Source organism: Notothenia rossii (genome assembly GCF_949606895.1).
Source record: "Notothenia rossii genome assembly, chromosome: 11".
Lineage (NCBI taxonomy): Eukaryota > Metazoa > Chordata > Actinopteri > Perciformes > Nototheniidae > Notothenia > Notothenia rossii.
The window spans coordinates 56,612,055-56,716,345 of record NC_136910.1 but is presented as its reverse complement, the minus strand read 5'-3'; the positions used below and the strand labels follow the sequence as shown (position 1 = coordinate 56,716,345).

Here is a 104,291-nt window from a genome sequence, read left to right as displayed (position 1 = left end):
TTTTTTTTCTCTTGCGGGTTTATCACAAGGTGAGTTCCTTTTTTTATTTCCTGCTTTTTAAAAAACACATGTGCTCTCCAGTACAGGTTAGCTCTGAGTGTTAGCGAGGCTTGCTAATGTAAACAAAGACGAGATTACGTCCAAAACACGTCAGGCATTGTTTCTGATAGCAACTCTCTGTGGGTCAGCCACCAATTATTCCAGGCTGACGTCAGCTCGGATGGAATCTGTATCCGCTCGTTTTACACCCGTTTTTTTTAAAGATTTGGGTACGGAGGAAAAGAGAGGGTTTTATTTTCTGACGCTGCGTGAGTTCCCCGACGCACCGGGGACACATATTTATGTATAAAAGACATCAAAAAGTGCATTTTGCATGATAGGTCCCCTAAGAAATTATATATTGATTTAACGTGAGCAATGCACATATTTGTTTCCCTGACTCCTCAGTCATCAGTGTGAGAACAAGAGGAGAGAAAAGAGTGAGGAAGATATCGAGGTTAAAAGGTCATCTTCCTGTGAATAACCCTCCCATTCAGACTGCAGGAGGGGGAGGGGTGTTCGGGGATTGTTACATCATGAAAAGCACATTCCCCCTCCTCTCTGCTGATTCAAATAGGAAGAGAAAGCACTCTCGCCTGAACACAGATTGATGCAAATTCACAGCGAGTCACGTGGTTCTCGATCGAGTGGAAGGAAGCATCCTCGTTCGCAGGGAAGGAAACGAGGAAGAAGTGACTGTGTTAGAGGGTGGGGAATAAAATGCTGAATGGCTGAGAGGATGACATCATTCTGGCGATCCACAGAAACACGTACAGTACAGACAGTTGCTCCATTTAAAATAAATAAAAAAATAAGAATAAAAAAAATAAGAATAAATATAAAAAAAATAAGAATAAATAAAATATAAAAGATAATAATAAATAGAAATAAAGTAAATAATTAAAAATATATATTTAAAAAAAATACATATATAAATACAAATACAATATAAATAATATATAAAATTATATATACAATGAGCACAGATTGAGCAGGGATGCAACTCCCAGTGAGTCACGTGAGCTCGCTCAGGAAACATCCTCCTTCCTCCTGGAGCCGGAAACGAGGAAGATGTCATTGTATTAAAGGAAAAATAAAATGCTTAATGGCTGACTCAGGTACACACACACACACACACACACACACACACACACACACACACACACACACACACACACACACACACACACACACACACACACACACACACACACACACACACACACACACACACACACACACACACACACACACACACACACACACACACACACACACACACACAGATAATAAGCAATGACACACCGCTAAAATTAGCATCAGCTCCATGGAGGATGCTGCTTCTCATCACAGAAACCCCTCCCTCCTCCTCCTCCTCCTCCTCCTCCTCCTCCTCTCTTCCTGTCTGTGAGGAAAAGATTAAACACATCTTTCTCTTTCTATTTCTCTTTAGGGAATACAAAGACCCCTACTCACCACTGGAGTCTCTGTCCCGGTGTGTCTCAGAGCATGGATGTGCTGCCTTTCCTGCTTTTTCTCCCAGTCTCTCGTAGAGATGCTCAGCTTACAAAACAGCTCACAGCTTCCACCATTTTGTGGTCACATGATCTGGGCCATTACCAAATAAGGGCGATCACCTGCTCTGACAGCTCTCCGTGCTCAGCAGCTTCCACAGGCGGCGCAACTGAATGGAAAAAATAGGAGGAGTGGCGTTTGTATCATTATTTTCCGCGTCTGGAGGGGATAAACTGGCTTTATTACTACATGAGAGGAAAGCGGGGCTATATTCATGTAATAATTAACCTGACTGAGCAGCTGCAAGATTGCTTTAGACCTTAGGGTTTAAAAAAAAAAGCAATACCTCTCAGAAATTGCCAATTTGTTGTGCTTGTATCATATTAAAGAGGACATATTATGCTCATTTTCAGGTTGATATTTGCTTTTGGTGCCTCTTTACATGCTTTAATCAGTATGTAGTGTCTCTACTTTAAAGAGTCCTCTCCTGCTGATGTTCAAGTGTATATCAGTATGTAGTGTCTCTACTTTAAAGAGTCCTCTCCTGCTGATGTTCAGGTGTATATCAGTATGTAGTGTCTCTACTTTAAAGAGTCCTCTCCTGCTGATGTTCAGGTGTATGTCAGTATGTAGTGTCTCTACTTTAAAGAGTCCTCTCCTGCTGATGTTCAGGTGTATATCAGTATGTATTGTCTCTACTTTAAAGAGTCCTCTCCTGCTGATGTTCAGGTGTATATCAGTATGTAGTGTCTCTACTTTAAAGAGTCCTCTGCTGCTGATGTTCAGGTGTATATCAGTATGTAGTGTCTCTACTTTAAAGAGTCCTCTGCTGCTGATGTTCAGGTGTATATCAGTATGTAGTGTCTCTACTTTAAAGAGTCCTCTCCTGCTGATGTTCAGGTGTATGTCAGTATGTAGTGTCTCTACTTTAAAGAGTCCTCTCCTGCTGATGTTCAGGTGTATATCAGTATGTAGTGTCTCTACTTTAAAGAGTTCTCTCCTGCTGATGTTCAGGTGTATGTCAGTATGTAGTGTCTCTACTTTAAAGAGTCCTCTCCTGCTGATTTTCAGGTGTATATCAGTATGTAGTGTCTCTACTTTAAAGAGTCCTCTCCTGCTGATGTTCAGGTGTATATCAGTATGTAGTGTCTCTACTTTAAAGAGTCCTCTCCTGCTGATGTTCAGATGTATATCAGTATGTAGTGTCTCTACTTTAAAGAGTCCTCTCCTGCTGATGTTCAGGTTCATATCAGTATGTAGTGTCTCTACTTTAAAGAGTCCTCTCCTGCTGATGTTCAGGTGTATGTCAGTATGTAGTGTCTCTACTTTAAAGAGTCCTCTCCTGCTGATGTTCAGGTGTATATCAGTATGTAGTGTCTCTACTTTAAAGAGTCCTCTCCTGCTGATGTTCAGGTGTATATCAGTATGTAGTGTCTCTACTTTAAAGAGTCCTCTCCTGCTGATGTTCAGGTGTATATCAGTATGTAGTGTCTCTACTTTAAAGAGTCCTCTGCTGCTGATGTTCAGGTGTATATCAGTATGTAGTGTCTCTACTTTAAAGAGTCCTCTCCTGCTGATGTTCAGGTGTATGTCAGTATGTAGTGTCTCTACTTTAAAGAGTCCTCTCCTGCTGATGTTCAGGTGTATATCAGTATGTAGTGTCTCTACTTTAAAGAGTCCTCTCCTGCTGATGTTCAGGTGTATATCAGTATGTAGTGTCTCTACTTTAAAGAGTCCTCTCCTGCTGATGTTCAGGTGTATATCAGTATGTAGTGTCTCTACTTTAAAGAGTGCTCTCCTGCTGATGTTCAGGTGTATATCAGTATGTAGTGTCTCTACTTTAAAGAGTCCTCTGCTGCTGATGTTCAGGTGTATATCAGTATGTAGTGTCTCTACTTTAAAGAGTCCTCTCCTGCTGATGTTCAGGTGTATGTCAGTATGTAGTGTCTCTACTTTAAAGAGTCCTCTCCTGCTGATGTTCAGGTGTATATCAGTATGTAGTGTCTCTACTTTAAAGAGTCCTCTCCTGCTGATGTTCAGGTGTATATCAGTATGTAGTGTCTCTACTTTAAAGAGTCCTCTCCTGCTGATGTTCAGGTGTATATCAGTATGTAGTGTCTCTACTTTAAAGAGTCCTCTCCTGCTGATGTTCAGGTGTATATCAGTATGTAGTGTCTCTACTTTAAAGAGTCCTCTCCTGCTGATATTCAGGTTCATATCAGTATGTAGTGTCTCTACTTTAAAGAGTCCTCTCCTGCTGATATTCAGGTTCATATCAGTATGTAGTGTCTCTACTTTAAAGAGTCCTCTCCTGCTGATGTTCAGGTGTATATCAGTATGTAGTGTCTCTACTTTAAAGAGTCCTCTCCTGCTGATGTTCAGGTGTATATCAGTATGTAGTGTCTCTACTTTAAAGAGTCCTCTCCTGCTGATGTTCAGGTGTATATCAGTATGTAGTGTCTCTACTTTAAAGAGTCCTCTCCTGCTGATGTTCAGGTGTATATCAGTATGTAGTGTCTCTACTTTAAAGAGTCCTCTCCTGCTGATGTTCAGGTGTATATCAGTATGTAGTGTCTCTACTTTAAAGAGTCCTCTCCTGCTGATATTCAGGTTCATATCAGTATGTAGTGTCTCTACTTTAAAGAGTCCTCTCCTGCTGATATTCAGGTTCATATCAGTATGTAGTGTATCTACTTTAAAGAGTCCTCTCCTGCTGATGTTCAGGTGTATATCAGTATGTAGTGTATCTACTTTAAAGAGTCCTCTCCTGCTGATGTTCAGGTGTATATCAGTATGTAGTGTCTCTACATGTCTCCATGCTTTAATGTTAAAAAAACTCTTTATTTTTCTCATACTGCCTGTGTTGCAGCACCTCTTTTCACCCTCCGTCTGAAACCAGAGCCCAGTCTGCTCTGATTGGTTAGCTGGCCGGCTCTGTTGTGATTTGTCAACCGCTAATAGATGTCCCGCCCCTTAGCCTATCAGGTACAATGTGTTGGAGCGCTAGCCAATAGGAGTGTTACGTAAAGATGTCTATGTCCCTGAAAGTGGGATTTCAGCCTTTGCAGACCATTTACATGCACAGAAACCTACAGGAAAAGGGAAAACCCCAAAAAGCATAATAGGGCCTCTTTAAATAATCAAACCGCTCAGAAACAATAATGTTAAGACAACTTCAAATGTGTCCTTTATATTGTGCATTAACTCTGAACAAGCAAACTACTGTAAAGCCACAAAGCAGATAAAATCAATATTACCTACTCAGACTCTCCTTCCACAGAAACAGGCGTTGTTCTCTCCAAAGCTGAATATCTCTTTCTCTCTTTAGTCCCAACGGTAAGACAGGAAGACAGACAAGCAGCCTCACAGACCTTTGCACACCACACCGTTGTTTAGCACAAAGGTTGATAACGCCTAAAGCCAAAAAGTGTGACCACGCCCAGCTTTGTGGTTAATGAGTGCAGCTGCTGTCATATGTCATCACCACACACCAGAGGGTGGAAGTAGTGGAGTACAAATACTTTGTTACTATACTTAGTACATGTTTCTGGTATCAGTACTTTACTCCACTACTTATTTTTCTGACAACTTTTTACTTTGACTTCTTACATTTTGAACCCAAATACCTGTACTTTCTACTTCTTACATGTTGAACACAAATACCTGTACTTTCTACTTCTTACATGTTGAACTCAAATACCTGTACTTTCTACTTCTCACATGTTGAACACAAATACCTGTACTTTCTACTTCTTACATGTTGAACTCAAATACCTGTACTTTCTACTTCTCTCATTTTCCAAACAGGCTGGTTCCTTTAGTCTGAATGTGTGTTTGGTGGCGTGATCATTATTATTTAGAGTCATTGCGTGCCTATTGATTTGAACACGATCCGTGTATCCATCATTTCCTGGTCTTCTCTAAAGAAGAGGGACCAATGAAAACGTTGTCATGTTGCCGTTGTTCACCATGGAAACATTCATTAGCTAACAATGACATTATTGTTCTATTAATATAAAGGGAGGTCAGGTACTCTTTAAAACAGCTGCTAGTTATGGGTACTTTTTACTGAAGTACATTTCAAAGCCTCTTTACTTTGACTTGAGTAAAGAAGTTTAGTCAGTACTTCTACTTTCACCAGAGTATTTTTAAACACGAGTATCTTTACTTCTACTTGAGGAAAGGAAGTGTTTACTTTTGCCATCTCTGCCACACACACACCAACACTGGTAAAAATACTTATGTGCAATATATACTTTTTTTACAGTCTAATATTGCTATTACTGGTTCACCTTAAGACTGTTACAAAACTGTTAACGCTTTGCAATATCTACTTTCACAATATAGCTAGTTTCATACTCTTAAGGTAAGACACCATTAATAGGGTAATTTGTTTAACTTAAAGATATCTGCAAGACAATTCTCCAGTTGATTACGTACATCAAGACAATTGTTTTTTGTATTATAAACATTTTGTGAAATAGCATGCTTAAATATGCAAATGAACCATTATCCAATTAGATATATACACTGCTATTCATTTTCCATCCGCCAATTTCTTCCCTCTTTGTAACGAATAAAGGATATCTGATCATTTGTTCACGAAACCGTATGTTTGTTTTTACATTTAAAGTTATGTGAAAGGTGAAAAAAGATAAACCTGCATATTTTAAAATGTCTGACTTCATTTAGTTTAAAAACACAAATTCAGGTGATTTCAGTTTGTATATTTCTTTCAGTTAGTGAAATAAACAGATAAGAAAACGTTCACAATCCAGTATGAAAACACTTATTTGGGTGATTTTAATATCTATATGTCAAAGTTGTTAAGAAAAAAAAGAAGGGTGAGGGTAGGAGCGAATACACATATTTCTATATACATTTGTATTCCTCGGGATTGTGGGAAACGGTATTTTCGATCTCTCTGTCTGTACACACAAACTGAAAGGTTGACAATAAAGTTGACTTTGACTTTGAAGGTAGAATGAGAGCTTGTACATCTGTTTTCAATATCCAAACATTTTTTAATTATTGACAAAATAAGATTAGGAACAGTGCTGAATATATGCTGCTGCTACGCAAACATTTCCCAAGTTGGGATCAATAAAGTATCTATATATCTATATCTATCTATCTATCTATCTATCTATCTATCTATCTATCTATCTATCTATCTATCTATCTATCTATCTATCTATCCCTCTATCTATCTATCTATCTATCTATCCATCTATCTATCTATCTATCTAGTCCAGGGGGGTCAAACTCAAATACACAGTTGGCCAACATAAAGAAATGGGTACTAGTCGAGTCAATAATGTTTATTGCAGAACTTATTGAAATGAACTTATTGCACATATTAAACCTGGAACTAACAAAGCTTCAATGATTGCCTATAAAAACAACATTAAACATTAAATAATCAGTTGATTCATTTCTTATGGCTCTATCTGCAGCTTTTCCAGAGTCATTTCTTATGAGTACATTTTCCCACAGGCCAACAACAGCTTCAACAAAACTATTTCCCTCAAAGAGAAACCAAACATGCCCTGTTGTCGTGAGAGAGAAAGTGCAGAAGGAAACATCCATTAAACTCAGTGTGCTGCTCTGTGATGCTAGTTCAGATACTTGGCATCTCATCTTGGGTGCAAGTTCATCAATGTTTGGGCTCAGGCTCTGAGCGGAGGAGACCCTCAGGATGGAGTGAAGGTGAGCGTGCAATATACCGGAGGGCCAGATCTAATAGTGATTAGAAATTATCCTGCGGGCCGAAATTAAATCCACCACGGGCCTGATTTGGCCCCCGGGCCTCGAGTTTGACACATGTGATCAAGTCAGTCTAGTTCCCGGCTTTTCTTTTGTTTCCTGTTAGTCCCGATGGGTTGATGAGTATTTGTCTAACCAGTTTGATATAAAGGATTGGGTGTCTCCCAAACTGAATAAAAATAACTCTTATATAATAACCCAGGAGGATAATTAACTAGGGCTGAACCAGAACGCTCAGAGCTTCATCATACCACAGAAATCTAAATTCAAAATCAACATTTCAGTACTGCGTATCTTTCATTTTAACATGAGGTTAAAATAATGTTGTTAGTACAATTAGATAAAAAAAAATTGATGAAACATTTCGCGTTTTAAAGTCCAAAAGTTTATTGGAATAAAAATAGATGTAATAATTTCCAAAATGAAACAAGATGTTTATTTACAGCTGTATCAAGAAGGCGGTGCAGCAGCGAGCTAACTGTGCTATCATTTACATTCACAACAAAAAGTTATTGCTTAAGTGGCGACTACTTCTTATATTATTATTATCATTACATTAAATCATATTAATGTAAATTAAATAATTCTTATTTAATTATATTTCATAATAATAATAATCATACATAACATTAGCACTCAGGGTAGCTAAAGTTGCTTTCCATTAGCAAAACATTCAAGCTTTTTTAAAGATAAGTAAGTAAAGGTAATCCTAATAGAAAACAAATAAATTGCTTAAAATGAGAAGGGAATAAATAAAAACCACCCGAACAAACCCTAAAGTCCGGCACTTGTTTTCAGGGGTTTTCTTAAATATGATAACAATACACATTTCCAGTCTCTTACCTGGAACGGCTGCCTACCTTTGATGTCTTTGAACACACTGCAGCCGACAAGAGATTAAAAAAAAGGTCCATAACGTTTTACGACATGTGACCGAAGGCTCCTTCTTCTTCCTGAAAAGCGTCACTCTGTCCGTCTGCACCCCGCCTTATTCCAGGTTAAATACGTCAATGTTCTCCTTGAAGATTGTGTCTTTGACCGAGCTGAAGATGATCTTGATGTTCTTGGTGTCCGTGGCACAGGTGAAGTGTTTGTAGAGACTTTTGGGATGGTCGCCGTGGTTCTGCACGTACATTTGCAAGATGAACTCTTGTGCTGCTTTGGCATCTCCCTGAGGACCTGTGGAGGAAAGAGAGGAAATGACATTCTGAGAGACGATCCCAGCATTGATCCATCACTCACTTCTCCCAACAGATAGACATTTTAAAGCAGGGGAGTCCAAACTGTTCTCACTGAGGGTCACATATAGAAAAACATACGAAGGGCTGGACCTCACTAGTGGTGAGGCATATTGCTTCCTAAATTAAATTACGAGTTAGCAGATTCAATCAAATACGTATATCACAGCTCCCCATCAGTTTTCATTTATTTCGTAGGCAGCTCGTTCAAAACAGAAGCCTCAGATTGCTGATGAAAAGGGGAAATATGAAGGGTCTCTTTCAAGCTTGTTATGTAAATAAATTATTGTGCTTTTTTATCAACAAAGATTGACTGAATTTATTTGAAAAGTGGGATTATTAACACACATATATATATATATATATATATATATATATCTAAGAAGTACAATATAAGACAAGCACAAGTTTCAGGTTTGGGCCATTTTCCATTATACTGTTAGAATTTGAATTTGGTCTTTCCAGAGGTCTGTTAATTTTTGCTAACAGACCGTTGCTAAGAGAACAGACCGTTGCTAAGGAGAACAGAACGTTGCTGAGGAGAACAGACCTTTGCTAAGGAGAACAGAGCGTTGCTAAGGAGAACAGACCGTTGCTAAGGATAACAAATTGTTGCTAAGGAGAACAGACCGTTGCTAAGGAGAACAGACCGTTGCTAAGGAGAACAGACCGTTGCTAAGGAGAACAGACCGTTGCTAAGGATAACAAACTGTTGCTAAGGAGAACAGACCGTTGCTAAGGAGAACAAACCGTTGCTAAGGAGAACAGACCGTTGCTGAGGAGAACAGACCGTTGCTAAGGAGAACAGAACGTTGCTGAGGAGGATAAAGGGACTATGTGCTGTCATATCAATCTGCAGAAAGCAGTCGGTGGTTAATTTAACGACAGCTGTGGACAACAAACATTAGCTTTCATTCATCAGAAAACCCAGTGGAATACTTTAGGAGTATTTATTTTTATATTTGTGCCAGGAAAGAAAAGAAAAAGAGCAATATGCAAGCGAGGCGGTAAATCAACAAATCATTTTAGTTGCAACTAAATATGCAGTTTTGCAGTTTTATTTATAACACAGTACACAGTATATAAAAGAACGTTATATGTTTTCAAACTACAGGTTCTGAAGGCAGTCAGATGTATGAAATGAAGTCAAAAGTACATCATTTCCCTCTGAAATGTTTATTAAATAGTAAAAAGGGATTTTATTCACATGCTTTACCTTTGAAGGCCGGGAAGTATGTCGCCAAATGAGAGCGTGAGATCTTCTCCTCCAGCAGGTCCTTTTTGTTCAGGAAGAGGATGGTGGAGGACTCCTGGAAAAAGGAGTAGGAGAGGATGGTCTTGAACAAGGCGAGGCTTTCTTGCAGTCGATTCTGAAGAAAAAAGATGGGAGAAAAGTCAAAAAGACTGATATTCGGTTTTTTAAAGATAAATTAAAGGTCCCCTATCATACTGTTTTTCATCAATATATCACAGGTCTCAGATATATCCAGAGCCTGTCTCTGATTGGCTGAAACACCAAACAGATCATTGCAGCATTACCCATAATCCCCTCTGTTTAAGCCCTGTTTCCAAAGTGCTGATTCTCTGTCTGTTACTTTAGATGAAAATAAGGAGCCCCTCCCCACGCCCCTCTGAGAGACATTTGGTTACAAAGAACTCAATGGTGCTCTAGGAGGAGATTCAGGTGATAAGGGGGGGGGGGGGGGGGGGGGGGTTACCTTGGTTGCTGATTGGCTAATGGTTACACAAGACAAAACATCGTTATGACATCATAAAGTGACCAAAATCTGATCAGCTCATTTTCAGACAGGTTTTTATAGAAATGGATCAAAAAGAGAGAGAATCTTTGTTCCTGAAACTTTCAGAGTCTCTTTCCACAGAGGGGACACATGTTGATGTAGAAGAGACATGAAGAAGAGGGGACACATGTTGATGGAGAAGAGACATGAAGAAGAGGGGACACATGTTGACATAGAAGAGACATGGAGAAGAGGGGACACATGTTGATGTAGAAGAGACATGTAGAAGAGGGGACACATGTTGATGTAGAAGAGACATGAAGAAGAGGGGACACATGTAGATGTAGATGAGGGGACACATGTTGATGTAGAAGAGACATGAAGAAGAGGGGACACATGTTGATGTAGAAGAGACATGGAGAAGAGGGGACACATGTTGATGTTGAAGAGACATGAAGAAGAGGGGACACATGTTGATGTAGAAGAGACATGAAGAAGAGGGGACACATGTTGATGCAGAAGAGACATGGAGAAGAGGGGACACATGTTGATGTAGAAGAGACATGAAGAAGAGGGGACACATGTTGATGGAGAAGAGACATGAAGAAGAGGGGACACATGTTGACATAGAAGAGACATGGAGAAGAGGGGACACATGTTGATGTAGAAGAGACATGTAGAAGAGGGGACACATGTTGATGTAGAAGAGACATGAAGAAGAGGGGACACATGTTGATGTAGAAGAGACATGAAGAAGAGGGGACACATGTTGATGTAGAAGATACATGAAGAAGAGGGGACACATGTTGATGTAGAAGAGACATGGAGAAGAGGGGACACATGTTGATGTAGAAGAGACATGAAGAAGAGGGGACACATGTTGATGTAGAAGATACATGAAGAAGAGGGGACACATGTTGATGTAGAAGAGACATGAAGAAGAGAAAACACATGTTGATGTAGAAGAGACATGAAGAAGAGGGGACACAGGTTGATGTAGAAGAGACATGAAGAAGAGGGGACACATGTTGATGTAGAAGAGACATGAAGAAGAGGGGACACATGTTGATGTAGAAGAGACATGAAGAAGAGGGGACACATGTTGATGTAGAAGAGACATGAAGAAGAGGGGACACATGTTGATGTAGAAGAGACATGGAGAAGAGGGGACACATGTTGATGTAGAAGAGACATGAAGAAGAGGGGACACATGTTGATGTAGAAGAGACATGGAGAAGAGGGGACACAGGTTGATGTAAAAGAGACATGAAGAAGAGGGGACACAGGTTGATGTAGAAGAGACATGGAGAAGAGGGGACACATGTTGATGTAGAAGAGACATGAAGAAGAGGGGACACATGTTGATGTAGAAGAGACATGAAGAAGAGGGGACACATGTAGATGTAGATGAGGGGACACATGTTGATGTAGAAGAGACATGAAGAAGAGGGGACACATGTTGATGTAGAAGAGACATGGAGAAGAGGGGACACATGTTGATGTTGAAGAGACATGAAGAAGAGGGGACACATGTTGATGTAGAAGAGACATGAAGAAGAGGGGACACATGTTGATGCTGAAGAGACATGGAGAAGAGGGGACACATGTTGATGTAGAAGAGACATGAAGAAGAGGGGACACAGGTTGATGTAGAAGAGACATGGAGAAGAGGGGACACATGTTGATGTAGAAGAGACATGAAGAAGAGGGGACACATGTAGATGTAGATGAGGGGACACATGTTGATGTAGAAGAGACATGAAGAAGAGGGGACACATGTTGATGTAGAAGAGACATGGAGAAGAGGGGACACATGTTGATGTTGAAGAGACATGAAGAAGAGGGGACACATGTTGATGTAGAAGAGACATGAAGAAGAGGGGACACATGTAGATGTAGATGAGACATGAAGAAGAGGGGACACATGTAGATGTAGATGAGGGGACACATGTTGATGTAGAAGAGACATGAAGAAGAGGGGACACATGTTGATGTAGAAGAGACATGAAGAAGAGGGGACACATGTTGATGTAGAAGAGACATGGAGAAGAGGGGACACATGTTGATGTAGAAGAGACATGAAGAAGAGGGGACACATGTTGATGCTCAAGAGACATGGAGAAGAGGGGACACATGTTGATGTAGAAGAGACATGGAGAAGAGGATTTTGCACAATAGGTGACCTTTAAATAAAATGCAGCTGTGTCAGAAGAAAGTAAACTCACATCGTTCTCGCTCTCGAAAAGGACCTGATCGTACTCGCTGAGCGCCGCCAGGAAGATGATGGTCTTGACGTTTTCAAAGCAGTGGATCCACTTCCTCCTCTCAGAACGCTGCCCCCCCACATCCACCATCCTGAAAGAGACACACAGTCATTAAAGGATTATTAAAGGAATAGTTCTCTAAGTTGAGATGCCCATTTGACTTCTGCCAAGGGATAGATGAGAAGATGCTTAATATGAATCTGTAGATTGGCTCAGCATAAATACTAGAAACAACAAAAAACTAAACGCACACTAATTATTATGTCATGTGATAAATGGAGAGTGCTTATTGGTGAGCTATTAGCTTTTAGCATGCTAAAATAGGCTAATCGACCAGCTGATTTCACAGTTAGCCCGTAGACATGACAGTGGTATTTCTCCTACAATACTTGGAAAAGCTTTGTCTTTAACAGATTCACTCTCTCAATTTCTTGTAGCTCCAAAATGTTGCACAAGTTCCTTGAGAGAAAAACATTGTCAGAAACTTGGAATGCAATTATTTGTGTGTTTCTTTAGACAAAGAACTTAAAAAATGTCACCATCCCGCTACTGTCATTGACCGCAGCCTTACTCTCATTCAAACTGATTATTAGGATCTGCTGCTAAAATTTAAAGGGGACCTATCATGCAAAATGCACCTTTGTACGTCTTTTCTACATGAACATGTGTCCCCGGTGTTCCAGGGAACTCACCAAGTGTCAGAAAACACAACCCTCTCTATTTTCCTCCATACCCAAATCTCTAAAAACGGGGCTGCAACGGATCTAATACAGACTGTTCCAGATTTGAACACTTCTCTGACGTCACAGAAGTGGCGCTACGGCTATTGGGCCAACTCCACCAATCAGGAGGAGACAACCACGGACATTGCCGTTGGAAAGCGCTGGAGACGCTGTAGCAGTGGCGAGCCGTCAGGGCCCTCTAGGCCCTCTGTGAGGGCCTAAGATATTCTAAAAAATAATATTTAAAAACATTAAAAAATATATATATTTTTTAAATATTATTTTTGTTATATTTTTCCTTAGTTTTACCGAAAAAAACTTGATTTAATTGTATTTACAATATAATTTCCAAAGAAATAAATCCTTCGAATCTGCCTGTTCAGTCTCTGTTTGAATGTGAAGGGTTACATGAAAGAAGCTCGTCTGGCCCTCTCTGCGATTCACAGAGGGCCCAGCTATAGTAACTGAACGAGAGAGTAATGTCAAATGACAGTACAATTGACCAATCATATCTTCCCTCTAAATGGGTGGGTTTTATTATCGCGGACTTTATGACAAGTTCCGCCCGCTGTGAAACTTTTTTCTTGTTTCCATAGCAATAACAACAACTTCCTGACAACAGCGTGAACTCGCCTTCAAAATAAAAGCATGCCAAATTACACTTAAGACATACAACTGCAACGAAAGCAACAAACACAATGCAATATCATTTTCAATTTCAAAGAACACAAATTGGGTTCACAGGTGTTGTTTTGTGTGGTAGAGGGTCGCTTTCATTGATGCGTTTTGCACCCCAGGCCGTTGTTTTGATATTCCGCTGAAGTATACGCTGTGACATAATAACTATTTTTTCCCCTTCATTTCGAGGGAAGGGGTGGGGGTCAGAGGGCCTAGGTATAAAGCTCACGGCTTGCCACTGCGCTGTAGTACATATGCCAGGCCTGTAGATGGTGCTGTTCTCACAGAATCAGCCCATGATGCAAAGACAGTGTTAAATTGAGCGAAATGAGGAATGGCTAAAATGCATGATCTGTTTGGTATTTTGAAAAATAAAAAGTATAAATATGCCTTATATAGGTATGCTCCTACACTATATTATTCAAATATAGCATGATAGTTCCACTTTAAAGTACAAAGTGATATTGTTTTCGTATTTCGTTTTTGTTTTCTGGCAATAAACGTTGAAGAGCAATCAATCGAAATGTCCAGTGGATTTTTGTACTGTGAGTCTGACACTGCTTCCCAACCCCAAGCTCTCCATGTAGAAAAGAAACATTTGAAATAAGGAGTTATAAGACAAACTGTAGGCCACTATATGCATAGTTAATGGTAATGGGGTGATGATAGCCTACCTGAAGATGATCTTATTGAACTGAAGTGAAATGTCAAAGGGGTATTCGATGATGCCGGTGGTGGGGACCCTGACCCTCAAGATGTCCTGAACATCGGGGATAAACGACCGGGCTGTGATTCTGTCCAAGTCGGTCATGTAACTGAGGAGTGAAAAAACAAAGCATTCACACTTGACTTCCTGCCTGGATACGTCTATCCTTTTTCCAACTTAGTTTAGACGTAAGAACGGCCACTACTGCATCGATGTAGCTCCATGAGACTGCCTAATGGGCGTATAAAGAGAACGTTGACATCCCGTTGTTAACAACACTCAAGTAATATCACGTCTAATCTAAGTCGATGAATTTGATCGATTCATTAACCTTAATAAGCAGCTAATTGCGTTGCCATCAGTGTAAGCAATGATGCAGAAACAGCGGTGTAGGGCAAGCAGAATATTTACGATAATCAAAAAGTTGTTGGAAAGTAACAAAGTAAATATACTCAAATATTGAAGCCGCTTACAAAAAGTTGCAAACAAAACAAACAAGCTATAAGGCTACAGATTGTTTGCTAGAATTTCTTCTTAACATCCATGCTGAATAATTAAAAGATGAATGAACATTTACTCCGCTCTGATCGATGACATATGACCATGATCGTAAATCATAAAAGAGAAAGTGCTATTTGAAAAAGATACTCTACGGAGCGACTGGAGCTGTCAAATTCATATTTCGTGGGTTTAAAACTTCTAACATGTTTAACTCAAATACCTGTACTTTCTACTTCTTACATGTTGAACACAAATACCTGTACTTTCTACTTCTTACATGTTGAACTCAAATACCTGTACTTTCTACTTCTCACATGTTGAACTCAAATACCTGTACTTTCTACTTCTTACATGTTGAACACAAATACCTGTACTTTCTACTTCTTACATGTTGAACTCAAATACCTGTACTTTCTACTTCTCACATGTTGAACTCAAATACCTGTACTTTCTACTTCTCACATGTTGAACACAAATACCTGTACTTTCTACTTCTTACATGTTGAACTCAAATACCTGTACTTCCTACTTCTTACATGTTGAACACAAATACCTGTACTTTCTACTTCTTACATGTTGAACTCAAATACCTGTACTTTCTACTTCTTACATGTTGAACTCAAATACCTGTACTTTCTACTTCTTACATGTTGAACACAAATACCTGTACTTTCTACTTCTTACATGTTGAACACAAATACCTGTACTTTCTACTTCTTACATGTTGAACTCAAATACTTGTACTTTCTACTTCTCACATTTTCCAAACAGGCTGGTTCCTTTAGTCTGAATGTGTGTTTGGTGGCGTGATCATTATTATTTAGAGTCATTGCGTGCCTATTGATTTGAACACGATCCGTGTATCCATCATTTCCTGGTCTTCTCTAAAGAAGAGGGACCAATGGAAACGTTGTCATGTTGCCGTTGGTCACCATGGAAACATTCATTAGCTAACAATGACATTATTGTTCTATTAATATAAAGGGAGGTCAGGTACTCTTTAAAACAGCTGCTAGTTATGGGTACTTTTTACTGAAGTACATTTCAAAGCCTCTTTACTTTGACTTGAGTAAAGAAGTTTAGTCAGTACTTCTACTTTTACCAGAGTATTTTTAAACACAAGTATCTGTACTCTACTTGAGTAAAGGATGTGTGTATTTTTGCCATCTCTGAATATATTAAGGTCTTACTATTTGGCAGAGTCTGATAACTGGAACTCCCTCCTGCGGTCGTAGCACCTCTGAACACCTTGGTCGCTCCACACTCTCTTAACGGCCTCCGTCTGCCAAGCCTCCAAAATGAGAACCTGGTCGTCCTCCACCTGGCTCAGCTTCTGTGCATGGCTCTGACACACACACACACACACACACACACACACACACACACACACACACACACACACACACACACACACACACACACACACACACACACACACACACACACACACACACACACACACACACACACACACACACACACACACACACACACACACACACACACACACACACACACACACACACACACACACACAGGGATATAAACAATCACTTTCAACATTTAACTGACTTATTAATAGACGAGTACCGGATAGCTTCTCTTGGACAACTGGACTTAAAGGTCCCCTATTAGGCAAAATCCTCTTCTTCATGTTCTTCATCAACATGTGTCCCCTCTTCTCCATGTCTCTTCTACTTCAACATGTGTCCCCTCTTCTCCATGTCTCTTCTACATCAACATGTGTCCCCTCTTCTTCATGTCTCTTCTACATCAACATGTGTCCCCTCTTCTCCATGTCTCTTCTACATCAACATGTGTCCCTCTTCTTCATGTCTCTTCTACATCAACATGTGTCCCCTCTTCTTCATGTCTCTTCTACATCAACCTGTGTCCCCTCTTCTTCATGTCTCTTCTACATCAACATGTGTCCCCTCTTCTTCATGTCTCTTCTACATCAACATGTGTCCCCTCTTCTCCATGTCTCTTCTACATCAACATGTGTCCCCTCTTCTCCATGTCTCTTCTACATCAACATGTGTCCCCTCTTCTCCATGTCTCTTCTACATCAACATGTGTCCCCTCTGTGGAAAGAGACTCTGACAGTTTCAGGAACAAAGATTCTCTCTCTTTTTGATCCATTTCTATAAAAACCTGTCTGAAAATGAGCTGATCAGATTTTGGCCACTTTATGATGTCATAACGATGTTTTGTCTTGTCTTGTGTAACCATTAGCCAATCAGCAACCAAGGTAACCCCCCCCCCCCCCCCCCCCCTTATCACCTGAATCTCCTCCTAGAGCACCATTGAGTTCTTTGTAACCAAATGTCTCTCAGAGGGGCGTGGGGAGGGGCTCCTTATTTTCATCTAACAGACAGAGAATCAGCACTTTGAAAACAGGGCTGAAACAGAGGGGGTTATGGGTAATGCTGCAATGATCTGTTTGGTGTTTCAGCCAATCAGAGGCAGGCTCTGTATATATCTGAGACCTGTGATATATTGATGAAAGACAGGATAACAGGGGACCTTTAAACCCTGCAGTTTCTCACAATGTTCTGGTCGTTGTCGTAGTCAATCCGCAGCTTCTTCATGGCGCTGATCAGCGCCTTGACGGCCGTGATGATGTTCTGATGCACGAGGCGAGTGAAGCCTTTCCTGTCAGCTTCACTGTATCCGGCGCCATGGAGGATCCTCATCTGCTTGATGAAAGTGCTCTTCCCACTTTCACCAGTCCCTAGGCAAATGAGATGAACGAGACCGAAAGGATGAGAAATGGGATCAGATCAAAGCGACGCCAGAAATAGGACAAACATTTAAAAATAAAATCAGCCAAACATCAATCAGCTGCAGCTCAACAGGATCTCGGCAACAAAAACAACAAGTCAATTTATTAACAATGGAAGAATACTTTTAGATCTTCAAGTTTCAGAGGTTTTTTATATATTTACCCCCGAGGCTACAGAGGTGAGTGGGTGCATTTATACTTCAAGTGTGTGCATCTGCCAAGCTTGCATTTGTTTCTATAAAACACTCCAAAACTAATCTTATTATTACTCACTTAGATATACGAGCAAATAGGTGTAATTTAAATGTATTTGCACTTACATCCATACAAACATCAGACAATAAAAACCTACATAAAAAAGACAAAACATAAATGAATAAAAAGGAACTCTTGGGTTTGATCCGTGTGAGTTAATCAGCCACCACATGCCCTTGAGTGGAACAGTAAAACACCTGCTTGGTAATTCCTCTGGATGAGAGAGTCAAAGCAAACAAAATGCCTAAAAACGTTAACCATTAGTCAGACCTTTTCCGGGGGGAAATCCAACCTCCAAACTCGAGCTGAAGTTTAAATTAGCGCTGACCTTTAAACAAAGTCATTCATGTGTAATGCATTGTTTTCAACATAACCAAAGTGGGCTGTTTTGATAGTTAAAAATCAGGCCGTCTGTGAAGCTTAATTTAATAAGACGGCTGGATACTCATCATCGTAGCTGTCCAATGAAATGATTACCTTTTAATGTCCGATACGGTATTTTTTCCTGAAATGTCCTGAAACAGTAACTTCATAATTTTGATTGCTGGCAGCTCATTTAACAACTATTAATGTTACTAGTTTGTTGTCTGCTCTTGTGCGTAGTGAATACTAAAGAAGATCATTGTCTCTGTGTTAGCTGATTATTTTGTAGAATTCTGTTGAGTACAATTCCGTGAGTGTGAGGGTATTCAAATTAACTGGTCACTAAGTCAGAGATGTGCAACTATATTTAACTTTTTGTTTTAAAATGTTTTTTTATAAATGATTATGGGAAGTGCTCTTTTTCTCACTTGAGCACCCGCCCCCCAAGAGTGTCTGTGCACATCCCTGGTTAGGGTTGACCTAGCATGGCCCTTTACAGCTATGTGAGGAATGCAGAAGGAACCGGTAACTACTTCAAAAAACCTCAACAATCCATTTAAAACCACATACCAAAGCCTTGCTATCTATTGATCCAGATACTTTTGTATTTCTCAGCTCAAGCCAACAATGACTTGCAGTTTAATTATACAGTCTGAGGTCAGTCCACCACTTCTAGATCATGGTCCCCGGAGGACATACTTCTGTTTTTGTTTCAACAACTTTTAGATGGATTGTCAAGCAACGTTAAATCTGATTCCTTCCTTTTCTTTAAAATATGTGACGTAGATATATAGATATTATGATGGTGTTTTTATTACATGTGCACCATATTTAGATAGATAGAGAGAGAGAGAGAGAGATGGATATATAGATAGATAGATAGATAGATAGATAGATAGATAGATAGATAGATAGATAGATAGATAGATAGATACTTTATTGATCCCAATTTGGGAAATGTTTGCGTTGCAGCAGCATAAAAAACAAGGCAATTTACATAAAATAAATTAAGACACAAGAAATAAACGGTGCACAGTGCTCTATATCTGCTATGGAAAATATTTCTCATAATTCATGGACACCACATTTAGCCAATTAGGGCAAATGCAATGCAACAACCGAATTAGCCAAACATTTACCGCCATCCCCCTTTCAGTGCCACGTTATGAACATGTTATATATGTTACAAACAACATGTTAGCATAGTCATTGTTAGCATGTTAGCTTGCTGATGTTAAAATGTAGCTTTAAGCACTCAAACAGCAGGCTAGCCACAATTCTTATAATTAAAATAATAATATCTAAAAAGAATGACAGTGCTACAATTGTCACAACACGATGTTCTCCTTTTACAGGAACATTTGGTTTAGCTATTAACATTTACAAAGAAAAGACACGTTTGAGTAAAGGTGTTTTTCTTCAGTTTTGCCAAGCAACCAAACTGTTGTGGTTAAAACATTTAATTCACCTGAGCTGTAACAATGTGGTAACGTATGACACTTTTAAAGTCACTTTATAGGCAACATTGAAATGCAGAGGTGGGACGTAAATATGTAATGAAGCTCCTTTTCACTTATATTAATACTATATTATATTTAATGCTGTCAAAATTATCGCGTTAACGGCGGTAATCTTTATTTTTTATTAATTGCGTTAAAATATTTAACGCATTTAACGCATGTGCAGAATGGCCCGCCCCATACATCCCACCAGTGGCAGCACCAGGGTATGGCTGGGGTAGGCTACAGCCATACCAAGAAATGGCTTAGCCCCACCATGAAAAATGATGTTAAAGTAAGCAAAATAAAGTCCACCAACTCGCGCAGAGTAAATTGCACAGACAGCAGTTAGTAAGATTGATTTCAGTAGCCACTTGTCTGGAAATACCGAAGACTAGAAACGGTTTTTAAAACTTTTGTCACGTAGTGATCGTCTTCTCAATAGAACATCTTTGATGATGTCTTCTGGCCAATCAGAATCAAGATAACGGCGTGGTGTTGTTGCAGGAAGTCCTGACGGAGAATACTTTTTGCTGTAGTAGATCTCTATATACATCGATACAACATTACGTGTTGATAGAAATCAACACGTAATGAAATAAGACCCCACGGTTTGATGATTGATAGGTGTGTGGGCTGTCTTTCATTTTGACACACAGAACAATGTTATAATAAACATACTGTATGTTAAATGGATATATCCGCCTGCTTTCATTTATCTTTCCATTCCCACAACAAGATACATAAAGAAATGGCATATTTTGGACATAGTTCGAATGGTGATTAATCTGATTAATTAATTTTTAAACTGTGATTAATCTGATTAAAAAATATAATCGTTTGACAGCCCTAATTATATTATGATGTAAGGTTCAGTTAGCGTTGCACAAAAACAACCAGTTTAAAAGTTACTTTTAACTTTTAGTACATTTCAGAGACTGTACTTCTACTTAAGTAAAAAGTTGAATCAGTACTTCTACTTTTACCAAAGTGTTTTTGTACACAAGTATCTGTACTACTTAAGTAAAGAGAGTTTGTACTTTTGCCACCTCTGTTTAAATGGAAATATCCATATTTCAAGGGAATACTTTCGTTGACGTGTCTCAGAAGATTACTGGTAGTTAATTAGTTCCCATTAATGTCAGTGGCAGTGTAAAACATGTTGGAAGTTCTTTCAGAAACTCACCCAAAAGCAGCAGCTTCACCTCATTGTGAGACTTATTTTTGTCTTGACGAAGTTGCCTCTCTATTTCTTTGTGCACCCTGAGGTTCTGCGTCTCCTCCTCAGACAGGCAGCACTCCATTGTTGTAAAAGTCCACAAACTGCACCACAGCTGACAGGGAGCAGAGAGGAAGAGGATTGGAAAATGATTTTAGTTTCGGGGGAAAGGCTTCTGTCCCAGAACAGGTGGATTGGCAACTTTCCGCAGGCATTCTTCCTCGTGCCATATCCAGTTCAGGTGCATTCCACATTCCTGAGGATGGGCGGAAAGGAACCGAGCTGAAAGTTATGTAAATGTGGACAGAACTATATGGAAAGTGCCATAATATGCAAGTTTTTATCTATAATGTATCAAATAAATGAAAAAAGTGGAGTTTATGGCACTGTTGGCTTTCCGTACTACAGCTCAATACTGCCATGAGCATATAAATCATTTTAAAGAGTCCCTGTCACTAACCTGTTCTTCTACTGTGACTCATAAACACTATCATTAAACTGAAGTTACTTTCCTCCGAAGTACATTTCACCTGTCAACACTTGGCACAGGAGTATGAAAAATGATCCTGCCTGTTTTTTAGTCATTAACTCTGCGAAGAAAACGATTTCATAGAAACAATCAGACATAGAAAATGGACCACAAGAGTCTGTGTACATTTATAAATGTGTCAGGCTTGAAAGTTAAAAAACCTAAAATCCTGTGTAAGAAGTTTGAAAGAAGAGGGACTTCATTTTGTAGCTTCTGCTGCATTTTACTGTTATTTAAAGCAGCTCATTTACAGGTGTATATCAGTATGAAGTGTCTCTACTTTAAAGAGTCCTCTCCTGCTGATTTTCAGGTGTATATCAGTATGTAATGTCTCTACTTTAAAGAGTCCTCTCCTGCTGATGTTCAGGTGTATATCAGTATGTAGTGTCTCTACTTTAAAGAGTCCTCTCCTGCTGATGTTCAGTTGTTTATCAGTATGTAGTGTCTCTACTTTAAAGAGTCCTCTCCTGCTGATGTTCAGGTGTATATCAGTATGTAGTGTCTCTACTTTAAAGAGTCCTCTCCTGCTGATGTTCAGGTGTATATCAGTATGAAGTGTTTCTACTTTAAAGAGTCCTCTCCTGCTGATGTTCAGGTGTATATCAGTGTGTAGTGTCTCTACTTTAAAGAGTCCTCTCCTGCTGATGTTCAGGTGTATATCAGTATGTAGTGTCTCTACTGGGACATGTCTCAATGCTTTAATGTTCAAAAAGCTCTTTTTTTTTTGCATACTGCCTGTGCTGCAGCACCTCTTTTCACCCGTCCCTTACAATGTGTTGGAGCACTAGCCAATGAAAGCACAGAATGTTACATAAATAATGTCACTTTGTTCTGGAAGTAAACAAAGGAGTCCAAAGGAGGCCTTTGCAGACCATTTGCATTCACAAAAACCTATATAACACACTTCAGGAGAGGTAATACCAGAACAAAAATCATAATTGGGCATCTGTTGTAAGTGAACAAGTAGAGGCATGTTTTATACTACCTTACACTACAGTAGTCACTCTAGGAGCACATTTAGCAATGATTGACACACACACAACTTGTCGTGTGCTGCTGCCACATTACATTCGGTGTCTGTCCTCAATAGTGGCGAGCCGTGACTTTTATACCTAGTCCCCCCCGTCCCTCGAAAAAAAAGAGTTATTACGTCACAGCGTATACTTCAGCGGAATATCAAATCAACGGCCGGGGTGCAAAACGCATCAATGAAAGCGACCCTCTACCACACAAAACAACACCTGTAAATAACCCTATTTGAGTTCTTTGAAATTGAAAAAGATATTGCATTGTGTTTGTTACTTTCGTTGCAGTTGTATGTCTTAAGTGTAATTTGGCATGCTTTTATTTTGAAGGCGAGTTTACGCTGTTGACAGGAAGTTATTGTTGCTATGGAAACAAGAAAAGCTTCACAGCGGGCGGAACTTGTCAAAAGTCCGCGATAATAACACCCACCCATTTGGAGGGAAAATATGATTGGTCAATTGTACTGTCATTTGACATTACTCTCTCGTTCAGTTACTATAGCTGGGCCCTCTGTGAATGAATAGCAGCCAGGACCACCAATCAGCTCCTGTCTTCACAGTAACTCGCAGAGACGGCTCAAGGAGCTTCTTTCATTTAACCCTTCACATTAAATGTATTTCTTTGGAAATGTCAATTTAAAAATACAATTAAATCAAGTTATTTTGGTAAAACTAATGCATAATGTAATTTTTTTTTTTTTTTTTTTAATAAAATATATGAATTTTTGTATGTTTTTAAATATTATTTTGTAGAATATCTTAGGCCTAGAGGGCCCTGACGGCTCGCCACTGGTCCTCAAAAAATAAAGTTGTTTTTACTGCTGAAGCTATGGACCTCAACAGAAACCAGATGGATTTCCCACAGAGGAGATTTGGGGACCAGCAGAGCTCCAGATGAGCCAGCGGAGAGCTGCCAAAAGACAAACACTCCAACGCTAAACCCACAGTGTTCTGGAGATGGGCTGTAAACACAGACGGAGAATGAAAAACAGAGCAGCAAATGTGTGTTTATTTATCCAATCGCATCAAATACATGCACTAAGAATGCGATAAGCGACAGAAAAACCTGAAATGATACCAAATTAGGGAGTTATTATTTCTAACTGAAGAGTTATGTAAACTTTAGTGCAGTGGAAACTCTCTTATTAGCTTTTTGTTCATGCATTTGGTACCTTTGAAATACAAAAGATTAATGCATCAGATAATATTGAACATAACAGTTCTCTCTTTCAGCATTTTAACACTGACCTTGATGCGAGTGAGGGTGAAAATGTGCACCGTTAATGTACCATGTGATATTTACAAAATGCATACAGATAATACTAGGACAAGTTCATTTAAGTGATGATTCTATGGCAAGAAAAACAATCATTAGTACCTGAAACACTGGATTCTCAAGCTTGAACAAAAAATAAAAACTTCTGTTAAATCACATTTAAATATGTTAATACTAGGCTGCTCTAAAAAGTGGTTTAAGATTGATTAATGCCATCATTGGAAACGAAGAGACCCAACAAAGTGAAGTTCACATCAACATAATATCAGAACAAATAGCAATGCGATAACGTGCCAAAATACATGAAGAAACATCTTCAGCAACTTGTGGAAACATGTGCAGCGTTTACTAAAAGATGCATAAACCAAACGCTGCAAATACAAAACGCTGCAAGAAGCTCAAAACACAACAAGACCAGGGGACACTAAAGAGTGACGCACACAGCTGGGAGAGAAGGGGGCACTAAAGAGTGACGCACACAGCTGGGAGACAAGGGGACACTAAAGAGTGACACACACAGCTGGGAGACCAGGGGACACTAAAGAGTGACACACACAGCTGGGAGACCAGGGGACACTAAAGAGTGAAGCACACAGCTGGGAGACCAGGGGACAATAAAGAGTGAGACACACAGCTGGGAGACCAGGGGACACTAAAGAGTGACGTACAAAGCTGGGAGACCAGGGGACACTAAAGAGTGACGCACACAGCTGGGAGACCAGGGGACACTAAAGAGTGACGTACACAGCTGGGAGACCAGGGGACACTAAAGAGTGAAGCACACAGCTGGGAGACCAGGGGACACTAAAGAGTGACGCACACAGCAGAGTTAGTCGTCTCCTAACTGGAAGTGTTTGTCAGTAGATCTGAAATGACCAGGTTAGCTACGTTAGCTAGCTAGCTTACCGCAGATCTGCAGTCACATCAGAAGGAGTCATGTGATCACATTGTTAAAATAAGACCATAAAATATTTTAGGGAAGTTTCCAACGACAGAGACAGGTGACCAGCTTTATAATCCTGACCTTCTGTGTCCCCTGGTCCTGTTTTGGGCTTCTTGCAGCATTTCGTACTTACACATTTGAGTAAACGCTGCGCATGTGTATTTTTTACTTGCATTGTTTCTAAAGCCTTAGCGTGTTACTTCTAATGTACATATGATGTGCCGTTGTTGCGCGTTCGCACCTCTCAGCCACCGTACAGTAGTGTTAATTATTACCCATTAGGTCTCACATCTAAACGTTTAGAGTATTTTAAACAGTTTTTAAGTTAAAAAGAAATACACTGGGGTTAGGGGTGAGAGGTGCTGCATTGCAGAGTCTCTTCCACGTGTTCCCTGAAGGAGAGACCTGGTATATCTCAAGTCCTCGGAGGCTTTTTGAGGCCATGGAAATACTTTTTTCTCCTCTCAAAGAGCTCCGTATATTTCAGAGTGCACACTATAATAGACTGCTCACTAAGGCAGCACTTTAATTGTCAGGACACAATTCATTATAGCTGCAGACATCCATTCTGCAAGAGCCTAACAGGGGACATTTCAAATACATCAGTAGTACAGTCATTTGGCGACGTGCTCTGCGGCTTCTCAGTTTTCCTGTTGTGGATTATAGTGTTCGGCAGCAGCAGGAGTTTGCAGAGCTCGCAGCAGGCTGTACGAAAGCAGATTGAATTATAGCGTTTACACCAGGTTGTAGACTTCCAGGTTGATTTGCAAGATGTAGTCCTTCACCGCTCTGAAGACAAATCGAATGTTGTTTGTGTCTGTGGCGCAGGTGCAGTGGGAGTAGATGACTTTCTTCTCGTTCGGATTGAGACTGACAAACATATTTAAGATGAATTCTTTCCCCGCTTTCACATCCCGTTGAGGACCTGGTGGAAAGAGACAGAAAAGAGTAGATACAAGTCTATCAATAAAGCGCAAGAATATAACAGCGGCTAGAGGTTTTGAGAGAGGGAATAACACAACATTTAAGAAGAGAAGGTACATTCAAAAGCAATAAGACACACCTTTGATTATTTTCTAAAGATTGGTGACGTATTTTTGTTAGGCCGCCGCTCCCTCCCCGCCCCCACCACTCTTAACAACGTTAACAGACAGCAGAGCAGTGAGAGCCGGTTGGTCAATCCCCGACCAGTATTGCGCATGCGCAGATGTAAGATCCAGTAGAAATGATAAAGAAGTTAAAGTGTGCTGCTTATTGTTCTACTAGGCCAAAGTAGAGTCAAAGAGTATATGAGAGTGAGTTCATTAATATATTTGGCAGTTTGGAGTAAGTCTGTAGATTTGTTTGTGTGTGTGTGTTTCATGTCTAGGCCTCTCACGATAATTAATTTAGTTGGATACATTTTCCCGGAAATTATTGTGAAAAACGATAATATTGTCGGCACCGTTGTATGACCATTTTAGACCACTGACATAATGATAATATATAATAATAATTCAAGTACATCCTTTCAAACTGCTAGTCACATCCTCATGTAAATGGCAATGTATCGAGTTCATTTTTATTTATCGTACGATAAGTCAATTAATTGCTTTTCGCGACAGGCCTATGCACACAATAAAACAGTGGAAACAAACATGTGTTTAACTTTCATCAGTGAAGGAAACTTTGTGCCCTTTATAGTCTGTGTCCAATATTGTGTATATATATATATATATATATATATATATATATATATATATATATATATATATATATATATATATATATATATATATATATATATATGTATGCTTAGGTCCCGCTACTGACACGATAGCAGTCATTTTGTGCATATATGTGTAATTAAATCCATGGTATCAAAATCTCACTCCAGCCAGGTACCCAACGTTGGCAACCCTGACTACAGCACGGTCACATGACCTCACTTCACCACCGCTAAGCTAAAGGTGGCTAATGTTGGGCTATAAAGGACCTACAGCACGGTCACATGACTTCACGTCACCACCGCTAAGCTAAAGGTGGCTAATGTTGGGCTATAAAGGAACTACAGCACGGTCACATGACTTCAGGTCACCACCGCTAAGCTAAAGGAGGCTAATGTTGGGCTATAAAGTAACTACAGCACGGTCACATGACTTCAGGTCACCACCGCTAAGCTAAAGGAGGCTAATGTTGGGCTATAAAGGAACTACAGCACGGTCACATGACTTCACGTCACCACCGCTAAGCTAAAGGTGGCTAATGTTGGGCTATAAAGGAACTACAGCACGGTCACATGACTTCACGTCACCACCGCTAAGCTAAAGGTGGCTAATGTTGGGCTATAAAGGAACTACAGCACGGTCACATGACTTCAGGTCACCACCGCTAAGCTAAAGGAGGCTAATGTTGGGCTATAAAGGAACTACAGCACGGTCACATGACTTCAGGTCACCACCGCTAAGCTAAAGGAGGCTAATGTTGGGCTATAAAGGAACTACAGCACGGTCACATGACTTCACGTCACCACCGCTAAGCTAAAGGTGGCTAATGTTGGGCAATAAAGGAACTACAGCACGGTCACATGACTTCAGGTCACCACCGCTAAGCTAAAGGAGGCTAATGTTGGGCTATAAAGGAACTACAGCACGGTCACATGACTTCATGTCACCACCGCTAAGCTAAAGGCGGCAAATGTTGGGCTATAAAGGAACTACAGCACGGTCACATGACTTCACGTCACCACCGCTAAGCTAAAGGCGGCTAATGTTGGGCTATAAAGGAACTACAGCACGGTCACATGACTTCACGTCACCACCGCTAAGCTAAAGGTGGCTAATGTTGGGCTATAAAGGAACTACAGCACGGTCACATGACTTCAGGTCACCACCGCTAAGCTAAAGGAGGCTAATGTTGGGCTATAAAGGAACTACAGCACGGTCACATGACTTCAGGTCACCACCGCTAAGCTAAAGGAGGCTAATGTTGGGCTATAAAGGAACTGCAGCACTGTCACATGACTTCACCACCGCCCCCCCCACCATATCACCTGAATCTCCTCCCAGAGCACCATTGTGTTCTTTGTAACCAAATATCTCTCAGAGGGGCGTGGGGAGGGGCTCCTTATTTTCATCTAAAGTAACAGACAGAGAATCAGCACTTTGGAAACAGGGCTGAAACAGAGGGGATCTTGGGTAATGCTGCAATGATCTGTTTGGTGTTTCAGCCAATCAGAGACAGGCTCTGTATATATCTGAGACCTATAATATATTGATGAGAAACAGTATGATAGGGGACCTTTAAGATGGTGAGGTCACTAAAGGAGGATTCACAAATAGCAGGGCTCCTACAGCTCCTTAAATATCAAATTGAAGGACTTTTCAAGGCCTCATTCCCTAAAATACAAGGACGACAACACAGTGTAGTTTCAGAGGCACATCTTTTATGAATTTCTTCTACATAAAATAAAATAATAAAATAGTGCAAGTGATGAAAGATGTCCGTTAATCTAGTTTGACTATTTCTATGATATGTGGTTAGATCCTAAAATGACAATGAAAAGTTTAGAGAATAAAATTAAAAAGGGAATTTCATTAAAACACATCTAAAAAAAAAAAAGAATGTGTTATTTCCTCTTTTTAAAACGCTAAAATACTGTGTTTAAAACCTAAATATAAATACTCTTACCGTCGTACTCGGGGAAGTAGTCGACCAGGTGAGAGTACATGATCTTGTCCTCCAGCAGGTCGATCTTGTTGAGGAACAGCATGACGGAGGAGCGGTGGAACCACTTGTAGTTGATGATGGTGCGGAACAACGCCATGCTCTCCTCCATCCGGTTCTACGAGCAAACACACAAAAAAAACAACTGAACACATGCACAAAATACTGATTGAGCTAATTCAATGTGTGTGTAATGTCATCAGTGAGGGGTGCAGAACAGAGCGACTCAAGAGCTCCCCCTGCAGGCGGACAGGGATCATTCTGCAGAGGAGGGTGGAGGAGAGGGTTCAAGATTGAAGGCTGTGCACAGCAGCTACAGTGTAGATATGCCAATGAAAAACTGAAGTCACAGGTTCATCCAACAGTGCAACAGATATAAAGAACAAATACAACTGATAGTATATAGTGCAAGAGAATGTTTGTTGTGTTCAAGTAAATACAAATAAAATAGAAATAATGCAAGAAGAGTCTATATACAAGTAAATGGAATGAGAGGTTCATCAATGTTTCCCCAGATTTAATTCGACCACATAGCATTAACTATAAACACGTATAGTTGTTGGTTGTCATAGTAATTACTCCTTCAATAATACTGTATGTCATTATGTTCATGCCAATAAAGCTGAATTTGAATTTGAGAGAGATCAGATGAGTGCAGCAGTCTGGGAAATCACAGGAATTGTTCTTTATTTCTATACAGCATAGTTTGGAAATGAAACTCTTAAGTATATTAATAGATCAAATGAATACAAATAAAAAATTAAAAAATAAGATTAAAATAAGAATAAAATCTAAATAAATAAAATTAAAAAAATTGTGCCAGTGATAAAAAACAAAAATGAATCCATTAATCTGGTTTTCTGTGAATCAAATTAAATTCTCCAAATTAGATTTTTTTTTGTTCTTATAATTTGGAAGACATATTATCGGCAAATACAGTGAAACCACAGAAACAGTTTTTAAAAAAAATGTGGTTTCTTAATTATTTCCCCGGCTGTATATTAGTGATAAGGCTCTCACCTCGTTGACGGACTCCACCAGCACCTGGTCGTACTCGCTGAGCGCCACCAGGAAGATGATGGACGTCACTTCCTCAAAACAGTGAATCCACTTCCTCCTCTCCGACCGCTGCCCCCCCACATCCACCATCCTACACACACACACACACACACACCATCAGCACTACAATAAACCATCAAACATGAAAGATATTCTATACCAGAAGAGCTAGGAAATATCTTCTACAAATATTGCTTATGGCAGCAATTAAATGTATCACTATAGAGGCGTGCAGTGATGAGGTATTTTTGTCGGCCCACCCTGAAGGAAGCGGCTGGTTCCCTCGACAAAAAAGCAACGGGAATTCTCCATAGGATTTTGGAATATTATAAAAAATAAGATCTGTGGAAAAGGAACCTGTTGATAAATGCACGTTTTGTTCAGCTGGATAATCTTCACATGTCTACCCTACTTTTATCATTTTCCAAATCATAAATCTAATCACCAGAAGCAACATGCTAACGTTATGCTAAAGGGACTACAGCCGAGTTCAGCAGCACGACTTCAACGTCATGCCAACTTAAGATCCATATTCAAACATACAGATTCTAAATGGTACGAGTTGAAGCGTTGAAAACCTGACCCCCCAACATACAATGTATGGACTCTATGGAAATCTATCAGATGGAGCAAATAACACATTCTCTGAGGATCCAGACAGAAATATTTATTAAAAAGATGGAGTCCTGCCACATCTGTGTTGATCCAGTAAGCCCTTATGGTTTTCCCAAATCTTCTGAACGGAAAAACAGGGAAATGTATGACAGTTGCATCATATTAGATTAAGATATAACGATAGACACTGACTTCTAATCTAATCTGCTGTTGCTTATAAAGAAAAATACATAAACACTTTCATATAAGGGTTAGCGTTAGGGTTAGAGAAACAAAACCATCTTCCACACTCGTCCTGGTTTGACCGAGCTAATGAACTACTGTCTAAATGTGATGCAGAACTCTGATAATGAATTATTAAAGGTCCAGCTGTGCTCTAACACGATGTAATGGCTCTTAAGTCTTCAGAGGGAGAAACAGGATGAGAGTCAGCAGGTTGTACTGAGCAGGGTGAGCTAAAGGCTAATGCTAATGTTCACTATGACGCTGCACACAGGGGTATGATGTTGTGTAATGTCATTACGTTGCAGGTATTCATCACTAAAATGTTTCAAATTCATCCTGACGGCCCGTCCACACGGCAGCGTGTTCCCATTCACTTTGAACGGGGTGACGTCACGCTTTGCTGAACTGCATTGTGGGTCCGTCGCTTTGCCTCCGTTGCTCGCTTCGAAAGTTCAACTTTTCAAGCGTCGACGGAAGCGTCGGCCAATCAAATCATATGCCAGTACAAGCTCTAGCCAATCAAACCGCGTGCTTGTGTGTCCGGGGGCGGGAGGTTCATTTGATTGGCTGTTTGTCGCACGCCAGACACGCCCACCGGCAAGCTTCAACACGACGCTGCCGTGTGGACGTACCGTGAGAGGCACCAAATGTCATGGCAATTGTGACGTGCGCACTCATACCAAAATGTAGATTTTCTACAATATTTCTGTTCGTCAAAAACGGTGTAATTACTCCAAAGATATGAAGATCGTGTCCATTAGAGCGGCAGACAGCAGAGACAGCTTTGTTTTTACGGAGCTCTGCGTCCCAATCATGTTCTCGAGATAATTGATCAATCCAAGATCCACGCCACAGTATCACCTCATACTATATCTTTCTAGAAAAAAAACCCTGAATATAATCATTAATTTATGATATTTAATTACTTTTTTTATTAGTTTTTGCATATTTCTTTGTGGAGGTATTCAGCTTTACATTTTGAGTAAATCAAGATACGATAAATCGACAAAATCAGTGTTGTTGTAGTTAGTTACTGGCAACAAGGAGATGAATGGCTCACCTGAACACCACGTCCTCCAGGTCGAAGGGGTACTCGATGATCCCGGTGGTCGGCACCCGGACCCTCAGAACATCCTGCTGAGTCGGCAGATAAGAGGCGTCGCTGATCCGGTCCATTTCATCCAGATAGCTGCGGACAGGCGAGGACAATCAATCAGGTTTATCACAAACAGTACAAGCATCATGGGAAATTGAAGCTTTGACTATTGGCACAGACACTACAGAAAGTATTTTAAATGTATATTACTAATACTACATCTGGGAGAGTTCATGTATTATATAAAAACATTTACAAGCTAAAGAAAACTTGCAGAAATGATTTAAAGGATAATCATTGATTAGCAGTAAGTAAGGGGTGGGAATTAATTTCATATTATTATTGTGAATATTTTTGTTGAATATATAAATATTATTATGAATATTGATAAATACTATATTCTAACAATACGGTATTCTGTTTTTCACATTTATTATTTTTTATTTTGTTTTTTTAAATCTGTTCGAAATAAAGATGGAAATGAAATGAAAACATTTAACATGACTAAATACATTTCAATTAGTTTTAGGGTAACTACTAAATGGTCCCAAAACCTGTATTTAGTCAGTCGTTGGTTTGAAACTGGTTAATTAAAATAAACAGATATTTTAAAAAGGCAAATAATGGTACGAATAAAATGCATTTTATAGTAAAGTAACTTCAAAACGGGGCAATTCAAAGTGCTTTACAAAAACAACATTTAAAAACAGCCATTTAAAAGCATTTAGATATAGTGCAGCAGAGACACATTATAAAATCACATCAAAATGCTTTTAAAGAGAGTAATTAAAAAGCCCAAAAAAACAAAAAACAAGCTAAAATAATTGCGATTGAGAGATCTCAATTGTTGATTAAAAAGCCTGATAAGACATTTAATGTAAAATATAGTTTATATTCTAGCCACTTCACCCTAAGTGAAAATGTAAGGTAGGTAGGTAGGTAGGTAGGTAGGTAGGTAGGTAGGTAGGTAGGTAGGTAGGTAGGTAGGTAGGTAGGTAGGTAGGTAGGTAGGTGGGTAGGTGGGTAGGTAGGTAGGTGGGTAGGTAGGTAGGTGGGTAGGTAGGTAGGTGGGTGGGTAGGTAGGTAGGTAGGTAGGTGGGTAGGGGGGTAGGTAGGTAGGTAGGTAGGTAGGTATATAGACTTATTGCACTAGTTTGTATTTAATTATATGTTGTATTGTTGGAGGAGCTCAGGTCAGAATCATTTCATTGCCATGTCTACACTGAAGCTTTGTACACATGACAATAAAAGCCTTGAATCTGTAAAGTCTGAGGAGTTTAACTTGTGATATTTATTGTGAAATATAGTTTATATTCCAACCACTTCACCCTAAGTGAGAATGTAAACAGTGTTTCTAGCTTTTAAACCTCTTGTCAACACTCTTAAACCAAACGAAAGCAGAGGAACAAATGGAAACTCTTCTGTAAAGTCTCAGAGTTTTCCTTCACTCACTATCTGGCAGAGTCAGAGAGCTGGTACTCCCTCTTGCGATGGTAGCACTCCTGAATCCCCGCGTCGCTCCACAGACTCTTGATGGCGTCGGCGTACGGCTGAGGAAGAGTCGTGACTCGCTCCACATCCACCCCGCACACCAGAGTGGCGTTCGCCTGAACAACGACACAACAAAACACTACAATTAGTGACTCGACACTTTCAGAGTCAATTATACAGAAAAGGACTTTTGGTTTTGTTTTGGAAAACCTCCACAGCTCTCCACTTTGAATATAGTATTTGACATATGTTCTTATATCTTACTTATCTCAGTTTTTCACATATTCATTTATTTATTTATTTATTGTAAATTAGCTAAACCTGCACCATTTACTGTTTTTTGTGACAGTTGATTAATGGGGACTGTCCACGACACTATAAACAAAAACTAAACAACCCAATCAGAGTGCATCGTCACATCTTTAAATCTCCTCTCTCCCCTCTAGACCAGGGGTTCCCAAAGTGGGGGTCGCGAGAGGATTACAAAAAAAAAAAGGAACATTTAAAAAAAAAATTGATTAATTTTTTTTATAATTTTTTAAAAAAATTATTATTAATAATAACGTTTGCATAGACATTTTCAGGGGCGGACTAGCCATCTGTATACTTTGCCCGCAACGAGGCTCCCCCCTTTGACAATCCACTAGCACATCCAACAGTATATAACAAATTACAGCCTGAAATTAAATAAATAAACTGAAATTAATTCACTAGCCCCCTGATTTCACTGTTAGTTTGTTTTTTTTAGGCTGAAAATAGTTTGTTTGTCTTCAGTGTCAGTCTGACCGTTTATAATTTATTTAATTGTTACTGCCAAAAGAGTGTAGTTGTTTTTATTTCATATTGCACGCAGTGGCGTTCTCTCCTGGAGGCCAAGGGAAGCCAGGCTTCCCCTGTTTTTTCGGATTGTAGTTATAATTTTAATAAATAAATAAAAACACTTCGTTTAGTTTCGGAAATTCTTTGTTGTGTGTTGCTGCCGGCCCGTCTCTCCCCCATTCTCATTGAGTATTTTACAAAGAGTGAAACAGCGCCCCTCTAGATGTTATGGTGAAACAGTAGATTGCACTCTCTGTTGCGAGAGGAGGCCAGCCGAAATTTGCTTCCCTTGGTGAAAAAAAATGGAGGGATTGACCAATCAGATGAGGCTCACGTCATGCCCCTGCCAACCTGTGATTGGTCAGGGCCATGCCAAGGGAAGCCAGAGGCGGCTGGCTTGTAGTACCCCTCACCGATCTTGAGGTTGAGAAGGAGGGGCGTGTGGTACTGCGCACTGCAGTGAGGGGCTTCTCGCTGGCTTCCCTTGCCTCACAATCCAATCAAATCGCATCAATTTAGTGGTACAGTGACGCGCCCCAAAAAGCGGAAGTAAGCTGCGCTCGGTTTCCCTCAACAAAAAAGCAATGGGATTTCTCCATAGGATTTTGGAAAATAGCTTGAAATAAGGTCAGTGGAAAACGAACCTGTTAGGTAAGTGCACGTTTTGTTCAGTCGGATAATATCCACATGTCTACCCTACTTTTATAATTTTCGAATCATAAATCTAATAGATAGAAGATAGATAGCGTCACTGCACCACTCTCACCGCCGTTAGAAAGTAGCAAGCAACTGAAGCAAGTGCAATTATGGAGGGTGGAGATTTGGAGTATTTAATCAAAAATAATTGTACTAAACTTCCGCTGCAGCAGCAACAACAAATACAATCTGATGACTAATGAATGATGACCAAACTGGAGCTGTGTACAGCGAGGAACAAAGGAGCGAACCGGACGTAAAACGTTAAAGGTCTCCTGATTTAGTTTGTGAATGAATGCTTATTAGAGTTTCGGCTGGAGAGTGCGTGCGGACCTGTCGGTCAGATAACAGGCGTGTGTAAGTCCTGCATCTGTATGATACAAATGTGTGTAAAATGATACCGGGCGCTGTAATCACTCATCTGGTTACGTTATTACATTGACCACCACACCCCCCACCCCCCACCCCAAAAGAAAGGACGTATTATTGGCTTCCCCTAATTTTTTCCCCACGCCACGATACTGATTGCACTACAAGTGCACTACTTAGAACTTGATTGTTGAGGCTACAATAAAGATCCCTGTCAAAATGTCTAAACATATCTTTTGTGTTTTATTGTTCCGCCACATTTCATAATTGCTACAATGATGGGGAGTTGCCTTTTCTCTTACTGTGCCACAGAACAACACAAAAAATTGTATTATTGTTATTATTTTTAAAGTAAAGTAACGTGTTACTAGTTACTTTTAGAATTTAGTAACTAATAAAGTAACGAGTTACTGTTTTGAGAGCAGTTACTATAACTATTACTAGTTACTTTTTAAAAGTAACTAGCCCAACACTGGTTCTTGGCAATAAATACATAGCGTTAAATCAAAACAAAGTCTCTCCTGATTGAAATAAAGTTATTGCTTTGTTTATTTCTGCAAAACATACATTTATGAACAGATACAGCAGCTTTCTCCAGAAAAATAACCAGTTTGTAAAGATAGAACAGCCTCCTATCTGTAGCCAAAACTCTTCCATACAACTAAAGCCCCGGCCACACGAGGACGATAACGGTCGTATCTGCTACAGTTCACTATCAGATAGACGGTTCGGCCACACGAGGCCGACATGGAAACGCAGAAAACGATAACGATAACGGGTCCCAAGGTGGGTAGATGTGCAAACGAAACGCTCTGGGGGGGGGGGCAAACGGCTCCGTGTTTACGCCTATACGATCCTTTCCTGATAACGTTGAAGCAATAGCCCCGCCTCTCCCCACCTCTCCTGCTCAAAGATCACCTGCTGGGCTCTCAGTAGAGGGGAGGAAAAGAGAGGCTCCGTTTATTATTCTTTTATATGTGTTGTTATCAACTTGTTTTAAAGCTCAATAAATAACAAAGAAGACCTCTGACCGGCACTTTTCTAATTTTGTCCAGAAGATTTAAACTTTAACGGACATGTTGACCGGCGAAAAAAAATCTAACTGAAACTCTGCCGCACGGTCCCCTCGTCCCTTGGAAGAGGTGGAGAGGTGGGTGTTTGTCATCTGCTGGTGGACTACCAGAGAGATTTACAGCAGGAGCAAACGCTTGCCTCGGGGAGGGAGAAAAAGAGCCAGAGCGGAGGATAAACAGAAGGGCAACCATGGCAACCATGCGCGGGAAGTCTTCTTCGCTGCTTTTGTGGCAGGAGTACAGCGCCACTTACAGGGCCGGCAAATGTACTACAGCGTCTCCAGCGCTTTCGAGCGGTCTCGTGTGAGCGGACACGTTTCTGGTGCCTGTTGCGTGTGGACGGAAAACTTTTTTGATATCGATTGCGATCCGTTTGCGTTATTGTCCTCGTGTGGCTGGGGCCTAACTCTGATGTGGTTGGTTGATAAATCGAAGAATGATTGATTTGCTGTTTATTCCCAAACAACAACATCCTCCATGTATCATATAATAAATAAAGCTCAATCAAACAACTTAACTGGAAGATTAGTCATGAAATAAGAGTCCCCTTTCCCCCTTCCTGTGCATTCACAGACACTGGAGCAGAAAGGAAAACACAAAGGCTGCTTTGTGTTTCTAACTTTACAAAGTGATGTCTTGGGTCTTCTTGGAATTCAAAATCTATCCAGTTTACCCCATTTGCTCTAATTTATATCTGATTAACAACGTATATACTTCCTTTAATCGTGACGCCAGATATAAATGAAAGGCAAAAGGAACAAAAAGAGAAACAGATATACATGTCAAAATACAAGAAACGCATCATTTCTGTGGGGTAGCTAATTTTAGAGAAACCAGCTTGAGTGCGCTAGAATTTGAAAATACACAGCCGGAAAAAATCTGCCCCTTCCTTACAGAGCCCCCCCCCCAACACACACGAACGCGCACATGACCAATGAGGGCACGAGGTAAGTTTGTGCACAGATGGAAGGCTGACAGGCAGGTAGGCCATCCAGTTACTTTAGCCGGGCCGGCTCAGATGATTGGTCGTGCTTTTTACAGCGCCACGGCTTCCACAGATGACATTATTTTATGGATTTATTGTCAAAGTATTTAATGTATTCATTGCTATCGGGATGTTAAGAGCATTCCATGGAATATAAAAAGTGTTGCTGAAGTGAATTACCTACCCCACCTTTAAGTAAATAAAGAATTGCAATGGTAGGGGAAACACAAGCTGACTCAGACATGGTTAATGCTGCCAAACGTCACATGACGCCCCCCCCCGCCCCCCTCAGTTCAAATGAAGTGGACTCTTCTTACTCCTTACCTGGAAACTCTCTAACTAAGATTTATGTGATTAATAATTCTTTACGTTTGGGATTCCGGTGAATCACTCGATGATTAACGGGAATTTCTTCTCCTTCTTCTTCTTCTTCTGCGTCTCGTCACCTGTCCTCACACGCCTCAGAGACACAGTGTGTGCTCTTCCCAAAACACAGTGCAAGGAGACAGGATTGCAAAACTAAACAGAGACGCAATTTACCAGAAGTGCTTCAGCCTGACACACTGCAGGCTGTGTGTGTGTGTGTGTGTGTGTGTGTGTGTGTGTGTGTGTGTGTGTGTGTGTGACAGTGAAGCATGCTACTGTTGGACAGTGCGTGCATCAAAAACAAAAAGAGATAAGAATGAGTTTTCCCTTTGCCCTCACATGACCCTTTCCTTTATATAAAACTTTGATAACTGTCTCAGCACTGTAGTATATTTGAAATGGCTGCTACTCATTAATAGCCATGTACTTATTTGTCTTTCTTTTTATTTTCTATTGTAGTAATACCTGTGTGTGTGTGTGTGTGTGTGTGTGTGACCTGGTTGTGTGTGCGTGCGCGTGTGTACCTGGTCGTGTGTGTGTGTGTGTATACAGTTGTGTGTGTGTGTGTGTGTATCCGGTTGTGTGTGTGTGTGTGTGTGTGTTACCTGGTTGTGTGTGTGTGTGTGTGTGTGTGTGTGTGTGTGTGTGTGTGTTACCTGGTTGTGTGTGTGTTACCTGGTTGTGTGTGTGTGTGTGTGTGTGTGTGTGTTACCTGGTTGTGTGTGTGTGTGTGTGTGTGTGTGTGTGTGTGTGTACACCTGGTCGTGTGTGTGTGTGTGTTTGTCCTGGTTGTGTGTGTGTGTGTATCCGGTTGTGTGTGTGTGTTTGTCCTGGTTGTGTGTGTGTGTGTATGCGGTTGTGTGTGTATCCAGTTGTGTGTGTATCCGTGTGTGTGTGTTACCTGGTTGTGTGTGTGTGTGTAGGGGATCTGCAGGGCCTCCATAGCCTGGACCATGGCCTGCATGGCAGTGAAGATGTTCTGGTGAACCAGCCTGGAGAACCCTCTCTTGTCCTCATCACTGTAGCCCCGGCCGTGGATGATCCTCATCTGCTTTATGAAGGTGCTCTTTCCACTCTCACCAGTCCCTATACACAACCAGAGGGCACACACACACACACACACACACACACACACACACACACACACACACACACACACACACACACACACACACACACACACACACACACACACACACACACACACACACACACACACACACACACACACACACACACACACACACACACACACACACACACACACACACACACACACACACACACACACACACACACACACACACACACACACACACACACACACACACACACACACACACACACACACACACACACACACACACACACACACACACACACTTTAGCCTATGCAGACCATTTACATGCAAGGCAAGTTTATTTATATAGCATCTTTCAATACAAGGCAATTCAAGGTGCTTTACAAACATGAAAAATGGCATTTTAAAAACACTCATTTAGAAGCAAAGATGATAAAACATGAATAACAAAGTGACAGTGCAGTGTGAGATACACATCTGAAATGTTTAGCTCTGACTCTCAATCATTGCTAACCTCACGTTCTTTCTACTTTCTTGTTTAACGTATCCTTTAGTTATTTCAAATGTGTCATGCTAAACCAACCCCCCTTTGGAACATTCCAATCTGACCCCACGGTTTTCGCCAAAACTATTCCTCTTTTTTAAATGCACATTAGTTAAGTTGACCTTGTCTTTCTAGGGTGCACACAACAACACACTACAGGGAAGGAAACCCCCCAGAAGGCATACAGGGACAGCCTGAACATTGTTTTAAAGAAGCTTTAATGACAGCAGGTTGTGCAGCAGGTCATCACTGAATAGACATGCATAAATAAAATAAAAAGCTGCTATAAATCAAGCTCCACTTTGCAGCTGCAGCATTAAAGTGATGAACACATTAATGCATAAATAATTCATTACAATAATATATATATTCTGAACTCGACCAGCAACTGGACCGTTGTGCAGAATACTACTATAAGGGCTTTTACTTGTAACAAAGTATTTCTAAAGGATGGTACCACTGAAGATCAGAGCATCATGTAATATAATGGATCAGTTGGTTTTAAAAAAAATCTAAAGTAACTGGCAAATGGGGCGAAGCCTGCGAGCTAGCTCAGGCAGTCAACTCGGCACCAATCATACATTAACACGTGACGCACCTCGTCCCTCTTAGAACCAACCAATCACATTCTCCTAAACATGCCGCTCTATTTAAGCTGCCAGGTCTTCCTGCCTTTGCCTCGCTATGCTGCTGCTGTGTTCACTTGCTACTGCTACGTTCATGTTCCTGCTGCTGTGTTTCCTGTTGCTGCTGCTCGCCTGCCCCCCCCCCACCCCAGCTCCACCAGCTTCCACCTGTAGGCTCGGAGGGTAGTTATCTAATCATCACTCAATGTTCTTTGTAAATCTGTGGAGTGATGAGGCCCGAGCCTAGACGCCAAACTCAAACTATATGCTGCTTCTAATAAACATATTAAGAAACACGTGAGTTGTGTGACTGAATTACAGCTGTCGATAAAAGCAGTGGAATAAAAGTGTATTTCTTAGCATGCATGATCAAAATCAAATCATCTCCCAGTGGCAAATCACAATAACAGGCATAATCATATTTTAATTCCACTAGATGGATAGATAGACAGACATACTTTATTGTCATTTCAACAAGACACAGAGTGTACTATTAAAACGACATTTCTACAAGAGACACTTAATGTTCTTGGTGGACAAAGATATGTGCAAAAATCGGCAATCTGCCAAAATAAGAGGTAAACATTTTTTTTTTTATTTGCCTCCTTAAGTAGAAAGTAGCCAACAAAGTAAAGATATTCAACCTAAAAATCCACACTAAAGTTCAGTAAATGAGCTTCAATCACCAATTATAAATATATATTATACACAGTCCCAACCAAGCCCCCAGGAAGTGCGCCGGACTCTGTGCCCAACATTCGTTGTGTCCAAACGGCGGTACTGCAAATTCCGTATCAGTCCGTGACGTCACCCGGCCCAAAACAACTTTTTCCCATTGACTTACATGGGGAAAGAGACGTCTGTAAATCAGCGGATACTTTTTTAACTAAATAAACTACCCAGTATGAACTGTTGTATAGCTCTTATTAGAATTAATAAGTCCTTAAAGTTGTAAAATGAACTAAAAGCCGAATCTAGATTTATTTTCTGTCTCCATTCATTCTAGCAAGCCAAGAGGGGGAGCTCGGGGGGCGGGGCTTAAGGGGCAACTCAACTGCGCATGCTCTAGCCAGGCATGATGGGTAATCTGTGACGTTTCGCTCTCTCAAAAGTTCGGCCATTTTGCCTTCATGCGCCAATGAGCAGCTCTCATAGGAAAGAACGAGACCCCGCCTCCCATGCTGTATCCAGTTCTTATAACACATCCATTGTCCCGACGGGTAGATACATGTATGCTTGCTTTATTATCTTTAGGGGGCCATATTTTATTTGTGTTACTTAACAGAAGATGCATCAACACTGTGAGTATCTGTAAGGTGTGGTGGATATTTCTCTTTCTGAAATGATTAACTAATACTGATTGAATCACCACTCCTTTAGGGTCAAAAGTCCAATGTCCACGTCTATCACCATTCTTACATTTTAACCCCGTGCTCCATATCATATATTTCAATAAATCACATCATGTGTAAACCCTTAAAACTGTCCAGTATTATTTATGGATTTAAAGACACGCTCATGATTTTACTAACTGTTGCCAGTAAATGATTTCATTATAACGAGGTCAGCTACAGAAGGAAATGCTGCACATTGTTGTCATTAGCATTCTACTGGCAGCACTGGTGGGATGACAGAATGTTGTTTATAAAACTTGAGTTAAAGAATAAAGACAGACCCACAGGGCGCTAAAATAAGATGAAACCCAGGCGTGAGACGTTAAACATCTTCACACTCAGGCTGCTGATATTCTTTATTCCTCTTCACCCTGGCAACAATGGGAAAATAAAAACACGGCAATAAATTGTGGTTAACTCATGCTAAAAAAACAGCAGCATGCTAACAAGCTATCGATGCTGAAAGGCCTCCATTGGACTCCTTTGTTTACTTCCGGAAGATGGTGACATCACTGTGTAATACTCCCGCTTCTATTGGCTAGCGCTCCAACACATTGTACATGATAGGCTAAGGAGGCGGGACATCCCCAAGCGGTTGACCAATCACAACAGAGACGGCCAGCTAACCAATCAGAGCAAACTGGGCTCTGGTTTCAGAGGCTTTTACTTGTAAGACCATAGCAGAGGTGTACAGTTTTGAGATTTGATAACACTTTAATGATAAATAACTATAAAACATATCATCTGAAATGGACCATTCTGCACAATGAATACTTTTACTGTCGCTACTTTAACTATATTTTGATGAAAATATTTTTCTACTTATACTTGAGTAACATTTGGAATGCAGGAATTTTACTGTAACAGAGTATCCCTACACTCTGGTACTTCTACTTTTACTCAAGAACAATATCTGAGTATTTCTACTTTTACTCAAGTACAAGATCTGAGTACTTCTACTTTTACTCAAGTACAAGACCTGAGTAGCTACTTCTACTTTTACTCAAGTACTAGATCTGAGTACTTTTAGTAAAGTAACATTTTGAATGCAGGACTTTTACTTGTAACAAAGTACTTTTAAAATGTTTTCCTTAAGCAAAACATCTCAGTACTTTTTAAGACCATGCATTTCTACTTAATTAGAGTATCTGTAAACAACTTCTCGCACTATAATAAAAAGTACTTGATGAAACCGTTCCCCGGTCCTCACCGAGCAGCAGCAGCTTGTACTCCCGCCTGGAGTCCCTCTCGTCCCGGCGCAGCTGCCTCTCGATCTCGTCGTTGATCCGCCTCGCCTCTTTGGCCTCCGGGCTGAGGCAGCAGGCCCCCACGGAGCTCAGAGTCATCTCTACCGAGGAAAAATGGCACCTTCCCGGGCGCACACACACAATGTCGGTTACAGAAGAAATTAAACACCCCAAAGTCCCCACATTCCCATTAACCCTCCACCAGCGGCTGTGCGTAAAAACTGCAGATCTATCTGGAAACAAGCTTTAAGAACATCTCAGGAAGCGATTAAGACTAAAAGGATGTTAGTGTTACCTTGTTTCTCTCTTGTGATGAGGAAGTAAAGTTTGTGCAAACAACTTAAGAAGCAGAGAGGCTGTTCTCCGGGCGTGGTGCGGTGAATATGGCGGAGTTTCACTTCATAGCGCTGCAAAACAACGCGAACATGCGCTAAAAGCCCGTTTCCAGAGTCAGAAAAGATGCAACGGTTGTTTTTCAATGTGCGGAGATAAATCTTGGAGTGATCTTCCTTTAGCGTGCAGTTTGCCGTCCTCTATCCTGTGTGAAAAAACAGAAACAACAGAGCACCATGTGACTGACAGAGGGCTGATCTGATGGGAAGCCGTGTGGGAGCTGCACTATTACATTATGGGAACTAATTTCCGGTGTTAGACTGCGGATGCATTGGACAGGCTGACACAACTCACCGGAAACCAAATTACAACCAGGCAGATTTCTTATGAAGACACAGAGGAGAAGTACTCAGATCTGGTACTTGTGTAAAAGTAGAAGTACTCAGATCTTGTACTTGAGTAAAAGTAGAAGTACTCAGATCTTGTACTTGAGTAAAAGGAGAAGTACTCAGATCTTGTACTTGAGTAAAAGTAGAAGTACTCAGATCTTGTTCTTGAGTAAAAGGAGAAGTACTCAGATCTTGTTCTTGAGTAAAAGTAGAAGTACTCAGATCTTGTACTTGAGTAAAAGTAGAAGTACTCAGATATTGTTCTTGAGTAAAAGGAGAAGTACTCAGATCTTGTACTTGAGTAAAAGTAGAAGTACTCAGATCTTGTTCTTGAGTAAAAGGAGAAGTACTCAGATCTTGTTCTTGAGTAAAAGTAGAAGCACCAGAGTGTAGGAATACTCTGTTTCAGTAAAAGTCCTGCATTCAAAATGTTCCTCAAGTTAAAGTAGAAAAGTATTCTCATCAAAATATAGTGAAAGTAGCGACAGTAAAAGTAGTCGTTGTGCAGATTGGTCCATTTCAGAATAATATATATGATATGTTTTATAATGATTGATCATTAAAGTGTTCTCAAAGCTGGTAAAGGTGCAGCTAGTTTGAATGACTTTGTATTCTGCAGGGTAGCTTGTGGATTTACTCCAGGTGGAACTAAAGTCTGATTTAACACTTGATTAGATTTCACATCATTCATCCACATCTGTGAAGTAACTAAAGGGATTAAATACATGCAGTGGAGTAGAAGTACACCATTTACCTCTGAACTGTAGTGGAGTAGAAGTACTAACAAGCACAATTATAATTCTGAAGTAAAGTACAAGTACCTCTAAATCAAACTTAAATACAGTACTCGAGTAAATGTTAGTTACTTTACACCTCTGAGCAGAAAGTAGAGCCACGCTGCAGAACTGTGACAGACTTTATTTACTAAACTCCTGCAGGAGGTAACAGGACAACCAACATGGACTCTGTATGCTCCGAAACACACTTTAAAAATGCTTCAAAATTAAACACACTCATGGATCAAACAGATCAGATATTAAGGTTGAATCACAGCCAGTCATGAGCGGCAGAAAAGACATTTAAAAAAAGATGACCTAACCTGATTGATGGCGCAATCTCCTTCCAAGAAAGTAGGGCCTATTTAACGTCAGCACTCATGACACTAATGTTTACTTCATGTAAATATATACACACACTTTATACAGCGTCTATTTTGCTTCATCACACTGGCACATTTATCCCAACTTAAAGCAAAAGTAGGACATCTATTTAGGAAAACCCCAAAACCAAAATAGGGCCTCTTTAAGTAGGATTTATTTTTCATACACACATAAGAACCAACCGAGCTCTTGCAAGAAGGAAATGTCAAACTACTTCAATAAAGCCCCCTTACAAAAAGCACTTTAAAAGTATGCTGAAATTGAGTAAAAATCAAAGTTTATTTTAATGGTACTTCACCATTCTGACACCATGCAGCTTTTGAAAGTGTGCTTAAAGGTTTTAAGGAGGGGAAGAAACAAAATGTCTTTACAAAGAGATTACATTCTGCATGCTGCACTGAAATAAAGCAGAAAAACACAGATGAGTTCACTCCACGAGAATCTGTCCGACAGATTTTGAGATTCAAATGAAAACCGTTGTGTTTTGCGAGAAAGAAAAAGGGGAGGAGAAGCAGGGGAATGTCGGCTCTGAGGAGGAAGAGGAGGAAACAGTATGGCGGCATGGCTTCTCTCTTCTTCTTTATCGCTCTCCTTTTTCTAGAAGAAGCGACCAGAGTACTGCCTCACACTGAAACCAGAAACACATGAAAGTAGGACAACATTAGGAATATTTATTGGAAGAGGAACGTGAGATCGGATGCTTCACACACATTTTTATTGTGGAATGACAGCATTTATTTAAAAAACATGCCATTAAGTAGAAAAGCTTCATGACTGCTTAGACATGTAGAGAGAAGGAGAGAAGGAGAGGAGAGAAGGAAGTGTGTGAAGCTCAACATTAAAACTCACATATTTCTTTCTTAAAGGCGCTTTGCATTACGTCCAAAAGTTACACACTGATTTCAGATCAGGCTGAAGCTTATGATTGTTTGTGTTGTGGAATCATGACTTTCTCCATTGGTTTGTTTATAAAAGGTTCGACAATTCTATATATAATAAGAATATATTCCATATTATTACCAGAAGCAGCAGGTCCTCACATTTTAACAATATAAAATCTCTCTAGACTCAACATAATAAAGAAGAATTTTGAAAATGGAAAATATCCGATTCCAGAAATCCACGGATTGAATACATGAATGCATCGTTAGCAAATTAAAACATAACATTTAAGAACGCTTATAAAGTAAAAAAGGATTGTTCTAATGACCAACAGGGGAAGTTTAATTGTTATATTTGTTAATTAAACATTTCAAAACAGAGCCTGATTTATGGAGCATTTTTTATTCCTCAAAATACAAACAGATTATCAAAACTGAAAATGAAACAAGAACATTTAACCTAACAAATCCAAATTAGCACAGTTTTTAATACATAATGCCTATCTTGCAAACACAACATTTTAGAAACCTCAATAGGAACAATGATTGCATTTATTACTAACGATCTGGGGAAGATTTAAGGAGATATCTAGATTGAGTACTTCCTTCACCTGCAGCGTGCCCCTTCAGAGCGACACCAGGCTCATAATATGTTTGATGTATTTCTTTGTGTGTGCTTTACCTGACTGCAGACACTCAATAAAGCAAATTAACTATCTTAAAAACAGCAACAAAACCCATGTTTACTTCCATGCAGAGCAGACCCACAGATAGCAGCTCTTTGTGGGTTGGGGGGGGGAGGGGGGGGGTCACTGGAGAACGTGCCTGTTCTGCAGCAGGTACTGGGCGTTCTGGATCTGGTCCTGTGTGCCCGTGATGGTGATGATTCGGTCCTCGGAGCCCTCTAGTGGCTCATCAATCTTGATGGAGGCTCCGGACTCGTGGCGGATCTGTTTGATCCTCTGGCCCCCCTTCCCGATGATGGAGCCCGCCAGCTGGGGAGCAAAGGAGGGTTAGATCAGCAGGGAAACGTGTCTTAAGGTCTTTGTTGACAGCAACATGTGTTGTTTTTGAAACTTTTGTAACCAGCTGCAGAGCAAAGGAGGGTTCAGGGTTCGTACACTTTTTCACCAATGACCTCTCCGTGACCTTTACCTCATTTTCCATGACCAAAAACATTACTCAGCGTGCCACTGAAAATGGTTTATTTTAACTTGGAACAGGAAAATAAGGTCTGAAACATGTCGTGCTTATCTAAAACAAATCAAATAGTAGGCTAACTAGCTTCTACACGCTAAAGCAACTGAAATCTCTCTCCAGCAAAACACCTCGTCAGCTAAATGCCATTTTACGTTTCATGCGATCCAGTATTTATTATTATTAGAGTATTACTATTTCGGCGATTAGATAAAATATAAATTATATTTGATGCAACTTTAATTACATTTCCATGACTTTTCCAGGTTTTTAATGAGCGTAACCCTGAAGGTCTTTATTTACAGCAAAATGTGCGGTTTGTAACGTATAAATAAAGACGGCATTTTCATAATTGTGCATTTAAATAAAAACATATGAATAGAATACAACATCCAAAAACAAAAAAAATTATTTATCAAAGCAAAAACTAATTTGCATATTATATTTTTTTATTTCATATTTAAATATGTTAAAATTGATTATTTTCTGTGTTTGTTAAATTTTTCCCCTATTTTCTATTTCTCTCTTGGTATTTTAATAAATATATTTAAAAGGAATAACAAATATATTAATAAAAAAATATGTATATTCAGTTTCAGTTATATATATTCCTGGTTGTGTTTTTCGATTCCAGTTCTTTTCGGTTCTTGATTTCTAAAACGTGGACATACTGTGGGTGTTTCTCAATGTCGAGTAAAGCTGCTCCAGAGCCACTATTTCAAGCATACTACCGAGGCCGGCGTACTTCGTAGTGAGACATTTCGAGGCTGCATGTGTAGACTCCAGTCTTAAAATCCCCACAATGCTTTGCGCACGGACCAATTTCCCCAAATCTGTGGCGGAAAATGTAAGGCGGGGCCTCTCATATGACGCACACCTGCTCGCCTGTTACACTCTTTGTTTTCCGAATGCCAGGAAGGATTCTTGCCTAGCTTCTGAAGCAAGTGACTCGGAAAACATGTGCTACCAAGCAAGCGTCCTCGACATTGAGAAACACCCTAAATCTCTCTGATTGCACTGGATAATCTCTTGTAGATTTTCTTGCCAATACATATATTCCTGGTTCTGCTTTTCGATTCCAGTTATTTTCGGTTCCTGATTTCGGTACCCAACCCTAGTAACGACATCTTTATTCATCCGTGTGAAGGGTCCACACTACAGCAGTAGATGTGTTTATTCGGCTCCGATTGAGGATAAAATAATCAATGTTTGATGCTTACACTGACTTTTTACAAACAGGAAGTGCTTTAGACTGACTGTTAATCTGTTGATTGGATCTTTTGGCAACAGCATGGTGTTTTTTAACTCCATATTTAAAAGGGGACCTATCATGCAAAATGCACTTTTGTACGTCTTCTATACATGAATATGTGTCCCCGGTGTTCCAGGGAACTCACCAAGTGTCAGAAAACACAACCCTCTCTATTTTGCTCCATACCCAAATCTCTTAAAAAGGGGCTGCAACGGATCTGATACAGACTGATCCAGATTTGAACACTTCTATGACGTCACAGAAGTGGCGCTACGGCTATTGGGCCAACTCCACCAATCAGGAGGAGACAGCCACGGACATTGCCGTTGGAAAGCGCTGGAGACGCTGTAGTACATATGCCAGGCCTGTAGATGGTGCTGTTCTCACAGAATCAGCCCATGATGCAAAGACAGTGTTAAATTGAGCGAAATGAGGAAAGGCTAAAATGCATGATCTGTTTGGTATTTTGAAAAATGAAAAGTTTAAATATTCCTTATATAGGTATGGTCCTACACTATATTATTCAAATATAGCATGATAGGTCCACTTTAACACAATTACGTTTTTTGAAGCATTTGTTTTGGACACTCACGTCTTTTGGGATGGTGACTTGTGTTGTGATGACTGGGCCTCCGATGTCGCTGTACGAGCCTCTGCCGCCTGAAATCAGGAGATAAAGAACATTTCTGGTGATTCTATCTTTGACTGAAGCATGCAACAAGAAGCCCTTTAGGTGAGGGTTCAAGAGAGAAGAGACATGTAATCCATCCCCACTCACCAGACTGGAAGTGCTCCCAGGAGGAGTTGTTGTCTTTAGGAGAGGAAACAAGAGAGTGAGAAATGAAACAAACCAGAGGAGGAAGAGTGATGGAAAACATAAATACAGGAAACACCTAAAGTGAACCGTTCCTCCCTCTATGTGCTCTAAAGAATAAGGAAAGGGAGGCAAAGGGACCCCCAGGGAGATTACATTTATCTAAATTATTATGATGAATTTAAAAACATTTTCAAATCTAAAATAGTTAATAATGTTGTGTTTATTATTTTTAAATGAAAATCCGAAACTGTGTTTTATTGACCCTCAACATACTTACTGGATACACGTGTGTGTGTGTGTGTGTGTGTGTGTGTGTGTGTGTGTGTGTGTGTGGCTGTGTGTGTGTGGCTGTGTGTGTGTGGCTGTGTGTGTGTGGCTGTGTGTGTGTGTGTGTGTGTGTGTGTGTGTGTGTGTGTGTGGCTGTGTGTGTGGCTGTGTGTGTGTGTGTGTGTGTGTGTGTTGTGTGTGTATGTACGTGTGTATGTGTACGTGTGTATGTGTGTGTTTTCTGAAATCAACTTATAATGCTCCCATTTCTCTGAATTTGAAATGTTAATATATTGCATTACTACTTTTAGCCAATTTAATTTATATCGGTTATTTGAAGTTGGGGTGGGGCAATTGAATTTAAAACCCGTAATATGTTCCTATTTCTCTCGTTGTGTACATATGATCGTTAGGGGGTCCCCAGTATTTCTTCTACCTTCTGAGTGTTCCTTGTCTGAAAAACAATTAGGAAACTCTGCATTAAAGGAAGATCATTGTACAAGTGTCCCTGATGAAGAGGACAATACGCAACATGTCTAAAAATAATTATTACCACAATTAAAACAATGACATGACTTTGTTTGATTAAATAATGAATGTCACTCACCATATCCTCCTCCTCCCTGCGTGTCAGGATCGATGGAAAGGAAAAAAGATGAAAAAGAAACAGTTTAAAGGACGCCGTAATAAGAGGACATTGTGATAGTGCTGGTGTTAGCATTAGCTGTGTACAAAATAATATATTATCGTAATTATTTTAATCCTATAAATTCAATATATGCAGTTCTGAATCCCGCCATATTTTCCCCTACATTTTTAGAAATACTTTAAACATTTTCTGATGTATATGCTCTTCAGACCTAAAGGACGCCTGTTCAGGTTCCGTTTTTTTTAATTTTCAGCTCAAGTTCATTTGTGCTAGCGCCGGTGGATCTCCGGACTACGTACTCAGCTGCTCCGCGGTAACCACGGAGACAACTGTTGCCAGGCAACAACAGGCCCCGGATCAGTGTGCGAACACACACACACGGGGGGGGGGGGGGGGGAGCAGCACGGTGACCATGCCTGTGTGTGTTACAATCAAAGAGGAATCCCAATCACCTCGTCTGAAACATATTTCACAATAAAAGACATGACACACATATTCACACACTCACCATGCTGTCGAAACGGTCTCCTCCTCGGCCTCTTCTGTCACTAAACACACATATAATTATATTATATTAAATGCATTTATATATCAAACCAGTTCATGTTTTATACCAATTTATTTACATTTTATTTAGGTTCATTTTACACTGATTTGTTTAGGTATAATACTTAAGGGACATGCAGACTATGTGATGACCTGTGATCAGCTCAGACTCTGAATTGGTGGTGTTTTTTACCTGTGTATTTTATAAATGTATATAATATAATATCTATCATATCATGAGTTATTGATAATCCTGGCCTGTCCTCACCTCTGTCTGTCGTCCATGCCGCCGTGATAACTGCCGTGAGAGAATCTGTCCCCCCTGGAAACAAGGACAGCGAAAATGTTGGAAAACTAAAATACAAACTTCCTACGGTTCCTAATCTATGGAGGGCTAAAGCTGCCGTTACAATTGACACATTCAAAATATACTTTGGAAATGAATTAACAATAATTCATAAATTACAATAAATAGGCAGGTTATTGAGAACATTATTAATACATAAAAACATTTATTTTTTGTTATTTTATTTTATTCAAATTTGATTAATTCCCTTTTTGTTGTTTGTTTTTTTACTTAAAGGGGACCAATCATGCAAAATGCACTTTTTGATGTCTCTAATACATAAACATGTGTCCCCGGTGTGTCAGGGAACTCACGCAGCGTCAGAAAATAAAACCCTCTCTCTCTTCCTCCGTACCCAAATCTCTAAAATCAGGGGAACAACGGAGCTGATCCAGATTTGCGTCCGATATGACGTAATATCTGAAATGTGGACCCACGGCCCAATCAGAAACGTTGCTATCAGAAACAATGCCCGACTGTTTTGGACGTAATATGGTCGGTGTTTACATTAGCATCGCTAACACTCAGAGCTAACCTGTACTGGAGAGCATGTGTGTGAAGAAGCAGGAAGTAAAAAGGAACTCACCTTGTGGTATAACCGGCAAGAGAGAAAGCCTTTGAGCTCCATACTGTTTCAGAGAGAATCCTTGATAATCCATGATATGGCGTTTCATCACGGCAGCATTTAGTTTAGACAGTAGCTGCCGGGTCCCGCATGAGCTCAGACCCCTCCTCTTTTTGATTTATTTTTAAGCACTTTGAAACAGGAAGTGATATAGAGGGATATGAGGCATGGCTAGAATGGGTGATCTGTTTGGTCGTTTGAGCAAAACACTTCATAGACATGTTTTTTATATATTTTTATATATCTGAGACCTATGCTATTGCCTAAAGATAGCATGATAGGTGAACTTTAACACTTCTAACCAGACCACAGTAATCCATACTTAGGAACTGTTTGTTCCCATTATGTCTTACCACACTAATTATATGACTGGTTTCTAAAAACACACCAGGACTAAATCCTTCGGTACACCGATCCTCCCCTTTTTTACAAATGTATTGTACATGTCCCCCACTGTGAGACGTTTAAACCGTCTCTGGGTCTGAACACCTTCCTTTTAAATATAGCCCATAGATAGACAGCTTGGATGTCCCTACGTCTGTCCTCGTGAGTCCGACATTTTATGGTATTTCATAGTTTTTACTGTCTTTTTATTCATTATTTTTAAACCCTTGTTGACTTTAAAGTGCCTCTCCTCACCCTCCTCTTGGCAGCGGTGGAGGAGGAAGAGGCAGATTTCTCGCTCGGCTCCCTCCTCTTCCTCCTCCTCTGTTCAATGGAGGAGGAGGAGGACCCCGTCGCGGGCTGATGTCATCATAGTCCCGTCTGGAGGAGGGGGGCATCGGCCTGCTGCCTCTGGAGGGGGGAGGCATGTGATCAAAGCCCCCTCGAACCCTCATGGGGAAACCCCCCCCTCCGATTGGTCGCCTGCCTCGCTCCTCGAAAACAACGGTGAAGCCGCCGTAGTCGTACGTCTCGTTGTAGAAGTTTGGGTCGTAAGGCTGCGCTCGGCCTTTGATAGGCGCCTGTGGAATAAAAAGGGAATTATTAAAAATGATATATATCTATCTAACTTGTATTTATTTGTTAATTATTTTATTTGATTATTTCACAACATTTATTTCTGGAAATGTAATAAAAAAAGCTGTAAAAAACTAAAAAAAGATTGCTTGTTAAACATTTACTTTATGATATTGAAAGTTGTCTTTATAAAATGTAATGTAATTATATAACGAGTAAAAACTGTGAAAAACAGCAGTCTGTGCTTTTGTCATATTGACCTCTAAAATGTCCGAATTGACCAATCAGAATCGAGTATTCGACTAAGCCTTGCAGAGATGGCAAAAGTTCACACATCCTTTACTCAAGTAGAAGTACAGATACTCGTGTTTAAAAATACTCTGGTGAAAGTAGAAGTACTGACTAAACTTCTTTACTCAAGTCAAAGTAAAGAGGCTTTGAAATGTACTTCAGTAAAAAGTACCCATAACTAGCAGCTGTTTTAAAGAGTACCTGACCTCCCTTTAGATTAATAGAACAATAATGTAATTGTTAGCTAATGAATGTTTCCATGGTGACCAACGGCAACATGACAACGTTTCCATTGGTCCCTCTTCTTTAGAGAAGACCAGGAAATGATGGATACACGGATCGTGTTCAAATCAATAGGCACGCAATGACTCTAAATAATAATGATCACGCCACCAAACACACATTCAGACTAAAGGAACCAGCCTGTTTGGAAAATGAGAGAAGTAGAAAGTTCAGGTATTTGAGTTCAACATGTGAGAAGTAGAAAGTACAGGTATTTGTGTTCAAAATGTAAGAAGTCAAAGTAAAAAGTTGTCAGAAAAATAAGTAGTGGAGTAAAGTACTGATACCAGAAAAATGTACTTAAGTACAGTAACAAAGTATTTGTACTCCAATACTTCCCACCTCTGAAGCCATGTAATAAAGTAAATTAAGACTGACCTCGGCCACCAGCTCCAGGATAACTTTTATACACTCGACGACTCGCTCTGGTTTCCCTCCGACCAAAACCACTCTGTCGGTGGAGTGAGGACAACATTCCTGGAACAGCTTGATGGTGGTCTGGGTGTTCTGGGCAGGAAACAGGAACATATTAAACCAATTAAATCCACTTTGATAACTCTGCTACTAATCTATGGAAGGACAATGCTGCCATTACAATAAATAATGACACTAAAATATGCATACATGAAATGTACCTGACAAACATTTCCGTATATAATTATTTATGAATTAATTATATTTAGTTTACATTTTATTTTATTACAAAGCATATTTTTATTTACATTTTCAGCATTATTGCATTTATTTTATTTTTTGGCAGCTTTAGTCCTCCATACTGAATAAACCAATAATGCCAGATAAAAAGTAGTGTTTTCATACATGTATTTAACGTCATTGCTACAAACAAACTTGATTATTTTAACAATTAATCTCCTCTGTCCTACCTCTCTCAGCTCCTTAATCTTGGCTCCTTTCACCCCGATGATCCCCCCCGCCAGGCTCTGGTGGATCAGCAGGCGAAGCTCCGAGTCAAAATCTGTCCCACTGTAATGCTGGTACTAAAAAAACAAAAAAAACAAAGCAACATCAGAGTGGTCCGTAGAGCCCAAAACTCTTTCCAACCCTTAAATACGAAATATTGGGCCACTCCCAATTTCTATTAAAGGGGTCATATTCTGCTGATGTTCAGGTGTATATCAGTATGTAGTGTCTCTACTTTAAAGAGTCCTCTCCTGCTGATGTTCAGGTGTATATCAGTATGTAGTGTCTCTACTTTAAAGAGTCCTCTCCTGCTGATGTTCAGGTGTATATCAGTATGTAGTGTCTCTACTTTAAAGAGTCCTCTCCTGCTGATGATCAGGTGTATATCAGTATGTAGTGTCTCTACTTTAAAGAGTCCTCTCCTGCTGATTTTCAGGTGTATATCAGTATGTAGTGTCTCTACTTTAAAGAGTCCTCTCCTGCTGATGTTCAGGTGTATATCAGTATGTAGTGTCTCTACTTTAAAGAGTCCTCTCCTGCTGATGTTCAGGTGTATATCAGTATGTAGTGTCTCTACTTTAAAGAGTCCTCTCCTGCTGATGTTCAGGTGTATATCAGTATGTAGTGTCTCTACTTTAAAGAGTCCTCTCCTGATGATGTTCAGGTGTATATCAGTATGTAGTGTCTTTACTTTAAAGAGTCCTCTCCTGATGATGTTCAGGTGTATATCAGTATGTAGTGTCTCTACTTTAAAGAGTCCTCTCATGCTGATGTTCAGGTGTATATCAGTATGTAGTGTCTCTACTTTAAAGAGTCCTCTCCTGCTGATGTTCAGGTGTATATCAGTATGTAGTGTCTCTACTTTAAAGAGTCCTCTCCTGCTGATGTTCAGGTGTATATCAGTATGTAGTGTATCTACTTTAAAGAGTCCTCTCCTGCTGATGTTCAGGTGTATCTCAGTATGTAGTGTCTCTACTTTAAAGAGTCCTCTCCTGCTGATGTTCAGGTGTATATCAGTATGTCGTGTCTCTACATGTCTCCATGCTTTAATGTTCAAAAAGCTCTTTATTCTTCTCATACTGCCTGTGCTGCAGCACCTCTTTTCACCCTCTGTCTGAAACGAGAGCCCAGTCTGCTGGTTGATTAGCTGGCCGGCTCTGTTGTGATTGGTCAACCACTGAGAGATGTCCCGCCCCTTAGCACGTACAATGTGTTGGAGCGCTAGCCACTAGGGGCGCAATTGTAACATACTGTCACCATGTTCAAGAACTTTGGGATTTTAGCGTTTGCAGACCATTTACATGCACAAAGACCTATACTACATGGAAAGGGAAAACCCCCAAAATATCAGAATAGCGCGTCTTAAACTCGTTGACTTACCTCCTCTAGAGTAGGGATGATTTTCAAAAGAATATCTCCGATCGTGTCGATGCTGGCGTTCACGCTCAGGATTCTGTCAGGAACAATGTCGGCCGATAGGAATCAAGGCGTTATAGGATGTAAAGAAGAAACATTTGACATGCACTCAATATAAGATCATTTTGGGAGAAGGGGGGGCCGGCTTCATTAGCGTGGCCACAAAAAGTCGGGAGGGAGAAAGAGAGAGAGAGAGGAGGGTCTTCTATAACAATCCCACCACAAGGAAGTTGGGGAATCAAACAAAAGCTTTTGAAAACACGATTTCACCACCAGCACGTCTTCTTATATTGATCAGGGGTTGGGATAAGGGTGGGGGGGGGCAGAAGAAGAGAGTAAAAGAGCAGAGGGGTGTAGTTTGGGGTTGGGGGAGGGTATGGAGCTCTGATCGGATGTTCCCTGGGAGAAATTTGACATAAGGGATGCAGCACAATGATATAAAGAAGAAGACATTAATGATGAGTGACAGAAAAGTGGGCGGAGCCTCTCGCAGAAATCATTGACAGTGACGTTGACAACATTGGGGGAGAAAGGGGGGAGGAAGTGGGCAAAGTGGGCCACAGAGGACAGAGCGAGAGTTTCTACAAGTTTATGGTGAAATAAAAATATCACTGGAAGGGACATTTGTGACGCTAACCAACATGATGCCAACTCCCAGTAGGTAGTTTGTTGTAGGGCTGCACGATACAGGAAAGACACTTTTTCTTGCGATATAAAAAAAATGCAGGACTGTCGCCCTAAAGATTGTAGGCTAGATTATCAACTCATCGATCTGTGAAAGCGGTACTAAAAGCTTATTTTTACTTAAATCATAAGAAAATGTTGTGATGGTTATATTGGGTAATACCACAGTAGAATCATCGTGAATGCAGGATCTTTCTCATAAAGTATTTGCAAATATTTTGAATATTGCATTCTATACATCCACGATTACAAGCTTGCAGACTTTTTTTCACTGCGTTCAATAGCTATGCTTGTTAGCGTGTAACTGCAAAGCCAAAGAAAGGCTTCTAATGCTACTGTGTCCGTGTGCATTAGATAGTGAAATTAATATTCTACATAATTATATTTATTTCTGATCTATTAAGTCTGACAAGCACCATATTTTCAATAGGACATTTAAAAAAATATTTTCACACGGCGAAGTTGAATACCGGATTGTTGTTGGTCAATTTCAGAGGTTAATACTCAATAATAGACTGATGCTAAAGATAACAGACCATTACTAAGGATAACAGAATGTTACTAAGGATAACAGACCGATGCTAAGGATAACAGACCGTTACTAAGGATAGTAGACCGTTGCTAAGGATAACAGAATGTTACTAAGGATAACAGACCGATGCTAAGGATAACAGACCGTTACTAAGGATAGTAGACCGTTGCTAAGGATAACAGAATGTTACTAAGGATAACAGAACGTTGCTAAGGATAACAGACCGTTGCTAAGGATAACAGACCATTACTAAGGATAACAGACCGTTACTAAGGATAACAGAATGTTACTAAGGATAACAGACCGTTTTTAAGGATAACAGAATGTTACTCAGGATAACAGAATGTTACTCAGGATAACAGAATGTTACTCAGGATAACAGACCGTTGCTAAGGATAACAGACCGTTACTAAGGATAACAGAACGTTACTAAGGATAACAGACCGTTGCTCAGGAGGATCAAGTGACTATTTACAGTCATATAAATCAGCAGGTCAATTTGACGTCAGCTGTGGATATTAATGACCGCCTCGCTGCACATTATCCCTTACTTATTACACGACGAAGTGGAAGACTCTATTCTGATTGGTCAATTTGGATTTCTCAGAGGTTGTTAATACTCAATAACACACCGCTACTAAGCATAATAATGACTGTTGCTGCAGAGGATTGAGGGAGAGAAGGAAAGAGGTTAAAAGACAGAGCACTGGACATCAGATTAATTCCTTACTTATTGATTCATCGTGAAATAGTTGCATAAATAAGTCACGGAAAAACTTGTAGCATGATGTGTTTGAGTACATTTTCTGATGCGATATATTGTGCAGCCCTAGTTGGTCGTCAGTGATTCTCTGCATGGTCAATAAACAAAGTCAAACTCGATGAAGATGCTTAATGATGGACAGAGAAGTCAAAAGGAAAAACAACACACGTTTCTTACAAAGTGAAGATAGGGGGGTAGTTTAGGGGTAAGGAATGGGGAAGTAAACCGTCATGTGTATAAAATATGAAACAGAAGTTATCAAAAGACATGTTTTTTTTCTCTGTTCTAATCAGGCAGTGAGGCAATAACTGGTGGGACATACCGCTCTGGGCCACTGCTGTCTGGGACTGAAACACTGGCATTGAACTGCAGGTGGAGGTGGAGGAGGAGGTGGAGGTTGTGGTGGTGGTTGTGGTGGAGGAGGTTGGCATTGGGCGGGGGTTTTCAATCACATTTAGGGGCACGGTTTATGGGCGGGGCCAACGTCAGTGGGTGGGGCATGTCGATCCAGTACATGGACAACGGAGAGGAAGGTTGGCCGAAAATAAAAGCAAAACAAAAAAAGTACAGGAGAAGGGGGGGGGAAGAGGGGGAGAAGGAATACATTTTTAATTGAATACAAGTTTTATTTTGTGTCCCAATAGTGAAAAACTGTGGTGAGTGAAGAAGGAACAGGAAGTGTGACACGATTGGACACGATTTAAACAACAGTTTGGAGATTTAAAGCCCTGAGACTGAGGCTTTGAGGAACCTTCGAGGGGAACTGGATCACAAGAGGACTGGGAACAAATGAGCCTGCTAGTTTATCACTAGAGCGGACATAATACTCACTTTCAGGTGTATATCAGTATGTAGTGTCTCTACTTTAAAGAGTCCTCTCCTGCTGATGTTCAGGTGTATATCAGTATGTAGTGTCTCTACTTTAAAGAGTCCTCTCCTGCTGATGTTCAGGTGTATATAAGTATGTAGTGTCTCTACTTTAAAGAGTCCTCTCCTGCTGATGTTCAGGTGTATATCAGTATGTAGTGTCTCTACTTTAAAGAGTCCTCTCCTGCTGATGTTCAGGTGTATATCAGTATGTAGTGTCTCTACTTTAAAGAGTCCTCTCCTGCTGATGTTCAGGTGTATATCAGTATGTAGTGTCTCTACTTTAAAGAGTCCTCTCCTGCTGATGTTCAGGTGTATATCAGTATGTAGTGTTTCTACTTTAAAGAGTCCTCTCCTGCTGATGTTCAGGTGTATATAAGTATGTAGTGTCTCTACTTTAAAGAGTCCTCTCCTGCTGATGTTCAGGTGTATATCAGTATGTAGTGTCTCTACTTTAAAGAGTCCTCTCCTGCTGATGTTCAGGTGTATATCAGTATGTGGTGTCTCTACTTTAAAGAGTCCTCTCCTGCTGATGTTCAGGTGTATATCAGTATGTAGTGTCTCTACTTTAAAGAGTCCTCTCCTGCTGATGTTCAGGTGTATATCAGTATGTAGTGTCTCTACTTTAAAGAGTCCTCTCCTGCTGATGTTCAGGTGTATATCAGTATGTAGTGTCTCTACTTTAAAGAGTCCTCTCCTGCTGATGTTCAGGTGTATATCAGTGTGTAGTGTCTCTACTGTGACACGTCTTTATTTTTCTCATACTGCAGCACCTCTTTTCACCCTCTGTCTGAAACCAGAGCCCAGTCTGCTCTGATTGGTTAGCTGGCCGGCTCTATTGTGATTGGTCGACCGCTTAGAGATGTCCCGTCCCTTATCACGTGCAATGTGTTGGAGCGCTAGCCAATAGAAGCACAAGTGTTCCGTAGTGATGTCACTTGTTCTGGAGCTTTTTGGATTTCAGGCTTTGGAGACTATTTACAACCTATACAAACCTTTAGGACAAACTACGGGGGAGGGAGAACCCCAAAAAAGCTTAATACGGCCTCTTTAAATAGAATTTAGGTCCGGATTATATTAATGTAGCCTTTTAAATTGGCTCCTCAGCTGCAAAATATTTGTCTGAATATCATCCGTTTACTCACGTCAGTGCGCAGGGCTTTTATGTTCTTGCCACCCTTGCCGATAACAGCACCAGCATTCTGTAGGTGAAAAGAAAGTGTTTTCAGATTGTGCAACACACACACACACACACACACACACACACACACACACACACACACACACACACACACACACACACACACACACACACACACACACACACACACACACACACACACACACACACACACACACACACACACACACACACACACACACACACACACACACACACACACACACACACACACACACACACACACACACACACACACACACACACAGATCTTCAGGCTTAATGAACAACACACAAGTACTTTATTTATTTTGGGGGAAACAGGATTTTTCTAACAGATGCTAAATTTGAGAATGAAATAAAATCAAACAATAAAAATATAGAATTAAGATAGTTCTACAAACATAAGAAGCTAAATAGGATTTTATAAGTAAATTAGTGCTAGATAGATAATTAATAAATGACTCTTTGTAAGAATAGCATATTTTCTCTCTGATTCTTCTCATATATCAAATCAAGTTTTATTGATATAGCAAAAAAAATTTAAACGATTCTTGGTCGAGCCAAAGTGCTGATATCTATGAACATACAATACATTTTCCATTCTATAAAATGTTTGTGTACGATGCCAACTACAGTTCTTAGAAAGAAAATCAGTCACAAATTGGGGGAAAGGCAAAGAAAATGCTAATCAGTGCCTCTCTACTTTGATCAATGGAGGTAAACAGTCCAACACATACATATCCAAGTGTGCATGTTAACGGTGTTTACTTTGCTCTGCAGAAGAACTCGCAGCTCCACCATCTCGTCTGCGTTGCGAGAACGTTTGAAGACGTGCTCTTCCTCCATGTCGTCCGCTGGCCGTTTACCTGCGAGGGAACACAGCTCAGGTGAGTCTGTATCGACGGGTTCATCATTAACAAAGTAATACATTCAACGACACTCTGTAGAGTTCGACCATTTCCAAATGTGGCACGGCAGGACGAAGAAATAGGGCCGCACGGTTTGGAGCCAATAGCTTATTCTGATTATTTACACTTACACTGTAGTTACGTACACATGACAATAAAAGCATTGAAACTTGAATTGCAATATTGTTTTGGATTTTAGAGCGATTTTACTACATCTGAAACATTTCTCACATTACCACTAAAAAGAGAATCTGCCCAATACAAGGATGTGTTATTAAGTCTGCAGAATACTGTTAGCCGGATGGGATTTCTCTGCAGATCCAAGATATTTTCACACATTTTGCATTTACCAAATATCGCACCTACTGTGATATGAATATTGCACTAATTAATAAAAAAAAATATCTTTGATTCTTTAAACCAGTGGTTCTCAACTGGTCTGGCCTCGGGACCCACTTTTTACTTGGTCAATACATCGCGACCCAACATTTTGAACCACTCAAATCTATTCGACAAAAAAACCTGCTGTAATATATACGCTTTTCAGCATACAATATTAATACAAGTGAAGTACAGTGCATATATCCCTTATATCCCTTCACAGAACTAAAGTATGGTTTTAAAAAAAGTTTAATGAGATGATGGAATCAAAGCTGAAGTATATAAAAAGGCACACATGCTGAAAACCCAACCCAAGGGGGTCTGGGGGGATTGTCCCCCAGGAGATTTTTACCCAGGAGATACTAACATAAACTATGCATTCTGGTACACTCTGAGAACGCCTGCATCCACAGCGTTAGAAAATCGGGCCTTCAAAATAAAAGTTTCACTTTTCCCGCCAAAAAACAAAAAAAAAGAATTCAATTTTTTTTTTTTTCATTCACACATCCGCGACCCGCTCGAAACGGGTCCGCGACCCACTTATGGGTCGCGACCCACCAGTTGAGAACCACTGCTTTAAACCATGTCCTTGTTTTACGAGGATTATCTTATTTTCTAAAAACAAAATCAATCTTTAAGTTTATAAAAGCTACTTATAAAAGGAATACAGCTCTAAAATGTTTTTAAAAAGATGCCTGAATAATCAAATTATAACGCGCCAAATCCACCGAAGGGTTAATAGTGAGCAAATGTGACCAAAATATCCCCCTGTGGTGTCGCTGGGTCTTTAAATACGAGATAAGATAAGAGGTACATGTTTGCGTTGAAGCGGCATTAAAAACAATGAAACAAGGCATTGCACAAAAGTAGAAATTAAAGAGTGAAAATAAACAATACTAGAATTTAAACATCTCAAAATAGAATTAAAGCAGTATTAAATAAACAGAAGACCGTGAAGATAAAAAAAAATCGATCAACTGACAATAAAAGACTATTGATATATATTCATGAGGGATGCACCGATCGCAAATTTTGGGGCCGATTACCGATCGCCGGAATCAATAACGGCCGATACCGATCCGATCCGATGGGCGGGGCCTATGGGGATCTTCCATTCAAAGTGATGTTTAAAACTCAGTTAAATGGGGCTCATTCACTGGCGCTTCCACAAACAACAACCAACATAATTATTGAATTAAAATGATTCACATTATTCAAGTTTACATTAACTTAAAAGTGTCATGTATTTCACGTCATGTGATCGGCTCTCGCGATCGACCGAGAGTGAATATCGGCCGATAACGATCGGAGCATCCCTAATATTTACCTATTAAATGTCATTGTGTACTTGTATTTCTTCTTCTAACCTTTCTTGCATGTAATGATGTGTCTTTGTCAAATGTTTAATAAAAGAAAAAGTGTTTAAAATGTTTTTTAAAGTTATCAAAATAAAGGAACACGGAGAGTTCTAGGTCTACGGTTTGTTCTGCCCAAACAATGGGTTTCATACGGGTGCCAACTCTATCCTGGAGTGTTAATGAATAATAATGCTCCAAATCCACTGAAGGGTTAATAGTGAGAAATCTCCCTTTGGTTTCTTATTTATTTATTTATTGTTATGATATATTTATGTCATTGTGCACTTGTATGACTTCTTCTCACCTTTCATGTATGTAATTATGTTTTGTTTTGCAGAAAGAACATTTAATAAAAAATAAGTTGGAAACAAATTTTAAAAAGTTATCAAAATAAATGAACATGGAGAGGTCTACAGTTTGTTCTGCCCACATAATGGGTTTCACACGGGAGCCAACTCTATCCTGGAACATGTCCGGCACCATGATGTCTGCTTCCTGGACGAAAGCGTGCAGATCAGATGAACAGCAGTGTCCTGGACAGGAGACACCCTCCACCATCTGACACGTCCACATGCTACGTAGCGTTAGCCAGGAATTCTCTTTTTGCCTCCTTTCAAATGGACTAATGATCAGGTGTTGTGTTTAAACCTGGATATATATAACACCAGCTAAAGACACATCTTTTTAGATTAGCTTTTTATATTGTTTCATTTATTTTATAGGTCTTTATCGTATTGTATTCATCTAACATGCTTCAATAGCAATTTTTTTTTTTTTACATTGGTATTTTTTTTGTCATGCTTTTCCGGTTATCACCCATCCCCTTGTGTGTCATGAAGGTTTTCCTGCATGTAAACGGTCTGCAGAGTCACAAAACCACAAAGTACACCCTGTAGCGAGTCAAACTCTAACACAGAGAAGACCTGTCTATGCTGCCCCAGAACGCCTCGTTGGACATTTCTCTTTTTCCATTTGTTTCTTCCGGAAACCGCATGAGCGGAACCAAAATGGACCAATCACACACCAGGACCGTTAGCGTACATTTTCAACTAACAGGGAGTCCCATTTATAAAAGGGAAACTTCTGCAGCGATGGGGAGTCAGGACTCAGAGAGACACGAGGAGAGTTGGAGCTTTGATGTCAAACACTGATGGGTTTATTTAGGAGTATCGGCCGGAGAATTCACATCACAAGTCCAAGAGCCAGAGGTCCTGACTTCACGGTAAAGTTGCGACGTCAAATCTGAAGAACTCTACCCCAGACCCGTGTGTTTAGTTCAGAGAGAATAATCAACATGCTGCATAACAAGATAGCTGAGAGAGGTGTTATGATTCTGACGCCAACAGGCAGGAGCAGGGAGACAAAACACAGAGAGCACAGCAGCCAAGGTTACAGGTGCCTGTGCTCAGTCAGGACAGTTTGAACTGATAAACTGGGTCAAAGTTATGGACCTTGGAACATATTTCCCCAACACCATTGACTTGCATAGAGCTCCCTGGTTGGTAATAGACGACCCATTCTCACAGCGTTTATAAACAGGGGTGCACATAAGTGGTATTTTACTTCGGCTGTGAGTGTTTGTGTGTGCTCAGGATCGCCGGCCCGGAAACCACACCAGCTCACTGAGCAGTAGGGCTGCAACAAACGACTAATTTTATAATCGATTAATCTATCAATGAATGAAACGATTAATCGACTATTCGGACTATTATGCCTTGAACAATTTCTCAAACGCTCTTATTTAGCCATCAACCTTTAGATTTAGCTTGAGGTTGTTTTAGGCATGTGGAAACTAACAATGAAGACAATACAGATGAATACTTGATTCAAAAACACATATATTATTAAATTAACTAAACACAATTTGAACAAAACTAACATTGCTTTTTATTAAATTAAATAAATAATATTTCATATCAAAAGAAACAACAATGTTTTAAGAAATGGTATTAAATAATCTGATGACAGAACTGTAAACAGAATAGCTTAAACTTTAACAAAATAAATAACTCAGTTACCTCTAATCATTAACCCATGGTTGTATAATGTAGTTAACTCCGTGTGTTGCTGCTAGCATACATAACAGCTGACGTGGAAACGTTACTCGTGGATGGAGCTACAGAGCTGCTAGAAAGACAGTCCAACCCGGTGCATTCCTCCGTCTGGATGTGGAGCACTTTTGCTAAATGTTTAGACAAATTGCTCGTGTTACCGCCCTTACATGCTAAACACTTATTGCACTTTAGGTAACGAGCATTGTCCACATGGAGACGGGAGCTCCAACAAGCCGTGTAGGACAGAGAGTGAATACACATACTATACAGAGATGCTGTATGAGAAACCAATGTGAGTTTGGAACATTGTAAATCTATTCTAGTAGACCTCAACAATGGAGTTATGATCAGTAGAAATGGCCATGACGTGGGACCTTTAACAGTTTAACCTTTATTGGAATGATTGCATTTTTATGACCATTATCTTTTTATTTCTGTTGTACCTATATGTTCACTTTGCTTTATGGGGTTTTATATTGTTGCATCGACTCAGTTGTCTTGTGTCTTATCTGTCGGAGAGAAACCATTATTTATTTAAGTTGTTATATTTTTATTATCATACCTTTTACCTCCTTGTGTCTATTCATCTGTTCAAATGTTATATTGTGCTGCATTTACGTGTGAACGTTCTTAACGAGGGGAATTTCTTGTTTGTTTTTAACTCGTGATGTGTCATTTTCTAAAGCACTTTGAGCTGCATGTGTTGAAAAGTGCTGTATAAATAAAGCTTTATTATTATAACACCACACAGGAGTCATTCATGCACGAGGTAATTCATGCATTTTAAATGATGGTCTGTATTAAAGGATGTGCTGGATCGTACCATTTGTGTCAGTGTTGCTGAATGAGTTGTCTTCCTCCTCTTCCATTTTCACCTCCATTTTCTCCATTGTTTGGCAGTGGAATGGAAACAGGCTCCTCTACCTGGATCTGCAACAACAACAAGAACAACAAATATATATATAATTTAAAAGAAAGGTGGTAAAAGCCTTGCTACATTTATACACACACACACACAGACACACACAGGCATAGACTTGTATTCTAATAATACATCAATAACAATAAGTCTCCAGCGTGTTTTATATAAATAGTTGTGGTTTAGTTACGAATTAAAAAGGTATATTTTTAATCTGGTTGTCCAAAATCTAAAAGGTGATATGTCATACAGGAAAAAACAAATGCAGTGCCAGAGTTCTTTCTAAAAATAGCTTCTAAATATAGCCTTTTAAGATGTTTATTTCCAAGAGGGATTATTTTAATGTCCTTGAAAGCTTTTAATGGAAGTGTTTCCATTGCAGATTAACATTAATCATATCAGCGTGTTGATATTGTGTATATCCCAATGGGGGGGTCTAAGGACACAGGATGTAGTGTAATACTGCTCACTATAACGAACATTGGCTTTAGCTGAAATGCAAAGTATGCATGCTGCAGAATAAATGTTGTCCGTGTAGTTCAGTATTAAAAACAGACAGGATCTAGCAGTGAAAACTTTAAATATAGTCTCAAACTATCCTGCATGCATTCCTCCCACTTGCACTGCCCACTGTTACCGGTTTTACACAAAAATCAAAAGCCGGTTATACTTCTGCAAAAAAACCTCACTGTGCTGAGGCCTTGCTAAGTTATATAGAGAGAAGCTGTTTACCGCCTACACAGCTAAGGAATTAGCAGCATTTAACTAGCATTAGCTAAGCAATCACAGCTAGCAGATGTATCCGGGTTCACCACACAACACATATATTCATAGGTGCATTATTGCATAACAATTTATATGTATGAAAGCTTATTATAAGGAGCATCTTACCGTTTTATCTCCACCTTAATCCAAAATACATACCAAAAATGTCTGCGCTAAAGGAGAATGTTACATTTTAGCTCATCGTATTCTAATTAGCATATATTTAACTTCCCCTGCATTACGTGCACATCCGTCTTGCACTATTGTATTTCTATCCTGTCATTTATTGCACTATTTGTATTGTTTATTAATATGTTTTAAGTCTTATATGTATACATCGGGTTGCATTGTTGTAAGAGCTTGGGACTTAATATGTGCATTGCCATAAGTAAACTGTAGCTAATGTGCATATGACAGTAGAGCCTTTGAATTGAATTACCTGGAACCAGAAGTTGACTTTGCTAAGCTAACAGCTAGCCAGTTGCTGTCTGCGAGGCGTGTCTGTCCACAAAAATGGCACAATTTAGCTCTCCCAGTGAAATGCCAGCGGTGAAATAAACCTACAAGAACCGTAACAAGCTAAAATGCAAACTGGCAAAAAATGTTTAGTATGAAGGTAGCAGCATTTAGTGTTTAGGAAAACAAACCTGCAGCCACGTTCACTGCGGAGCTCCTCGGCTTGCACGTTTTCAGCATGGAGTGTTTTCGACATTCACCCGGTGGGGTTTGTTAGATAAGTGTATCAAGTCAGCACGGGCGGGCGGGGCTAACGCGGGTTACACTGAAAGACAGGATTCCATGTACCCGCGAGACAACGCCTAAAATATATCACGCGCTCCTCTCTGTAAACGGGTGTTTTTGCCCAAATTGAAGGCTCGCAGGCAGTGCCTTTTTCTCGACCCCGCCCCCTCAGGCAACCGCTGCGTTATTATAAGTTTTTTGTTAAGCCCTGAGCATAGACTGTCAGGTTATGATAGATATAGATAGATAGATAGATATAGATATAGATATAGATAGATAAATATATAGATAGATAGATAGATAGATGGATAGATAGATAGATAGATAGATAGATAGATAGATAGATAGATAGATAGATAGATAGATAGATAGATAGATAGATAGATAGATAGATGGATGGATAAAGGTGTCCCCTCTGTCCATTTCCTGGAGATCAGCATCATGACTAGTGCCAACACTTTTGGTAATTTGCAATGATTTTAAATGGACTATAGCTGGCCAGCTCTGTTGTGATTGGTCAACCGGTGAGGGATGTCCCGCCCCTCAGCCTATATATCAAGTACAATGTGTTGGAGCGCTAGCAAATAGGAGCACGAGTGTTACACAGTGATGTCACTATGTTCAGGAAGTAAACAAAGGAGTCCAATGGAGGCGTTACAGGGAGTGGGGGGGGGGCAAGGGTATTTTAGCTTTAGCAGACCATTTACATGCACTAAAACCTATAGAACACAGTAGGAAAGGCTACACATAAAAGAGCATAATAGGACCTCTTTAAACCTCCTTTTCTCCCTCGTGGTGTTTTCATGCTCCTTCAGATATAGGCAGAGGATCTATTGCAAAATAAAGAGCTCTCTTCCCTCTGCTATACTCTGAGGTTACCATGGAGACAGATATAATTCAGTTCTTGATGTTTCTCATATAAAAAAAAAAGCCTGCGTACATTTTCATCTGCAACCATAGCGACACTTGACATTGTCAGCGCTATTTGTAAAAAGCAAGTCACCATAGCGACACTAACCATCCCGGCTGTTTCATAGATCATGTGTTGGGGGGGGGGGGGGGGGGGATTTTAGGAATCCACCGGTAAACAGGATTTATTTCTTGCACTGTAACTCTCAAAGGAGTGAAAAATAAAAGGGTTTATGATGTGTTATTTGGGGCATTACAGGTAAAAGAAACACAGAATTTTGCAAGGAATGTGTAATTTATGTATATTAATATGCACACATTGGGGATTGGACAACTACTTGCAGGGCAGCTTTTAATATGTGTGGGAAATTAAAATGTATTTAATAAGTCAGTGTTTAGTCAACTTGAATCTAATTAAACCTTAAAACATTGAAATAAAACACGTAATTATTTAAATATATCCAGACACAACGCAATTTGCATTTATTGATATGTAGGAGGAGACACTGACAAACATGCAGCTTTTAATATTTTGAGGATATTTAAATGTATTTATTAAGTAATAAAACCTTTGAAAAAAAATGTTTTAGTAAATCCAGATGTTTTTTCTCATCTAATTCCTGCTCCCCACTCTGACCAGTGATTGGAGCCATTGGAAGCTCTCTGCACTCATAGTATAGGTAATTATTTTTCATAGATGCACCCCGTCTTGTGCGTCAACCGTACGTCACGCTATAGGCCTTTAATGGCCAGCCGTACAACAGTGTTGCTGCTCCTCCAGTGCATGGAGTTTAACATGCATGCTGCTGTTCATGCTGCACATCTGCACACAGCTGAGACTGCAGGAACACGCTTTCTGATGCATGTTAAAAAATTTAAAAATCTGCAAGAAATTCCTATAAATACAACTTGGTGGTAGAGGTGGGAGGGGGGGAGATGTGCTCGTCCTCGGCTATAATCGATAGACGCATGCAGGTATAGCCTTCCTCCCTCACACACTCACTCACACTCACACACAAACACACACACACACACACACACACACACACACACACACACACACACACACACACACACACACACACACACACACACACACACACACACACACACACACACACACACACACGCAGCATCCTCCTCTACTCCGCTGTGCACTATTTTTCCTCCCCATCACCGCCACACATATGAGAAATCGCTGGTGCTGGTGCTGGTAGTGGGTGGGGGTGGGGGCGCTGCCTATTGATCTCTAAACATCTGGAACACCTTCATATTTGTTTTACAAGGCAGAGGGACGGAGCACTTGACACCTTCGCTTCTCGATACAGCAGCTCTGCGGAAGGCCATCCATGGCATCTTGATATTAAAAACCGTGGGCTTTGCGCATTCCTCCCCGACATCTTTCCTGCTTCTTCTCCTGCGGAAAGGATTAACTTGGCCACATAAAAGCGACGAGGAGAGGGAAGGAAGGGACATCTTGACAGTAATTCAGCCTTATTCTGTGTGTGTAACGGGGGGGACTCGTCCATCATTGGACCCACCGCAATGGACTCCTGCCAGTGTGGCACGGCTCGGCTCGGATTGTTTTTGGTTCTGATTTTTTTGGGTCTGTGCAGGAGATTTAGCGATGCCTGCCCCGCATCCTGCACCTGCACCATCACACGGATTGTTTGTATTGATCCTGAGCCGGGGATCGAGGATTTCCCTGTCCTCACGTTGGATGACATGGAAAACATCACGGAGATGTAAGTGTGTGTGTGTGTGTGTGTGTGTGTGTGTGTGTGTGTGTGTGTGTGTGTGTGTGTGTGTGTGTGTGTGTGTGTGTGTGTGTGTGTGTGTGTGTGTGTGTGTGTGAGGAAAAAAATCATCGTGCCGACACAAGTTGTTAGGATGCAATGCGTAAAAAATACCCAAGGGTTAGGGTTATGATCATAAAGGTAATAATAGGCCTTATATTCCCCCCTCAGATCAATAAATGCCACATTTTTCTTTCTTATTACCAATGGGTTTGTCAGATCTTAGTATATGCATGCGTGTGAGTGTGTGTGTGTGTGTGTGTGTGTGTGTAGGGGGGGGGGGTCGCGCTTGCATGGATAGTGAATGTGTGTGTTTGGATTAGTCTTGTTTTCTTTAGGTAGTGATGGAGTAAACGTTGAGGCCCTGCGCAGACACGTTGGGCGGCGCTGTGATATAACCAAACATTAGAATAATAAATATAGAATAAAAACATAGAATAAATTACCACAATGTGGGCAGATTACATATGAGATCTCATATGGATGTGCGTCAGTGTGTTGCATGATTGGGGGAGAAAGGGGGAGACTGGGTGAGTTTCTGAGGCAGACAGTGTCACTTTCCCATCATGCATGCAGTCTACTGAAGAGCCATATTCACTTCTCATAACTGGACTAAGAAAGAATATTTTACAACATTAACTAGAGCTTTAAAGAGGTTGAATAGTGTTTCAAGTGATCATGAATTTAATGTATGGATGTTATGGCCTAATGATCATACTTCTCTAATACAATTATATTACTACATTATACCTGGTTTAATTTAATTTAAATGTCTCATTCATCCAGGTCATGACAGGGCAAATTGCAAAACTTTCATAATATATGTATTTATTTGTTCCTATACTTATCAGAGGTATATCTTAAAAGAGTTTGAGTAAAACACAATAGGTAGAATTTGAAGTAATCATGAATTTAATTGAATGTTATACTTTAAAATGTGTCCAGGTCATGACAGGGCAATAGCAAAGAAAGTATACATATTTTGGGATTTCTTATATGCACAACAAGTAGTATTTCAAGTTATAATATACATATTTCTGATGTAAACAACCTTTCGCATGCCGGGAAAAAAACACTTTGATTACCTTTAAAAAACATTTTTACTGCACGTTGTTTATAAATATTTGTTGGTGTGGAGACAATTTCGTTTGCCTTTAGCATGGCTGCAATATATTACAAGTTAAAGTGTCTAAAACTACCTTAAGATTCTGCTTCAGGAGACTTGTATATATTCCAAAGTACAAATAGGGACACAGGATATTTTATTTTTATAATTAGATCTGCAAAAAGATGCAGCTTCGTGATTTTCTCACCAAAGCTGCACATTTACCAGAGGTGGGAGGAGTACTGATATCCTGTACTCGAGTACAAGTAGAAGTACTCAGATCTTGTACTTGAGTACAAGTAGAAGTACTCAGATCTTGTAATTGAGTAAAAGTAGAAGTACTCAGATCTTGTACTCGAGTACAAGTAGAAGCACTCAGATCTTGTACTTGAGTAAAAGTAGAAGTACTCAGATCTTGTACTTGAGTAAAAGTAGAAGTACTCAGATCTTGTTCTTGAGTAAAAGTAGAAGTACTCAGTAGTCTAGCAAAATGCACTGTCATGACCTGGACAAATTAGTAAAATAGTTTAGCATTAAAATACATTAAACAAAAAAAAAGATCACTGAAATACATTTTTTTCCCCGTGGATTACTCAAACTCTTTTAATGATATACCTCACTTTTTCTTTTTTTTTTAAATGAAATTAAAATTATGTGTTATAATAACTCTATTTTATACATATGTTACCCCCTCATGGCCTGGACACATTTGTAAAGTAAATTAACTTAACCCATGGTAAACAAAATGCTGCTACATTACTTATTAGATATACACTTTAAAGGGCTGTCATTTTATAAAAGAAATGTGGAAAAGGGTCGGTTGTTGCATCATGAGGCCCAAACAAAGCAGCTATATATGATCTTAAACCTAAATAACACGAACAATATCAGCAACAGTGTCTCTCACTCAGCACGCGAACAGTGTGTAAATACATGCTGTTGTTTCATATTGACAATCAATGCTGAAGAAATTCCCTTCAGTACAGAAATACGACAGCTGTGTATATATCACATTTAGCTGGCTATGTATACATCATTACAATTTTTTTTAAAACATGGCATGGATCTAGTTTTTAAAGTACAAATGCTATTCTCTTGTCTTCTACTACTATTGGAGAATATATCACTTGCATCAAAAAAAAGTGTGTACATGTGATATGAGATGTTTTGCTTCTGTTTCGTAGATACATAACGAATCAGAACAGGCTGTTTGAGATCACAGACAACAGTCTGCGGCACTACATACACCTCAGAAACCTGTAAGTACCTCATCATGACTTTTACAAAGACTTTTGGTTGAAGCTGTATTCAAACGTCTAACTCAACATCTCATCTTCCCACAGAACAGTGATGGGGACCAGATTGACGTCCATATCATCAGATGCATTTTACAACAACACAAGACTTGAATATGTGTAAGAACCATTTTAAAGAGGCCCATTTCCGCTTTTAGGTTTTTTCCCTTGCTGTAGTGCTTTTGTGCATGTAAATGGTCTGCAAAGGTAAAAATCCCCAAGTCCCTGGACATATGTGACATCACGATGTAACACTCAGACTTCTATTGGCAGTAGAGACACTACATACTGACATACACCTGAACATCAGCAGGAGAGGACTCTTTAAAGTAGAGACACTACATACTGATATACACCTGAACATCAGCAGGAGAGGACTCTTTAAAGTAGAGACACTACATACTGATATACACCTGAACATCAGCAGGAGAGGACTCTTTAAAGTAGAGACACTACATACAGATATACACCTGAACATCAGCAGGAGAGGACTCTTTAAAGTAGAGACACTACATACTGATATACACCTGAACATCAGCAGGAGAGGACTCTTTAAAGTAGAGACACTACATACTGATATACACCTGAACATCAGCAGGAGAGGACTCTTTAAAGTAGAGACACTACATACTGACATACACCTGAACATCAGCAGGAGAGGACTCTTTAAAGTAGAGACACTACATACTGACATACACCTGAACATCAGCAGGAGAGGACTCTTTAAAGTAGAGACACTACATACTGATATACACCTGAACATCATCAGGAGAGGACTCTTTAAAGTAGAGACACTACATACTGATATACACCTGAACATCAGCAGGAGAGGACTCTTTAAAGTAGAGACACTACATACTGATATATACACCTGAACATCAGCAGGAGAGGACTCTTTAAAGTAGAGACACTACATACTGATATACACCTGAACATCAGCAGGAGAGGACTCTTTAAAGTAGAGACACTACATACTGATATACACCTGAACATCAGCAGGAGAGGACTCTTTAAAGTAGAGACACTACATACTGATATACACCTGAACATCAGCAGGAGAGGACTCTTTAAAGTAGAGACACTACATACTGATATACACCTGAACATCAGCAGGAGAGGACTCTTTAAAGTAGAGACACTACACACTGATATACACCTTAACATCAGCAGGAGAGGACTCTTTAAAGTAGAGACACTATATACTGATATACACCTGAACATCAGCAGGAGAGGACTCTTTAAAGTAGAGACACTACATACTGATATACACCTGAACATCAGCAGGAGAGGACTCTTTAAAGTAGAGACACTACATACTGATATACACCTGAACATCAGCAGGAGAGGACTCTTTAAAGTAGAGACACTAAATACTGATATACACCTGAACATTAGCAGGAGAGGACTCTTTAAAGTAGAGACACTACATGCTGATATACACCTGAACATCAGCAGGAGAGGACTCTTTAAAGTAGAGACACTACATGCTGATATACACCTGAACATCAGCAGGAGAGGACTCTTTAAAGTAGAGACACTGCATACTGATATACACCTGAACATCAGCAGGAGAGGACTCTTTAAAGTAGAGACACTAAATACTGATATACACCTGAACATCGGCAGGAGAGGACTCTTTAAAGTAGAGACACTATATACTGATATACACCTGAACATCAGCAGGAGAGGACTCTTTAAAGTAGAGACACTACACACTGATATACACCTGAACATCGGCAGGAGAGGACTCTTTAAAGTAGAGACACTAAATACTGATATACACCTGAACATCGGCAGGAGAGGACTCTTTAAAGTAGAGACACTACATACTGATATACACCTGAACATCAGCAGGAGAGGACTCTTTAAAGTAGAGACACTACATACTGATATACACCTGAACATCAGCAGGAGCTTTGTTTGGATTTTAATTTTTGTTCTATCTTCTTCCAGAAATCTCAGAGACAATAACCTGTCGACCTTGTCATGGAGAACATTTCAGAACTTTAACATATCAGTACCGTAAGTGTCTCTTTTTTCTTTGTGTGTGTGCAGACAACTTAAATTAGATTTGGTTTATTAATCCCGATTGGGAATATTTTTGGTTAAAGCTGCATGAAAAAAAGACATTGCACATGAATACAAAATGTAAATAAACAAACAGTATATATATATATAAAAAAAATATATATATATAAAATATGGAATACATGCTCATTTAACAAAACACAATAATAGATTAACCTACTACAACTAAATGAACTATAAATATAGCGTATATGCAAAGTAGTTTCTCACGTGTTGTAATTTTAATGGGATTCTTTTGTACATTTACTGAAGTAACATTTTGAATGCCACACTTTTACTTGTAACAAAGTATTCCTACACTGTGGTATTACTACTTTTACCTCGGTAAGACTATTTCTTCCACTACTGGTAGACTTATTTTCTAAACACTTCATGCTAAAATGTTGGCGTTTCTTTCCATTTACTCACAGTTGTTTTTTTAAATGTTAAAGGTCTCCTATTATTCTATTTTTCATCAATATACCATAGGTCTCAGATATAGAGTGCCACAGTGACGCGTCCTAAAACCAGGAAGTAAACTCCTTCTGGTTCCTTCGACAAAAACGCAATGCAATTTCTCCATAGGATTTTGAAAAATAGCTGGAAATCAGTTCTGTGGTTGAAACACATTGAAGAGACGGATCACGTTTTGTTCAGCCGGATAATCTCCACATGTCTACCCTACTTTTATATTTTCTAATCATAAATCTAATCGCCAGAAGCAAAATGCTAACGTTATGCTATAAACGAACTACAACAGGGTCGCTGCTTCAACGTCACGCCAACTTCAGATCCATATTCAAACATACAGATTCTAAATGGTTCAAGTTGAAGCGTTTGTGTGAACAGTCTGCAGGAGGCAGGCACTTGCTTTCAAGCAGAACAGAAACTAACTTAGAGGAGTGTTTACGTGTTCGGTGTAATGACGTACAACGACCTCCACGACTTCTGTAGTCCTATTCAGCCACTTGGTAACAACCATCGTTTTTCAGACACGTCAACTCTTCAGAAATCACCAGTGGGGTCACTGCTGATGAATTTAATGTCGTAGAACAAAACGTGATCCGTCTCTTCAATGTGTCTCAAACACAGACCTTAGTTCCAGATATTTTCCAAAATCCTGTGGAGAAATCCCATTGGCTGTGAGACGAGGGAACAGGAAGTGGTGACATGCTAACTTACTTCCGGGTTTTAGGACGCGTCACTGTGGCACTCAGAACATGTCTCTGATTGGCTGAAACACCAAACAGATCATTGCAGCATTACCCATAATCCCCTCTGTTTCAGCCCTGTTTCCAAAGTGCTGATTATCTGTCTGTTACTTTAGATGAAAATAAGGAGCCCCTCCCCACGCCCCTCTGAGAGACATTTGGTTACAAAGAACTCAATGGTGCTCTAGAGGAGATTCAGGTGATAAGGGGGTGGGGGGGGGGGGGTTACCTTGGTTGCTGATTGGCTAATGGTTAAACAAGACACATCGTTATGACATCACAAAGTGGCCAAAATCTGATCAGCTCATTTTCAGACAGGTTTTTATAGAAATGGATCAAAAAGAGAGAGAATCTTTGTTCCTGAAACTTTCAGAGTCTCTTTCCACAGAGGGGACACATGTTGATGTAGAAGAGACATGAAGAAGAGGGGACACATGTTGATGTAGAAGAGACATGAAGAAGAGGGGACACATGGTGATGTAGAAGAGACATGGAGAAGAGGGGACACATGTTGATGTAGAAGAGACATGGAGAAGAGGGGACACATGTTGATGTAGAAGAGACATGAAGAAGAGGGGACACATGTTGATGTAGAAGAGACATGGAGAAGAGGGGACACATGTTGATGTAGAAGAGACATGAAGAAGAGGGGACACATGTCGATGTAGAAGAGACATGAAGAAGAGGGGACACATGTTGATGTAGAAGAGACATGAAGAAGAGGGGACACATGTTGATGTAGAAGAGACATGGAGAAGAGGGGACACATGTTGATGTAGAAGAGACATGAAGAAGAGGGGACACATGGTGATGTAGAAGAGACATGAAGAAGAGGGGACACATGTTGATGTAGGAGAGACATGAAGAAGAGGGGACACATGTTGATGTAGAAGAGACATGGAGAAGAGGGGACACATGTTGATGTAGAAGAGACATGGAGAAGAGGGGACACATGTTGATGGAGAAGAGACATGGAGAAGAGGGGACACATGTTGATGTAGAAGAGACATGAAGAAGAGGGGACAGATGTTGATGTAGAAGAGACATGAAGAAGAGGGGACACATGTTGATGTAGAAGAGACATGGAGAAGAGGGGACACATATTGATGTAGAAGAGACATGAAGAAGAGGGGACACATGTTGATGTAGAAGAGACATGAAGAAGAGGATTTTGAATAATAGGTCCCCTTTAATATTCATTCCCCAGCATCCTGCTTTCCGGTAACCCTCTGGATTGTGTTTGTGAGAACTTGTGGATCAAGATGAGGATCCTGGAGGACAGCGAGGGTCCGGACCCGGAGTGCATGGACGAGCGAGGAGTCACCCAGGAGTTCGCCACTCTCACTCCTCCAGACTGTGGTAACGTGACACTGAGTTTATAAAAAGCTCTTATTGACCGTTCAGAGAGCTGATCGCTGCATGCAAACACATCCGGAAACAAATCCATGTGAAGCTCTGGTTGCATGTTCCTTTCTCTTATTGACTCTCCATGGTTCCTGTCCATAAGTCTTCCTCCTGTGAAGCTCCCCCTGAAGATAAGAGAAATACTTTATTGATCCCAATTTGGGAAATGTTTGCGTAGCAGCAGCATAAAGGACATGGCATTGGACAATACAAATTAAAAAGACGAGAAAAAAATCATGTTGAATTTACAAATTAACAAAAACAAAATATAAAGCAAGTTATTATATATACATAAGTATGTGGGATGGAATATTAAACTGAATATATTCATTTAAAATTTAGACAGTGTCTTCTCTCCCCCAGTGGTGTAAAGTACCTAATTTACTTGAAGTACTGTACATTTTTGGGGTACTTGTACTTTACTTGAGTACTTCTACTCCACTACATGTATTTAATCCCTTTAGTGACTTCTCAGATGTGGATGAATGATGTGAAATTTAATCAAGTGTTAAATCAGACTTGAGTTCCACCTGGAGTAAATCCACCAGCTACCCTGCAGTATACAAAGTCATTCAAACTAGCTGCACCTTTACCAGCTTTGAGAACACTTTCATGATCAATCATTATCAAACATATCATATCTATTATTCTGAAATGGACCAATCTGCACAATGACTACTTTTACTGTCTTTCACTATATTTTGATGAGAATACTTTTCTACTTTTACTTGAACATTTTGAATGCAGGACTTTTACTGAAACAGAGTATTCCTACACTCTGGTACTTCTACTTTTACTCAAGTAAAAGATCTGAGTACTTCTACTTTTATTCATGTACAAGATCTGAGTACTTCTACTTTTATTCAAGTATAAGATCTGAGTACTTCTACTTTTACTCAAGTACAAGATCTGAGTACTTCTACTTTTACTCAAGCACAAGATCTGAGTACTTCTACTTTTACTCAAGTACAAGATCTGAGTACTTCTACTTTTACTCAAGCACAAGATCTGAGTACTTCTACTTTTACTCAAGTACAAGACCTGAGTACTTCTACTTTTACTCAAGAACAAGATCTGAGTACTTCTACTTTTACTCAAGTACAAGATCTGAGTACTTCTACTTTCACTCAAGAACAAGATCTGAGTACTTCTACTTTTACTTAAATACAAGATCTGAGTACTTCTACTTTTACTTAAATACAAGGTCTGAGTACTTCTACTTTACTAAGTCCAAGACCTGAGTACTCCTCCCACCTCTGCTCTCCCCTGACCTTCCTCTCTGATACATGCAGTAGATGTTGCTTCTTCCTGCTGGCTTTTACTCCTGACGAGGATATAAAAAGCTCATATTGACCGTTGGGAGAGCTGATCGCTGCAAGCACATAAATCCATGTGAAGCTCTGGTTGCATGTCTAATGTTGCTCCTTTTCCTTGCAGTGGTTCCTTTAGTAGAGGTCAACCCAAAGTCAGTGACGGAGATGCAGGGGAGCAATGTGCGGGCGGTGTGCAGCGCCTCAGGTTCTCCAGCTCCGGAGATCACGTGGAACCTCGACTGGATCTCTACACACCACGAGGTGAGGCCAAAACACACATTACTTCCTGTTTATTATGCTTATTTACCTTTCCTGTAGTGTGATAGGCTTTTGTGCATGTAAAGCACATGTGGCAAACTCGAGGCCCGGGGGCCAAATCAGGCCCGTGGTGGATTTAATTTCGGCCCGCAGGATAATTTCTAATTCCTATTAGATCTGGCCCGCCGGTATATTGCACCTTCACTCCATCCTGAGGGTCTCCTCAGCTCAGAGCCTGAGCCCAAACATTGATGACCTTGCACCCAAGATGAGATGCCAAGTATCTGAGCTAGCATCACAGAGCAGCACACTGAGTTTAATGGATGGTTCCTTCTGCACTTTCTCTCTCACGACAACAGGGCATGTTTGGTTTCTCTTTGAGGGAAATAGTTTTGTTGAAGCTGTTGTTGGCCTGTGGGAAAATGTACTCATAAGAAATGACTCTGGAAAAGCTGCAGATAGAGCCATAAGAAATGAATCAACTGATTATTTAATGTTTAATGTTGTTTTTATAGGCAATCATTGAAGCTTTCTTAGTTCCAGGTTTAATATGTGCAAAAAGTTCATTTCAATAAGTTCTGCAATAAACATTGAACCAGTCCGGCCCTCCACTAGTACCCATTTTTTTATTTTGGCCCACTGTGTATTTGAGTTTGACCCCCCTGCTGTAAATGGTCTGCAAAAGCTAAAATCCCTAAGCGGTTGACCAATCACAACAGAGCCGGCCAGCTAACCAATCAGAGCAGACTGGACTCTGGTTTCAGACAGAGGGTGACTGCACAGGCAGTATGAGAAAAAATAAAGAGCTTTTTGAACATTAAAGCATGGAGACATGTCACAGGAGAGGCACAACATATAAATACAAAACCTGAAATGAGCGTAATGGGGCTCCTTTTAGTAAATGTTTCCGCAATTCAGTGATTTTTAGACTATAAAGTGTAGCAGGAATGAGCGTCACATACCGGAATTGATTCAGATTGTTGGCATTTTATTTCCCTGGTTTCAAAGTCAATGTTTTATTTGAGTGGTGTTTTATTTGCAGACTGATTTAAGAGCTTTGGTTCAAACATCACTAAACGATTTCAATGGTTTTGTTTTATGTCAGTAAATACCCCCATCTTGGGAATTTTGAGACCTTTTTAAACATTGAAGCATGTAAACGACATCTTCCTTCACCCTGTCGATGTTGTTTCTTCATGAATGACTGCCTCACTGCACATTATCCTGCTTACACAGCTACATACTGAAAGATCATCAATATTGAAAATGATCCTTATTGCTTCCGCTAAGAAAAAAAATGGTCCGTCTTGTTTGCTTCCTGTCTGTCTTCTTCTGCTGCTCCCTTTATTTTGTACTTTCTGTCTTCTTCTGCTGTTCCCTTTAGTGTTTACTTCCTGTCTGTCTTCTTCTGCTGTTCCCTTTGGTGTTTACTTCCTGTCTGTCTGTCTTATTCTGCTGTTCCCTTTAGTGTTTACTTCCTGTCTGTCTTCTTCTGCTGTTCCCTTTATTGTTTACTTCCTGTCTGTCTTCTTCTCCTGTTCCCTTTAGTGTTTACTTCCCGTCTGTCTTCTTCCGCTGTTCCCTTTATTGTTTACTTCCTGTCTTCTTCTGCTGTTCCCTTTAGTGTTTACTTCCTGTCTGTCTTCTTCTGCTGTTCCCTTTATTGTTTACTTCCTGTCTGTCTTCTTCTCTGTTCCCTTTAGTGTTTACTTCCCATCTGTCTTCTTCTGCTGTTCCCTTTATTGTTTACTTCCTGTCTTCTTCTGCTGTTCCCTTTAGTGTTTATTTCCTGTCTGTCTTCTTCTGCTGTTCCCTTTATTGTTTACTTCCTGTCTTCTTCTGCTGTTCCCTTTAGTGTTAATTCCTGTCTGTCTTCTTCTCCTGTTCCCTTTAGTGTTTATTTCCTGTCTGTCTTCTTCTGCTGTTCCCTTTAGTGTTTACTTCCCGTGTGTCTTCTTCTGCTGTTCCCTTTAGTGTTTACTTCCTGCCTGTCTTCTTCTCCTGTTTCCTTTAATGTTTACTTCCTGTCGGTCTTCTTCTGCTGTTCCCTTTATTGTTTACTTCCTGTCTGTCTGTCCTCTTCTGCTGTTCCCGTTATTGTTTACTTCCTCTCTGTCTTCTTCTGCTGTTCCCTTTAGTGTTTACTTCCTGTCTGTCTTCTTTTGCTGTTCCCTTTAGTGTTTACTTCCTGTCTGTCTTCTTCTGCTGTTCTCTTTAGTGTTTACTTTCTGTCTGTCTTCTTCTGCTGTTCCCTTTATTGTTTACTTCCTGTCTGTCTTCTTCTGCTTTTCCCTTTAGTGTTTACCTCCTGTCTGTCTTCTTCTGCTGTTCCCTTTAGTGTTTACTTCCTGTCTGTCTGTCTTCTTCTGCTGTTCCCTTTAGTGTTTACTTCCCGTCTTTCTTCTTCTGCTGTTCCCTTTAGTGTTTACTTCCTGTCTGTCTTCTGCTGTCCCTGTTATTGTTTACTTCTTCTCTTTCTTCTTCTGCTGTTCCCTTTGGTGTTTACTTCCTGTCTGTCTGTCTTATTCTGCTGTTCCCTTTAGTGTTTACTTCCTTTCTGTCTTCTTCTGCTGTTCCCTTTTGTGTTTACTTCCTATCTGTCTTCTTCTGCTGTTCCCTTTAGTGTTTACTTCTTCTGCTGTCCCCTTTAGTGTTTACTTCCTGTCTGCCTTCTTCTTCTGCTGTTCCCTTTAGTGTTTACTTCCTGTCTGCCTTCTTCTTCTGCTGTTCCCTTTAGTTTTTACTTCCTGTCTGTCTTCTTCTGCTGTTCCCTTTAGTGTTTACTTCCTGTCTGTCTGACTTCTTCTGCCGTTCCCTTTAGTGTTTACTTCTTGTCTGACTTCGTCTGCTGTTCCCGTTATTGTTTACCTCCTGTCTGTCTTCTTCTGCTGTTCCCTTTAGTGTTTACTTCCTGTCTGTCTGAGTTCTTCTGCCGTTCCCATTATTGTTTACTTCTTGTCTGTCTTCTTCTGCTGTTCCCTTTAGTGTTTACTTCTTGTCTGTCTTCTTCTGCCGTTCCCTTTAGTGTTTACTTCCTGTCTGTCTTCTTCTGCTGTTCTCTTTAGTGTTTACTTTCTGTCTGTCTTCTTCTGCTGTTCCCTTTATTGTTTACTTCCTGTCTGTCTTCTTCTGCTTTTCCCTTTAGTGTTTACCTCCTGTCTGTCTTCTTCTGCTGTTCCCTTTAGTGTTTACTTCCTGTCTGTCTGTCTTCTTCTGCTGTTCCCTTTAGTGTTTACTTCCCGTCTTTCTTCTTCTGCTGTTTCCTTTAGTGTTTACTTCCTGTCTGTCTTCTGCTGCCCCTGTTATTGTTTACTTCTTCTCTGTCTTGTTCTGCTGTTCCCTTTGGTGTTTACTTCCTGTCTGTCTGTCTTATTCTGCTGTTCCCTTTAGTGTTTACTTCCTTTCTGTCTTCTTCTGCTGTTCCCTTTTGTGTTTACTTCCTATCTGTCTTCTTCTGCTGTTCCCTTTAGTGTTTACTTCTTCTGCTGTCCCCTTTAGTGTTTACTTCCTGTCTGCCTTCTTCTTCTGCTGTTCCCTTTAGTGTTTACTTCCTGTCTGCCTTCTTCTTCTGCTGTTCCCTTTAGTGTTTACTTCCTGTCTGTCTGTCTTCTTCTGCTGTTCCCTTTAGTGTTTACTTCCCGTCTTTCTTCTTCTGCTGTTTCCTTTAGTGTTTACTTCCTGTCTGTCTTCTGCTGCCCCTGTTATTGTTTACTTCTTCTCTGTCTTGTTCTGCTGTTCCCTTTGGTGTTTACTTCCTGTCTGTCTGTCTTATTCTGCTGTTCCCTTTAGTGTTTACTTCCTTTCTGTCTTCTTCTGCTGTTCCCTTTTGTGTTTACTTCCTATCTGTCTTCTTCTGCTGTTCCCTTTAGTGTTTACTTCTTCTGCTGTCCCCTTTAGTGTTTACTTCCTGTCTGCCTTCTTCTTCTGCTGTTCCCTTTAGTGTTTACTTCCTGTCTGCCTTCTTCTTCTGCTGTTCCCTTTAGTTTTTACTTCCTGTCTGTCTTCTTCTGCTGTTCCCTTTAGTGTTTACTTCCTGTCTGTCTGACTTCTTCTGCCGTTCCCTTTAGTGTTTACTTCTTGTCTGACTTCGTCTGCTGTTCCCGTTATTGTTTACCTCCTGTCTGTCTTCTTCTGCTGTTCCCTTTAGTGTTTACTTCCTGTCTGTCTGAGTTCTTCTGCCGTTCCCATTATTGTTTACTTCTTGTCTGTCTTCTTCTGCTGTTCCCTTTAGTGTTTACTTCTTGTCTGTCTTCTTCTGCCGTTCCCTTTAGTGTTTACTTCCTGTCTGTCTGACTTCTTCTGCTGTTCCCGTTATTATTTACTTCCCGTCTTTCTTCTTCTGCTGTTTCTGTTAGTGTTTCCTTCCCGTCTGTCTTCTTCTATTGATGTATCTGACATCCGACGCTCTGTCTTTTAACCCCTTTCCTTCAATCCCTTGATCCTCCTCAATAACGGTGATGTTATGCTTAACAGCTGTGTGTTATCGATTAATAACAACCTCTGGTTTCCCTCGACAAAAAGCAATGGGATTTCTCCATAGGATTTTTGGAAAATTTAAAAAAATAAGATCTGTGGAAAACGATCCTGTTTGATAAATGCATGTTTTGTTCAGCCGGATAATCTCCACACGTCCACCCTACTTTTATAATTTTCTAATCATAAATCTAATGTCCAGAAGCAAAATGCTAACGTTATGCTATAAAGGAACTGAAGCCGAGTACAGCAGAACGACTTCAACGTCACGCCAACTTAAGATCCATATTCAAACATACAGATTCTGAATGGTACGAGTTGAAGCGTTTGTTTGAACAGTTTGCAGGAGGCAGGGACTTGCTTTCAAGCAGAACAGGGCAAACTAACTTAGAGGAGTGTTTACGTGTTCGGCATAATGACCTTATTTCCAGCTATTTTCCAAAAAAAATGTTCAAAAAACCCGTAGACTCTGAGACGAGGGAACCGGAAGTGGTAAAACGCTAACTCACTTCCAGGTTTTAGGACTCGTTCCTGCACCACTCTATAACGTATAATATTACATGCATACTGCGGGACGTGTAATAAATATAATACTGCTGTGTTTACAGATTGATCCCTCGGATACGAAGAACATCCTCACCTTGACTGATTTGTCTCCTGATGATCACGGGAAGCTGATCATCTGCAGCGCTGAGAACATGGTCGGTCAGGGAGAGGCCACGCTGCTGCTCAACATCCTCTGTAAGCAGGGGCGCCGTAAGGGGGTGAAAAGTTAGGACGATTCTAAGAGCCCGTGACTGACAGGGGCCCAAACTATTTTAGAACATTAAGAAAAACATTTTTAATTAACAAATGTGATATCTTTTCATGGGGCCCAAAATCCCTGGCGGCGCCCCCATACTAGCCAACCTTGAGACCTCAGAAATCAGGAGAATTTCAAAATGCAAAAAGGGGGGGGGGGGGTGCTAGTTTATCGCCGGAGCTGTTAGATTAACATGAACATGCTTATTGTAGTTCTAAGTGCAATGCCTTGCGGCCTTGATGGAGCATATGTGTGGGCAGGAAAGGAGTGAGCAGAGGGTAGATTAGTTGTCGATTCTTGTTCTGTTTTCTGTGACTCTCTTCCTCACCCTGTCAGACTTTCAGTTGCGCGCTACTAAAGAGACGTGTAACCATGGAAACCAAACAATGGTGTAGCTGTATTAAAGTCCGAGTGGAAACAGTCCTGAGTAAATCTGATTTTGTCAGAAATCGGGAGAAATATGACCCCGGGAGGAAACTGGGAGAGGGCAATGAAATCGGGAGTCTCCCGCGAAAATCGGGAGGGTTGACAAGTATTGGCGCCCCTTTCTGTAAGGACTCTCGCTTTTCTCCTAGTATCCACTGTAACTGTGAGAGACTGTAAGATAAGATAAGAAGGACCTTTATCGAGCGTCGTAGGGAAATTCAGGTGAAATAGCAGCAACAGAAAAAGGGAGGAACACAGGTAGTACACAGGAGAATAAACACAGGGATATCAAGAGTTCAGCTCAGTTATTGAAACGGGATACATTTCTAAAGTAATCCTCCCAACCCTGAGCATGCATATGGAATGAGTGTTGTTATTTACTATGCTTGCTTCTAAACCTTGTTTTGTTTCCAGTGGAAGCACAAGCCTCCTGCTCAGTTTGTTATCATTACTGTCTCTGGGCAAATCTTATTGACTCTCCATGTTTCCTGTCCATAACTCTTCCTCCTGTGAAGCTCCTCCACACACTCCTCTGCTTGTTTAGTGCCACGTGTATCCTCCTGAAGTCACTGTGTACTCTCCCCAGCACGTGCATACTAAGTACATTTACTCAAGTTCTGTACTGAAGTACAATTTTGAGGTACTTGTACTTTACTTGAGTATTTCCATGTTAGGCTACTGTGTACTTCTACTCCACTACATGTATTTAATACCTTTAGTTACTTTACAGATGTGGATGAATGATGTGAAATCTAATCAAGTGTTAAATCAGACTTTAGTTCCACCTGGAGTAAATCCACCAGCTACCCTGCAGTATACAAAGTCATTCAAACTAGCTGCACCGTTACCAGCTTTGAGAACACTTTCATGATCAATCATTATAAAACATATCATATATATTATTCTGAAATGGACCAATCTGCACCATGACTACTTTTACTGTCGCTACTTTCACTATATTTTGATGAGAATACTTTTCTACTTTTACTTGAGGAACATTTTGAATGCAGGACTTTTACTGTAACAGAGTATTCCTACACTCTGGTACTTCTACTTTTACTCAAGTACAAGATCTGAGTACTTTTACTCAAGTACAAGATCTGAGTACTTCTAGTTTTTACTGAAGTACAAGATCTGAGTACTACTTTTACTCAAGAACAAGATCTGAGTACTTCTACTTTTACTCAAAATCTGAGTACTTCTACTTTTACTCAAGTACAAGATCTTAGTACTTCTACTTTTACTCAAGAACAAGATCTGAGTACTTCTACTTTTACTCAAGAACAAGATCTGAGTACTTCTACTTTTACTCAAGATCTGAGTACTTCTACTTTTACTCAAGATCTGAGTACTTCTACTTTTACTCAAGATCTGAGTACTTCTACTTTTACTCAAGTACAAGATCTTAGTACTTCTACTTTTACTCAAGAATAAGATCTGAGTACTTCTACTTTTACTCAAGAACAAGATCTGAGTACTTCTACTTTTACTCAAGAACAAGATCTGAGTACTTCTACTTTTACTCAAGTACAAGATTTGAGTATTTCTACTTTTACTCAAGAACAAGATCTGAGTACTTCTACTTTTACTCAAGAACAAAATCTGAGTACTTCTACTTTTACTCAAGAACAAGATCTGAGTACTTCTACTTTTACTCAAGTACAAGATTTGAGTACTTCTACTTTTACTCAAGTACAAGATCTGAGTACTTCTACTTTTACTCAAGAACAAGATCTGAGTACTTCTACTTTTACTCAAGTACAAGATCTGAGTACTTCTACTTTTACTCAAGTACAAGATCTGAGTACTTCTACTTTTACTCAAGATCTGAGTACTTCTACTTTTACTCAAGAACAAGATCTGAGTACTTTTTACTCAACCCTCCTTTCATGTTCGTTTCTCCACCTCATTACTTTGGTGTTCCTGGTCAAATGTATTTACCTCCCTTGTCAGCTGTAAATATGTTCAAAGGCCTACTGTGGAGGCAATCAAATGTAAATCACAATATTTCTGAGTGATGAAAGTAGTACATCTGTCAAATGTAAGAACAAGATGTGAGCACTTCGACCACCTGTGCTCTCCTCGATCCTCTCTAAGCCCATAGATGTAGCTTCTTCCTGCTTTTACTCCTGCTGTTGATGTCCTGTCTCCTTCCCTGGTATCCCTCTCCCTTCCTCTGATCACTCTTCCTCTCCCTTCCTCTGTCAGTCGCCCCCACCATCGTGCAGCTGTTGGAGCCGGAGCAGGACCACCACTGGTGCATCCCCTTCAGCGTGACCGGGAACCCAAAGCCCGACCTGCAGTGGTACCACGACAACGTGGCGCTGCAGGAGCAGGACCACATCCGCACCATGATCCACGTGGAGACGGAGCGCGAGTACCACGGCTGCCTGCAGCTGGTCGACCCCACGCACATCCACAACGGCATGTACCGCCTAGTGGCCAAGAACAAGTACGGTCGCGACGAGAAGAAGGTCTCGGCCTCGTTCATCGAACCGCCAGACTTCGGCGAGGGTGCGTTATTGACCGTGCTGGATAGTAACGGTTCTAGACCAATTTTACTGGGAGGGCAGTTATTTCATGAGAGGGGCACAATAAGAGCGGGTTAAAAAGACAAAGACACTATAAAGTAATTCTGTATTTGTTTTTGTAAAGTTGTTTGTTTTATTCAATTCAAGTTACAGTCCTTTGTTTAGTCGTTTTTTTAAGTTAGAGTATTTGTTTTAGTCAATTTAAGTTACAGTACTTTGTTTCAGTCGTTTTTTTAAGTTAGAGTATTTGTTTTAAGTGACAATTTAATAAAAAAACACAAACAGTATTTGCTTCTATATAAGATAATGAACAGTTTAATCTCCACCGTACATCCGGGTCTCTGATTTGATTTAGTTCCAATAAATCGTAATATTGTTACCTTTTTTTGGAGGGGGGCCACAGGGGGGGTCAGTGTTACGGGGGGAACTGCCCCCCCCTAGAACCGCCCCTGAGGTGGAAAGTACAAATCAAATCAAAATGTATCATAGCCCCTGTACAAAGCAAACAAAGACAAAAACTAAATACAAACGTCATAGCATAAAAATTATAAAAACATTATACCTCAACATAAGTATTGCCGTGTGTCTGTCTGTCTGTCTGTCTGTCTGTCTGTCTGTCTGTCTGTCTGTCTGTGAGTGTGTGTGTGTGTGTGTGTGTGTGTGTGTGTGTGTGTGTGTGTGTGTGTGTGTGTGTGTGTGTGTGTGTGTGTGTGTGTGTGTGTGTGTGTGTGTGTGTGTGTGTGTGTGTGTGTGTGTGTGTGTGTGTGTGTGTGTGTGTGTGTGTGTGTGTGTGTGTGTGCGTGCGTGCGTGCGTGCGTGCGTGCGTGCGTGCGTGCGTGCGTGCGTGCGTGCGTGCGTTAATGTTGAACGGAAACTAGGTGATGGAAGCTAGTTTACAAGGAAGACAGATGCGAAGAGATGGGTTTTGAGTTTGCTTTCAAGGAGTAAACGAAGATAGCTTACAGTACACTGCTCCAAGTAGGATGGGTTACATGCAGAGGCCAAATGTCCCCGTGTGTGTGTGTGTGTGTGTGTGTGTGTGTGTGTGTGTGTGTGTGTGTGTGTGTGTGTGACCATTAAAGAGGGTTTCATCCTCCATTTCTTTCTATTACTCAAGTAAAGTACTGACTGATGTTGGTCTTTAATAACTCTACTTAAGTACCTTTTTGAGGTATTTGTACTTTACTTGAATATTTTCATTTTTTGCTATACTTCCACTCCACTACATTTTGGTACTTAAGTATTTTTCTGCTAATACTTTTGTACTTTTACTTCTTCCACTGCTGGTTATTCATACATTTAGTAAGAAGTTTGCACAATTCTGTTTCAAAGTCCACTGCTAATGCACATTTTTGTTTCTTTTCAGCAGATGATATCGGTAAGTACTGATTCCACTTCATTTTACAAACAATACTGGTGACGCTTGTTAGGAAGCCAATGTCTACAGTTTTTATTTTTATTGTTCTGTCTTTTTATTTTTATTTAAGTATTATCGTTTTTATTTGATTGTATTTACTTGTTTAAAATGAAATGTATCTTTAGGTTAACATCTGTCCAGGGACTACAGATGAAAAATAGTCTCTTGGCTAACTGGCACATTTACAGAAATGTTTATTAATGTGCACTGTCCCTGTTAAATAAATGAATAATGTGATGACGTGTTAGGACATTTGTTAGGAAGTTAGTAGTTCCTAAAAGCGATGGGATTTTTCCATTTGGTTTTGGATTATTCCAAAATGCTGTCGACAATGGCGTCATATAAAGCTTTTATTTTAATGATGCCTGTATTCAAATTGAAACTTTTCATGATCTGTCCGTCCTCCTGTCTCTCTGTCTTTCTCCTGCTTTCACCCAGACATGACTGGTAGGTTCTTGTACTTACAAATTAAAATGTTATTGTTTAATCCCTGTACTCTAAAATATACTATTTGTTGTATTATTTTGACTGTCATTAATACTGTTTTTGTTCATTTTGATTAATATTTTTGTAAATAACTTCTGAAAGATTTACAGATGAAGTTATTATTTTCAAATTTTCTGACAAATATTGTAAAAAATCTTATGTTATTTTTTTGTTGTTGCACCTGTTATATAGTATTGATTCAATTATTTCATTGTATGTGTTAACTTATTAATATTACAGTGATTATCAATACTTGTTATATCATATTGAAATAATATTGAAAAATCTGCAATGTGTACTGGCATTATTTAGATATATTGAGTTCTACAACCGATATTTAAGAATACAAAAATATATATATATTCTAACAAGTATTTCGTTTTTTCCAGACCCTCAGCTTCCCCCACTGGACGAGAGTGTTGCAGTAAGTCACCGTTAATGTTTAAATAATTTTCCGGTTAGATTATTTTATAATTTGAGAAAGAAATAATAGCAAATTACAGGTTAGTCTGAGGTATTTTTTATACAACGTAAATATTATTGTCTTGCTTTCCTGTCATGTAAATAATCTCAGAACTCGTCAAACTAAGTCGGGATCCTAACCCCAATGCAATAAAAGAAAATCAAAGGTTTGAGTTCTTAATTATGTTTTAAAATTATCCTTTTTTTCTGTTTTCAGGTTTATGTAGTGGTGGGAATCGCAGGAGTTGCTTTAACTGGCTGCGTTCTGATGGTGATCATTCTGAAATATGGAAGAAACTCCAAGTTTGGCATCAAAGGTGAACTACGTTTCATATCCTGCTGATGTTCAGGTGTATATCAGTATGTAGTGTCTCTACTTTAAAGAGTCCTCTCCTGCTGATGTTCAGGTGTATATCAGTATGTAGTGTCTCTACTTTAAAGAGTCCTCTCCTGCTGATGTTCAGGTGTATATCAGTATGTAGTGTCTCTACTTTAAAGAGTCCTCTCCTGCTGATGTTCAGGTGTATATCAGTATGTAGTGTCTCTACTTTAAAGAGTCCTCTCCTGTTGATGTTCAGGTGTATATCAGTATGTAGTGTCTCTACTTTAAAGAGTCCTCTCCTGCTGATGTTCAGGTGTATATCAGTATGTAGTGTCTCTACTTTAAAGAGTCCTCTCCTGCTGATGTTCAGGTGTGTATCAGTATGTAGTGTCTCTACTTTAAAGAGTCCTCTCCTGCTGGTGTTCAGGTGTGTATCAGTATGTAGTGTCTCTACTTTAAAGAGTCCTCTCCTGCTGATGTTCAGGTGTATATCAGTATGTAGTGTCTCTACTTTAAAGAGTCCTCTCCTGCTGATGTTCAGGTGTATATCAGTATGTAGTGTCTCTACTTTAAAGAGTCCTGTCCTGCTGATGTTCTGGTGTATATCAGTATGTAGTGTCTCTACTTTAAAGAGTCCTCTCCTGCTGATGTTCAGGTATATATCAGTATGTAGTGTCTCTACTTTAAAGAGTCCTCTCCTGCTGATGTTCAGGTGTATATCAGTATGTAGTGTCTCTACTTTAAAGAGTCCTCTCCTGCTGATGTTCAGGTGTATATCAGTATGTAGTGTCTCTACTTTAAAGAGTCCTCTCCTGCTGATGTTCAGGTGTATATCAGTATGTAGTGTCTCTACTTTAAAGAGTCCTCTCCTGCTGATGTTCAGGTGTATATCAGTATGTAGTGTCTCTACTTTAAAGAGTCCTCTCCTGCTGATGTTCAGCTGTATATCAGTATGTAGTGTCTCTATTCTGATCTGATTGTGATAACAACATCTGCTTTTGATTTTCTGATATCTTTCTCATATCAATTAACCCGTTTTTTTCCTTCTCCTCCTCTTCCTCCCCAGGCTCCTCCTCGGTCATCAGTAACGACGATGACTCCGCCAGCCCTCTTCATCACGTATCCAACGGCAACAACACCCCTTCGTCCTCGGAGATGGGTCCGGACGCCGTGATCATCGGCATGACAAAGATTCCCGTCATCGAGAATCCGCAATACTTCCGCAACTCGGGCAGCATGCTGAAATCTGACACCTGTGAGTTCCTGTAACCCGGCACCTTTCCAGATCAGATCCGTTCAGGGGTCACTGCCACCGGACGCCATGTTTTCACCGTCAGCATCCGCCTGCACGGTGAAACTGAAGCATATTAGATGATGCTCAGAAACACGAGACCCTTTAACAGAAGATACACTCAGCAGAATGAGCCTGAAGGAGCAACTGCAGTGCCTATAATGCATTACAAATAGACTTATGTGCTAGGAACTGCTTATAGCACTATATTATAGTTAGAGTATGCATTATGCATTGTAACAATAAATTAAAAACACATTATAAAGCATTTTGTAAATAATTAAATCTTATTATAATGCCATATAAGAAATGTCAAACATACTTTTAGTGTGTTACAATATCTGCTCAGGATTGGGAAGACAATACAATTTTACATTCACTGAAACTCCCGCTGGATAATCATGATGAGCTCAGGATTGTTTGTGTGTTATTGTGCATTAAAGTTGTGCAGCACATCAAGAGACACAACATCGTTCTGAAGCGGGAGCTCGGAGAGGGGGCGTTCGGGAAGGTGTTCCTCGCCGAGTGTTACAACCTGACCCCAGATCAGGAGAAAATCCACGTGGCCGTCAAGGTACAGAACAATCTGTCATTTATAAAAGTACACACGTCCTTTACTCAAGAAGTACAGATACACGTATTTAAAAATACTCTGGTGAAAGTAGAAGTACTGACTAAACTTCTTTACTCAAGTCAAAGTAAAGAGGCTTTGAAATGTACTTCAGTAAAAAGTACCCATAACTAGCAGCTGTTTTAAAGAGTACCTGACCTCCCTTTATATTAATAGAACAATAATGTCATTGTTAGCTAATGAATGTTTCCATGCTGAACAACGGCAACATGACAACGTTTCCATTGGTCCCTCTTCTTTAGAGAAGACCAGGAAATGATGGATACACGGATCGTGTTCAAATCAATAGGCACGCAATGACTCTAAATAATAATGATCACGCCACCAAACACACATTCAGACTAAAGGAACCAGCCTGTTTGGGAAATGTGAGAAGTAGAAAGTACAGGTATTTGAGTTCAACATGTAAGAAGTAGAAAGTACAGGTATTAGTGTTCAACATGTAAGAAGTAGAAAGTACAGGTATTTGAGTTCAACATGAAAGAAGTAGAAAGTACAGGTATTTGAGTTCAACATGTGAGAAGTAGAAAGTACAGGTATTTGAGTTCAACATGTAAGAAGTAGAAAGTACAGGTATTTGAGTTCAACATGTAAGAAGTAGAAAGTACAGGTATTTGAGTTCAACATGTGAGAAGTAGAAAGTACAGGTATTTGAGTTCAACATGAAAGAAGTAGAAAGTACAGGTATTTGAGTTCAACATGTAAGAAGTAGAAAGTACAGGTATTTGTGTTCAACATGTAAGAAGTAGAAAGTACAGGTATTTGTGTTCAACATGTAAGAAGTAGAAAGTACAGGTATTTGGGTTCAACATGTAAGAAGTAGAAAGTACAGGTATTTGTGTTCAACATGTAAGAAGTAGAAAGTACAGGTATCTGTGTTCAACATGTAAGAAGTAGAAAGTACAGGTATTTGAGTTCAACATGTAAGAAGTAGAAAGTACAGGTATTTGTGTTCAACATGTAAGAAGTAGAAAGTACAGGTATTTGTGTTCAACATGTAAGAAGTAGAAAGTACAGGTATTTGTGTTCAACATGTAAGAAGTAGAAAGTACAGGTATTTGTGTTCAACATGTAAGAAGTAGAAAGTACAGGTATTTGAGTTCAACATGTAAGAAGTAGAAAGTACAGGTATTTGAGTTCAACATGTAAGAAGTAGAAAGTACAGGTATTTGTGTTCAACATGTAAGAAGTAGAAAGTACAGGTATTTGGGTTCAACATGTAAGAAGTAGAAAGTACAGGTATTTGAGTTCAACATGTAAGAAGTAGAAAGTACAGGTATTTGTGTTCAACATGTAAGAAGTAGAAAGTACAGGTATTTGGGTTCAACATGTAAGAAGTAGAAAGTACAGGTATTTGGGTTCAACATGTAAGAAGTAGAAAGTAAAAAGTCCTCAGAAAAATAAGTAGTGGAGTAAAGTACTGATACCAGAAAAATGTACTTAAGTACAGTAACAAAGTATTTGTACTCCACTACTTCCCACATCTGATCTGCTGAAATGTATGGAGTAGATGTAATTCATGCAGGTGTTTTCTCTCCTCTTGTCTTTCCTCAGACTCTGAAAGAGGCCAATGAGAGCGGCCGGGCAGATTTCTACAGAGAGGCGGAGCTTCTCACCAACCTGCAGCACGAACACATCGTCACTTTCTACGGCGTGTGTGTGGAGAGCGATCCGCTCATCATGGTGTTCGAGTACATGAAGCACGGAGACCTCAACAAGTTCCTCAGGTAAGTAGAGGAGAGGACTCTTTAAAGTAGAGACACTACATACTGATATACACCTGAACATCAGCAGGAGAGGACTCTTTAAAGTAGAGACACTACATACTGATATACACCTGAACATCAGCAGGAGAGGACTCTTTAAAGTAGAGACACTACATACTGATATACACCTGAACATCAGCAGGAGAGGACTCTTTAAAGTAGAGACACTACATACTGACATACACCTGAACATCAGCAGGAGAGGACTCTTTAAAGTAGAGACTCTACATACTGATATACACCTGAACATCAGCACACTATGGCCCTTTTAGTGCTTTTTTTTTCGTGCAAAAGTGACAACAAACTCTGCCTTTGCTTCTCAAATGTACGTATCTTGTGTTCAGTTTTATATTTCCTGACGTACTCTACCGTTTGCTTGTCTCTGTGTCCAGGTCTCACGGGCCTGACGCGGTGCTGATGTCTGACGGGCAGCACAGCATCATGGTGGAGCTCACTCAGTCTCAGATGCTGCACATCGCTCAGCAGATTGCAGCCGGCATGGTGTACCTGGCCTCGCAACACTTCGTCCACAGAGACCTGGCAACAAGGAACTGCCTGGTGGGAGAAAACCTGCTGGTGAAGATCGGAGACTTCGGCATGTCCAGAGACGTCTACAGCACAGACTATTACAGAGTGAGTACTACACCTCTAATTCCTTTATTAGGGCTCTTTTTTAATCTTTAATATTTTTGTATGCATGCTTCTTAGTTAACATGAAGCTGTCTTTGTCTCTTTTCTGCTGTAAAAATGTAAATGTCCCCTCTGTGGGACTAAGAAAGGTATTCTGATTCTATTGATCCCAGTAGGGAAATTCAGAGTGAAACACAGGATAGAAAAAGTAAGAGTTAATAATAAATAAAATAAAAATAATAATAATGTGTTTACATAAATGCAATACATATATAAAATACAAATAATATACAAAATATAATAATAATAATAATAATAATAATAATAATGTGTTTACATAAATGCAATACATATATAAAATACAAATAATATACAAAATATAATAATAATAATAATAATAACAATAATAATAATGGAAAAAGACTTTCGGGCGGCACCAAAGTTGTTCTGGAAAACTGTCCGACACCTCAGGAGGGGGAAGCAGGGAACCATCCAAGCTGTGTACAGTAAGGATGGGACGTTGTTGACCTCAACTGATGGAGTGTTAGGGCGTTGGAAGGAGCACTTTGAGGAACTCCTGAACCCGACAACTCCGCCCTCTATGTTAGAGGCAGAGCTGGAGTATGAAGGGGGATCGACACCAATCTCCCGGGGGGAGGTCACTGAGGTCGTCAAACAACTTCACAGTGGCAAAGCCCCGGGGGTGGATGAGATCCGCCCAGAAATGCTGAAGGCTCTGGTTGTTGAGGGACTGTCATGGTTGACACGTCTCATCAACGTTGCGTGGAAGTCGGAAACAGTACCGAAGGAGTGGCAGACCGGAGTGGTGGTTCCCCTTTTCAAAAAGGGGGATCAGAGGGTGTGTGCCAATTACCGAGGCATCACACTACTCAGCCTCCCCGGGAAAGTTTACTCTAAGGTACTCGAAAGGGGGTCAGGCCGATTGTCGAACCTCAGATTGAGGAGGAACAATGCGGATTCCGTCCTGGTCGTGGAACGACGGATCAGCTTTTTACTCTCGCAAGGATCCTGGAGGGTGCCTGGGAGTATGCTTATCCAGTCTACATGTGTTTTGTAGACTTGGAGAAGGCGTATGACCGGGTTCCAAGGGAGTCACTGTGGGAGGTGCTGCGGGAGTATGGGGTGAGGGGGTCTCTACTCAGGGCCATCCAATCTCTGTACTCCCAAAGCGAGAGCTGTGTCCGGGTCCTCGGCAGTAAGTCGGACCCATTTCAGGTGAGGGTTGGCCTCCGCCAGGGCTGCGCTTTGTCACCAATCCTGTTTGTAATATACATGGATCGGATTTAGAGGCGTAGTCGTGGGGGAGGGGGTCTGCAGTTCGGTGGACTAAGGATTGCACCACTGCTTTTTGCAGATGATGTGGTTCTGATGGCTTCATCGGTCTGCGACCTTCAGCACTCACTGGATCGGTTCGCAACCGAGTGTGAAGCGGCTGGGATGAGGATCAGCACCTCCAAATCTGAGGCCATGGTTCTCAGCAGGAAACCGATGGACTGTCCACTCCAAGTAGGGAATGAGTCCTTACCCCAAGTGAAGGAGTTCAAGTATCTCGGGGTCTTGTTCTCGAGTGAGGGAACAATGGAGCGTGAGATGGGTCGGAGAATCGGAGCAGCGGGAGCGGTACTGCAGTCGCTTTACCGCACCGTTGTGACGAAAAGGGAGCTGAGCCAAAAGGCAAAGCTCTCTGTCTACCGGGCCATTTTCGTTCCTACCCTCACCTATGGTCATGAAGGATGGGTCATGACCGAAAGAACGAGATCGCGGGTACAAGCGGCCGAGATGGGTTTTCTCCGCAGGGTGGCTGGTGTCTCCCTTAGGGATAAGGTGAGAAGTTCGGTCATCCGGGAGGGACTCGGAGTTGAACCGCTCCTCCTTCGCGTCGAAAGGAGCCAGTTGAGGTGGTTCGGGCACCTAGTTAGGATGCCACCTGGGCGCCTCCCTAGGGAGGTGTTCCAGGCACGTCCAGCTGGGAAGAGACCAAGGGGTAGACCTAGGACCAGGTGGAGGGATTATATCTCTTCTCTGGCCTGGGAGCGTCTTGGGATCCCCCAGTCAGAGCTGGTTGATGTGGCCAGGGAAAAGAAAGTTTGGGGCTCTCTGCTGGAACTGCTACCTCCGCGACCCGACCACGGATAAGCGGGAGAAGATGGATGGATGGATGGACAATAATAATAATGTGTTTACATAAATGCAATACATATATAAAATACAAATAATATACAAAATATAATAATAATAATAATAATAATAATAATAATAATAATAATAATAATAATAATAATGTGTTTACATAAATGCAATACATATATAAAATACAAATAATATACAAAATATAATAATAATAATAATAATAATAATAATAATAACAATAATAATAATGTGTTTACATAAATGCAATACATATATAAAATACAAATAATATACAAAATATAATAATAATAATAATAATAACAATAATAATAATGTGTTTACATAAATGCAATACATATATAAAATACAAATAATTTACAAAATATAATAATAATAATAATAATAATTAAACAATTGTGATAAAAATAATAATAATAATATAAAAAGGTAACAGTAAGAATTAAAATTAAATAAGAATTAAAAAATGTTGAAATAAAATAAAAATAAACACATAAATGACCAGTAGATTCATTAAATGATGATTGTTTTATTTAAATGTATAGCACCTGGTGTCATTATTTCCAGCCATAAAACAAAGTAATTTTTTCTTTGAATACCTAACTTATATTTTAATACCAAAAATATATGAAGTATTTTTCTCAGTATTGCTGTAGAATCTGAGTTCTTCTTTGACCTCTGCTCACGACCTTGTGAAATATACACACAAATATGGAAATGTACCGCCATACGCTCAAATATGTAATTAGAATTTGATTCCAGTTTTGGCTTTAAATAACCGTGTAGCTGGAGAAATGACAGTTTTAAACCTGAGGTATTTTATCTATTTGTAATACCATTTAAATGCAAATTCTATAATCTGCATAAAATTACTGTTAGCCTGACAATAAGGGCACACGGTGCAGGAATTCTCTTTTCCCTGGAGTTAATACGGCCCCTCACTCTGCATGAAGTCAATGTATTCAAATAGCAGTATAAGAAGCTCCGACAAAGACCAATAAAAAGACTATAGTTTGTCATTGTGATGATTAGATGGGTGTATTTCCTTATTCTTCTATAGCAGTTTGGACCCCACAGTGCCCTCTGCTGGACAGAAATATATAAGGAATGATAAATAAATCTCCATGCATCAGATAGGATCTCCACCAAGAGCGTCTGTCAACAGCTGAGACGTCTTTATTAAATAAAGAGCAGGACAGGACGCAGCTTAACAGAGTCAGACCGTCTTATCTGCTAAAACAATATTAGATATATATGCAATAAAATAAATTACATCAACCATGAATAAGACTGAGAGCAGGGGTTTCAAACTCAAGGCCCGGGGGCCAAATCCGGCCCGCAACTTCATTTAATGTGGCCCCACAAGAGCTTGCAAATAGTTATTATGCGGGTACATGCTGATTTACACACATGGAGCACAATGCTTCTCACATTTGACTTTTTCTCAGAATTCCCCTTTTTCTCTTCAAAATATGCCTTTTTTTTACTTTTTTTCCAGAATGTTCTTTTCTTTTTAAATCATTTTGTGACATTCTCACTGAAGAGACTTGCAATTATTTGCCGTAGACTTCTGCTTTCAGACGTAGTTCATTATGGAGTTATTACCCTATCAGATAACAATCCAATGCAGAGGCAACAATGTAATATAATACATTATTTTATAGATATTAAATATTTATATATGTATTTTTATATAGTCTTAAAGTTACAACCGGCCCTTTTGAGTCTAACCATAATTCTGATGTGGCTCGTGATGAAATTGAGTTTGACGCCCCTGACTTAGAGGCTGCCAGACTGATGCCATGTGAACACAACTGAACATACGTTATAAGAACTAGGGTTACAAGATGATTTGATATATTCATTAATTGCTCAACAACAACAACAACAAAAACAACAACAAATATTATAATTATGATTTTTCAATTAATTTTAATAATTGATTCATCATTAAAAAAAAAGTTTTGCGTCAAGCGTAAATATGACGGATTTTTAGCTTGGAGCTACTTTCCATCCGCAGTCCCAAACATTTAAGAACATGACAATTATACACATAGCAAAAACAAATACATGATATGCAAAAAGTGCGAGAGGAGATACCTCCGTGTTAAAGTGCATTTAGCGGTGATTGCACGTCTGTTTGTTTCTCAACCATTCTTCGAGTTGACCGTTGAAGCTTTTGAGAGTGGGACAATCCCGTATCTCAGCTGGGAGGCTATTCCACAACGAGCTGACTTTAGCGGAGAGGACATTTCGTCCAAAAGTGGTCCGTCTGCGGTGGACCTCACAGTCTCCTCTGGTTTCTGACCTAGTGCAGCGTCCAGTGTGTTTTTTGAGGATGACATTTATTTTTCATGAAAAGAAATGTGTAGATTTCGTGCTTTTCCTTCTGACATCCGTCTAAAGTAAATATCTTCGGGTTTTGGACGGACAAAGCAATACTAATAAGACATTTCTGAGAAACTGGGATCAATATTATTCACTATATCCAGACATTTCATGGACATGACGGTGGTGGGGGTGTAGGTGATGAAGGTGATTGGATAAAAGAGGAGACAGGAAATGCGTTTAGCAGACAGGAAACATCAGATGGAAAGAGACAGGAAGACGCTGCAGAGTTCAAAGCATTTGATGTAATAATAAAAGCCGATTTTCAGGAAAACCCGAGTGACTAAACCTAATTTGATAATTAGTAATTTAATACACCACATTACCTGTTCATGAGGTCCACTCAGCTCAGAGTAAACTAGCTCTGATGGTGTGGTTTCTAATGAAGACTCTCCCCCTCTTCTCTCTTTCTCTCCCTCATTTCTTCTCTCCCTCTCTCTCTCTCTCTCTCTCTCTCTCTCTCTCTCACTCAATGGGGCTTTATTGGTGTTAAAGTTTCAGGTAACAGTGCTGCCAAAGCATGTGTGTGTGTGTGTGTGTGTGTGTGTGTGTGTGTGTGTGTGTGTGTGTGTGTGTGTGTGTGTGTGTGTGTGTGTGTGTGTGTGTGTGTGTGTGTGTGTGTGTGTGTGTGTGTGTGTGTGTGTGTGTGTGTGTGTGTGTGTGTGTGTGTGTGTGTGTGTGTGTGTGTGTGTCAGGGTGTTCATACATTAGGTAGATATTGTCCTTGGATTATTTTTAATTATATTTTTAATATTTAGTTTAGTTGAAGGATTTAAACAGGGTTAGATTTTCAAAATAAAGTTCCTTATTCACTGAATCTCTCATATTTTAGGACGTAGTGTATCTCTGTACCTAACATTAATACCTACATTAATATGAATATATATATTAATGTGTGTTTGTGTGTGTGTGTGTGTGTGTGTGTGTGTGTGTGTGTGTGTTTAAATACATATTTGGCCGCAAGATTTGTCTCCTTGTCCTTTAAGTACTTTTATTTTGAAAGTCATTCAGTTATTGTACGGGTTTTAACAGTGACATCAAAACGTCCTTATTCATTCAATTTTTCAAAATATTCGGAGGAAGTGCATGTCTGTCCCAGCCTCACCTCTCTCTCTCTGTCTCTGTCTCTCTCTATTTCTCTCTCTCTCTCTCCCTCTCTCTCTCTGTCTCTGTCTCTCTCGCTCTCTCTCTCTCCCTCTCTTAATCTCTCCCTCTCCTCTCTCCCCCCCATCTCTCTCTCTATCCCCCCCTCTCTCTCCCTCTCTATCTCTCCCTCTCTCCCTCACCTCTCTCTCTCCCTCACCTCTCTCTCTCCCCCTCTCTCTCTCTCTCTCTCTCTCACCCCCCTCTCTCTCTCTCCCTCTCTGTCTCCCTCTCTCTCTCCCTCTCTCTCTCCCCCTCCCTCAGGTCGGAGGTCACACGATGCTTCCTATTCGCTGGATGCCTCCTGAGAGCATCATGTACCGACGCTTCACCACAGAGAGCGACGTCTGGAGCCTTGGAGTCGTGCTCTGGGAGATTTTCACCTACGGGAAGCAGCCCTGGTACCAGCTGTCCAACAACGAGGTCAGAGACTCTTTTAAATAATCACACACGATCATTATTCACCTCTATCTAAACACACACACTCTTCTACGTATAGTCTTGTTAGAAATAGCTCTTTAGAGAAGACCAGGAAATGATGGATACACGGATCGTGTTCAAATCAATAGGCACGCAATGACTCTAAATAATAATGATCACGCCACCAAACACACATTCAGACTAAAGGAACCAGCCTGTTTGGAAAATGAGAGAAGTAGAAAGTACAGGTATCTGTGTTCAACATGTAAGAAGTAGAAAGTACAGGTATTTGTGTTCAACATGTAAGAAGTAGAAAGTACAGGTATTTGTGTTCAACATGTAAGAAGTAGAAAGTACAGGTATTTGAGTTCAACATGTAAGAAGTAGAAAGTAGAGGTATTTGAGTTCAACATGTGAGAAGTAGAAAGTACAGGTATTTGAGTTCAAAATGTAAGAAGTAGAAAGTACAGGTATTTGGGTTCAACATGTAAGAAGTAGAAAGTACAGGTATTTGTGTTCAACATGTAAGAAGTAGAAAGTACAGGTATTTGAGTTCAACATGTGAGAAGTAGAAAGTATAGGTATTTGAGTTCAACATGTAAGAAGTAGAAAGTACAGGTATTTGAGTTCAACATGTAAGAAGTAGAAAGTACAGGTGTTTGTGTTCAACATGTAAGAAGTAGAAAGTACAGGTATTTGTGTTCAACATGTAAGAAGTAGAAAGTACAGGTATTTGAGTTCAACATGTAAGAAGTAGAAAGTACAGGTATTTGAGTTCAACATGTAAGAAGTAGAAAGTACAGGTATTTGAGTTCAACATGTAAGAAGTAGAAAGTACAGGTGTTTGTGTTCAACATGTAAGAAGTAGAAAGTACAGGTGTTTGTGTTCAACATGTAAGAAGTAGAAAGTACAGGTATTTGTGTTCAACATGTAAGAAGTAGAAAGTACAGGTATTTGAGTTCAACATGTAAGAAGTAGAAAGTACAGGTATTTGAGTTCAACATGTAAGAAGTAGAAAGTACAGGTATTTGAGTTCAACATGTAAGAAGTAGAAAGTACAGGTGTTTGTGTTCAACATGTAAGAAGTAGAAAGTACAGGTATTTGAGTTCAACATGTAAGAAGTAGAAAGTACAAGTATTTGTGTTCAACATGTAAGAAGTAGAAAGTACAGGTGTTTGTGTTCAACATGTAAGAAGTAGAAAGTACAGGTATTTGTGTTCAACATGTAAGAAGTAGAAAGTACAGGTATTTGAGTTCAACATGTAAGAAGTAGAAAGTACAGGTATTTGAGTTCAACATGTAAGAAGTAGAAAGTACAGGTGTTTGTGTTCAACATGTAAGAAGTAGAAAGTACAGGTATTTGTGTTCAACATGTAAGAAGTAGAAAGTACAGGTATTTGAGTTCAACATGTAAGAAGTAGAAAGTACAGGTATTTGAGTTCAACATGTAAGAAGTAGAAAGTACAGGTATTTGAGTTCAACATGTAAGAAGTAGAAAGTACAGGTGTTTGTGTTCAACATGTAAGAAGTAGAAAGTACAGGTATTTGAGTTCAACATGTAAGAAGTAGAAAGTACAAGTATTTGTGTTCAACATGTAAGAAGTAGAAAGTAGAGGTATTTGAGTTCAACATGTGAGAAGTAGAAAGTACAGGTATTTGTGTTCAACATGTAAGAAGTAGAAAGTACAGGTATTTGAGTTCAACATGTAAGAAGTAGAAAGTACAGGTATTTGAGTTCAACATGTAAGAAGTAGAAAGTACAGGTATTTGTGTTCAACATGTAAGAAGTAGAAAGTACAGGTATTTGTGTTCAACATGTGAGAAGTAGAAAGTACAGGTATTTGAGTTCAACATGTAAGAAGTAGAAAGTACAGGTATTTGAGTTCAACATGTAAGAAGTAGAAAGTACAGGTATTTGTGTTCAAAATGTAAGAAGTAGAAAGTACAGGTATTTGAGTTCAACATGTAAGAAGTAGAAAGTACAGGTATTTGAGTTCAACATGTGAGAAGTAGAAAGTACAGGTATTTGTGTTCAAAATGTAAGAAGTAGAAAGTACAGGTATTTGAGTTCAAAATGTAAGAAGTAGAAAGTACAGGTATTTGTGTTCAACATGTGAGAAGTAGAAAGTACAGGTATTTGTGTTCAACATGTAAGAAGTAGAAAGTACAGGTATTTGAGTTCAACATGTAAGAAGTAGAAAGTACAGGTATTTGAGTTCAACATGTAAGAAGTAGAAAGTACAGGTATTTGAGTTCAACATGTAAGAAGTAGAAAGTACAGGTATTTGAGTTCAACATGTAAGAAGTAGAAAGTACAGGTATTTGTGTTCAACATGTAAGAAGTCAAAGTAAAAAGTTGTCAGAAAAATAAGTAGTGGAGTAAAGTACTGATACCAGAAAATGTGCTTAAGTACAGTAACGAAGTATTTGTACTCGACTACTTCCCACCTCCGTATATAAATAAACATACCTTACCTTCCCTTGTTGTTTTTCATCCTGCAGGTGATCGAGTGCATCACGCAGGGCCGTGTTCTGCAGCGGCCTCGCACCTGTCCTAAAGAAGTGTACGACCTGATGCTGGGCTGCTGGCAGAGGGAGCCGTACATGAGGCTGAACATCAAGGAGATCCACGCCATGCTGCAGAGCCTCGCTAAAGCATCGCCCGTCTACCTGGACATCCTGGGCTGAGGCTGCTGCTGCTGCTGTACGTACGCGCGTGTGTGTGTGTGTGTGTGTGTGTGTGTGTGTGTGTGTGTGTGTGTGTGTGTGTGTGTGTGTGTGTGTGTGTGTGTGTGTGTGTGTGTGTGTGTGTGTGTGTGTGTGTGTGTGTGTGTGTGTGTGTGTGTGTGTGTGTGTGTGTGTGTGTGTGTGTGTGTGTGTGTGTGTGTGGAGTGTGTGCAAAGAGGAGGGAATTAAGGTTGTGTGTGTGTACAGTACCCGGCTGTAAATGTTCCTGTAAATGCTATCGTCCGTGTCCTCATTACATCGAGAAAAAGCCTTAAACTTTGCTTTCTTTTTATTCTTATCCATTTGCAGAGGCATGTTTCACAAATGGAAACCAAAATGCATATTTATCACGGCTACAGGCGTAAAAAAAATAGTCATTGTGCATTAAAATAATCTCCTGTAATTTTACATTTGCTAGGAGTGAAAGGGAAAATAATGTGTCTCCATAAAGGACTTTAAATATGGAGGGACACACTTCTTAGATACAGCTTTCTCTTCACATGTTCTGCAGGACTCATGAAGCTTTTTTCTTTTATATGTCACAGACTATTTTAATATTTGTAGAATTTATAAACTGTTTTTCTTTGAGTCATCTACAGAAACGTATTATTACATGTTTAAGAAAAAACAGTGTGAAGCTCATGCTCATAATGCCTGTCTGTTAGTCCACTGGCTGATATCAAATCAATGTTAAAGGTTGTAAAAACACAAGGGCAAACAAACGGTGGCCGACAAGTGAAAATGCGCCACAACGTCCCAAAATGTTCCCACTGGGAGAGACGCGCTGCAGCTTCAAAAACGATGCAAATATAAAAACACAAGAAGATGAAAAAAACATATTCAGCAACTTGAGGAAACATGCGCAGCGTTTACTAAAAGCTGCGTGAACGAAACACTGCAAGAAGCTGAAAACAAAACGGAGACCAGGGGACACTAAAGAGTGACGCACACAGCTGCGAGGCCAGGGGACACTAAAGAGTGACGCACACAGCTGGGAGACCAGGGGACACTAAAGAGTGACGCACACAGCTGCGAGGCCAGGGGACACTAAAGAGTGACGCACACAGCTGCGAGGCCAGGGGACACTAAAGAGTGACGCACACAGCTGCGAGGCCAGGGGACACTAAAGAGTGACGAACACAGCTGCGAGGCCAAGGGACACTAAAGAGTGACGCACACAGCTGGGAGACCAGGGGAAACTAAAGAGTGACGCACACAGCTGCGAGGCCAGGGGACACTAAAGAGTGAAGAACACAGCTGCGAGGCCAAGGGACACTAAAGAGAGTGACGCACACAGCTGGGAGACCAGGGGAAACTAAAGAGTGACGCACACAGCTGCGAGGCCAGGGGACACTAAAGAATGACGAACACAGCTGCGAGGCCAAGGGACACTAAAGAGAGTGACGCACACAGCTGGGAGACCAGGGGACACTAAAAAGCGACGCACACAGCTGGGAGACCAGGGGACACTAAAGAGTGACGCACACAGCTGGGACAGCTTGGTGACGTTCAGGATTATAGAGCTGAACAACTGTCTCTGTTCGGAGTTAGTTGTCTCCTAACTGGAAGTGTTTGTCAGTAGATCTGAAATGACCAGGTTAGCTACGTTAGCTAGCTAGCTTACCGCAGATCTGCAGTCACATCAGAAGGAGTCATGTGATCACGTTGTTAAAAAAAGACCATCAAACATTTTAGGGAAGTTTCCAACAACAGAGACAGGTGACCAGCTTTATAACCTTTAACCTTATAACCTTATGTGATCACATGACTCCTTCTGATGTCACTGCAGATCTGCGGTAAGCTAGCTAGCTAACGTAGCTAACCTGGTCATTTCAGATCTACTGACAAACACTTCCAGTTATGAGACGACTAACTCTGAACAGAGACAGTTGATCAGCTCTATAATCCTGAACGTCACCAAGCTGTCCCAGCTGTGTGCGTCACTCTTTAGTGTCCCCTGGTCTCCCAACTGTATGCGTCACCTTTTAGTGTCCCAGCTGTGTGCGTCACTTTTTGGTGTCCCCTGGTCTCCCAGCTGTGTGCGTCACTTTTTAGTGTCCCAGCTGTGTGCGTCACTTTTTAGTGTCCCCTGGTCTCCCAGCTGTGTGCATCACTCTTTAGTGTCCCCTGGTCTCCCAACTGTATGCGTCACCTTTTAGTGTCCCAGCTGTGTGCGTCACTTTTTGGTGTCCCCTGGTCTCCCAGCTGTGTGCGTCACTTTTTAGTGTCCCAGCTGTGTGCGTCACTTTTTAGTGTCCCCTGGTCTCCCAGCTGTGTGCGTCACTCTTTAGTGTCCCCTGGTCTCCCAGCTGTGTGTGTCACTCTTTAGTGTCCCCTGGTCTCCCAGCTGTGTGCGTCACTCTTTAGTGTCCCCTGGTCTCCGTTGTGTTTTGAGCTTCTTGCAGCGTTTTGTATTTACAGCACTATTCGCATGTGTTTTTGCTCATTTGTGTTTTTATATTTGCACAATTTCTGAAGTTTCATCGTCTTCCTTCTTATGGAAGTGTTGTGAGTCGTAGTATCGCTTTGGCACCTGTCGGCCACCGTACTTACAGCATTTTATCGTCATATTTTGTGTAAATATCTGCACACGAGGTCATCTATATTTACAAAGTTGTGTTTTAAACGTCGTGGGAGTGCTCTCCTCATCTCACAACCTTTTTTTATTTCATGTATCGAAAGCACAGAGAATGAGGACTCGGCTATATATATATATAAATAAATATATATATAAGTATTAAAAAAAGAAAAATATGAGCACAGTTTTGCTTTTATTTCTTCATTCACCAGCAATGCCATTTAGCAAAGATATCTGTTGTTCGGTGGCCCATATGTGTGTGTGGTTCTGTGCATCTTCAGAGGAACATGTTGTGGCTTTTAATGAGATTGTTTTACGATTTAAAAAC

At 40.1% G+C, this 104,291-nt stretch overlaps 4 protein-coding genes across 8 annotated transcripts; 1 reads left to right on the top strand and 3 right to left on the bottom strand.

Annotated features, from left to right (window-relative positions):
• Window positions 1-7,682: 7,682 nt before the first annotated feature.
• Window positions 7,683-21,474, bottom strand: LOC307024037 (guanine nucleotide-binding protein subunit alpha-14-like). The gene is made up of 7 exons (XM_079657815.1): window positions 21,257-21,474; window positions 17,718-17,902; window positions 16,359-16,513; window positions 14,636-14,776; window positions 12,523-12,652; window positions 9,775-9,928; window positions 7,683-8,499 (listed from the first exon to the last, which is right to left on the bottom strand). The coding sequence occupies exons 1-7, from the start codon at window positions 21,372-21,374 to the stop codon at window positions 8,309-8,311; spliced, it is 1,074 nt and encodes a 357-aa protein (XP_079513941.1). The 5' UTR covers window positions 21,375-21,474; the 3' UTR covers window positions 7,683-8,308.
• Window positions 21,475-23,830: 2,356 nt separating this feature from the next.
• LOC307024036 (guanine nucleotide-binding protein G(q) subunit alpha-like) lies at window positions 23,831-43,133 on the bottom strand. The gene is made up of 8 exons (XM_079657814.1): window positions 42,750-43,133; window positions 42,418-42,575; window positions 38,463-38,647; window positions 33,215-33,369; window positions 31,727-31,855; window positions 29,788-29,917; window positions 28,732-28,885; window positions 23,831-25,987 (listed from the first exon to the last, which is right to left on the bottom strand). Exons 2-8 carry the CDS (start codon window positions 42,551-42,553, stop codon window positions 25,797-25,799), a joined length of 1,080 nt encoding a protein of 359 aa, XP_079513940.1. The 5' UTR covers window positions 42,554-42,575; window positions 42,750-43,133; the 3' UTR covers window positions 23,831-25,796.
• A 946-nt stretch (window positions 43,134-44,079) lies between these two features.
• On the bottom strand, window positions 44,080-65,976 carry hnrpkl (heterogeneous nuclear ribonucleoprotein K, like). 5 transcript variants are annotated; one of them, XM_079658777.1, is made up of 18 exons: window positions 65,848-65,884; window positions 65,640-65,701; window positions 64,340-64,446; window positions 59,584-59,681; window positions 58,778-58,834; window positions 57,088-57,131; window positions 54,751-54,823; window positions 53,334-53,447; window positions 52,828-52,956; window positions 51,556-51,881; window positions 50,214-50,267; window positions 49,908-49,947; window positions 49,358-49,373; window positions 49,187-49,204; window positions 48,445-48,477; window positions 48,259-48,326; window positions 46,043-46,212; window positions 44,080-44,964 (listed from the first exon to the last, which is right to left on the bottom strand). In XM_079658777.1, the coding sequence occupies exons 3-18, from the start codon at window positions 64,404-64,406 to the stop codon at window positions 44,934-44,936; spliced, it is 1,338 nt and encodes a 445-aa protein (XP_079514903.1). In that variant the 5' UTR covers window positions 64,407-64,446; window positions 65,640-65,701; window positions 65,848-65,884; the 3' UTR covers window positions 44,080-44,933. The 5 variants fall into 5 exon arrangements, with proteins under 5 accessions (XP_079514903.1, XP_079514902.1, XP_079514904.1 ...); XM_079658776.1 differs by lacking the exon at window positions 65,640-65,701 and having other exon boundaries at window positions 65,848-65,976; XM_079658778.1 differs by lacking the exons at window positions 65,640-65,701; window positions 65,848-65,884 and adding an exon at window positions 65,327-65,355.
• A 1,889-nt stretch (window positions 65,977-67,865) lies between these two features.
• On the top strand, window positions 67,866-102,284 carry ntrk2b (neurotrophic tyrosine kinase, receptor, type 2b). The gene is made up of 16 exons (XM_079657355.1): window positions 67,866-68,595; window positions 70,936-71,010; window positions 71,095-71,166; window positions 73,000-73,068; window positions 75,532-75,683; window positions 77,166-77,302; window positions 82,381-82,513; window positions 85,209-85,538; window positions 87,824-87,858; window positions 88,114-88,213; window positions 89,285-89,473; window positions 89,953-90,083; window positions 91,695-91,867; window positions 92,299-92,539; window positions 98,501-98,659; window positions 101,161-102,284. Exons 1-16 carry the CDS (start codon window positions 68,396-68,398, stop codon window positions 101,344-101,346), a joined length of 2,382 nt encoding a protein of 793 aa, XP_079513481.1. The 5' UTR covers window positions 67,866-68,395; the 3' UTR covers window positions 101,347-102,284.
• The last annotated feature ends 2,007 nt before the right edge of the window (window positions 102,285-104,291 follow it).

Bases quoted from the DNA above. Each gene is read 5' to 3' on its own strand.
- hnrpkl (XM_079658776.1), bottom strand. From the start codon at position 64,406: ATGGAGAAAATGGAGGTGAAAATGGAAGAGGAGGAAGACAACTCATTC. The intron at 59,682-64,339 runs GTACGATCCAGC...GTTCCCTCGCAG, and splicing joins CAGCAACACTGACACAAATG to GTAAACGGCCAGCGGACGAC. The intron at 57,132-58,777 runs GTGAGTAAACGG...CTCCACCTGCAG, and splicing joins TAAAAGCCCTGCGCACTGAC to TTCAATGCCAGTGTTTCAGT.
- LOC307024037 (XM_079657815.1), bottom strand. From the start codon at position 21,374: ATGGAGTGCTGCCTGTCTGAGGAGGAGACGCAGAACCTCAGGGTGCAC. The intron at 16,514-17,717 runs GTGAGAAACTGC...TGTGTGTGTCAG, and splicing joins ACGACAACGACCAGAACATT to AGCCATGCACAGAAGCTGAG. The intron at 8,500-9,774 runs GTAAAGCATGTG...TTTCCTCCACAG, and splicing joins ATACTTCCCGGCCTTCAAAG to GTCCTCAGGGAGATGCCAAA.
- ntrk2b (XM_079657355.1), top strand. From the start codon at position 68,396: ATGGACTCCTGCCAGTGTGGCACGGCTCGGCTCGGATTGTTTTTGGTT. The intron at 77,303-82,380 runs GTGAGGCCAAAA...CTGTGTTTACAG, and splicing joins GGATCTCTACACACCACGAG to ATTGATCCCTCGGATACGAA. The intron at 87,859-88,113 runs GTAAGTCACCGT...TTCTGTTTTCAG, and splicing joins CACTGGACGAGAGTGTTGCA to GTTTATGTAGTGGTGGGAAT.
- LOC307024036 (XM_079657814.1), bottom strand. From the start codon at position 42,553: ATGACTCTGAGCTCCGTGGGGGCCTGCTGCCTCAGCCCGGAGGCCAAA. The intron at 31,856-33,214 runs GTGAGTGAAGGA...GCCTGTCCGCAG, and splicing joins CTCTCTGACTCTGCCAGATA to CTATCTGGATGAAATGGACC. The intron at 28,886-29,787 runs GTGAGAGCCTTA...GTTTGCTCGTAG, and splicing joins TGGTGGAGTCCGTCAACGAG to AACCGGATGGAGGAGAGCAT.